We start from the raw sequence: 144,179 nt of genomic DNA, 5'->3' as shown, positions 1-144,179 counted from the left end.
ACCACTAGAGAAGAAACACTGAAGAGTTTGCCTTTCACCAAGAGGCCAGATGGCATGAGCTCGTCAAATTCTTCATTAGCTGGTTCTGGCTTAGTAGCTGACGCCCAGCCGATCCTGTCCAACCCAACAGAGAGCCCGCAGGCTAAAAAGCGAGTGTCAGATCTTCTAGCTTCAAGAAACCAGCTAATGCTAATACAACAGCAGCAGATAGCCCAGGCACAGGTCCAAGCTCAGTTACAGCAGCACACAGCTTTGCTCCAGTCTCAAGTTATGCAGCACCTTCCCTTAGGGCCAGAGAATCTCCTTAAACAACACTTCTCCCTGACCCCAGACAATTTGCTTTCTCTTCAGCAGCAACTTCTTCTGCCCTTTTACATGTCTGGAGAAATGAAGCTCAACCCAGAGTTCATTATTAGTAGCCCAGAATGTAGCCACTTGATATCTGCCAGCTCTATCCTGAAAGAGCAGGTTAAGACAGAGGCTAAAAGGGAGACTCAAACAGATGAGAAACAAACCCAGAAACAAAGTTCAAGTTCAGTTAATACCCAACCAAAGGATCTTTCACAGTGTGAAGCAAAGGTTGATGCAGTCTGCAGTGACCCCCCTACTAACCAGACAGAAAAAGAAAACAGCAATTCTAGTTTTGAGGAAGAAAAACGAGAAATGCATGCTCCTGTTGTTAAAAATGAGAGTCGGGAGGAGGAAGCCGTTTCCTCCTCATTTCATCTACTTGGATTGCAGTGTCCTCCTCCCAGAGTGCCCTATGCTGCTGTGAATGGGGAGCCTCTCAGAGCCCTTCTGCAGAGTTATGGCTATGAGTTAGCACTGCAGTATATACAGAGTAGACACAAGCACCAGCAGCAGACAGCCACTCAAAAAATACCAGATAAGCAAGAGTTTTCTGATATAAACAAGATCGAAGTATGCTCAGAAGAGGAAAGAGATCTATTTTGTAAACTACAGGCTGGAAAGATTGAGCGCTGTGATAAAGGAGTGGAAGGCAATGGAAACATAGAAAGGTTGACAGAAGAGAAAAGTGAGGACAGAGGCAAAGAATCGACTAATAAAGAGAAGAAATGCTGTGAAAGAGGGAAGAAGTGTAGAGACTGTGGCAAGTTCTTTTCAGATGCATTGATTTTAAAAAGCCACCAGGAGTATATTCACAGAATGCTGTTCCCCACTGCTGTCCTGGAGAGGTTTTCCAGAGAATACAGGCTTCAGTATGACCAGATGTACCCACTTACACAACCTAAATCTGAAGAGGATTCAGTTCCACCTCCAGCTCCAGCTCCTGCTTCAGCTGCATGCTCAGAATCAGAACAAGCACCAGAACCAATGAAGGCTCAAGTTAAAACCCTTGAATCTTCACCAGGTTCAGAACCCATGAATAAAGCAGATTCTACAGCTTCAGACCTAACAGTAACTGCCCCTTCAGCTTCTCCTGCTTCTCCTGGTCAACCTCTAGATTTTTCACAGCACGAGACACCCATCCAGATCTCAACCACACCTGCTGCCCCTATTTCCCAGAACACTCCCCCTTTACCTCTTCCCTTACCCAAAATACCTATGCTCCCTCTTTCCTTGCCTCAACTTTCTATACCACCACTACCCCTACCAAAGCTTCCTCTACCACCAATTCCTTTTCCCATGGAGCTACCGCTCCTCCCTCCTGTTGTGATGCAGTCTGTGGCTCTTCAGCCCCAGCCTTGGTTAGACTCGAGTGTAAACCCTGAGCTGGCAAAACTCTACCAGTCTCAGCTTAACCCTGCACTGCTGGGGCAACAACCACAGCTTAGCCCAGCTTTGTTAGCTCAGCAGTCACAGCTGAGCCCAGCTTTGTTAGGTCAGCCTCCACAGCTCAATCCTGCATTGCTTGGCCAACCATCCCAACCCAGCCCTATCCAAGCAGGACAGCAAAGTCAAGTCAGCCCAACAATACCTGAACAGCAGCAGGGGAAGAGAACCCGAACACGCATCTCTGAAGAACAACTAGCTGTTCTAAAGAAACACTTCAATATTAACAGTCTCCCTAATGATGAAGAGATCAACAAGATGTCTGCTTCGTCCGGTCTGCCTCACAAAGTCATCAAACACTGGTTCCGCAACACCTTATTTAAAGAGCGCCAGCGAGACAAGGATTCTCCTTATAATTTTAATAATCCCCCAACCACAGCCCTGGAGGACTCCAGAGAGGATATAGCACAAAACCAGTCTTTGGCGCTTTCCCCATGTTCACTGTCCCCTGGGTTCCCACACAACGCTTCCCCACAGCCTCAGACAACAGACCTGCATAGAGGAGAACACCATAGGGGCCGACGCTCTTCACGAACCCGCTTTACGGAGCAGCAGCTGGAAACCCTGCAGGGGGTGTTTGAGGCCACTCCCTACCCCAGAGAGGAAGAATATGACAGGTTGTCTGCTCTGTTATCTCTCCCTAACAGGGTCATTGTTGTGTGGTTCCAAAATGCCAGGCAGAGAGCCCGCAAAAATCAAGACCGAGGCACTGATGATGGATTAGAGGTGAAGTTTGACAACATACACAAGCAGCGAAATGGCTGCTATCAGAATGATGATAATAATCAGGATAATAGCTATGAGGATGAAGGACAAGGTGACTCTCAGAATGAAAACTCCATGGATCTGACGTATGAGTATTACACCCAACCTGACTCACCTGCCCTTGATTCTTCTACTCACTGCACAGAAAGTGAGCATGCTGTAGCCAAAGGTGAACCGACACCTGCTCAAAAGAAGCAAGAAGATAAAATAAGTTCACCTCGAACTAACATAAATGCAGCTCCTGATAATACTGAAAAAAGAATTTCAGATGCAGAAATCCAGCTTAAAGAAACTATTCCAGCCATGAAAACAGGGTTTTCTCTACAACCTGAGACCAAATTGCCAACAGAAGGTACTCTAGAAAGATCCCAGCCTCTTGCTACTTCCTCTTTACAGAAAACAGTACACACTACATCTCATCCAGACCAAGTGAATACACACAACCCTCCTTCAGATCAAGCTGTTGAAAAGGCTCCTGAGACATCACCCAGCCTCCCTTCTGCTCTAGAGTCTGAAACAAGTCACAATGATACTGCAGCTTGCCCATCCACTGAAACCCATCAGCAAACCCAGCTCCAAACCCAGGCTCAATTCCAGTGCAATCTTTGTCCAGCATCCTTGCCATCATTCCAGCTGTGGCAGGAACATCAGACCAGACACCTCCTAGCAGCTCAATCCCAGGTGCAACTCCTCCACTCCAGCTTCACAGACCGAACCATGCCTTATATGATGCTTCACCCCAACCATCCCTTAATGGCGAGCCAAATGCTTTCCCAGATACACTCAAATCCCACACTTCCCATGATTTCGCACTTAAACAACATACAAATGAAGAACACACTCTCTGATCACTCTAGTAACACACTTACAAATCCCCTGACAACCATAAAGCAGGGTACAGCGCATATATCAGAGGCCGGTTTTGAGGGCCAAAGGGGCAGCAGAGAGGTCGAGGAGGAGCACAGAAGAGATAAACGTCAGAGAACCACCATCACTCCAGAACAACTTGAAGTGTTGTATCAGCGCTACAGCTTGGATTCTAACCCCACCAGAGGAGTCCTCGAAAGCATTGCACGCGATGTTGGTCTCACGAGACGAGTGGTTCAGGTACTGAATAGATGAGAAGACAGTGATGATAATTTTGTGGTGTTGGTTCAGCTGAATTTTAAAGCACATGTCTTCCTTCCTTTCACAGGTTTGGTTTCAGAATACCAGAGCGAGAGAGAGAAAAGGGCAGTTCCGGTCAATGGGGCCAGGATCCAGTTTCAGCTTGGGTTTGAATCACTTGCGATGCCCATTCTGCAGGGCTCTCTTCAAGGTGAAAAGTGCTCTAGATGCACACATGAGGTCACGCCACTGGGCAGAGGCTGAAAGAGCAGGCTTCAACTTAACAATGAGCAATGGATCCAGTGGGCAGTCTGGGATGGCTATGTCTGTCATGGACAGACCAGGTCCATCGATATCCTCCAGCCCAATCCCAAACCACGGCCATGTCATCAGCAACCGAGAGTCAAGTATGAAGTTACCCCTAACTACTTTGCCTTCAACCACTCATCTAAACAACCCCGAGGAGGATGATGACTATGAGGAAGATGATGAGGAATACCCGTGTGAGGAGGGTTCCAGTATGGCTGACCAAGGGTCTCTTAGTCCTGAAGGATCTGTGGGTCCAAGCTCAGACTGGGGTGAGACACAAACTTTGCAGCAGCAGCACCATCAACAACAGCAGCGCCAAAGGACACAGATGAGCCACTTCCAGTTACTCCAGCTGAAAGACTTTTACAGAAGCCATCGCACACCCAACCGACAAGAGTGTGAGACACTGGGCCAGGAACTGGGTCTGCCTCACCGTGTGGTGCAGGTAATTGTTTTTAAGTATTTAAGATTAAAAAAAAAAAAAAAAAAGAGGAAAAATCTTTAAAATGATATTTGATGATTGTTGACATTTGTTTTGTTTAAATATTCTTTGAAGGTTTGGTTCCAAAATGCCAGAGCTAAGGAGAAGAGGGCCAGGAGCCTGAGCTCTGACTCTGCTGAGAGGGAGAATGCTGAGCTCTCGGCGGGAACAGGGGAGAGAGACAGAGCTTAGAGAGGCGGACTGCTTCCTTCAACTACGTTCGCACCAAAACCCCTCCTGCAGTTGCCATCTTACTCCAAACAAACACCATGTCCAGTTGCTGCCATCCCTCTAACACGAACGCCCCAAAGAAGCCGAGTTGCAGTGGCCCAAAGACAAACTCTCTCAGCCAAAAGTAGGAGAGAGCACAAACCACGTCCTGTCAACCACAGCTTTCCAGTCTTCATTTTTTCCTTCAACTCTTGCCCAAGTCTGTTCTTTCTAAAAAGAGCTTCTCTCCTTATTCAGTCAGACACCTTACTACAACCAAACTCCACCTTGATAAAAACCAACCAGATGCCACAGAGGCCAAAGAGCATTCTCAAAGTATGTGACCTCACTGCCCAGCTAGACCTGCAGTCTACCTCTCAGTCTGCACGACAGACTCACAGTGGGCCCTCCACCAGACCAGTGCTAGATGACTAGCTGTGTAGCATGTAGTGCCAGTCTGTACGAGGCTGGAACAAAAAAATGTCAAAGAGATTTTAGTGTAAATAGAGAGCTCCAAAAAATTAACTTGAAGAAAAAACGGTTAGAAGTGGAAGAAGAAAAAGAAGAGGAAAAAAAAAACTGAATTGTATCCTTGAAATACACAGGGATATTAGCATAGAGCTTTTGTAAAGACTGACTCAGATTCCAAAGCTCATAACCAAAATTTTACATGTCTGTGGATTTCGTTTGAACACGTTTGTTTTCAATAACAAACTGCAGAGCTGACGTCTGTACGGTGAAGGGGTGAGATCTGCAGCTGGCATAGGTAAGCCGAGTACCAATAGACTGACCCGGTGCTAGAATGCAGCTTCACCCTCCAAAAGCCAATGATGAGTCTTCTGTTGTACATGTACTCCTTCTATGTTCCTTTAGTGGATAACAGCCCAAATAGCACAGAAAGTAAAGGCCAGTTTGTCCCAAAAGGGACAAACTATTTTTTTATAGCACTCAACCATTAAACTGTATATGAAAACTTTAACCAAACTCGAATTTACGTTGTGTGTGTTTAGTCATAGTTTCTTAATATAAATCTTATGGATTGAGATAAACTGTCTTGCTTCGATATAATAGTGTCATGATTATGAAAAGATTATGACAGCTTTGATATGTTCAGGCGAGGTGACTTACTGCCTTTCCGTTCTATTTGAATATACCAATGGCTTACCAATGTTATGTGATTAATGTAAAGCTTTCTATGCTCAGGTCAACAGCTCAACATGGCTCTGCTTCAAATGTGATCTTAATACTGGACTTTTCTGTTTTTAAAACAGAAGAGACACGGTTTAACCATGGACTAAGTATTAAAGGATATCTTTAAAAAAAAAGAAGAAAAAAAACATCTCTGTATTTCAAAGATCTGAGCTTTTCACCTCTGAGTAATAGATTGTTACAAAAAAAAGAACCTTATTGAAACTAAAGTGTTTAATAGCGTGAGGGGTAAATGTACAGTATTTAGCTTTTGTATGGTTGACTCGAGACTTCATTGGATGTTTGAGACATAGCTCTCTTTTCCACTTACAGAAAGAGAGCTACTGCGCAAAGCTGAGAAAAAACTTCGGATGTTATTGATGTTATTTTTGTACACTTAATTTATTTTCCCTTCTTTTCTCCCTCCCCACCTACCCACTTTCCGCTTTTTCTCACTACCTTTCTTCCTCTGTTCATTTGCAACCAGTCCTTATTCTATCTGTAATAATGATAATATAACAATAATAGCTAAACAATAATTAATGCTTTAAGACAAAAATCCAAAGACGTGATAATACTTTAACCATATGACCTACAAAAAAATAAGCGCTACTGTTTACTTGACGATGTATTGCTGTTTTTAAAGAAGGAAGGAGTCCCTGTATCTAAGCTACTGTTTTCTGCCTCTCATAAGCACACTGGAGACTGTAACCAAAACCCCAAACTAGAGCCATGGCAGTCTGTAATATAGCGGTTGAAGAGTTTTACTTCTCTTGAGAAATGTTGCAGTTTATTTTTCTTTTATACCATAGTGTTGAACTTCAGCCCTTAAGGATGTCCAGTTTGCTGCTAATGTACTGTAGTTTCTAACGATACTGTAGAAAGATGCATGCTCTGATCGCTTTACCACTAGGCTTTAATGACTACAAACTGTAATGATACCTGTGATGCTGTTGATAAACTGCTCCTCTTTTATTCTGTTCAGAAACAAATGGATATGTGGGGCTCAATTCCATCAAGTTTTTTTTTTTTACAGTATCATAATAATTACCCTTTCTCAGAAAACAGAAATGGCTTTCGTAATATCAGAATTTTTTTTTCTTTTCTATTTTTTTTGTTAAAGCTTCCAGTCTGAGAGAAACCCTCCGGGGGCATTTACTTCTCAATGCTTAAGGAGATACTGCAGTTCTTTGAAGGAGTTCAGCCCCAAACCCTCTACTGGTTGATGTCTTTCTGTGTTGCAATGTCTCTTGTCCATTTGTCCAGCTTAAACAGCTTTGCTAAACTCAGACTGACATCACAGCCGACTTTCCAAAGGATGTGGACTGACTAACTCTGTCATGTTTCGTTCTTAACTAACCAATGTTTACGACAATACCAATGAGCTTTCTTCTGTACAGAAATGTGCATTCCAAATACCACAAAGGCAGTTTTTTTAAAAATATACTGATTATTTTCAGATTTAATTTCTCTCGTATTCTCTTGATCTTAGTGACTGTAAGATGTACATATTGGAGTACTCTATGGTGAAGAGACTCTGTTATCCTTACTGTAGGTAAAACAGTTCTTTTCATTTTTTTTTCCTGGATATGTTGTTGCCATAGTGATGACCAAAAAGATACCTGTGATGTGCACCTGTCCTTATGTCCTGCTCCAGTGGTTTAGTGTGTCTCTATACTCTCCCTACCCCAGTTGTGCTGGTGTGTGTTTCTCTTCCTTTCCCTCCCCGTACTCCACTGAGCTAAATAAAGTCTGCTTTGGTGCACGCTCTGGTCTCATCCTTTTGGTGTAGCCGAGAGAAGCCATTTTGTGAATGTTGTGGTATGCGAGGGTGTCTGCTTGTTACATGCGTGTTTCATATTCCAGGGTGTATGTTCGGCGGCGGTGTGCGTCTGGCTTGGGAGGCTTTTGATGTGCAACCGTGTGTGCGTAACACGGCCAAGTGTGGAAGGCGTTTGGTGAATGGAGCCATGACCTCTGGGGTCACTTCATTAATTACATCTGTGACATTCAGCCAGATGAGTTTCCTTTGTGACTAAATGATATGATGAATATTAACGACCTCGGATGAATTACATTGCTGCTCCTGCTGCTGCTGCTGATGATGATAATGTGTTTTACGACTCTGGGAGAGAGGAGAGGAAAATTGCACACTACAGCACATTTAGGACACACAAATTTTCATATGCAACATTTCAAAGACCACAGCTTAGGTTGGTAGAGAAGATTTTATTATTTGCTCATTTCTTATGTAAAACTTCCCAGTGGTTGATGAGACAACTTGCTGGAGAGGGGGGAAAAACTTCAATGAACATGGGAATGTAGTGTTCGATCAGACACGCGCACAAGTCGAGCACAAACCTGTATCTGCTTCTTGTTCTCTCGCGGCAAGCCCTTCATTTCACTGTTACACAGAAATGCGGCAACGGAAGATGTAACTGTGAAACTCGGGGTTGTTCTGATTGGGTTTGATGGGCGGAGACAAGCAGATACATGGCGAGAACAATAGGAAGGTAACCACAGAAAAGGGCTTGAGATAGCTTCGTAGCTCATGATAGCCATCTTAGAAAGTCATCCTGATAAAGTGATCCCCCACCATTTCTCCTTCTCCCTGTCCTCCCCCTCTTAATCAAATGAGTACTGTGCAGCTGGTGGGGTTGCGGCAAAAAAGGGGGTTCGAGTGAGTGTATGCGTGTGGAGAGTAGGTGGAGGTGGGGGGGCTTTGAGGGATAGCGTGAAATTATTGCCTGCTGGTGTATATGTGTCACTGGGGGTAGTAGGGTAGAGTAGGGGGTTGGGCTGGGGCTGGGGAGTAATGTCATTGCCTGCTGGTGTATCTGTAGTGGGGGCTCATTTAGATTTAGATTGGTTATGTGAGGAGAGAGCTGAAAGGCCAGCTCATGTTTATGCATGAATCCCAAAGCATGCTGCTGTGGTGGAGCCCCGAGTTAAAGAGACAGAGCTGAAATATATTCGCACATTCAGACGCACCTCTGTTTCTTAGGATAAGGCTTGAGCTGAAGCGACGCTGCGCTATCAGATTTCAGTCAGTGTGTGCATGTGTGTGCACGCCTGTGCACACAGATTACACCTCAGTCCAAATTAATATATTGCTTTAAATCCAAAATATTAAAAAGATGTCAGAGGTTGTGTTTTTTTTCTCTTTTAACTACAATTTTTAACTACAGCCTTTACCACCCTTTTCCTGACTGTGTCGAGACGAGTGCTTTGGAGTCCTCTACAGCTGATGCAGAGGCTACACTGAGTTCATGGGAGCTTCCCACATTACACTCACTCATACCCAGAGAGTAATCAGTAAATGTCTTTGAAGGAGAGTTTGTTCAGCACTTCATCAGGTATAAAGTGGTTTTTATTTGGAAATGTGGTCCCTATCCATCTTTTAAATGACTTTTTAATGGTCGTCACACCATCCTAATCAATCATGTGGCAGAGCTAGCCTGCAAGCGCAAATACACTCTATTTATAATTCCTATATTCTGCAGCAAAAACCCGACTCAGTGTGCCTCTCAGTACTGTAAACAAACAGATACAAAATCAGTAGGTTTGTCTTTCCAATTTTGTGCAGACATTGGAAAAACTTCCTTTAGCAATCTCCAGCATCCTGGTTATGAGGTACCCCGCGTAATTTGTCTTTATATTACATCAATAACTTTTTCAAAGGAAGGATAGAGTAACTTTCCCCCCCAAGTAGTGCAGTTTATTGTTGTTCTTCTGTGTCTCTTTATTCAGGCCCACACTTCATGAAGGCCCCCCGCTCACCGTCACCACTCCCCCTCCCGCCTCACTGGCGACCACAGTACTTTACATCTATAATGAGATACAAATACGCATCAGCAGGACAGTGTCTATGCCACGCGTCACTCTGTGAATATTACTCACACTTATTAGCTGGATTATGTTAATCTTTACACTTTTTGCTCACAGACAACAGACTCCCCATGATATGGGGGTGGTCACGGCAGCAAGCGTGTGTTGTCCTGTGTGTGTATTTCTGAGTGTGCGCCTGCATGTCTGTTAAAGTGATTGCCATGTTGTCAAACTGATCTGCATGAGAAAGGGTGGTCTAATTACATCACTTATGTAAATGAGAAATGCACACATACATACACATCGCAGAGGTCAAAAAGACAGTGCAGGCTGCCCCCTTATTGACTAACACAGGGTGGCATCACCACCTGTCAGAAATAGCCCTGTGCTCACACTGTACACAGAAGTTACAGGCTGTTTCGATGCACACCACTCAGATAAATCAGAAATGGAAGTCGATTGGTCAAGCTCACATTAGACTAAAGCACTCAAAATGTTATTGGAAAATGTCCGACCGCATATCCAGTGATTAGTCTTTTTTTCAGACTGAAACACTGATAGTATCCCTGTTGGAATGATTTATTGAGTCTGACACATTTTAATTAAGCCCAAATTAAATGAATCGGCTGGCGGACTATGAAACATTGCAGTTTAATAACGAGCCCCTACATTTTCCTTTTTTTCCCCCCCTTCCTTCATCCAATCCCATTTTGGCTAGCCGCACCAAATAACCTCTCTCCATTTAATGATATGCAAATGAATTTTCATGAACCCCATGATCCCATGCGATGATTAAACTGAGATGACATTAGCTGCCATGCTGCTGCCACTCTCAGTGTTTCTGTCTCCCTATTTTCTGTCTCCCTATCTCTACCATCTTCCTTTGTATCCACGACAACAGCCAACTGGTGATATTAACAGGGTTCATTGTCAATATTCCCTTTCCTTCACCATTCCTTGAAATTTCCTTTGTGAGAAGTGACATTTTGCATATCCGCTGTTATTTCAGAGAAGTTTTCCCAATGCCAGCAGAGATGGCGAATCAGAGAGCTGGTTTCACTGGTTCTCACGTCTCATGTGGTAGTGAGCCCACTGCAGACATACAAGTTACAACAACTTTACAATTACTGTAGTAACATTACATAGACGATTTTAGTAACCTTCCACATCTCTTCATTTTCCACTTTCAATGCTCCCCTCCCACCGTTCCGTTTTAGTCTGTATCCAACTCCACCTCTGCTGTCGTTTATTGTATTCCATTTGCATAATGAAGCCCAGGCTTAATTAAGATCCCACTGGAGTCTGGAGCCAAGGATGAAGGAAGGAAGGACGAGGGAGGGGGAGGTAGTGAGGGAGGAATCCGGCGTTCCTTAGCTTATCCGCACGTGTCCAAATAGGAGGCACAATTTGGGGGGGAGAAGAGCGTTGACGAGTGATTAAATCGCTAATTATGATCGGCTGTTAGAATTAGTGTGTGGCTGTTAATTAGCTGCAGATGAGATGCCCAGACAGTTGCCCGCCTCTGATGACTGCAGAACCCTCCCTGACTGGCAATAGAGAAACACAGCTTGACACCCTGGAGATGATGCCAACACATCCCTCCCTTTAAACACACACAGCAGTCTGAGGGGATATCCCTTTAAGAAGATCCCAGGTGTGCAAGTGCAGGAAAGAGGCTCTTCATCATCCTTGTCCACCCACTCCCACTGTTCTTCGTTAAGCACAAAATCCCCCATTTTCCTCCTTCTGCATCCGTTATTCATTTTGCTCATTATTCCTCTCTTTCCACATAGTCTTTCTGCCCATACTGGAATGGTATGATCCCTCCTCTTAGATTTTTGTGATGGGCAGCAGCATCCTTTCAGTGCAGCAGCTGGCACTGAGCAGAGTTGGCATCACGGAAATAGTTTTTCTCCCAAACTCCCACCACGGCTACATTTGTAGTTCTACTTGTAGTTCTTTTGCTACTTTTTTTGCCGTGGCATTTAGTACATTTTAGTGTATCTATTGGTCGTGCCCGCGAACGCCTCGCAGTTTGTGTTTGGCATGGTGCCATCTCTGTTTCCAGTCTTTCCCTTGAGGGGATGCCACCGCCAAAAACGTTCAAGGCATCCGAAATGTTTTGCTCACCGTACGGAGGTTTCTGTTTACTAATGTGTGCATTATGTTGCTTTGGCAGGGTGCCATCTTTCTCCCTGTGCCCTTGCCGCCCCTGAAAAGATGCCATCACTAAATCGCTGGCAACCGTTGCCCGGGCACCTCTTCTTGGCTTTGTCCAAACAAACAAATGGTGATTAGTAGCAAATCCTCGGAGGTGAGTCCTCGTCTTTGACTATGACAGTTTTCCGCCATTCGCTTCGAATGCTTCGGGCATGCCACATGTACAAACTGGCATGCTGCCCGTTGGGTGGCACGCTGCAGCTGGCATAGAAAGGAAGAAAAATTGAATAACGGTTACAATAATTCCAACGCTGTTTCCCATTCTGCGACCTATCGTGCATTTACAAATTTAAAGTATTGTCCATCTTTCTCCTCAACATCCTATGATTCTGTCGTTTATCGATATCCGAGTCCTCTGCTTGCTGGCATCTCACTTACTTCTATGCTCCGCTATCCTCTGATATTTTTCCCATCTTCCCTTTCTCTGCCCAGTCTCTTGTTCGTTACGCCCCATTATGCCTGTGCCAAGGTGCCACCATGGTAGCAGTATGGAGGTCTGTTTCTCTTCCTCTTTCATTCTTATTCTCCTCCTCGCCCCTTTTCCCATGCCCATGCCCGCCCCTGCTCAAGTCCTGACTGGATGGCACTGTGCCAACCTGCCACCGCCATCGCTCTCATTTGTAGCTCATCCCTCCGTTGCCCTTCCCCCTGTCTCTTCATTTCCATCCCTCTCTTTTCCCCTTATTTCATTCATTTATTTTCTAACAAAAAAAAAAAACGCTTCACATTGTATGGAACACTTTATGTGTTGGACCTCTAGTTATGCGCAAGATCACTTCAGACATACAAACTTTTCATTCCTTAAAGTCACTCTGCAAATCTTTGCTGTCATTTGAAAGACTTTTTTTGGCACCTGAAGAAATGCTCTCAGTGGCTGCCCTGTAGGTAATTACAGCAGCACTCACTTATTCCACTGAGACAAGAGGAGAAGGACGAAGAGAGCCCCGAGTTTGTAGAGAGCTTGTGCTGTTTTAATTAACTTTAACCAACCCCCCATTATGTGTGTTTCACTTCACATCTCCTAGAGCCTTGAGTAGGTTGTGCTCGTTCACACATGAACAATACAGCAATATGATTGATATGATCATCAGTAAAATTGATTGTATACCATTGACCTAACCCACTTTGCCAAGATGACCCTTGCTCCCTTGTTTTTCTTTTTTTTTTCTCCCACTCTTTTAATTCTCTTGAGTCAAACAAAAGCTGGCAGTGGTGGTGATGCTATTAAGCAAATACTCTCATTAGAACACAAAACATAATGAATATGTAAATGGTGTGTGTAATTTATGCATGGGCTGAGAGACTTGTTGTCTATTCAGCCCTTTATTATACTCTCTATTTTTATCCCCTTTTCCTTAAAAGTTCACACTCTTTACCAATTTACTGCTTTTCTTAGACCACATCCTGTGACTGAATCCTTGGAGGACTTCTCGAGGTCTATCTATTGTCTCCTTTATTTTGCCTTTTTTTATGTCTACACTTTTCTCCTTGCCTTTAACCATGGTTTGTACTCTCTAACAGTCTTTTTTCTCTGTTTGCTTCTTTTGGCTCACATCCTGTCCTCTCCAAAAACAAACCCTGCAGTGACGCATTAAACCAACAACTGAGTGTTTGAACAAGGTCTTTCTTCCAGGAATATGAATACTGAATAATCTATCCACTAAATCGCATCCGGACCTGATTGTGTTGTATTCTGTTTTCCCTTTGTCCCTCTGTGACTGTGTTGATCTTAATGTGTGGTCCAAACTGTGTGGCAAATTGAAGCGTGTCCTGATAGACGGAGAGTAGCCTTGCTCCTGTCTAGGATAAACACCTATAATACTCTGGCTCCCTTGGCAATCACCATAGCAACAAACCATGATACCCACGTGAGTTGCATAATAAGATGTTCCCCAAGACCATGGACCATAAAGCGACAAAGTGACAAACTAGACACCCGCAGCACTGGCTGTAAGACAGAAAAATTCATTTTGAACAAAACAAAGGTTATGTTTGACATTTGAATGGTTATTTTCTATTTGTCAATAAGCTCACATCAGAAAACATGCACCCTTACAAGCACATACACCTTTTCTGTGTCTCCAGACCTTAAAAGGTGCTGATGAGCTGCAGTCAATGATTGTAATGAGCTATCGATCACCGTGGGAAAACAGAGGGACAGAGAAGGGTGAGGGAGGCAGAGGGAACCAGAGGACACACACACAGAAACTGAAGGACTGCCAGAAAAAAAAATAAGAAAAACTTCAGATGAACTAAATGGAGACAAGCTGCCTGAGACAGAGTATCAATACTTGCTTTAATCAAGACTTCATCTCCCATTGTTCTGCTTGAAATAGAATTTATGGGACTGTGTTTTCTGTGATCACAGGTTTAAATGGAAGTGGTCAACTCAGGGCAGTGTGTGGATGAGTTGATTTGCGAAGGATGACCATGCAGACACGCTTGCCATGACCAAGTACAGATGCCAGTGAATGGCACTGACGCAGTATCTCTATATTCCCCTCTTTTTGTGCTGTATGCATGGAGTGAAGGCAGACAGCTTTAGGGAAGGGGGAGGTGCGTTGCGTGTGTGTGTGTGTCGTGTGTTGGCTGGCGTTTCAGATAATGAAATGCAGCAGGGAACAAAGAGCTGGGGGCCCCTATTCTCTGTGCTGCAGCTTCATTTTCACTCCCGTCAGTCTATGATTCTTCTAAACCCTCTTTCTTGTGTACACGCATGCATGTGTGTGTGTGTGTGCGTACGTGCATGTTTATGTTTGTATGAACCAGTTGTTGTTATGTGCACGAGTCTCCCCTCCTCCTCCCCCCCTGTTAGCATTCTGCATGGCAGATCCCCCTAATGTAATAACTGTGTCTGCATGTCTAATTTACAGCAGGAGAGAGTAAATAGCCTGTGGTTAATTACAGTACGTGTGTGTGCTTGTGTGTATGTGCGTGTGTGAGTCTATGCAAGTGTCTACATGCGCGTGGGTGTGTCAGAATGATTTATGAGTTGCAAATAGCTACACTAGTGGCCCGTTTCTCCTCACTTAGTTTTTAATCTGTCTTTCCATTAATTTTCCTGGAGACGTTATTATGGTTTTATAACAATGTGCACGAGGATGCACATATGAGTACACGCGTGTGTTAATGAGACCGAGGTGTGGACATTTCGCGAGTATCAGCTCTACGTGGGCACCTGGACTGCACTTTTGCTTTTGCTTCTTTATTTCCCTTCCTTCCTTTTCCCCTTTTTCTCTCTTTTGGTGCTTCATTCACTCTCTTCATTGAGAGCCACAATGAACACAGATCTTTATTGACAGTACACGGTAGAACATGGAAACAGCAGGTCAATCCGTTTAGCCCAAGGGCCGATACACCAATTCACCAATTTGTCAGTGTTAGTTTGAAAGAGAAAAGCAGCTAATCTCTCCTCTCTGCTCTCTATTGATCACACACTTAGACTCCACTTCTCTGTCTAAACACTATTGATTCTCTCTCTCTCTCAATCTCTTTCTCCCGCTCCCTCTCTTTCGGTCTTGCTCTATTCACATACCACAGCACTCAACACCATATTCCCTTCTTACACTCCCACTACTTTTCACATAATAGTTTTGAATAACTCAGATCGTATGTCCTTGTTTGCGAAGCCTTGAGTCGCATTTTAGACGAACACTTGAGAATTTGTTTTTATATAAGTAAAATAAGACTTCTGAGTAATTCCTGTAATAGTATCACAAGTGGAGCTTATCAACTATACAAAGCATTTTAAAGTTTGCTCCACAAGTGTCACAAATCATTGTCCCCTGCTGCGTACTTTCAAAAGCTTATTCATGGTCTCATTAAAAAAATCAATTACTTAGCAACCCTTCAACAGTCTGAATACAGACTGTGATTAAAAAAAAAAAAAATCACTGCTGGGTACATCGTCTCCTGTCTCCTGGCTTTGTTTTTCAGTCACATCACAGGCTGCACTTGAAAAAGGCCACATTCCTGTCAAGATGAAGGCTATGTAAAAATTATAGAGTGATTATCCAAAGGAAGATCCCCCCCCCCTCCAGCATTTTAACATCACTTCAAATTGAACCAAGGATCTCTATTTGATTGGATTTTGCTTGTGGCGACCCTGGGAATGAAACATTTTCGTTGACAGGTATAGATTTGGCAGAGAAATGATTGTGCTGTGGACAGGAAGATGAAACACAGAGATCGACTCAAATCTATGTCAAAAACAGGCATTCATATAGCATTTATTAGGTCTATATTGCTCTGCCATAATGCCAAGTTAATGAAATGTAAACAAGGAATCCCATCTGTTACTCACACGCTGTGAAAAGAAAAAAAAACCCAGCCTAACACCCATGGGCTTTACTAGCCTCCTGCATAGCTCATTTATATTAGATTTGTACACCCCCTACTGGTGCTTTTTACTCATTACAATTTACCCCAGGTTACAAAACATTTGACACATGGCTTGTGTAACTGAAAATCAGCTGTTGTTTGGTAACCGGTAGTTCAGGAGGTTGAGATGATCGTGAATATAGAGCTTAGGCTTTAATCTTTTTAACAAACTAAAATGTCAGTCACCTTTTACTCGAAGATGCCTCCTTCAGGAGCTGATGCCCAAGCCACAGTGAAATGGTGGTTAGGGGAAGTACTGGAGGGTCGAGAGGATCCCGAGGGTTTCTTCGCCATGTGTGTGTCCATCCTGGGGCAAGTAGAGACCCGCTCACAGTTTCTGTCCCTCATCGAGCCTCTGTCCACGGGTGACAGACTCCTGCACGCCAGTCTCACCTCCATCTACCAGGAATATTTCACCAAGGTCAGTAAATGTTTCAGCAATAGAAGTACATTCAGGTTGGAGGACTTGTAACACCTAGGCTTAAGTCAGCAAAAATAAAATACATACAAAAAATGACACGAACAAAACACAATAAGGAAGTAACAGGACTTAATTAAACGACTGGCGTCTTTAGAGATTAACTCAAGCATTTGATGATACACGTAACTTTAGGTAGCTAGTTGTGTTTTTGTCACTTTTTCATTTTACCTACTAGCCTAGCTTAACCTAAAATAAATAAATACGTAAATAAATGAAAGAAAACATAAGTATTAATGATTTCCTAATGGCGGTACAGGAGCAGCTCTTCACCGAAACTGCAAACCACTGCCAAGGCTAAAGTTTCCCCCTTTTGTGAATGCGGAGCCCCGGGATCTGCGTTAATTGGTGATATTTTCCCGAGAACTACGGAAGCGTTGAGCTGCCACCCAGGCAAAAGAAAAATAGAGCTATATCACATCATAACGTGAAAACTTTATTGTTCTCACAATATACTATCATGTTAGTACAATATACTTTTCACGTTTGAACAACATAATATCACGTCATTACAATATACATAATTATTACGTTCGTAGAATATAAAAAGTTTTTTGTTATAACGTGATATTAAGTATATTGTAATGACGTGATAGTATATTGAACAAACATGAAAAGTATATTGTAAGAACAATAAAGTTTTGTGATATATCTCTATTTTTATTTTGCCTGGGTGGCAGCTCTATGCTTCCCTACATCGAGATGATGTCTCCCAATTTTTTCCCATTTCAGTTTTCTTTGTATTTGTAGGGATTTTTTCTAAAAATGTCTAAAAGTAATTTAGAAAATGGAAATTGTGATTTCCTTGGCATTTTCCACTTTCCCTAAACAATTTGAGGAAAGTGGACAAGTGGAGGACAAAAGAAGTGGCAGGTCTAAAGAACTATCTAAAGCAGATGAACAGTATCTGAAAGTCATGTCCAGAAGAAATAGGAGAAAAAAAATCAAAAACAAGACCTGACACAGGACCTGAGAGATGCATGTGATGCTGCCCATCAGCGCAGGATTTAATCCCAGTGCTGATAGGGATTAGGGCAGGACCCCCTGGAATCTAGAGGGCGGTGTTGGAGATGAAGATGGGGGCTTGAATGAAGCCTGAGTGACAAGACGGAACCGGTGATGGGGAGAATTTGGGTTACAATAAGGTGTCTGCAAGGAAGAATGACAGGTTTGCATGTGTCCCTTATGAAGTACTTGATGAGTGTAAACCAAGCCGTGCCTGTACACACCCATCTAATTAAAGAGATAATACATTTAAATAATTGAAACACCTGTGGTAGTTTTTGATAAAAGCTAATGTCTTGTCATTTAGGGCATAGTGTACACATTCGTCTTTTTAAACTACTAAAGAATTGTTTTAAAAGTAATAACAGTGGGTTGTCCTGCTTAAATTTTAGACTGAAGATGACGAGCTGGAACTTGCTTTGGCTCTCTCTCTACTGGATATGAAAGGTCAGAGAGGATCTGTTCAGCTGAATTCTATATTAAAGCCTGAAGGAAGCAACTGCACCAATCAAACTGGATCCTGGAACAGAGAGAGTCCACCGCAGACAGCCAGAGAGATGGAGTTTCAAATAAGTACGTATCCTAATAAGCAGACACTCGGGACAGGTCAGACTGTGTGTGTCTCAGAACAGGAGGGAGATGTGGATCAATCACAGAAACCAAAACGCTCTAAGAATAGGCGGCAGAGGCGAAAATGTACTGGCCAGCACCTTGTAGGTTTACCCCGCTCTCCATCAGCACCACCACCAGTGTTACTGTGGTTCAGGAGGGATTTGCGGCTGTGTGACAATCCTGCTCTCGTGGCGTCACTAGAAGTGGGTGCACCTGTCATACCTGTCTTCATCTGGAGCCCCAAAGAAGAGGAGGGAACGGGCATTACAGTGGCTATGGGAGGAGCTTGTAAGTTTGATCAAGGAATCAGTGGTTATAGCAATACTTTGTCTCATGTCTTCATAATAGTTCTTGACAAAATCCTTGTTTGTAAGGCTCTGTATTCTAATTGTCTGAATGTATCTTCCCTTTTTTAAATAGGTAAATATTGGTTGCATCAGGCATTGTTGTGTTTTTGTTCATCTTTGGAGCACATCGGCAGCCGTCTTGTCGTCCTCAAGGCAAATGGGGAGATGACAAGTACTGAATCTTCTCTGAAGGCACTTAAGGAGCTGATTAAAGAGACTGGGGCAAGAACAGTGCTGGCTAATGCCTTGTATGAGCCCTGGCTGAAGGAGAGAGATGATCTGGTAGTATCAGCTCTGCAGAAACAAGGTGTTGAATGCAGGATGTTCCACTCTTATTGTCTCAGAGACCCTTATTCTGTCACCACGGAGGGTGTTGGCCTTCGAGGTTAGTCAAAGCATATTTCTATGTGCATACTGGGTTTGCTGATAATGTATACCTAAATTACAATATGGCTATTCTGATGAACTTTTATTGTTTTTTTATGATGTAGGAATAGGTTCAGTCTCTCACTTCATGAGCTGCTGTAGACAGAACCCAGGGACTGCAGTAGGAGTTCCCCTGGACCCCCCGGTATCTCTCCCTACACCTGCCCACTGGCCAAAGGGGCTCTGTTTGGATGAACTAGGCTTGGCACGCATGCCCCGCAGGAAGGATGGCACAACGGTTAGAAACCAAAGCTCTAAGGCAAAACAAAACAACTTAAAAAATAATTTAAAACACGCATCTGTCAATGTTTTCTTTGTTTTCTCTTCGGCATTCAGGTTGACTGGGCAGCGAATATTAGAAAGACCTGGGATTTTAGTGAAGGAGGAGCGCAAGCCCGTCTAGAGGCCTTTCTTCATGATGGTGAGACACCTATTGTTCAGTTGGTTATCTTAACAGACTTGGCAATGAACAACACCATATATTTATTTCTATTTCTAGGTGTGTATAGATATGAAAAAGAGTCAGGCAGGGCAGATGCTCCGAACACCAGCTGCTTGTCGCCCTATCTTCATTTTGGTCAGCTCAGTCCACGCTGGTTAATGTGGGATGCCAAAGGAGCACGTTGTCGACCCCTAAAGTTCCAACGCAAATTGGCGTGGAGAGATTTGGCTTACTGGCAGCTCACGCTGTTTCCTGACCTCCCATGGGAATCCATCAGACCTCCATACAAGGTGGAAATTAGTTATAGACTACAAAGGAATATTAACCATACCATAAAATTGTAAACTTTTTTTGTTGCCACGTCAATTTATTAATTTGTAATAAAGGCCTAAACCACATTATGGATAATTTTACATCCACTGGCAGGCTTTGCGGTGGAGCAGTGATCGGGGCCACCTCAAGGCATGGCAGCGAGGACGAACAGGCTACCCTCTGGTCGATGCAGCCATGAAGCAGCTGTGGCAAACAGGCTGGATGAACAACTACATGAGACATGTAGTGGCATCTTTTCTCATAGCATATCTTTATCTGCCTTGGCAAGAAGGCTATCGCTGGTTCCAGGTGAGATGCGTGTGCACACTGGGACTAATGCACTCACAAAGATATTGCACCAAATGCCTGACAAATATTCACAAGTACTACTTAACTTCCTGACTGTATCCAACCCATTTTTAGGACACCCTGGTGGATGCAGATGTTGCCATAGATGCAATGATGTGGCAGAATGGGGGCATGTGTGGCCTGGATCACTGGAACTTTGTCATGCACCCTGTTGACGCAGCAATGACCTGTGACCCCTACGGTACCTATGTTAGGAAATGGTGTCCTGAACTTGCAGAGTTGCCTGACGAGCTTATTCACAAACCCTGGAAATGTCCTGCATCTATGCTGCGGCGTGCAGGTGAGACATTTTATTGTAATTCACTTTTTAAATAAGATAAATGTATGGAATCATGCTTTGCATAGTTTAGTTTTAACAGTTAATATATCAATTTATTACATCGATGCTGTCCTCACGGTTTAGGTGTGGTGTTTGGCCAGTCGTATCCCGAGCGAATAATTACAGATCTCGAGGAGCGAAGGAATCAGTCTCTGCAGGATGTAGCTTTGGTGCGCAGGGAGTTTGAACAGTATGTGGACAAACGCTCAGGCTGCGATTTGGTGCCTTTGCCCCCACGCCTGGTCTCTGAGGCTTTGGGTTTATCACACAAGGATGGGGCTGTGGTGACACAAGGAAAGCAGTTCCTGTTGCCTGTCATCACTCGCATGGAATTCAAACACCAGCATGAAGATCCGGATGCTGATGCCACATCAAACCCCTACAACGCAGTTTTAAAAGGATACGTGAGCCGAAAGAGGGACGAGACCATTGCTTTCCTTAATAAGAGAGACTTCACTGCCAGTGTAATGCATGAGGCAGTCCAAAGAAAGGAGAGGCTCAACAGCGATTATCGGAGAATGGAGGGGCTCCCACCGTCTCCTTCACCTCGAGGCAGGGCCAGACGAACTCCCACAGCCAAGGACAGGTTCTCTATAGTACCCGGTGGGGCAGTCACTTCTCTAAAGTGACCAAGACTACAAACTTTTTAGTCATTTGCCACAGAATGTAAACATATTACAAATTTATTGAGTGTAAAAATTATGCCAAGACATATTCTGCCAATGTGGATGTGGAAAATATTTGTGGAAAAAAAGTAGATTGCAAGGGGGCTGGAAAATGCTCTCAAAAGTTTATATTCAGTTTGACCTCAGGTACTGTGTTTAATAATGGCAGCATACACTGCGTTCCAAATTATTATGCAAATGATATTTTTCTGTTTTTGCTACTTAGTCGATTCAAATGACAGTCGGCATAATTTTCGAGTCATCGACCAATAGAGTATAATTCAAATGTTACTGAACAAAACTCCCAATGAAAACAGTATGTTTTTCAAAAATAAAAAAAAACTTAAAATGCACTGTTCCAAATTATTACGCACACAGACTTTCAAAAGATTTTATAGATTGTAAAGAATTGAAAATGGTTATTTGTTGAATTTGCAGCATTATTAGATCAATTTCACTAACATCAAAAGCGATTTCAATCAAAAACATCTTAACAGGTCAAGTTACATATTAACATAGGACCCCTTATTTGATAGCAGTTTTACAATTCTTGCATCCATGGAACAGTTTCTACTTGAATGGTTTGCAGGATGTCAGAATAGCCTCCCAGCGCTGCTGTTTGGAGGTGAACTGCCTCCCACCCTCATATTTTTTGTTTGAGGATGCTCCAAAGGTTCTCAATAGGATTGAAGTCAGGGAAGAATGGGGACCACACCATGAGTTCCTCTCCTTTTATGCCAATAGCAGTCAATGATGCAGAGGTATTCCTTGTAGCATGAGATGGTGCATTGTCTTGCATGAAGATGGTTTTGTTCTTCTCTTTCTACCATGGAAGAAAGTGGTCAGTCAGAAGCTCCACATACTTTGCAGAAATCATTTTCACACCTTCAGGGACCCTAAAGGGGACAACCGGCTCTCTCCCTGTGATTCCGGCTTAAAACATGACTCTACCACCTCCTTGCTGACGACGCAGCCTTGTTGGGACATGGTGGCCGTCCACCAACCATCCACCACTGCATCCATCTGGACCATCCAGGGTTGCACTGCACTCATCAGTGAACAAGACTGTTTGAAAATTAGTCTTCATGTAGTTCTGGGCCCACTGCAGCCGTTTCTGCTTGTGAGCATTGGTTAGGGGTGGCTGAATAGGTTTATGCACAACTGCAAGTCTCTGGAAGATCCTACACCTTGATGTTCGCAGGGCTCCAGAGGGACCAGCAACTTCAAATAAGTGTTTGCTGCTTTGTAATGGCCTTTTAGCAGCTGCTCTCTTAATCTGATGTATTTGTCTGGCAGAAACCTTCCTCATTGTGCCTTTATCTGCACGAACCCATGTGTGCTCTGACTCAGCCACAAATCTCTTAACATTATGGTGATCACACTTACATTTTTGTGAAATATCTAAGGTTTTCATTACGTGTCCAAGGCATTCAACTATTTCATGCTTTTCAGCAACAGAGAGATACTTTTTCCTTCCTATGTTGCTTGAAAATGGTGGTCTGCTTAATAATGTGGAACATCCTTCTTTAGTAGTTTTCTTTTAATTGGGCTCACCTGGCAAACTAATGATCATAAGTGTCCAAGATTGATTTCAATGATACAAAGAGTCCTGAGACACAATTCCATCCATGGGTTTAATTGAAAAACAACTAATCTTTATGACACTTAAACACAATTTGCATTATAATTTGGAATGCGGTGTATATACATATATTTATATTAGTGCGATTTATTTTTTCTTTAAGCCGTATATAAAACATAAAAATTTCAGAAATAAATGACAAAGAAAAGAGACTTTTTAAGGAAATGTTTATTTATTTTTTATTACACAGGTCCTCTGTCCACAGTTTAACCCTTATACATGCAGTGAAGATCAAAATAATTAATACCATAAAGACAAAAGTGCTTTTTAAGTCAAACAGTGTCCCAAGACAGAGTTTCAAGTCCTTCACTGAAATGATTTGTAACTATTTTATTCTAGTCTCAGTCTCTTCCACCTTTTGGTGGTTTGATGCTTTAAGAAACCAACAATGGATATTAGGTCAATGCAGGCTGGAAGGTCCCCTAAATTAAGTCTGTAAAGAAATTCTAACGTTCACAGCTCTACAGCACTGACAGATCAGTAGCCTGGAGCTACAGAGCTCCACTGGAGAATGCTATGTATTGCGTTTTAACGGACAGGCACATATTGTGCACCTCTCTCTGCCAGTGTTGTGAGAAAAAGGGAAGGTGCACAGCACATACAGAAAGGTGTTATGTCAGTCCTCAATAGAATGGATGTATCTCTCATATGCAGCTTCATCCATTAGACTGTCAAGCTCGGCAGGTTTGGAAATGCTCATCTTCATGAGCCAACCTATAATAGATGTGTAAAAATCAAGTTAAGCTAAGCTCTGATTCAAAGATGCACACTGGTTTCAGTACTTGTAGCATTAAATGCTTCACATGAAAAAACAAAACAAAATAACTACACAAAATATGAGTATATTTTGTTCTTTGCATTGTTTAAAGATATAAGCTAAAAACCTTATAAGAGAAAATGTTTGTAAATGTCACTGACAGTTATTTATTTATATTTATATATATATATATATATATATATATATATATACACACACTGTTTTTGCTTGAGTAAAATAGTCCACCAGAGTGAACAGCTTATGTTTTGCTTTCAGACTGTGAGTGAATGTTATAAGTGAAAGGTTATTTTAACATTCTGCAGTGCATTACTACCAAAGGCCATAAAGGTAATTGTGATGGGTTAGTAATTAACTTAAATAAAATGGAATGAATGCAGTGAGGGAAAAGAGATTGAAACATACAATGTCTCTGGACATCAAATATTCAGATGTTAGTTAGAAAATGTGCAATGAAGGGTCATTTTAATGAAATATAATGTAATGTAACAATAGAACAGCTCCAGCTTTATGGCCTTAATGTAGACCCTGTCTTCACTGTTATGTTGTGTTGTATTACTGCCATCTACTGTCCAGAGATTAAACCTCATAGCTTACTGCCACGTATTATACTGGGTGATAAAACAGTTAAAAAAAAACATTAGGTTTTAGCAGTGATCTATATAGAAAAAAAATGCACCAATTGAAAGAAAATGCCAATGTTGTGACAAACCACAAAGAGTAATGTCATTGGTTAATTCTATTTAAGCTCTTGCATTAATCTAAAATGTCTCATACATACACCAGAGTACCCTCCACTAACTGCACTGTGACGTTTATGTGTGTACTTACCATCTTTGTAGCAAGATTTATTGACCAGACCAGGGTTGTCTGCCAGTAGCGTGTTGATCTCTACAACTTCTCCAGTTAAAGGAGAATAAAGCTCGCTGGCTGCCTTTACACTTTCCAGAGCTCCAAACTCATCTGCAGGAGTAAATTTCAGAAAGTACGTCATGAGGGACAAGAGGCCATCCACTTTCCTGCATTGTGGTGACTCTAAATCCAGCGATGACATGCATGAGATCAAGCTTTATACCCATCTTAATAATATTCACTATTATTCAGCAAACATCATACCTTGCTGAGCCAGCTGTGCCCCCACCTCTGGCAGTCCACAATAAACTACATCTCCCAATGCCTCCTGCAAGCGGTTAGGGAAAACATTTAGCCAGGACAACCAGAGTATGATGTTAAAAAAACAAAACAAAACAGTTATTTGCGTTTCATTTAAATGTTGTGGAAAGGGATGTCTGTGTTTACATTTGAGTCACTGCTATCTGGTGTTTGAGTGTTGTGCACACACAAGAAATGTAATGACAACTGTCAGTCCTACATATACTTTCTAAACTTTTAAATAAATGCCAGTTTAAAAACTGTACTTTATATTTATGTCAGTAAATATATGTTATTTAAGTTTTTTGGGGGCCATGTGAGGGAGCATTGCCTTAATTAGCTTGCATAATAAAAGAGCTTTAAATCTTGGATCTGCCTTGCATGTGCACATATTTCAGCGCCATTGTGCTAAAAAGTCATCACCTGCAAACATAAAAAAAAAAGATTATGTTTTTATGTCTAATATATTTGCTTATATTGAAAAATAGGCTGCACTCCGCATAATCTACATATGAAATAAAGAAATAACAAGTATCTTTATGACTATATTATTGTACCTACCTACTGTGTATTTTACACAATAATAAACCCAGTCTCTTCTGGCCACTTAAAATAGCTTTTAAAAAGACATTTTTAATGTTAATGAAACACCTGAACAAACAAAGGACACATACAAGTCCCTCTGCCAAAAACTGAGTGCAGCTTCTACTGCTACTGGACTGTTTATTTCAAAACACAATGATAACATTTAAGAGAAATATGTTTCACATACTGTAAGCCATCAAATCATTTATAGCAGTTTTAATCAGTGTTGTCTCAAAAAGTGATTTGAGTGATTTACCAAAACATTGTCAGCCTAGACATGAAACGTATGCCAACCATATCTCTAAAGAATGATATAAACCAGTTTGTGACAAAGTGACTTTTACATAGCATTTACTTATCCAGCTAAAAAGTCTCTTGACATATAAAAATGTCAATTTTTAAAGAGAGAGATCTGGCCAAGCAGCATTAAAAATAACACTATTATAAAGATATTGTGTGGCCAAAAAAGGACTGGATTGATTATAAGCCATAAAGATACTCGCGAAACAGGCCATTTCTTTATTTTTCATATATAACATATAAAGTCTATTTACCAATACAATTAAACACATTACACATAAAACTCTGAAATCAACTATCAGTTGATAATTTATTAAGGCAACACCAGTAATCATCTTTTTTTCCTTCTTTTTCTGGCAAATTCCGGAAATCACATTTTGGCACCGGTCTGTGAAGTGCACGCGCAAAGGTGGAATACTCACTTGTGCAAAGTTGCTGATCCCGACCGTCCCGATTCCGTCTTCCACACGAATCCATTCGTGTTTGTCTGTGAATTTAAGCGCTGCAAGATAACACAACATACTCAGAACTTAGCGAGGATTTTGAAGTCCTCGACGAGTATGACAGAAACACTCAAACACGCTGCAGCTATCGTGTCCTTTCTGTCGCTAATGTTATCTAATACAAGACATGCATAGTCGAATACCTGCTGATAACCGGCTAGAAGAGGCTAGCGTTCTTCCAAAATAAGGCTTAGATGCCAGCTGCAATGGAGAAAGCGACGCTGAACGAGCGAGTAAAGGCAAAACTGTAGAAAAGTTGGAAGAGAGGGAACGGAGTAGCCAACAGGCAGCCATGTTTGTCGCTCACTGATGAGAGCATGTTTCTTCTTCATTGATATGAGAGGTATCAGTGGCGCTTTACTGCCCTCCACCGATCATCGTTATTGATCCTCTTGAGCGCTCGGTTTGCTATTATAAAAACTATTATTATAATTTAACTAGCAATAAATTTCTTAAAAAATAAAGAAATGCCAAACTCAAGCCCAAAGTAAATTACTTCTACCCCTGTTGATTTTTTTTAAAAGTTGCCACAGATGGAAATGGAAACTGACTTAGAATCGATGCTGCATTATTTTAAAATAAATTTCTTGGCAGTTTGAAAGTTTTATACCATTTAAGACATGTTTCAGCTTCAAAGATCATCTAATATTAAAAAAGGAAAAATAAATTTTTGTTTCTGAGTTGTTTTTTCCCATGTGGCTGAATAACTCAGTAAAATAAAGTCTAACATTACCTTGGTGATAAAGTGGAAGGTGTACTACTTTTTATATTTCCAACTATTTTAGTTGATCTTTCCAGTACAACGCCGAAATTACTGTCAGCAAAGCCAAGGGAAGTTATACTGATTTAAAAATCTAAGTGTCAAAAATATAATAAAATACACATACACCATTACTTTACAGTGACTCAAATAATGGATTGTAGGTTATGTCCCAATACTTTTTATATACTTTGCTGCTCTAGCAATGCTCAAGATTTAGACATTAATTGAAGTATAAGTTAAATAAACATTCAAATCAGTGACTTAAAGATCTAGACCTTTTAATATGAGACTGTTCTAAGACATGCCTTGCTATTTCCTCAACACATTTCACTTGGAAATAATTGGAAAACAAAAGCCCACATATTCAGCAGCAACAAATTAAAATATAAAAAAAAATATGAAAAGAAGGTTTTAGAGAGAAATACTGGGATATACTGGCAAATATCTGCTTCTTTCTGTGAGTATCACCAGGATTTCACACTCAGAATAATACTGCATGTAAATTTCTATGCCCAAAGTAGGGTCGTTTTCTGTTTCGTTTTGTTGGAACACGCCCAACTAATTTAACATATCCAATATCTATGGTTTTGCTGATGATAAGGATAAGCTTCCAAGAAGTTTATCAGGGCGTTATTTCAGGAGCCGTGGTGATATCAGATCTGTTTATGATGGGTGGATTATGTGTAAACACATTCAAGTTTATTTCCTGGCTTCATCCAAATGTTTGTTTATAAACAAACACCCCCAGCCCCCCCCCCCCCCCACACACACACACACACCTCAGGGCTTATTCTGATTGACCAGCCTCACAAAACTTAAATTATTTATTAAGTAACACTTTTATTCATACAAAACAAAACAAAAACAACAGAATATATAAAGAAAAGTCACTCTCATGCCTGGGAGTTTTACTATTGCTCAAAATTGCATTAGCTGAGGAAATGGCATGTGTACAATTTAAAAAAATAAAGCGAATTCGAGTGTTTCACACAACCACGCACTCCCTTTGTCCTGTTCTGGCTTCATATACTATGCAGTAAAACAAACTTAAAAAAAAAAAAAAAAAAAAAAAAAAAAAAACCCAAAACAAAACAGAATGACTAAAAGTGTCCTCCCCTATACCAGCGCTAAAAGCTACAAACATAAATAATAAAAGCACATTTGTTTGGCTTTTACATTACACAGCTTCAAGAGTCCATCCAGTGTCCACTTTTCCTTTTTTTGATTCTGAATGTGAGAACAAACAAAACAAAACAAAAAACAACAACAATAACAATGACAACATCAATAACAGTAAAGAGAAATGAGAGCTTGCTGTGGAGAAAGGAGTGAAAAACATAGGGGACAAATACTCCTGTGTGTGTGTGTCTGTGTGTGTGTGTTTGGTCGCATCTCCCTCAGAGCTCCTTGAAAGCTTGCTCGCCCTTGTGGAAAAAAATCATGTAACATGTGTTAGGTCCTCCTGTGGGGGGTGCTGTGTGCTGCTGGGTGGGTATGGGTACTGGCGGTCCATTGCAGGCAAACCGAGGGGGGTCTTTATTCTTTAAAGTCTCTCTCCTCACTGCACGAAGGAACAGCTAGGTTGGGAAAGCCAGGTCCAAGATCATGGTCACCACCGTGTACCACAGACACAACACACTCTCTCTCCTTTGTACACACACTCCTGTTGCCTCTGTGCTCACAAAAATATGCACAGTCAGCCAGACCCAGCCACCCCTGATGTTTGTTTTTTTTTTAGGTGGTTCGTTCCTCCCCGTCGGTCTCCTGCTTGGTCCTGCGCAGGTTGCTTTTCATCTTCACAAACTCGGGGGTGTTCTCCTGTTCCTCCTCAATTTTCTGTTGCTCCAGTTCAAGCTGCAGGAATAAAGACATTAAATTCACATTTACATTTACACGAAACTCAAGTTTTTCCAAAACACATACAGACAGCTTAGCAACTCAGATAAAGTTTTGAAAAAGCCATTGTACACGTTGGGATTTATGAGCGTGTAAATGACACAATGTCCATCAATCATTTACCTGCTCTAGTTTCTGTTGTCTTTTCATGAGCTCTATCTCCAAGTCACTCCTCTTCTTGTGGGCTTCTTGCTCCTCCTTCTGTTGCTTGAGAACTTGGTCCCTCTTTCTCTTTTCCAGAACCTTCTGGAGCTCAGGTTTGTTCTGAGGAGCCAGACCCCTGTGCAGAATCCATCAATGAAACAGCATGTCAGCTTCAATCAACACATGCTGATGTCACTGCAAAGCCTCATTCAGAAGGAGACTGGCATGCAAATTCATGCGTAATATATGACCTTATTCTGTTTTGACATGCAGATTAGTATTAGACTTTCGGATTAAACACGGCAATCGTGTTACAGGAAAGTTCTGATTCCCAGCAAATCGCAGATTGCTCTGCATCAAAAAGAATTGCATAAGATGATTTTTGCCAGCACAGGAAATGACTTTGAAAGAGTGGGCTGAAACCATGGGTGAGAACTTGGCTGTTTATTTCTTTCCCAGTTGCCTTTTTTTTGGTCTTTTAGTATCAAGAATGATTGCAGGGAAGCATACGGCACACACGGAAAATGTCTTAAGTCACTGCAAAACCAGTGGGACTGTTACACAACTCGGTGAAGACATCTCAGTAAAGTGAAAGCCTGAGGAGCAAAGATGCAAAATATTATGTAATCTGCTAAGCTCTTCCAAAATCATGACAAGAAAAAAAAAAATGCACACACACAAAACAAAAACAAAAACATGTTGTTTGGGGTTGAGGGGGTAACAGCAAGTTTGGGACGTGGGGATATTTAAGAACAGATGGATTGAAGTCATCTATAAACAGACAAAAACTAATAAAGATCAAAGGATTAAGGGCAAATAAAGTGGCACAGTAGAAGGGGGAAAAAAATACTGTGCCTGGTCAAAAATCCAATCTCCATGCCCTTTACTGATTTAATTTTTTAAAACCTTTAATGCAGATTACCCAACACTCCAACTGATTTTTCTTTCACTATGACAGCCTGAATCTACACAGGCCACAGATGGTCTTCAAAGAAAACACAGCGTCCCTTACCTGGATACATTTTAGCAACAGCACTGCCTTAATTACATGCATTATTAAATCAAGACGATTACATAACTGAGCTCACCGTGTTCCAAAAAGCAGTGGGAGTTAATTTACAACAAGGGTCTGTTTTATCAAGAGTCACTGCTTCAGTTAAATGCCCTGTTTTGCGTCAGTAAGGGTCTTAGAAAGCTCTTAGTGAGCTGAAGCAGGGCAGAAGGCCCAAGATGTGACTGGGTGGGCTGATTTTAAGTACCCTCACGCAGAAGGGGTGGACGCCAAGGTCGGCGACAGCAGTAAGACAGGCTACAGTACAAAGATGCTGACTTCATTCTTCTCTCACCGTGGGCAGTGTTTACATAATAACTGACCTATGCACACACCCCACCACCAAATGCATGCCCTCAGGCAGACTGAGAGGAATGTGTGTTCAAAATCCCACACATCACTACCTCCATCTGATCGAATGCCTGGCCAGTCATGGTGGCTGAATTTCTCAAATTCCTTTGTTTGTGTAGGAAGGTGCCATTACAGTTAAGGTAGCCAAGGCAGAGAAAGGCCCTCAGCTAGAGACAGTTTTGTAATCTCTGTTACATAACATATTTTTTTTCCTCTCCGTTACAAGCATCCATCCATGCATTCATCCAACCATCCCACTTTCATCACTGTGACTAATCCACTTTGCAGGCCAGCTTTCTATACCTCAGCACACGATAAAAGCACAATCATTAAAGTTTATTCCCCCTTAAAGCTGGTTGATGCTTGTCAAAATCCTCTGTCTAGACTATTAGAAGCAATATTTTGCAGCAGTTTGAGCCGAAAATTTTTATTTTCTATTTTTTTTAGAATTTCATTTCTCTTTGGCCCGTTTCCTCCTGATTCTTAAATGCCCTGCTTTAATCATTACACTCTGGTTTAAGACAGACCGGAGAACTGCTGCTGTGATGTAACAGCTGTCACCAGCATGCGTGTTTACAGAGCTATTTATAGTTCAGGCACAAAGCTGCTGGCACTGTATGGTGTGATAAAATACAAAGATCGAGTTTGAAAGGGCAATCATGGGCCCCAGTATGTATGTGCATTTAAACATGCTAAGATATAAACGTATGCATACACTGATTGATGCTCAGAGACTTACAGACCCATAAAATCCTTTGTTTCATGTAATATCAGTAGCCACGACTGGATTTTCCTCCATGGCATATATCTCTGACTTTTACATAACCAATATTTGCCAAAGGTTTTATATATAATAGCTTCTATGAAATGTTTTATATCCCAAGCCTCACATTACACTGCTGCTGGGAACTAGATGGACCAGTGAAGTCAACCACACTGACAGCAGTGGCATACGGTAGCATCAGGGTCGTTGACATGGATACAAAAAGGAATTAGCAGAAAGTGGCAAAGTTACTGGATTCACTCATCCTCCATTAGTGAAGATAAAACTAAATTATCCTGAATGTGGAACCGTTCCTTCTTATCACAAGTTTGTGTTACACCCAGAAACAAATGGGGATGTTTTATTGTCGTTCTAGAAACTATTGGACTTCAGTGGCCTCTCACTATAAAGTATTATCTATCTTGATACTAGCAGTATTAAACATAAGGAAATCTTAAATATTGCTTTATGGCTATGACTATTAAAGGCATAGGGGTGCAGCTATCTTTGTTTAACACTTAACTGCCGTTATAAAATATAATCTTGCTGTTGGTATCAACAAAAGGGAGGTAAATAATCTCTCTGAAAAAATGTTTTGGATTTACCACATGTGGTCACCAAGTGACAGCTAGGAGTGAGATTCAAGGTATTTTTCTATCTGCTGACCTCTTCTGGTTCATGAGCAACTCTCTGTGCAAGTCCTGGTGATTACGGGAGCTTTTCACTGGGTTGATCAGTTTCTTGGGCTTGATGAGCTCATCACAGTCTTCGTCCATATAGTCCGGTTCCGCCATGACACTCCTCCCTGCTGACAGCGACAAACCAGGATCACAGGGATCTAAATCAACAGGGGGGGGGGGGGAAGAGAAAAAAAAGAGAGACTGATTTAAACACAGTATGAGAAATCTCATACTTCTTGCAAATCAGGATATGAGCATCTGCCAGATACTCTGGCATGAGCTCAGGGTTTTTCACTGGTCTCTATAGTGATGAAGGGACTCAGCACTGGAATTACGTAAGTGTTCCACACTGAGTGAAGAGGAACATTTCATCCCCTTGATGGATGATATAAGAAACATATGCATATTAATGAAGGGACAGTAATGGGTACAGCCCTTAAAAGCCTAATATCTTTCTGACACACAGTGTCATGTAAATATTCCAGAAACTACTAAAGCACAGAATTAGCCCAGAGAATCAGCCTACAGCTGTCTGTGGGCTTGAAATAAAACCAAGTCACATCTGTGAACTCCTCCAGATGCGAACAGATGTTTGCTTTGGTCAACTTTACAGAAGGAGCAGAAACCATAAAGTAGAAATTTCTAGCAACAGTTGCGAATGGAGTGTTCACCTATTTTCATACACACAACCAGCATGTCAAAAACCCTCATTATGAACCATTATAAACTACGGTACAGAAATAGCAGGGGGTACTCAGGGTCAGCACGGTGTATATTTTTACTTATTTCTTCATTTAGCAGTGCTCTAGTTAAAGCTGTGATTTACTCCAAGTTTGATCAATATCTCTCACAAGTTGCAATGTATGCATGTAACACCATACCTTTTATAGCAGTTACTGTTATCGATCTACCTATCTGAACTCACGGCTCACGTGCTCCACTTCAAAGAATGACTAATCAGGAACTTCGGAACGATGCGCATAAAAATCCCAGGATCCAACCGCATGACAAACATACAACAAATGCACTGAGTGATACTTGTGTTTCTTTAAAACACCGACTCTGCAAGCTAAAATAAAAAGGACTCACTACTTCACTGTTGAGCTACTGTTTGAATTAAAGCAAAAGAATTACATAAATTGAAAATGAAATGATAAACTCACCCTGCAGATGAGGAAAGACAGGGTATCTGAACATTGTAGCCATCTCTGTTATTTTGATTTGGGATGTATTCTCCAAGAAAAGCTATTAAAACACGCTGTCCTCTTTCCCTCTCTGGCTCTCTTTTTTAATTGGTATCTCGTAAAGCCTCGTGCTGGAGTCGTGCTTTGTTCTGCACAGCTGTCTGCTACTGAGCTGGTTGGAGTTCAAAGTCTGTTTTACAGCTAAGCTCACACAAACCCTCCTTCCCTCGCTCGCTCGCCCCCTCTCTCTCACTCTCCCTCTCTCTCTGCCCCCTCCCTTACCTTCATTGTTCCATTCACTTTTAATACACACCTCTGGCAGTTTATGACTATGCACAATGTTTCACTTATCAAATTTCATGCTACCTTTATCTTTACTTTTTACCTTTATTAATACAATATGTATTTACGACCTCTGTTAGCTTTAAAACTGTAAAGTTATTAATTACTCGACTACTAAATGATTGTCTGAATATACCATCCAATAAAGTCATGGTTTCCCGGTCTGACGAATGGCTCAAACTCATAATCAGGTGTTTCTTCAACTGATAAGGACTAAAGAATGCTGCTTTTGATCTTACAGCCAATCACAGTTACTTGTTCCAAAGACGCATCACACTGCATGTGCCAGACACAATGGCAAAACATGCATTCAAAAGCATTGACGCAATGAGTTACAGTCACCACTAGAGGTCGATATTTTTGCATCCCCAGGAGCTAAATGATGTCAGTTACATAACAAAGAAGCCTGGGATAAACACCTAGTGTGTGGCTGCACTGGGTGCAGAACAAAGAGAGAGAGAAATGATACAGAAACATCCTTGAAGAATATTATACGATATGCTGGTAATAGTACAGTTTTCCTGCCTGGTTGTCATGGTTGTAAACAATTCCTTCTAATCTCAGATGAGTAACCCTGTGTTTACCAACCCATGTAGCCATCACAAACCTATGCATATAACTAATTTAGAAAAGCAACATAAATAACACTGGTCACTAGTTTAGTTTACCACTACTTTCACAGACATCACTGACTCTAATATTGTGAGGAACCTGGCAGTCAAAGTGCATTTGTTTTTGGAACAGGAAATAGTGATAGTGATTGTAAATGTGAGAAGGGGAAGAACTGCGTGATGCTGTAATCAGGAGCTGCGTGAACCCGCACATGATGGGCACATCAAAGGGTGGCTTCTGTTAATGCTGAGTTGGACGGGTACAGGAACTTACAGACTGGCAGTGTTGTCACAGTGTCCGTTTAACACATCTGCTCCTGCTTCCTCTCTGCCCCCGGGGAGAGGGGAAGTAACATAAGGAGTTCAAAAGGGACCTACAACCTCAAGTTCGAGGACTGCTTAAAGTCAGCTTGATCACCGGTGGTTCTGCATGTTTATTTGCTCCTTCTGGCTTCTTTTTTTTTAAAAAAAAGCTACATGTTACAGTTGCACACCTAAAATCTAAGATGGGTACAGACAAGTTAACATGTTGTCCCTTAAGATCCCTCTGACTGCAGCTGCTTTGCCCATCGGTGGGGTTAAGAATGAAATAACATTGTCACTAACAGCCACTAAAATGTATGTAGTAGATTGCACGTGTTAATATGTGCACCTCCAACTCCACCACATCTCAAGATAACGATAATAATAATAATAATAATAATAATAATAATAATAACAACAACAACACACAGTTTTTAAAAAAAAAAAAAAAGCACTTTCTGCTTTTTCAAGAATCCCATTAAATCCCTCTGTGTTTATTGGTTTTGGAGACACACCCTTACTACTGAGACAGGCGCACACACACACACACACACACACACACAGAGATAATGAGTCTCCATTCCCCAAGATGTCCAGGAGAGAGCGTGCAGTACTAATATGATTCAAAATATCCGAGCATCCAGCAATAAAATGAGACAGAAAAAAAAAGTTGGTGAAAACAATGGGAACTAGAGAAGAAACAGAAAACTGGGTCAGAACAGAGTCTTGGAAAGGAGAAAAGCAAAAGCGGAAAAAGAAACTTCTTTCTCCCAGCTGTCCTCATGAGCTGTTCTTGTGTTGTAGGTAATCACACTTCTGGATTAAGTAACAGGGAATATCTGATTGATTAAGTGAGGAAAAATGCCAACAAAAAGATAAACAGTAGTGCACAAGGTTAAAACCACGAGGAGGCTTAAACACACACACACACACACACTTACATCTTGCTGACACAAGTTCGTTCTTCTCACTGTATAAAAGCGATACTTGTTTTGCTTTTGTTGTCGTTTTATTTTTTTTTTTTTTAAAAAGAGGAAGCAGGTCAATGTGTTTGCACTGTGTGAGAAAGTGTAGTCCACAGTGGCAGGCTGCATTAGAGCTGATAGAACGACTAGAGTGCCAGCATTGTGCCAAGGAATTGCATCATCATGGCCAGCTTTGCTATATGAGCTAACACGCACACAGACTTACATTCATTATATGGACTCATTTCTCAACAGCCTCTAAGTTGCCATGGCGATCAGCCACCACCCACAATTTAGTGACACAGCACTGTGATGCAGGACTTGTGAAGACGCTAGAACATTAAAATAATTTTAGCACTGAATTAAAGCCTTAAAAACAATGTTAATGTGGCTTAAATTGTTAGCTTTGGGAAAACAATGGGAAAAAACTGCATCATGTAAAAATGTGTTACTTACAACAAAAGCCATCAGACTCTTGAGTTGGGTTCAGAAATAGCTTCTTTCAGTTAATTTAGAGCCTGCATATTCACCCTTAGTCCTTACCTTAGGCACATATGTGCATCCATTAAAAGAATAAAAACAAAACAGAGCACAGTAATGAGCATGGAAGGGGATGTTAAGCTGGCCGGGAAAACAATACTGTGGATACTCTAAGAAAAAAAACACAAAAACAAAACAAAACAAAAAACAGACAAATGAAGGGGATTGTTAGTGATGTGAACATGATTAAGGAGCAAAGAAAAAGTAGATGACTATCAGCATGACTAACAAGATAGGGCATGCAAAGACACTGACAGCCATACTGAACGATGACATGGTTTAGCTTTTCATGAGTCACAAACGGCCCTCTTCCTGGTGCAGCTTTAGAGACAGAAAATGAAGGCAAGGAGAGCAGCTGGTGGCCTGCGTTGCCATCTGACCCCACCGTTCTCCTTCTAGGACACAGGCACAGACCATCCAAAGATCTGCACACCACAGGGTGGGGTTGGGCAATCAACTGTCATTGGTAGTGAACACATAGCTGACCACACCCACTACAGCATGTGTGAGCCAAGATCCCCCCCTTGCAATTTCCAGTACAAAGGTACACAGGGGTTAGGCTTAAGAAAAGCACTGATCTGAGATTTAGCATCCAGTTTTGATGTAGGCTTTGGCAGCTTATGTTAAAAAAAAAAAAAAAAAAAAAAAAAAAAAAAAGGATCTAATTTTAGGAAGAGCCAAGCCTGTGTATTGTTTGACTTTGTGTTTCTTGGTTAAATACGATAAAGAATCTGAATATTAATTGCTATTCAGGCCATATATTCATATATACTGACATATGTTGATTGTAGATTCATATGAGCTAAAGAAAAAAAACAACAACACATTAACATTTAATAAGATGCATATGATTGTGGCCATAAAAAAAAAATTAACATTTAATCTTATACATCTTGCTTCCTTGTCCCATATAGTCTGCTTTTACTTTGGACAAATCCTCTATATTCCACTCACAGATGGGAGGTCCACCCCTCAGGGGAAATTACGTCATCAATACCCCTGAAGCAACCCCCACACCCCATTCTGTCCCTCTTACACACACAGACACACACACACACACAGACTCTCTCGCCTTGCTGTGTGTCACAAGCTGTACAGATCCGGATGTGAATCTCCTAGCCTCTCTGTTAATGAAGCGGCCATTCAGCCATAAATAGGGGAGGCCCTAATTAAAACGCAGAGATAGATGGGCTTTTAACGGACAGCTGAGGGAGGATGGGGGTGGGATAGCATGGCCCTGTGTGTGAGTGTGAAGAGAAAGTGACTGAAAAAGTGAATCACAGAGTTGACGGTCTACCAGTGACCATGAGATAATTTCCCGTATGGGCTCCCTGTACAGACGTGATAATTCACAGCCTTACCACATGACAACGAATAAGTCATTGTGGCAAGCGTGCTTACTCTCCTGTACCTACAAACACGTTCAAGCTGTCATCTTGAAACACATACCACATACCCACATTTATTTTTTGTGTGTTTTTTTTTGTGTATTTGCATTTGTAGGTAAAATCATTTGAGTTCAAATGACTATCTAGGTAGTGCTCATCATATTGCAAAGGAGCCAGTAAGATAAGAAGAAAAGATGGCCACTGGCATGATTTTGTCTGAGCTCAATGCAAATACCACTCTTGCCACCCGCATCAAGAGTTTCAGCTTAGACCAACGACTCTGGGTATGTCAGAAAGGGTGCCACACAATTGCTACCGAGAGAGCAGAGTGGTGAAGACACGGCAACTTTGGAGCGATTATATATTTAGCCAAGTACGACAAAGAAGAAACATACAGTGAGATTGAAAAGGGCTCCTCAAATGTATTCCGAGTTTGGGGGTTGAGATCTGTTTTGTGTTTTCTGCCTTGGGGTGGGGGTCTATAGCAGGGGAATTTAGGGGCCTCATCATGTACTGACCTCCAAAAGCACCCGGACCGCTCCCACAGTACAATGATGTCACTTGGGAGATGCAGGGGTATGGGAATTTACAATCTGGGTTTTAGGGTTCATAAACCACAGATGTGCAAACATGGAGAAAACACCCACACAAGGAAAGGATAATGTGCATCATGTGACAAAGGCATGAGCTGTGCTATGCAGTATGTGTCTGTGCACGTCGGGTGCTTGAAAAACACTGGAGGCATCAAGTCAGTACCAGGCTGTTACAATGACAACAAAAATCACCAATACGCCTCCCAGCCAAAGGGTTCAATCAGGGCATTTGAGTTACTGTTACTCTCTTTGGCAACTTGATACTTACTGTAAATACATTATTTTTGTTTGGCTTCTACTCCAGTTTACAAAATATCGATAGCTTCTTTGTATTGGTCTGATAAATCTTCCACTTGATACAACAGCTTATATGGGCTTACTGCAAACAAACTAGAGTTAGAAAGCATATTTATGCTCCATATACAATAATCTACAACAGAGCCACAAATATTTTGGTTTTATCTCAACAAAAAAAAAAATAAATAAATAAATAAATAAGCACCTTAGCAGATACTGTATCCTTTAAAAAATTTTAAGAGCTTTGCATGTTTAAAATTAAACCTTATTATCTTATCTTATACTGCTCTAAGGGCTTACAACTGGGCCTTGGTGCTGCTCCCTAGTTAATCCACTGTTGTAAATACAGCCTTTGGGCAGCTCCCTCTCTACACAGTTCTTTCTGGGAGCAAGAACAATGTGTCTGAAATGACCACAATAAAAGAGAATAATGGCCCCTCTCTGTGACTTAATACAGATTTAAGAGTAGCAGTCTGAAGCCCGAGCTTTTGGCTTGTAAGGATCATTTGCAAACAGGACATCGTTATCTGAAAAAAAAAAAAAAATGGCCATGTTGAAGAAAAAAACAAACAAACCCCATCAACTATTGCATCAGTACACATGAGGTCGAAAATTAGGAAAGGCATAATAGGTTAATTTATTATATATATTAACAAATATATCTCTCAATATATGTCAGCTTGTCAAACCCTCTCATTATAACTACAATATTGGAAAATATTTCTTCAGAAATCAGGCTTTAATACTGACTCTAAATGAGGAACTAAACTGTTCTTTCCCACCAATGCATTTGTTTTATATCAGACAATTTCAACTATCGGAACAGAACAAAGTAGAGGAACATGCATAATTTTACTTCTCCTGTCTGGTTCTAGTTCTCAATTAAAACAAACAAACAAACAAAACTGGCATACCCAGCGCACACTTTGGCAATAACTGTATGTGCAATTGTTAATGTAGTTTTGTGGCTGTGTTGTAAGCTGCACTTGAAAATGGTTGTCTCTTGTGGCTGTAATTCTTTTATCTGTCTGTGTTATCTTCCACTCCTTTTTGTGTCTCAGCTGCAATTTGTCTTGCCTGATGATAACACAAGCTCCATCTCTTAAGAGTATCCTGATCTTTCAAATGTCTTGACATGATCAGATGAAGCAGATACTGGTAAAATATTATGTATTAGTTGTTAAGATTTTACTTAAAAATGTAATTATGCTTAGCTATGACCTTTCTCTCGTTGAACTGAAACATGCCGAGTTAGACAGTTTCTGTTAAGCACAGAACTGAAATTGTTCCATGCTGTGGCTCCTGTTGCTGCACGGTTTGAGCCCCCGGGGTGAGGCAGATTACAGGATGAATGGGATGGATTGAAAAGGCACAGACACCACTTTGAGTCACGCTGTGGGAATGTGATGAAACTGCACACTGATTATCGCCTTGGACGCACAACAGCAAATACATGTATGGACACAGAGACCTAAATATATTCAAACACTGACATATTTCAGTGAGAAACATTTGGGTGTTTTTCCTCCTTCAAAAGGTTAAAATGAAACTGCTGACAACCGCATTCAGGGCATATTTCAGGAAGGGATACAATTTGAGGTCACACCTGTTAGTCAAATACAAAAGGCTCGCCTATATGCTCACAACTGGCACTGACACATGTTCTTGTATGTATATGTACAGACCTGATGGGAACAGGTGGAGAGATGAAGATCACAACACATGCATAAGATCCAGACTTATATACCACAGGCACAGCTGAGATATACGCACATTTCATGTAGGGCCTCCTTACTGAGACATAAGAAAGATCCACACACACACTTTAAAATACATTTCCAATGTCTGTCTCAATAGTGGTGTGAAAGACATGCAGGAAAATAAAAAATATATAATTGTTTTGTCTGGCTAAGAAATAAGAAGTCTTTGTTATGGCTCTGTTGTCTGTTCCTGCTCCAGATTCAAAGCTTTGTGCTTTACTGCTGTTTTCCTCATATGGAGCAGGCACGCCCATCCTCATCGACTACTGGCGGAGCCCATCTGGGATCTCACATCTGATTGGCTGGAGGGCACACCAGGGAGTATTTGGGAGGTTCTCCTTTGTTTACATGCCAGTAAAGAAACCCCCCAAAACAACTGTTACCTTGAGCGACCAGACAATCTTTAGTTAGCCAGACAGACAGACAGGGGTGCAAGCTGACTGTGCGGGCACACGCATATAGAAACAATAAGGGTCCCAGGTATCCAAAAAAACAGGCTAAATGAGGAGCTTTGTTCTCTCTGATTCAATTAAGTGTGCTCGTCATGACAGAAAATGTACCTGTCCTAAGTAAAATGTATCTGTATAAATCTATTTATACAGGCCTGTATAAATAGATTTATACATGCATATTTTACAGACAGAAGTCTTGATCTTGTGCTTTTGCCTGATGAAACTTCCAAAATCAAGTATACGCACCTTGAAATCGCAGTCATTTTCAAGTATTAGTAGAATGGGGATCTCTTCTACTGTGGAAGTGTAGCTATGTTCCTGTTTGTGTTAAAGAAAGGACCATATATCTTGATATGGGCTTACAATGAGCTTAATCCAATACATTGAGCTCAGACTCCCAATCGCGATATAGCCGCAAGGAGGAAAGCATTTAGAGTCAGCGTGCATGCCATCCATTCTCCAATGCTATGCAAAGTGGTCAGCACAGTAATGGTGCTTTATTGTGATTGAAGCTCTGGCGTAACAGCAGGAAAATCAATGGGATTCTTTGAGAGGCAGAATCGCTGTAGGTGTGTGCACTTGTCTCTGCTTCAGGCTTTCCTTTCCATGCACCTTAATCTGTCTTTCATGAGTAAATCAGTCTTGAGCATGCTTAAACAAGTCTCTCCATGTCTGAGTTGCCACAGCCCCCCCCCCCCCCCCACACAGATGTGCATGCCACACAAGTGCTATATCAAGATACTCGGCACCTGAACCGTGACAGGGCCAACTGTAAAACCGCTGCAACAAAACTGCAGCCGAGTGAAAGATCCTTCGTCGATCCTGCTTTTGGATTGCATCACTTGTGTTTATGTTGCATCATAATATTTAATTCAGCCTTTACGGGCGCAAATTGTTTTTGAAAAACTGTAGAGCCAGATTAAAATGCTAAGCAGCTCTCTAAAACAGTTGTAGAAAACATATTTTAAGAAAGCAGGCTTAAGGAGTCCTTTAATGCAAACCAAACATTTTGGTATTTTATATAATGACACTGAACTAACTTTATTATTAAACCTTGAGGAGTACACTAGAATAAGTACAACTATTTTGGCTTTAAGCCTGGAAACTATTTAGCAAATGCTTAATGTCATTTAATCATTGCAGTTAGTAGATGATGGCTGATTGAATACACTGTCCTTACACTTGCTGATATTCTTTAATACCTGCTTAGGAAAGGACAAAACCAAAAGACCCAAACAAATTACTCTAGCAAACATCTTGAAAAACAAAGTATTCCTATGACATAAGCATCAAAACAGGAGCACTGTGGCACATTTGAAAAGCTTTAAACAATATTACATACGTTAAAAGTGGCACTGGACAGAGTGAGGTGGTGTTTGGTAAAAATGCTTGAAGACTTTACTAGAGATCCTCTGAAATCTTTCTTAGTTTACAGGCTAATTACAGGGTTAAATGCTTAAAAACATTTGGTACAAGGTAGTCTTCACCAACAAGGCCTGAGCTTGAGCTTTCCTGACTCAAACACCTTTATTTTCCTGAGGTCGGTTTGACTCCTTGACATGGTCTCTAACTCTGTAATGATATATCTGAGAAATGCACCAAACCACTAATGGACACTTGCTATTATAGAATGGAAACTCAGATATTTCATTCACATATTTAAATTCCTTTGAGTGCAATGATAATGAAGCAGGCAGCTTTTCAGTTATAACACCCACCACACACACGCACACATACACAGTGACGGCATCAGCTCTTACGGGAAGACAGCAAAGACAGACCTAGTAAGAGAAACAGGAGAGAGAGAGAGAAGAAGGAAGGAGGGGGTTCAAAGATCAGAAAACAGATGTAAATCGTTTCGCAAACTCTCCTCCAAATGACTAACACATGTGCAAAACTTTCCCCTCCCTTTAGCACAAACACCCACTACCACACTCTTAGAAGCCATTCACCTAAACGGCGACAAACTCACTCAAACCACCTGCTTTTATCGCCTCTCTTCTCACTAAAACATCAGATCGCCAGAGTTAAACTACCTCACCTTAGGTCTACTCTGCACTATTTACCAAGCTGCTAGTTTGCCTCCACCCAGCAATCACACATACATGCGCACACACAGACACTCAACCCTCTAGCTCCAGCTGGGGTTTGCCCTGTTTGCTTACTGTTGTTAAAATTTAACAGAAACATAATTCACTATCAAAAAGAAATGCCTCAAGTTTTAGACTTGCAGACCTGTTGCCACTTTAAAAATAGACACTCTCACACTCACATGACAGTTGTTCTGCCTGATGACAGCACAGGCCAGTTTGTCAGGTCTGAATGAAGCCATGTGCTTAGACCTAACCACTCCTGTCCCATTCCACTCAGAGTCTGACTCACTGATTCAGTCACCCATAAAATGTGGTCTCTTCGCATGTCATTTGTCTCTCCGATTGATCTCCTTTCAACAGTAAATACTGAAGTGCTATGTACAGGTTATGGTAGCTGATAAGAAAAATGGAACAACGAGAAAAAAACAAACAAACGTCTGGTGGTACAAACTGTAAACACAAAATACATGGTTTTGGGGTAAAGGATTATGAACTGGCTTAAAAGCAGGAGTACCATATGCAGCCTTTGCATTGGTTGCATTTTAAGCCCTCACAGGTTCACACAGATACAGAAGGGGAACTATAATAAAGGCTTTTCCCCTCTGCTGTTTCCTCAAAGTATCAAGTGCCACAAACGCTACCTGCTCTAAGAAAACCAAACTGTTGTCTGTGCGTGTGGAAACAACAACCTCAACGTGTTTGTTCCTCACTGTCCCGTCGGCTACAGTCATGCGCCGCAACAAAAGGAGACAATGAAACAAGAGTTTGTATTTCTGCAATCTCATCCTCTCTCTTCTCCGGCTTGCTCGTTTGCCCTTAGACACTTTCTAGTTTCGAAACCCCAAACCGGTCGCTTAGCTATACCCGCGCCGCTTTTTTTGTTAGTGCACTTGTGAAGCAAGCTCACGAGAAAAACAGCACGAGCTCCAGCCACGCACGCACGCGCGCGCATACACACACACCTACCTCAAAGTCGAAGCCGACGCGACTTGTCCAACTCGGGTTGTTTAATATTTAAAGTGACAAAGTGGTTTGAGCCACATCGGTGCGTCTCCGGGTCACTTCTTGGGGTTGAGGTGTGTCTCCCTGTGGAATCTGTTAGCTCCGGCTCCACATACACTCAGTCAGGACCCATAGAAAATGTAAATTTAAACGGGGTGGGAGGGATGGAGTTACGTCACACAGGGGCTCCTCCTCCTCCTCTTTCTTCATCTGCTCCGGAGAGAAGATGAGTGGGGACTCCTCGAGCTCAGGGCGGGGCGTGCACGAATTGAACGTTACCAGGTTTCTTACTGAAAACTGGGCTATAGGTGACATGTTTATCTAAAGCCAGTGGCCTTGTAAAAATTATGTAACGCGTGGAGGGACCAGGCATCAACAACTAAATCTTCATAAATCGTGTGACACACAACATGTATGTATGTAAACAGAAATTTCCCAGCCTCGTAAAAGCATAAATTGAACTGTAATTTGTTTTAGGGAAGTTCTGATATGCAATCTTTTTTATTCCTTTTGTGCATTCTCTTTATCTTTTGCAATAACTGCTTCCTGTTATTACAGCTGCTAATCACTCTGGCGATCACCCATGTATTGCTTGATAGCACACTTGTTTTTTGTTTTTAAGGACAAGTTTTCACATGTATTGACTTTCATATGAGCTAACTGAGATCTTGGACATTATCTCAATATGTAAGAACAAAAATGCTGTGTTACCACACCTGATCATCCACATAATATATCTGGTATTCTATAACAGACTTATTGTGTATTAAGCAGGCCCAATTACATGTGTAACTGTAAAAATCTGTTTGTTTCTGTACTTTAAAGTTGCAACAATTTTCACTTTGAGTGGAAAAGGGCCCAAAGCTTTTCTTAAAAACGTCCTTATGACCTTTACGACACACCATTCTGTGGCAGAGCTTCTCTTTGATTGCAACACATCAGCCTGCTGCCTGTTATTTTTTTCTGCAGAATGAGTATGCTGAGCATTATTTGTGATAAAGAGTAATCTGCTTACTGATAAAGGGCCTGTGGATCTTCTTATCCCCCCACCCTTGTCCTTCTGTTAAATCGGCTCACTGAAACCCCTAGTTTCATGGTGATCTGTCCCTTTACATTGCCTTGCTTATTTCAGGGGAAAACCCTATGTTTTTCTTGGCTACCTCTCATTGTGTTGGATGTCCATTTCATAAAGCTCTAAATTCTTGTACAACTACAAGACCAGGCTTACTGGAAATCACACAGACACACACACAAAAAAGCGCAAAATGGCCCAAGGGTCTGGTTTGAAATCTAAACACGTGGGAGGAGGGGGGTCCAGAGAAGCAAAACATTCCTACAAAGCTTGTCATAACCTAAGACAGAGGTGACTAAGAGTTTTCTGCTGAACAATGGGGTGAATCACGAGAAGGGTCGTCACTGGCAGAAAGGACACTCCCTCCAGAGACCACCACACTTAAAGCAGAAAGCATGCAGGAAGCAGATGTGCGTAAGTGTGTGACTGCGGTTGCATGTAAGAGAATAAAATCTCTATGAAAAATCAAAAGTCGGAGCAAGGACTGTCAAAGAGTTTTATAAGCCAACCTCAGCATGCTGTTTCAGATGTATTCCTCCTGCTTAAAGTGACAGTTTTGACATTCTGGAAAATATTCATTGTCTTGTGCATAGAAGAGAGAAAACTCTACACATGAGACTGTGGTGGATGTTTTTGGAAACTATCATACTATGATAGGTCTAGTGTAGTTAAGACTTTGATCTTTCGATTCTAACAAACCTCTCTTAAAGGAAAAGTACAAAATTTCTCAAAATGTTCAACCATACTCACTTAAAACTTAACTTAAAACTTAACTGAGCCTTAATTTCAAGAATATAGCCAACATGAAATAATCTATGGTTTATATAAATAAAAGAACAAGCAAATTTTAACTTTGAGGTTTAGTCTTTGCCCCAAGGGAGGAAGAAGGTACTTCCTCATTGCTAAGGTGACAAACCAAACTACTTTGTCACCATCGGAAAACTAGATCAGAAAAGATATCACATCTGTCACCAGATCCGTTTTTGGTGGCTATAGATTGGTTTCAGCAAAGGTTTGGGGAAGTTTTTTTTTAACTTCCAAACCACATTGTGATAAACAGATTTAGTGTAGCAGTTACTGATGGGATAAACCCAAATAGTGGTTTGAATATGTAAAAAAAATCCCCCTTTTCTATTTAATAAAGGACAGACATTTCCATCATAACCACTTTTACTGTTAACCAGAAGCTTTCTGTGATGTCAGGACTGTCGTTATCAGATGCACATTGACAGATTTGTGTGGACACATTTGAGCATATAGACACAATCCATAATGTTGCATGTGACTAGCTAATGTGGACAGTTTTGGACACTGAAGGTCAAGCTGTAGGTTTTTCCTGGAAAAGATAATCCTTACTCTTCCTCTCTCACAATTTCACACCACTCCTATCTGAAGTATAACATCCAAGAGAGATGTTTCTGTTTATGTTCCAGGTTTTCACATGGTGCTTGTTTATCCTCGTGTCTATGTAGATTTGCAGAGATTTGCGAGGCCCCTTGTTTTTTTCTTTTTCAGGCCTCTGAGGGCCTCCACTTTAAACAGGATATAGCAGTTATCTGAAAACCATGGTGACAGAGAAGCCTTCCTGAAAGTGTGGGCAGGTCTTAAAAACCGATCTCTTTTATGTTTAATTTTTGTGCGTGTTTGTTGCTCCGTGGACCTAGTGATGAAAATGTGCAAAGAGCAAAAGAGGGTGAAGTCATACTGAATCTTGCACCAGTATAGGAAAGGAGTTGATGTAAATAATTGCGTAATTGCAGTGTACATAAACTCCACCCCCTACATGTTTGACCTACTTCTGAGTGACTGGTGGTTCATACCAGCAGCACACCCACCATATGCTGAGGCAGTGTCTGTTCAAGAGAACTTGGTCAACTTAGCAAAACACCATTTTTTTCTCTGTTGTACTCACACCAACAGACAAACTGCATTCTTTCCACAGTTTTATCCCTCATGTCTGACACGACTACAATTTAGGGCACATAACCTCAGTGCACTGCTGGAGAAAACCACAAATAAGACTCTGTTCTTAAGTGATATTCCACTTTCATGATTTGTGTTTTGGAAGAATTTTCCAATTAGTTTGCTATTTTCAGTTGTTTGGGGGTTTTTTGTTCCCCAATTTGTGTGCATTAAAAAGAGGATGTGTTCGGAATATTTTTGAATTTTTTTTTTAAATAAAATTTGGGCGACATGCCCACCGTCAGCCTGTCTGCCTGTGAGATGTTTTCTCCAGTTGTTTGGGTAACGTAATGCATTCAGCTTTTGCTGCCTTTCCTTCTTTTCCCTGTGAGTGTTCAGCCAAAGTTCAGCTAATTCAATCACTGATGGATGACTCATGCCAGTGTCCCTTTGTGCACAGACACACAAGGGCCAAGCGTACGCATACACATGCACCACGGTGCTTGCCTGGATGAGGTGTGTGAGGTCAGTGCTGCGTCAGCCTCTTGGTACGCTTGTGAAATAATCGGTTCTCACACAGCTTCACGAGCCAGCTGATGTGCCGTGATGCTGTTATATATATTTCCTGTTTCATGTTGTCTGTCTGGAAACCAACCCAGTTCTTTCACTCTCTCAAATGGAGAAATGAAGTCAAAATTGATAGCAGTGATCTAATTTTGACAAAGTAGGATATTTTTTGTAACCTTTTTGTGGTCCATTACTTAACCCTCTGATGCATGAATTATGAAAGCCTTGGTCAAGATTTTTTTCTTAAGTGCTTTTATTCTTCTCAGGACATGAAAAAAAATGTTCAACTCTTTTTTCCCCAAAAATATGTTTTTTTATAAAGTTATAAACTTGTCCACTCCAGTGGACTACATGCGCCTGAGCACTTAGCATGAAATACTGTGAATTTACTATAAAAATTAATTACCTTGTGTTCTATTGTAAATATACAAACACTTGTTTGCTTGTATCCTTTGAAAAACATCTCAGCAATTTTTTTGGAACTTTCAACTCATAAGGCCCCAATGTTTAGACGTAAATAACAAAACCAATCAACAGTCCTAGCTGTGAATCCTACACCTGAATATGGCAAACTATCTCCAACAAGAGAAACATTTTTGAGTCTACACAGTTCTATAACGATGCAGGACAGTATTACCAAGCCCTTAGTAGCATGCTGGAAGAAAACACAAACTGACATCTTAGTCTCTGCATCTCCAAACACTTCTGTGTTCATCACACCTAGGCTGTCCGTAGTTCCTATGTCTCTGTTCTGCTCTGGCAGCCACTCTCATCATCACTGGACTTATCACTGAACTCATCATCACTGCACTCATCAATGAAATCATCATCACTGGAGCTGGATGGAATTTCCTGGACTATTCTGTACGCTGCCTTATTCTTTGCTGCATTTGAAGTCTACAAAATATGATAAAATAATTATTATAGTAACTCAAACTACAGCTGATCTGCACAGAAATATACATTTTAAATGAGTAGCTTATAAATGTAACAATTATATGCTTACTTATAACCAAAACAGTCCCAAAAAACAGTGAGACAATTTATGACTTATGTTAAAAAAATATAGTGGGTAATGCATGATGTCCACTACAGTGGACACATGGTTAATCGTAGTTTTCTACATATTAGACATAACAATTTCTTATTCCAAACAGATAATATCCTTCCCTAGATGTTACTGCATATCATCATATTTTTTTTACCTGTTGGGCTCTTTTAGCATAGAAGGATTGACAGGATATGCCAGCAGTGGTCGGCAGGGGTGACAGTTTGTCTGCCATCTTTGATTCAGAGGAAATTTACTTGCAGTTGCACTAACTGAACACTGAATTGACCTCAATGGAGCATGGCAGCAGAGAGCACTCTAGAGGCTAATATGCAGTTCCACCATAGAAACCAATGCATTAAAGAGATATGTACGTTTTAGTAGCTGTCCACTCCAGTGACCACTATGCATCAGAGGGTTAAGACTAATTATCAATTTTTTCTTAATTATTTATTACAATTATTTTGGCTCTTTATTATCACACTAGATCGTCACACGATCATTTGAGTGGCTAAGATGGCACATTCATCACATTCAAAGAAAAAACAAGTGTAACTCAAGCGTAACAAGTGAGCAAATTAGAGACTACATGTCATTTCCCTCATGTCTGCCTGTGTGTCAGTGTTTGCATGCATTTGAATGTGATGCAAGGGAGCTCACGCAAAGATCCAGATACAGTTATTTAACTGCGGCCCTTGGATGTTGTCACAGAGGCCATTATTAATGGCCCAGCCAGCCAGATTTATTGAGCTTTAGTGTAGAGTTTTCCTCTTTAGCTTAATGACTGCCAAAAGGAATGAGAGCAGATGGCTTCCTTACAGTAAGAGCAATATAGCCACAGGGTTGGACAAAAGTACCCACTAATTATAATGTCTATTTTATCACACAGACCATACACACTACATTTATGTCTTTGGGATATAAATCTCACCCACATATACAGTATAAACATGTGCTAACTGATAGGAAATTTAACAACTTCCATGATTTTACATATACAATTTCAACACACTCTACAAACAAGCACAAATATTCTTTCACAGCACTGACAGAACAGTTCATGTAGATCACTGAAAGGCCTCAATAACGTACAAATCATACAGGTGCAGAAACAAGACTGACAAAGTTCAACTCAAGGGTGGGAGCTAAGCAAGTCTGAGTGAGAGAATTTTTGTGCTTCCCATGTGTCCGTGCACTCATCTGTCTGTGTGAAAAAGCTGAATAAGCAGGATTTACAACATAGAGAGCAAGGCCCTTCCAACAACACACACACACACACACACACACACACACACACACACACACACACACACACACACACACACACACACAAAGAGTGCAGGAAATCAAGGTCAGTGTGACAATTGTGTGCATGTGTGTGTATCAGAAAGAGACAGAGGAGGTTCTGTACTTACATTACCCCCTGGTGCACCATAATCTCTCCCACTTTATCCTTGGGGGGGAAGGGGGGGGGGGGGGGGGCAAAAGTGTGCTTGTATTGTTTCAGTTTCTCTCATTGGAATAAAGAGACCCCAGTTGTTCTAGACTTACATGGCACATTGTGTTAACATAGCAACTCTTAGAAAGCCATGTGTAGCAGATGGTGTTTCTTTGTGTGTGTGTGTGCGTGTGTGCTTGTGGCACAGAGGCAAAGTTAAAGATGTTAATCCTTTAAAAGCATCTAAATCACTGTTCTGGGTTAGTAAAGCACTAAGACCACTAGTGTAGTTTGTTTAATATATTATTACTGCTCTTTACCCTCTGTGCTGGCGAGCTGATTATTTACACATAACCCCAGTGAAATGATGAGCCTATTGCATTATGTAAGCAAGTACTATAAATGCCACTTTTGACTTTCAAAGATACGTTTTTGTACTGTTTCTGGAACTTTTATACTGGACTGCATTGTTTTGCGATATATCTTCGAATTCCTGTTCCCAAAACTCTGGAGCTTATCCTAGCTGTCATAGGGCAAGAGACAGAGTACATTCTGGACAGGTTACCAATCTGTCCAGGATGGGCACAGGGTTATGATAAATTTAGAATCACCAGTTAACCTAACCTAACCCCGTGCATGTCTTTGGACTGTGGGAGGAAGCTGGAGTTCCACAAAGGAAGGCCCCAAGTGGTATTTGAACCCAGGACCTGCTTTCTGTGAGGTGACAGTGCTAAATGTCCCCCACCGTGCAGCCCAGAGCACTGTTCCTTGAAAGAATATCAAATGGTTTTAGACAACAAAAGACAAGAGACTGACTGCAGATGGGACGGCCTTGATTTGTGCATGCCAAGGCTTTGATACACACTGCAGGTCCACTGGCACACACTCAAATTCACACTAACATTACAGCTGTTGTATGTAGGCACACGACATACACACTCAATCACATTATTACTCAGCCACTTAACTCCATCCTTTTACCTATTTGTAGCCCCCTACCCCTCCCAAAGCTTTGCCCAGGGCCCATCGTCAAGGTAACCGCCAGCACTCAACTCTTCCCAGACATCCTGGCAAGGTGAGTGGACACACACACACACACACACACACACACACACACACACACACACACACACACACACACACACACACACACACATGCACACATGCATTCAGAATATCTGCTCTTTATCAGTATTTACTGCAAACAGACAAAGAGAAGTCTCCCTGGTCATTCCATAACAAACATATATAGGAAACACAAATTCTTCCATAATAACACGCTGACGCACTGGGGCCACAACTGTGTGAACCAGATCATTTCCTCACACGCAGTAGTAACTCTTTTCACGTATATGCCATTTCTTTGCCATTCAAAGTTGTTTTTTCCATCAGCAGATGATAGCTCAAGGTAGATGTCCCCCTCCCAAATCTGTGCCCAAAAAATCAGCAGGGATGATGTGGAGGTGGAGAAGGGAATCAGGAGTAAAAAAGGAGGAAGCTTGTGTTATTTTCCGTACCTGATAACCCTCCATCCTCTGCCTCTCTGTAGTCTGACCTGTCAGACGCTGTTTCCTGGAATTCTGATTCCTGAGGGGAGTGTTTGGAAAAGGGAACACAAAGGGATACTGTCAGTCATTGTCAGGTCTTCACTGAATAACAAACATATTAATCTAATCCACATGGCTACTTTAGGCTGCTCCCTTATTGACGAGGGTTCACCACAGAGGGTAGCTCCAAATGTTAGATGTTAGACAACAGACACCCTTTCTGATGCAACGCTTATATGTGGCTTGTTAATCTGGATCTCTCTCTTGTTAGTCAAATGTGTAAGCCAGTGCATTATGGAGCTTCTACTCACATGGCCATTAGTACAGGCCTTTAAGGGGCTGACTAAAGTAAAGTGTAGCTGTGCTACATGAAATAAAAACGAATCCAATATTTTAATGCAATTTGCACACAATAAAGGCAAAATGGGAACTGCAGTTATGCTTATTAACATATTAAACCCTATTTTTAATAGTTGTTTATAGAAAGAACAGTGTGCCAGGAATGTTGTCATAAAAATTTCAGGCAAAAGTAAGAATTATGTGGTTCAAGGAGACTATTTAGAGGCTTTACGTTTGTCTTATCAGCTTTATCTCTGTGACGACAAAACAAGAAATGCCTTTGCACATGTAAGTTTAGTTTCTGTGGCTGCTTGCAGTGGTATATTGTGAGATCTTTTATGTTCTTTGTTCTCTATTGTCCTCTTCAAACTAACCTCACCATTTGCCTACTAACACCATTCAGTAAACCTTTACTGTAAAGTGCAGTTCTGGACATGTGTGAATGGCTGTGTGGTAGAGGGTGATACAGAAGAGTTGGTGTCATTGTTTAAAGTGGAAACACATTTTTTATTTACCATCTAATCATTCTTCCTGTGTGTGTTCATGCACGCACGCGCATGTCAGTGTGTGTGTGTGTATTGTGCAGAATGTGCAGATATGACAGCAGTCGGCTCTGGATAAAGGAAGTGTTCCATAAACATGTCCGGCTTCGCAGGAGGGGTCAGAGATAAATGCTATGACGGATTTATCTCTCGCTGATATGGGTCCACACAGACACATAGATTAAGCCTTTTGCTCCAAGAGATCAAAAGCTGCATCTGTTACACTGGAAGTCTTAACAGAAACGTTAATGACTAAGTCCAGAGAATTACACCGTGGAATGGCTCGACTGGGCGATCACAGTTATTCAAAAGTCACCTTCTGTTGTTCACACACTCCTACTCATTTCTCGTACTTGGTATACTGCACAGTATTCTCATTGCAGTCATAAAAGGTCATATTGTTACATTCCACTCCTTGAACTCTACAACAATGGGGACTTTATTTCATACCTTGATGGTAGGAGTCAGAAAGGCTTCTTAGTGTAAGTAGTTAGTTGTTAACCTGATGGAGTAATATAGTATAATAGTGGTGCATATGATCAGATCATGCCTATGGTCCGGTGAGCATGAATCTGTTGTCAAGATGGAGGAAGTAAGGTGGGTGTTATGCAGACTTGTGAGAGTAAATATTGTGTAACCGCTTTCCGTTTGCCACAGAGAATGCGAATTACATGCCTAAATAAAAAAGCTTTCTCATTCTCACTCTGATTCACCATAACATAGTGTATATTAACAACAGGGATTCCTGTGCGCATTCCCAACCTTCAAATCAAAACATGCATTGTACTTTTGGCCACTGTGCAGTTCTACTACAGTTGAATTTCGAGGCTACACAAAATCAAAAAGTGCTTTTATTTGATCTGGTGAATACTGGTTATAGTCAGCTCAGTGCTTTGGTGTCTAAAGGAGAAGATTCCTCATACCAACCTTTTGTATCACAATAACTTGCCATAAGATTTGTGTAACATAACTTAAACTTAATAGAAATAATGGCAAAAAAGATCTTCAAAGACTCACAGACAGGCCATGCAGTTGGCAGTTTACATTTCAGGATTCTTATTAATACACCACCCCTCTTCCTTCTGGAGTTTCCAATGCTATATGTTTCCAATATCAGTTTTAAAAATGCAAAAAGATGCATGTACACACACAGAAACACACACACACACACACACACTCATAGCACGGCACAGATGTATGTGTTTGAGGAACTTAAGCTACAGAGATCATGTTGAAAATTATCTCCGGACACGTTTCACTGACACATTATCTACAGCTGGTGGCAAGATACGTGTGTGTACATGTGTGTCTGCGTGGGTGTGTGTGTGTGTGGTGGGGGATTTTCAGAGTTTTTTTAACCTGATTAATAAAAACTGAAACTTTAGTTTCTCCTGATAAGAAAGGCGTTAGCTTGATTGAGCTAGATTACTCTTTGCAAACCCACACAGGATGAATGAACAGTTTTATTTGGGTTCTATGCCCCCTTGTGGTTATATAATTGATTACAACAATGCAATGCCCCAGCATGAAGGAAAATGAAGCAAGCAGCACATCTTTCAAATACCAAACAGTCAAAGTCTTAATGATCACAGTGTGGCTAGTCTTATTTTTCTTTGAGAATGTGTGTGTGTGTGTGTGAGTGTGTGTCATCATGGAAAAATATGATCCTGGTGACAGCTGCAGCAGAAGATGCCACAAAGACGGCTTCAGGTAATTTCTTCAAGTACTTATATGTGTGTTTGTGTGCGTGGTTATATATTTTCAACATGCATTGTCTGACCTATGAGTAACAAGGTGTTTGTGAGGGTGGCTATCTTATTGGCCACAAAATTCTTACCTCACTATGTCTGATAACAATGGAGGGTCTGGGAATGTGAGTATATTTGAGCTCCAGCTCTGGACTACACTCAGACTCCAGGATGTCAATGTCCGAGTGCTCAGATGGGCTACGGGACAGTGGAGGTGACTCAAAGTATGGGTCATCATCTTTATCCTGCGTGTGGCAGACAGAGTTTGGGTTGGTACCATTTATTTTTCTGGTCCTGGAGGAACGGGCAGATGTACAGCTGCCAGCCCTCTGAAGGTGTTTGTGCTGAAGTTCCTGCGGGCTGTCTGGTAGGGCTTCTGGCTGAGATATAACTGGATCTGCTGCTGGAAGTTCATGGTTATTACTGCTTTGCCTGGAGTTGTTTGCCTCCATAGACGGTGCAGGGTCAGTGTTAACATCAGCTGGATTACCAAAACAATGACCTAGAGATGAGCAAGGTAGTCCATGCATGCTGGCAGATTCAGAAATGACCAAGAGAATAAATAAAATAAATCCTGAAGGCTCTAACATCAGGCAGATATGTGGTTTCCTAACACAGCAATAAATGCGTGGTACTTTCTTGTGGATCATCCAGCACTGGAGTCGGAGCTACTGCCATTTAGGTATTCATATCATTTAAAGGCACATGAACAGGCCAAGTTGCCAAGTTGTGATGTGATGTGTGAAAAAAAATCTTCATACCCAGGAAAGACTTTTGGTTCCACCCATAACAATTATTTCATTAATGCAATAGCAGTCCATTTTTCCTGAAGCAACCAGATCAACAGCTTATCCGAGGCTCGTCGTTAGAAATCCATAATGTGTCAGCCTTCTTGGTGAATTGATCAATCTGTTAACACATTATTCTCTCATTGAAAAAAACAAACAAACAAAAAAAAGGGGAAAAAACCCCCCAAAAGCTAAACAAACCACAAACAGTATTTAACTATTAAGCAATTGTTTCTTCTTCTCTTCTCAGTACCTTATCTGCCACCCTGACAACCAGCATGAGTACGACTGTCTCAGGGTTTTATGCGCATACGTGAGTGCCTTGGTGTCTCATTACTCGATCAGGTAGTCCCTGGCTTGTTGTGAATTTGGAGGCTGGGGTTGGTCCACCTTGTTCCAGCTGGACTCTGGTTACCATCTGACTCAGGGTCAGTTACTAATACACTTGCCCTACACTTCACCACTATTAATTAATGAACTCATCTGATCACAGAGCAGCAGCTCAGGGTGTAAAGGTTATTGCAGTGTTACAGATGGTTGAATATGAGAGTTCAAGTTACAGGCAAGTGATAGGCCTCAGATGAGAAAGAGAAAGGGGGGAAAAAGAGAGAGCTTGAGAGAGATAGATGGATAGAGAGAGAGAGAGAGAGAGAGAGAGAGAGAGAGAGAGAGAGAGAGGGTGGAGGCTGGCATCAGTCCTCACTGAAAAAGTGAGACGGTAGAAAGCCAGCTGCCTTTAGGTGAGAACTACTTGAATATTCATACAATCCCATGAAGAAAAGCTGGATCCATAGTTTTGTTGGTTAATGATTTTTCATAGGGAATATCAATGTTAGCATTGGGACCCAACATATTCTAATCCTACTTTGGTTACGGATGCTGGTTTGGACTGTTTCTTTTAATATAAACGGCACAGGCTCTGGATAAAGGAAGTGTTTGATGTAACCTTTATAGGCTCAGATATCATACTTATATTTTAGACCACAATTATATTGCATATAATATTTCTGATGGTCTAGTTGTAATTCTGATTAAAGATAAGCTTTAGTCTTCATTTGGTGCCAGCTGCATAGTTTTCTTAGTTGAAACCAAAATACTCTATACACAGGAAAAAAATTCAACAGAAAAGAAATTATTGCTAAGTTTCCTGCAACAGAATTAAATGTCAGAAAGGGTATATTCTGTCAAGCGAGGAAAAATTTCAACCCACGTGAATTTAACAGCAGGAGTCCTGACTCTCAGTGTGTGAACAAAGGGAAGTCCTAGCACTGTGGACAAGCCTTGTGACTCAGTTTAATGCAGCATGTCATAAATTATCCACGTGAGTGCCACAGGAAAGCAAGTTGATTACACAGCCTGCCAGGCATTTTTTTCCCTCTTGAAACTATTATTATTTTATGCGTTTTCTCACATGCTGTAAATTGGGGGGACAGGTTCAGTCTCATGGGAAAGATGGGTCATTTCTAAGTTTCAAGTTCTTGGTGGCATTTTGGTCCTAAGTCGGTTGCACTGCTGACTGTAGGAGAAACACCAGACACAACAATTAAACTATTATGTCACCGATATGTTTACCAATTCCAAAGAAAGATTAATGTCTGATAACTAGTCAATGAAGGTCATAAAAATTTTACACACGTTTTTTATTTTAAACACAATGCTTTGCTTAGATGATTAAACTAATTTCAAATTTCTGTCCATTAAATAGAAAGTTAATAAGAAAACTGTTCAAAAAAAAGAAAAAAAAGAAAAAAAAGAGACGCATTGCATTTCTGTTACACCTACAGGCACAGAGTTGTTCTGTCAGGCTGCTCTTCCGTGTTTTTTAATGCGGTTTGGTGCTATGGGTGTAATGCACACCCTGACAAATTGAGCCAGGGTGTTATTATGAAACATGCATGAGCTTTTTTGTGTAAGGATGTAAACAGAAACATGCAGGCTTAGAGGGACTTTATAGCCAAGATTAAAAACATGCAACCAAATTATATCCATTTCATTTTCAGGTTGATATTATTTGGAAGCTTTAGAAATCTTCTATCTGTTAGACCTTCAGTAGTAACCCGAGTCTGACAAACTCTACATGTGTTCAAAACCAAAAAAATGAGCACAAACCAGTTTTTCCATGTCAGACACATCAGCTGCAAGTGCTACACTTACTATGTTAGACTTTCAGAGTTGCACGCCGAACATTTATCTCCATAAATATCTCACTTCAGACACAAAATAAAAAAATATAAATTTGATTGTTATTGCACAGGCTGTAGATAACGTAACACAGCTAACCAGAGCCGTCCCCACAGTAATGTTGCAGAGCTTTGTTTCCCTCTGGTGGTCAGTTGTGTGCATGACTGTCACTAGTGTTTAATGCTCGCAAGATCATGAAAAAATCCTTTCAAAATGTTGTGTGCCCAAAAAATTGCTGCTCGTTTTCCTTTAGCCACCAGTATTATAATTAATATGCTACTAAACATTTCGCTATATTTTGTATATTTAAATATTTTTATGATAGCCAGCTTGTTTTTTAATTTTTTTTAAAAAATTCTTTATTTATTTATTTATTTTTTTATGTAAGCAACACTTCAGGAGGACCAGGAGGTTAAAAGCATGAATCAAAGATGTGCAAAAGAAAGAAAATACAACGACAGCAACAGAAGGCAGCATTACTTCGCCTTCAAATTAAAGGAAAACTGGGGGCTTAACTTCTGCAGTGAACATTTATGCGTTCCTAAACACATCCATATCACAAAAATGACATCATACAAAATGATGCATTTCACTAAACACTACCATCACAAATCATCAACCGTACGCGCAAATCTTTATTTTGAAAACCTTAACCGGAAACCCATTTTTTTTTTATCCTACACTGCTTGAAGGCATCCCTGGAGCGCGCAGCGTAATTGCAGGTGGAAAGCCTGGGAAGCAAGAAGCGATATAAGCAGGTGTCAAGCCGGGTTCGGGTTCATGATACGTTCCGTTTTTCTCCTGGATTTCGGTTGTTTTTGTGTGTTTGTGTCCCCCCCGCCACCTTCGATGATCTACAATGCAGACCTCAGCTTGGCTCGTCGGTCGTTGCGCTCTCATCCTCTGCGCGCTCCAGCTGATGGACGGGGCGAAAGGACAGAAGCAGTGTACTGAGGTGAGGCTACAGTCAATCAGTCTGAGCTGTTTATCGCTATATCAAAATAACTGACTGTTTATACAGAAAAGAAAGAAAAGGCGAAAGGCTGCTGTGTCTGCGCACGCTTGAGCGAGTTATTAATCTAGTGATCGAACAGTAAACACGATTAAACATTGATGTCACATTTCCGGGTCGATTTACGGTGTAGGTTTGGAGTCCCACTTTATAATTTGCAGCATGTGTGAAGACGCACACCTCAGCACTGCTTTCTGTTTAAATAACGCGAACAACATGGAGGAGTATGAATCACTGTTCAGGTCTGGTGTTTGTTGAACTTCACCAGTCTGTGCTATTAAGTTATCAGTTTCCTGCATGAACTGGCTTTTCCTTCCCTTTGGTCTGGCACAGCTCAACACGTTCTGACACTAGGCTGGCAGCACAACACACACACACACACACACACACACACACACACACACACACACACACACACACACACACACACACACACACACACAGAGGTGTCCCAAGATAGAGGAGCAACATTCCTCTAAGTCATTCTCTTTTTTCACACTGACAAAGAGATTACTGCGGGCCTCCAGTTTGTTCCTATATGGTGGTTAAATCATTGTGCAGCTTTAGCTCTTCTGGGGAGGGTGAGATTTACCAGAGCTGATGTTTACGCTGAAAGAAATTTATTCCGAAGAGGACTTTGCTGAATCATGGTGTGAGATGAATATTGAACAGCTGCCACATCAGTGATTGACCACAGCACTTATGGGAGTCGCAAGAGATAACGAGGGTTTAGTGTTGCACAGTTCACAATCCTGTATTTATTTTTTGTATCACTACAGCAGTAAAAACAGTTTGTGTATTAATATGCTTGATTTAGCCTCATTTCTTGTGACCTTTATCGGAAAGCGTCTCTGAGCTCTAACCTTAGACCCACTTAAAACCAGGGAAAAAAAATCACTCCACACACAACAGCCTGTATGTGCCGGGGTGTCAAAATCTGGTTTGGCTCAAGGAATAGCATTATGTAAACTGTCAGAAATTAGGCCACCCGCCTCTGTAGACACAAGATGAGGAGAAGTGGAATCAAGAACACTGGGCCAGTGCTTTTCACTCATGGGCCACAGATTAAAACAATTACATGCAATAATCGAATGTCTAAGTGAGCCTACTTGAAATGTTAAAAGCTGCTGGTAAAATGACTCAGCCTCTTTCACCAGCAGCCCACTGCTGCCATCTCCCCTACTCCTATCGCCATGGAGATGGTTTGTTGTGACCAGGGGCAGAAGAATGGTTTTAGCTTTAGAGATTACACTGTGACTGGCACTCATGTTTTTCAGCCAATAGCAGCTGGATTCTGTAGGAATTCATTGTTAGTAGCAAGCAGTCTGCTCTGATTTGCTGGTGATTCTTATCTGGAAGAGATGATTCTGTGCTTTAGTTTGGGTGGAGATGTTTGCTGACCTGCCTCTGGCCTATGTTTAGTCAGGTTTTATGTCCAAGCCTGCTATGTTGACTGACTTCTTATGTTTTGTGTGTCTCCCTGGCAGACTGATTACTACTTTGAGTACACGGAGTGTGACAGCACAGGATCTCGGTGGAGAGTGGCCATCCCACAGCACCCTGGGGCCTGTACTGGACTACCAGCGCCAGTGCGAGGGACAGAATGCAGTGAGTTAAGTGTGCGTGTGGAAAATGACTGAAGCTGATGTGTGTATGTCACCTTCTTATCAGTAGCTGGAACTTTCACCACCACAACCTGACTGTGTGTTTGGACGTCGACCAACCATAGAGTGAAGCTACAGGCCAATAACCTTGGAGCAAAAACAATGTTACGTAATATCTTTCTGTGCTTGCTACGAAACAAGGCACATAATTGATGGCACGTGTTGATGAAGGTTAGTGGTTGTTTAATGTGAAGTGAAAGGACAGGGAGATGTTAGTGTAGCTCCAAGAATGCACAGGTGCTCACTGACAAACGTGTCCTTGAGGATGTTAACTCAAGCTCGTTTGGTGCTTTTTATTGGGCCATGTAACTAACCTTTCCAGTCGATGCTAATGTATTTTTTTTTCTTAAGTAAAAAAGTGAGTCATAGAGGGTGTTACTTTTTTCTTTTTGTAGTTTTTGTTTGACACTCTTATCATAATGGAGCCAAGATGACACCGTTTCATTACATGACGGAATGCTCATGTTGCTGGTCATACAAGTTTGGTCTTTATCATTCACCTGTACAGGTTTGCCCAGTGCTTTTATTCAACACCACCTCACTAATGGATCGAATCCAACAATAGGGTTCATGGATGCTTTCTTTTCTTTTACTGTTTTCAAACCTACATGTGTTATGTATGCATAAATTGTTTGGAAAAAGTTTATTTATTATTTTAATAATAATAGTGCCGTGAACTGGAATGCACTGAAGACTGAACTAACAAAATGCTTTCCATATCAGCACTGTTACTCACCTTTTGTTATTTTAAACAATTTTTTGTTTCCTTCTTCCTCCTCAGACCACTATTTATATACACTTGTGTTCTCATAGGTTCGTCATCTAATTCTAACTCGCATATGATATTTCAGTGTCATTCACTGTATTGAAATGGAGCACACCGCCCACTTAATGAGCTTATCTGTCACCAGTTGTTATGTGTAACTATCAAAGTGCCTGCCAGAGCAAACTATTTTTAAATCTAGCCTTGAAGCAGTTGCATGCTCTCACATTTAGCATAGAGAAGCATCACAATGCCATTAGACGAGAACAGGTATGAGGAAGAACTGTCCTCATACCTGTTCTGGAGAAATGCAGAGACACAATGGCTCAGTGAGGGGAAAACAAGTACAAAGACGCTTTGTAACAGATGTAAGAATGAAGTTTGTCAATCACTGGGGTTACATTACATGTAATGGCTGATGCGACCATGCTTTTTGCTGTAGAATGTGAAGAAGGTTGGTAAATTCAAAAACTGTTTTCTTTCTTTCACTGTGTCCACTAGCCTTCTCGTGTAAGGCTGGAGAGTTCCTGGAGATGTCAGCTCAGGAGTGCACTCAGTGTGCAGCAGGAAGCTACTCCCTCGGTAGCGGTATCCGCTTCGACCAATGGGATTACATGCCTATTGGATTTAGTAGCCTAGCAACCTCCCTGGAGAACAGCCTACCCGGTTATAACAGCCTCACCTGTAACAGGTAATTGAGTAAGACATTTAAAAAAGGGAAAAAGTTGGTAAAAAATACTATGCTGGATTTATTTATTTTTTTTCTTGTAGCTCTTCCTGGGCTCCTCAGGGAAACTATCTGGAGTCCAACAGGGATGAATGCACAGTCTCTCTCATCTATGCTGTGCATCTGAAGAAACAAGGCTCAGTTAGCTTTGACTACCAGTATCCTGACAGTAACCTGCTATTTGAGTTCTTTGTGAGTATTCGTTGCCTTTCAGTGGAAACATCTGCCATCACTTCATTATTAACTGTACAGTGGGGCAAAAAAGTATTTAGTCAGCCACCGATTGTGCAAGTTCCCCCGCTTAAAATGATGACAGAGGTCAGTAATTTGCACCAGAGGTACACTTCAACTGTGAGAGACAGAATGTGAAAAAAAAAAAAAATCCATGAATCCACATGGTAGGATTTGTAAAGAATTTATTCATAAATTAGGGTGGAAAATAAGTATTTGGTCAATAACAAAAATACAACTCAATACTTTGTAACATAACCTTTGTTGGCAATAACAGAGGTCAAACGTTTACTATAGGTCTTTACCAGGTTTGCACACACAGTAGCTGGTATTTTGGCCCATTCCTCCATGCAGATCTTCTCGAGAGCAGTGATGTTTTGGGGCTGTCGCCGAGCAACACGGACTTTCAATTCCCGCCACAGATTTTCTATGGGGTTGAGGTCTGGAGACTGGCTAGGCCACTCCAGGACTTTCAAATGCTTCTTACGGAGCCACTCCTTTGTTGCCCGGGCGGTGTGTTTTGGATCATTGTCATGTTGGAAGACCCAGCCTCGTTTCATCTTCAAAGTTCTCACAGATGGAAGGAGGTTTTGGCTCAAAATCTCACGATACATGGCCCCATTCATTCTGTCCTTAACACGGATCAGTCGTCCTGTCCCCTTGGCAGAAAAACAGCCCCATAGCATGATGTTTCCACCCCCATGCTTCACAGTAGGTATGGTGTTCTTGGGATGCAACTCAGTATTCTTCTTCCTCCAAACACGACAAGTTGAGTTTATACCAAAAAGTTCTACTTTGGTTTCATCTGACCACATGACATTCTCCCAATCCTCTGCTGTATCATCCATGTGCTCTCTGGCAAACTTCAGACGGGCCTGGACATGCACTGGCTTCAGCAGCGGAACACGTCTGGCACTGCGGGATTTGATTCCCTGCCGTTGTAGTGTGTTACTGATGGTGACCTTTGTTACTTTGGTCCCAGCTCTCTGCAGGTCATTCACCAGGTCCCCCCCGTGTGGTTCTGGGATCTTTGCTCACCGTTCTCATGATCATTTTGACCCCACGGGATGAGATCTTGCGTGGAGCCCCAGATCGAGGGAGATTATCAGTGGTCTTGTATGTCTTCCATTTTCTGATGATTGCTCCCACAGTTGATTTTTTCACACCAAGCTGCTTGCCTATTGTAGATTCACTCTTCCCAGTCTGGTGCAGGTCTACAATACTTTTCCTGGTGTCCTTCGAAAGCTCTTTGGTCTTGGCCATGGCGGAGTTTGGAGTCTGACTGTTTGAGGCTGTGGACAGGTGTCTTTTATACAGATGATGAGTTCAAACAGGTGCCATTCATACAGGTAACGAGTGGGGGACAGAAAAGCTTCTTACAGAAGACGTTACAGGTCTGTGAGAGCCAGAGATTTTCCTTGTTTGAGGTGACCAAATACTTATTTTCCACCCTAATTTACGAATAAATTCTTTACAAATCCTACCATGTGGATTCATGGATTTTTTTTTTTTTTCACCTTCTGTCTCTCACAGTTGAAGTGTACCTCTGGTGCAAATTACTGACCTCTGTCATCATTTTAAGTGGGGGAACTTGCACAATCGGTGGCTGACTAAATACTTTTTTGCCCCACTGTAACTGTACAGTACTCTCTGTATATAGTAACCATTGTCCTTAATGTAAATATGTAAGAAAAATTGTGTATGTTTCTGTTCTGTGTCCTGTGTACTGTTTGTTTGTATATGTGTCTTTTTGGCTGCTGTTACAACCAAATTTCCCCTTGTGGGACAATTAAATGGATTATTCTATTCTATTCTATTCTATTATTATTGCTTGTATATACATCTATCAATGCTATTTTATTTGTAAGAAGCCTGCAAGAGCTAATTAAAAAGTACTATAGATTGTGCTAAAGCATAGTTACATAGTTTTCTTACAGTTAATTCTAGTACTTTTTTTTTGTATTTTCCCCTGTCCACTTATCAGTGTAGTGATGCGGTGTGTATGCATGAACATATAAACCATGCACAATGTTGTAACTGAAAATTAGTGTGAAAAAAAAAGGGGGGAGGTTTTGATCTGCTTGTGTGTGTTTAGATCCAGAATGACCAGTGTCAAGAAATGGATCAGTCTGATGACAAGAAGTGGCTCAAGCTCACCAAGCATGGCGAATGGGCAACTCATACGGTAAATGTCTCACAGAGCACGACGACAAGTAGACAGAAAGGGCAGGTTTTTAGCCTCGTTCTCCCAAATCAAATGTATTGTGTAACATCCACAGAGCGGATAGAAGCAGGAAGCGTGTACACAGAAAGGAGCTGGCATCATTTTATATTGTCTCCAGTAATTTTCCACTCATGCTGTAAATGAGCTTCTGCACGTACATATTTTGGTTTCTGCATTGTGAATTAAAATGTACAATTAAATGTAATATATGGATCTTCTTGAGATAGGTTTCTAGTGGTGGTACTGCTCCTTGCTTCTTCTCGCAGGTTAGATTAGATTTGTTTGGTTCAAGAAAATTGTTCTGCTATTTTAATTCCTTAATAAGAAAAAAAAATATGAATTTACTTACGTGGCATTATATGCCATGAAAACAAAACAATCTGTATAAAGTTACTGTTGTCCTGCATACTTTGCAGTTTATGTTTTCTGAACTTGTGCTGTTAAGCTTTATACTTCATGGTTAGATGGCTATAGAGTTACAGCTTAGCTGCTGCAATTAAGCTGATCGCATATAATGACCTTTCTTAATTTTCAGATAGAATATTATATTAATTATTAATATTTAATCCCAAGCTGATGATGCATTGATATGTGTATTCTAGGTGAACCTGAAATCTGGCACCAACATCCTTTACTGGAGGACTGGTGGTGTTACGATGGGAAAAAAAGTGGTGAATCCTGCACTGCTAAAAAATATTCATATTGAGGGTTGGTGGTTACTTTTGCTTTTTTCTTTTTCTCTTTATAAAAAATGACAACAAAATAGATCAAACAGTTACGTCTTCTTTCTATCTTTTCTGCTCCGCTCAGGTGTTGCCTACACATCAGAGTGTTTTCCGTGTAAGCCGGGATCTTTCAGTCGAGTCCCTGGCTCCTCCTCATGTGAACCCTGTCCTCGGGACACCTACTCTGGCCATGGTGCCAGTTCCTGCACTCCCTGTAACACCAGCACTCAGTATGCAGGTATGAATAAAAAGCTAGATTTGCCATTTCAAATCTGTTTTGAATCCTAATTGCTATCACTGCTTTTTAGAGAAGCACATCTAAAGGATATAGATAGAGCTTGTCCTATTTTTATGTCACAGTTGTCAAACTTCAGAAAAAGAAACACAGTGAGCCCGTGTGATCGCAAGGGAATAGCAGGTTTTGGCAACTGGGGCAGCAAAAGTAATGCTTGATCATTATGTTAGTATATTTGCTAACATATGTAATATGATAGGAAGGCAGCCAATGCACTAGAATCTTGAACTAGAAGTTTAGATTTTTTTTTTTTTCCCCCCAGGGGGTTTGAACGAGGACTTTTCAGTTAAAGTACTGTGGTTATTTTATTTGTATGATGTATCTTGTAACATACTTTTACATACTGCTACATAATGTTAACATACTTTTTGAAAATGTATTTAGTTGGATCTTTCTACTCAAGTGATTTAAAAAAATGTATTCACTTATTTTTAAAATTGGCCTGTACCATATTAAATAGGCACATCTCAGGATAAATACAGTATTAAGGACTGCCAATAAGTTGCACTCCTTTGGATTATGAACTAAATATGACACAACCTACTCCTTGCCTGGGACAATGATTGGCCATTTCTTGTAGATGCACTGTTGACCGATATGTATTTTGATGTTATTTTTTAATATTTTTTATTTGAGCTGTACTAGGTGATGTGTTTTATGAAGACCAAAAGGCAAAACCAGCTGATATGGCAATACAACTCTTCTTTGTACTTCAAACGAGTTGTTCAGACTGTTTAACCATCTAATGAAATTTAAGTTTTAAGATGAAAGAACAGACAATTCCACAGTTTTTACTGAGGCACACTCTGCCTTGATAAAGAATCATATAATGCATTTAATTAATTTTCTGTTTAGTAAAGTAATTTAAAAGTCACTGGGTACAGCTAGATACGGTAGAGGATTAGGGCCACCGGGGGAAAAAAAAAGTTTTCTTTTTCTTTTTTTCCAGAATTCTGAAAAAAAAAAATTCTAAGGAAAAAGTCAAAATTCTGAGCTTAACCTCAGAATTCTTTCTTTTGTCTCAGACTTCTGGAAAAGAAGAAAAAAATCACATGCCCACTTTTTTCCCCCAGTGGCCCTAGTCCTCTTTCCTAGCTAGATCATCCAGGGAATAAACATATTTTATTTAGTACATATTTTGCGACTGTTGCTTTGCTAGTGTTGTATCCATATAAAAGGAAATGGGGGTGGGGGGGATCGATTCTGCTTAAAATTGCTCCTGTTTTTAAATAATTATATTTGCTTTATATCTCCTATGCTAATATTAATATAATGTATCCCCACTTTTCCTAGCTGAGGGATCTGGCTCATGTAAGGACAGACCTCCCTGTTCCATGAAGGATTATTTCCAGATCCACACAGCTTGTGACCAAGAGCGCAAGGTGAGAGAAAAGAGGCTACCTCTTTACTAAAGAGCCTGTTGAGACTCGCTCTATAATCACAGTTTGTCCTTTTTATTCCAACTCACACCTTTTTTTTATCTGATTTCAGACACAGGTCATATTTAAGTGGGTTGAACCTAAGATCTGTCTTGAGAATGTGACTGGAGCTGTGACATTGCCTCCAAGTGGAGAACGAGAGCCCTGCCCCCCCTGTAACCCTGGTTTCTATAACAATGACACGGCCACATGCTCACCATGTCCACCTGGGACCTTTTCCGATGGCATGAAACGTACTGAAAACTTTCTATCTTACAGTCCTCATTTGTCTTCCACTTACCTTTTGTTTCATGCGGTTTCCCAATTGTGTTTTTCACTGTTTGTCCCCAGCATGTCAGCAGTGTCCTGCAGGCTCTGAGCCCACCTTGGGTTATGAGTACAAATGGTGGAATGTTCTTCCTTCTAACATGAAGACTTCCTGTTTTAATGTCGGCAATTCCAAGTGTGACAGTATGAATGGTAGGTGTTTATGGCAAGACATGCCCACTTTTGCTCTTTCCCTCAATTCTGGTCTATTTTGTCACTGTATTGTGTGATGACTCCAATGAAGTGAATCAAAAAGCATGGCAAATATTTGGCTACCATTAGCAACACGCACTAACCGCAACACCCACACGACACTAACCGCAACACTGACACCAAGGCCCCCCACCCCCCACCCCCAACGACAACAATGATGCCAACAGCTCTTCCTTCTCCTCCAACAAACTAGTTAATTGTGCTCATGGCAAGGCAAGGCAAGTTTATTTGTATAGTACAATTCAACAACAAGGTGATTCAAAGTGCTTTACAGAGACATTAGAAACAAGAACAAATAAAAAGCATGATTTAAAATTGATTAAAACAAGCAAATAACCTAACTAACTAATTAACAAACAAACAAACAAACAAAACAGTATATAAAATCAAAACAGATAAAATCAGAACAGTAGATAAAATCAGTAGTTAAATGTAAGTTTTGAAATTTAAGCTTAAAGTGTGGATTTGGTGCTTTATTCAAATGCAGCTGAGAACAGGTGAGTCTTCAACCTGGATTTAAATAAACTGAGTGTTTCAGCTGATCTGAGGCTTTCTGGGAGTTTGTTCCAGATATAAGGAGCATAAAAGCTGAATGCAGCTTCTCCGTGTCTGGTTCTGACTCTGGGAACTGATAAAAGACCGGATCCAGATGACCTGAGGGATCTGGATGGTTCATACTGGGTCAGGAGGTCATTGATGTATTTTGGTCCTAAACCATTCAGAGCTTTATAGGCCAGCATCAGAACTTTAAAGTCTATCCTCTGACGGACAGGCAGCCAGTGTAAAGACCTCAGAGCTGGACTGATGTGGTCCACTTTTTTGGTCTTAGTGAGGACTCGAGCAGCAGAGTTCTGAATGAGCTGTAGTTGTCTGACTGATTTTTTTAGGTAGACCTGTAAAGATGCTGTTACAGTAATCAAGCCTACTAAAGATGAATGCATGGACTAGTTTTTCCAGGTCCTGTTGAGACATCAGATCTTTTATCCTTGATATATTCTTGAGGTGATAGTAAGCTGACTTTGTTATTGTCTTAATGTGTTTTTCTAAGTTTAGGTCTGCATCCATCACTACACCCAAATTTCTCGCCTGGTTTGTGGTTTTTAGATGTATAGATTGAAGTTCTCTGGTGACCTGTAATCGTTTTTCTTTGGCGCCAAAGACTATTACCTCAGTTTTGTTTTTGTTTAGCTGGAGAAAATTGTGGCACAACCAGTCATTGATTTCCTCAATGCATTTACCAAGAGCCTGTACAGGGCCTCGGTCTCCTGGTGACATTGTGATATATATTTGTGTGTCATCTGCATAGCTGTGATAGTTTATTTTGTTGTTGTTTATAATCTGTGCCAGTGGGAGCATGTAGATGTTAAACAGAAGGGGTCCCAAGATGGAACCTTGGGGAACTCCACATGTGATACTTGTCTGCTCAGATGTGAAGTTACCTATTGATACAAAGTATTTCCTGTTTTCTACGTATGTTTTGAACCAGTTTAGTACAGTTCCTGAAAGACCTGTCCAGTTCTCCAGTCGTTTGAGTAATATGTTGTGGTCAACTGTATCAAATGCTGCACTGAGATCCAGTAAAACTAGGACTGACATTTTTCCACTGTCTGGGGAGGAGGTGGGACGGTTTATCTTTATTTTAAGCAAATACACCAGAGTTCATGCAGTTTTCTAAATGTCTATACATTATTATACTTTATTTATTTATTTAAGATAAGATAAGATAAGATAACCTTTATTAGTCCCACACGTGGGAAATTTGTTTTGTCACAGCAGGAAGTGGACAGTGCAAAAGTTATGAGGCAAAAATTAGAATACAATAAGAATAAATACAGTACACAACTGTACAGAATAGAATAAAATAAAATACTATATACAGTAGAATAAAATAAAATAAATATACAATAAGATAAAAATAGAATACAAATACTATATACAACTGAGTAAAAATACAACGATGACAGAAAGGATTATTGCACTTAGTATTATTGCATATGTTTGGATGTGTGTGCTTGATCAGTTATTTATTTATTTATTTATTTATTTATTTTCAGGTTGGGAGGTTGCAGGTAATCACATCCAGGCTGGAGCCGGAAGCTCTGATAATGATTACCTCATCCTCAACCTCCATGTTCCTGGATTCAAGTAAGGATAGTAGCTTTGAGTTTTTTAGCCTCCATCACTTTTGCCACTGAGCTATTTCTTTCAGCTGTGACTAATTCCCTTCTTCTGTTTATTTGCCATCAGGCTTCCTACTTCAGTGTCGAGTCATTCAGGGGAAGAATTTGGTCGCATTACATTTGAATTTGAAACTTCTTGCACAGCTGACTGTGAGCTCTACTTCATGATGGTGAGAAGAGTTACTGACATGATTGCTGCTCTGAAAAATGTTACCATAGATTTTCAAACCAGAAATTTGTCTAATGAATCTTTTAGGATGTAAACAGGAAGAGTACAAAAATAGTGGAGTCTTGGGAGAAAAACAAAACAAGGCAAACCTACACACACATCATGACAAAGAATGCTTCAGTTTCCTACACATGGGCCTTCCAGAGGACTAACCAAGCTTCAGATGTGAGTAGAAGTACACAATTACACACAGATATGAACTAATTTAAACTACATTCACTTCAAAGCTGTCAGTGAACGATGTTCATTAATACTTTCCACCCATCCATCCATTTCCTTCCACTTATCCGGGGCTGGGTCATTAGGGCAGCAACCTAAGTAGAGACACCCAGACAGACCTCCCTCTCCCTGGCCACCTCCTCCAGCTTGTCTGGGGGAACACAAAGGTGTTCCCAGGCCAAATGAGAGATATAATCTCTCAAGCTTGGCCTGGGTCTGCAACGCAGCATCCTCCCAGTGGGTTATGCCTGGAACACATCACCCTGGAGACCCCAGCAGGCATCCTTGTCAGATCACCTCAATTGGCTCCTTTCGATGTGGAGGAGTAGCAGCTCTACTCTGAGCCTCTCCCAGATGGCCAAACTCCTCACTTTATCTCCAAGGGAGAGGCCAGCCACACTTCAGAGGAGGCCCATTTCCGTCACTTGTATCCACGATCTCGTTTTTTGGTCACTACTCAAAGGTCGTGAGCATAGCTGAGGGTAGGGACGTAGACCGGGAAATTGAGAGCTTAGCTTTTAAGTGCAGGTCTCTCTTCACTACAACAGACCGGTACAGCATTCGCATCACTGGCGCTGCAGCACCAATCTGTCTGTCAATCTCCTACTCCCCTCTTCCCTCGCTTGTGAACAAGACCCCAAGATACTGACCCAAGGCACTCCACTTGGGGCAGGAACTCGTCCCTAACCTGGTTTAGTATGGACATGGCACCCTTTTCTGGCTGAGGACCATGGCCTCAGACTTGGAGGTGGTGATTCTCATCCTGCTGCTGGAGGCCACCGCCTGATGAAGTCAATGGAGCCACATCTGCGAAAGGCAGAGATGAGATTCTGAGACCACCCAAGTTGAAGCTTTCTGTCACTTGGCCTAGAAATTCTGCCCATTTAAATTATAAATTGAATCTGTAACAAACGGCAACCCTGGTTTATTTATTTGTTTATTTATAAGGAACCCCATTAGCTTCCACAACAGTGGTTGCTAGTCTTCCTGGGGCCCAAACCATCAAATACCACCAAATAAAATGTTACACAATGAGTTGGATGCAAATTGTCCACATAATTTGGCTCTTAGATCCACAATAAGGTTTTACAATTCTGAAAATGTAAACATGTGAATATTAAAAATTATATAAAAAAGCAAAAAAACCAAAACAAAACACTCAAACAAAATACACAATTTCCATTACAAGTGACATTACCCTCTACAATTTTTACAAATAAATTAAAAACTGCCTAAATAGGCTTTTAGGTGATTTTTAAAATTATGAATAGAAGCCAATTCTCTAATTGCATAAGGGAACTTATTCCACTGAAAAGATGCTCTAAATATAACAGAGTTTTTCAAAAAGTTACTTTTAACTCGAGGTGTTACTAAATTGTGGTTACGGTAGTTGAGAATCGTGTAGCATGATTATGTATTTCATCTGGATACTGCAACTGAGCATAAAAAAAGTGTGGTGTGTTTACCAGTATTGCTTTCTTTAAAAATACAAGTAATCCATAGTATAATTTAGCTTGTACAGAAAGCCAAGAAAGTTTATCGTGCATTTTATCAACACTTGTATAATATGAACACCTTAACACTAATCTGGCCGCCCTATTTTGGACTAACTGAAGTCTGTTCAGATCTGTCTTATTAGCTGCTGACCAAATGACTGAGCAGTACTCTAGATGAGATAATACTAGTGCATTAATGACATCTTTCATAATTGAAGAAGTGATATAAAAAGAGCATTTCCTAGCTATAGCTGTGCCCTGTCCCATTTTCTTAATAACAGAGTTGATGTGCTGAGACCATGAAAGGTGGTGGTTTATGGTAACACCAAGTAATTTAATCTGGGTGACCTGTTCTAATACCAATCCAGCTATGGAAAGATTTAGTTGTGGGCTGTTGACTAAGCGTCCTCTACTTCCTATTAACATGGATTTGGATTTAGACACGTTTAAAATCATGTTGTTTTTACTTATCCAATCAAACACGTTCAGCAAATCTAGTTGTAATACGCTTGTCAATTCAGAGTGGCTACTGGCTGAATAAAACATGGTGGAGTCATCAGCATACATTACAAGATGAGATTTATCCAGGACATACGGCAAATCATTTGTAAAGACTGAGTAGAGAAGTGGACCGAGGCAGCTGCCTTGGGGTAGACCACAGTCATTTCACAGCCCTCCGAGAAATAACCATTATAATAAACCTTTTGCCTTCTTCCAGACAAATAACTTTCCATCCAGCACAAAGCAGCTGGTGAAAATCCATAACATTTTAGTTTATCTATCAAAAGATCATGATTTATCAAATCAAATGCAGCACTAAAATCCAAAAATACCACCCCGGCCAAATTCCCATTATCTAGATATTTGTACCAGTTATCTGTCATGTGAATGAGAGCTGAACTGGTGGAATAACCAGGTTTGTAGGCATGTTGAAACTGAGTGAGTAACTGATTTTCTGTTAGGTAATGTTGAATTTGTTCATAGACAATCCTCTCCATAATTTTACTTAGAACGGGGAGTAGACTAATAGGTCTGCTATTGACACCATTAAAAACGTCATTCTTGTTTTTAGGAATGGGAATTATTTTCGATTCTTTCCACTGCAATGGAAATAAGCTGCATGCCAAAGATCTATTAAATATGTGACATATAGGAAGGGACACAAACTTGGCTGCAACTTTGAGCAGTTTACTGTCTATGTTATCAGAGCCGGAGGATGTATCGTCAGGAAGTGATATCAATAAGCGCTCTACCATCTCCGCATTCACTGCCTCAAACTTAAATTGGCATTGCTTATTATTCATGATAACATCCTGTATAAGACGACGTGATAAGGTGGGATCGCCTCTGCTCATATTAGATTTTAAATTTGTTATTTTATTGCTGTAATAATTCGCAAAATAATTGGCTATGTCCTTAGCTTTACTTATAAACGTACCACCCGTGTAGATGTGAGACATCACCGGAGCAAGATCTCTACCCATTATATTATTTAAAACTTTCCACACCTTTTTGCTGTCCTTATTGGCCTCCTTGAGCTTAAGTTGATAATATTCTTTCTTCTTGCGCCTATTCAATTTAGTTACTTGATTTCTTAACTCGCGATATCGTGCCCACTCTTGTGGACTGACAGACTTATGTGCTTTTGCTTTTGCTATATCCCTTTCTGACATTGCAACCTTAAGTTCATTATCTAACCAAGGTGCGTAGTTCTTTTTAACAGTAAATCTTTTTAAGGGGGCATGTTTGTCAGCCAGGTAGCAAAAGTTTTCAATAAACATAGATAATGCCATATCAGGGTCACTCTCGAGGCAGATGTCAGTCCAGTGAATTTCTTTTACGTCATTAATATACTTATCTGCATTGAAATTTTTGTATGATCTATGAAAAATAATCTTGTGCAGTTTTCAGTGGTTTCATTTTCTTGGTCAAACCTACAAGATTATGGTCACTATAGCCAACTGGAATAGAAACAATATTAGAGCAATGCTCAGGAACATTTATATATATATATATGATCAATACATGATGATGACCTATGACCTCCTGCGTTGACCGTGACCCGGGTGGGAATGGTGATCATCTGAGACAGGCAACAAGCCGACGCTGATGAACTTATCTTTTTCCTTAAAGGACAAGAAGGAGCTGACCAATTGATATTAAAGTCTCCTAATAAGAACATGTCTTTGTTTTCCTCAGTTACTTTTTCCCTGGTAGAGTCCAACACCCACTGGGAAGCCTGACTTATTACAGGCTATGCAGACCAAGCTCTTGCAATGGTTGCAAAAGGATCAACTGGCTCAAAGCAACGGGCCAGACACCCCATACTCCTGAAACACCTCCCACAGAACTCTCCGAGGCACATGGTCAGATGCTTTCTCCAAGTCCACAAAACACATGTAGATTGGTTGGGCAACCTCCCATGCACCCCCAAATATCCTCAAAAGGGTAAAGAGGTGGTCCAGTGTTCAGCGACCGGGACAAAAACCGCATTGTTGCTCCTGTGTCCAAAGTTCAGTCTTTGTACAACACCCAGAGCCTTTAGGAACCTCATCCACTCCAGGGGCTATCCCACCAAAGAGTTGGTGGTGATAGAGTCATCTATCACCAGGGGTGACCCCACCCCTGGTGATAGATGACTCGCCCCCCTCCTCCCCAGACTCTGCTTCCTCTATGGAAGATCCCACAGTCCCACCTGAGCCAACTCACCACCAGGTGGTGATCAGCTGTCAGCTCAGCACCTCTCTTCACCCAAGTGTCTAGCACATACAGCTGCAGATCTGATGATACAGTTACAAAATCGATCACTGACGTGTGGGCTAGGGTGTCCTTTAAAATTATAAATATATTTATATATTATTAATTAGAGTTATATATAAATATATAACTCTAATTTAATTTACCTCAAATATTTTAGTTATCTCATATAATTGCAAACCTTATTACATATCATAAAGTGCAAAACTGTAAAAGAATAGCAGTAACCTTTGCTTCTTGCTTTTTGTTTTAAACTGTCTTTGGTTGCTGTTGTTGTCGTTGTGTTGTAATTTGTGCAATAGCTAATAAAATCTGAAATGACTGAGTTCTTGAGGTCAGACCACTTTAGGCACACCAAGTACTCCCTTCTTTTTGGTTCTAAAGATAAATTCTGAAGTGTCATTCAGTGTCTTGCACAATATATCAACACTGGAGATTTTATTTCATGTCATCTCGCTGATGTGTATTTATCTCTCTCTACCTAAGGTACGACAGTATGTCAAAGATGTGGCGCGAATCTACTCCATCACTGTGAGTAACGCGGTGGACGGAGTGTCCTCTAGCTGTCGGGTTTGTGCCCTCGGTGCACAACCGTCCAGCTCTGCGTGTGTGCCGTGCCCACCTGGGCATTACATAGACGCAAGTACGAGCCAGTGCACAGAGTGTCCACCTAACACATACCTGATGCCTCACGCTGCACCAGGCCCTGATGCCTGCAAATCCTGTGGACCTTCCAGCAAAAGTGACAAGGTTTGTTGCTATGATTGAGAAAGAATTTAAGAAAATTCTTGTTATCAGTAAGGCGGTACACCAGATACCTGTGTATTTGTTTTCCAGGAGCACAGCTTATGCTATAGTGACTGTCACTTCACCTACACAGAAGGCAATGCCACTCTGACTTTTGACTTCAGCTCACTTGGGCCAGTGGGGTCACTGATGAATGGCCCAAGCTTTACCTCAAAAGGAACCAAGTACTTCCATCACTTCAATATCAGTATCTGTGGAGGAAAGGTGTGCAAAGATGAAAATGCGCAGAAAATCCTGCAATTTTAAATGTGTTGTGCACAAATTGAATGTCATTGCAATTTTCTCTTTTTCTTTAAGGGTCAGTTGGCAGTATGTACAGACAATGTAACAGACCTATCCATCACTGACTCCCAGAGAGAAAAGGAAGGGCCCAATGCCATCACGACCTTCATCTGTCAATCAACAATAATCCCAGCTAGTGGACGAGGATTCCACACAGCCCTCTCCTCGCAGTCCATTAACCTGGCTGACACATTTGTTGGTTAGTGAGCATCAAACACAGACGGTGGCAGTGAAGAGAATTGAATTTAGGTTTACTTTTTTATGCCTCTATTTTTATTTTAAAAGAATAAAATAATATGTGATAATAAGTAAAAGGTCCTTTTTTGTGGGGATCATTACTCGTATAATATAAAAGGTCTTTTTTGCTTGTCTTTAAATGTTAAACTCCTTTCATAGAAAAGATTAAAGACAAATTAAAAGTAGACATATTATTAAGTAATACATTTCTATAAATATTAACAGGGACAACTGTGGATAACAACCTTGAAGGAATAAGTGTAACACCAGATCTGTTTCCCAAGACCTCCAAGAAAGTTCCTGATGTCAACTTTTACTACAGGTGCCTATCATTACAGGCATTATTTATAGAGTGGAAAAAAAAAATCACTGCTTTAAGCTTCTTGCTTTCTGTGCTTTTTGGTGTAAGGTCTTTGGAGACAACTTCATCTTGCGAGTCGGGTCGGAGCGTGGTGGTGACACTTCGCTGTAACCCAGACAAGAGCACTACGGGGGAGCTCTCAGTACCCAGGTCTTTCTCATCAACGTCTCTCTAATTTTCATGTGTTTGTCACTGTTCTGTGCTGTGGTCCAGCTTACTGAACAAATTGTGCCTTTGGCTATTTCAGTCAGTGTCCTGCTGGAACGTGTGATGGTTGCACCTTTCAATTCTTATGGGAGAGCTCAGGGGCTTGTCCTACATGCACAGAAAGAGACTACCATCAGATAGAGGGAGTCTGCAAGGGAGGAAATCAGGTGTGTGTGTGTGGACATATACTTGTCTATGAGTACTGGATTTTTCTTAAAGGCATGTTTAATGTGAATTAAAACAGACTGTGTACTGCAGCTTTCATTTGAAGTGGTTTATATTCACCTCCGATTTTAAAATTCTTATCCAATTTTATAGCCAGCCAAGCAACCAAACGGGTTATAATTCCACAACCGTTCATGGTAACAAGCCTAAAGGTTGTTAGCATCCAAAATATCCATGTATGTAGAAAAATCCCACAAAGCTTAAAGTCAGCACTATAACAGTCTTTGTTTCACTTAAAATGCAGGTTGCTGGAATGAAGACAAACCTATTGAACACTTCAAATTTCATATTTACACTTACTAGTGTATGCGCTGTCCCATTCATGTGTGTATATCCACCCTTAGGACTTGCTGTATGTGTGGAATGAACCAAAGCTGTGCATGGGTGGTGTGCCCTTGCCTGCTAAGAAAACACAGACCTGTGAGGGCATTGAGTTCTGGATCCAGCTTGGTGCAGGACTGGGAGCTTTCACTGCAGTGTTGCTCGTTTCCCTGACCTGCTATTTCTGGAAGAAGAACAAACGGTATCTTTAGCCTCTTGTTCTTTAACTTCTCACATCATTATTTAATTACATGTTTTCTCATTTTCCCCTTAATTCCCCTTAATATTCTCCCCTTCTCCCTTTCTCACCTTCTTCCTCATCACTGCTGTAAGATTTTAGCTTCACATGTTTTGTTTTCTTTCCTTAACTTTGTCTCTTCTTCTCCATTATTACCAAATCCCATCTCTTGCCATTCTGTCTCTGTAACATCACAGTATTTATGTGAAGATTCTTCGTCTTCTTCTTCTTCTTGTAAATTTCTGCAGTATTGATTCTGTCACTTGTCTCTGTGCAAGGTTGGAGTATAAGTACTCCCGGCTGGTGATGTCTGCTAATAAGGAATGTGAAATGCCAGTGGCTGACAGCTGTGCTGTGATGGAGGGGGAGAATGAGGCAGACATGGAGGATGAAGTTGTATACACAAAACCTTCTCTACTTGGAAAACTCAAAGCCATAGCATCCAAGGTGAGAGACACAGTATCACTATACTTTTAAAACCACAAAGTTCCACAGTGGTAAAAAAACAAACAAACAAACTATATAGTGTTGCAAAATAATTCTCTTTTCGTTTTCATTTTAGAGAAATGGAGATAACTATGAAAATGTGCAGCTAAATTCGGCTCATTCCAAAACATTGGTGTGGAGCTAGAGTGGAAGAACCGTGAAGGGGGCTGAGGGGAGAAATCAGACCTTCAAGAGACTTTTCCCACTTTGTGACCCCTATCTAACTATCCCCTTTATAAGCTTTGATACCTGGAACACCAACTGTTTGTATGTGCACACACATATAGACATAACATCAGAGCCATGCTCAAACGAGTCACACTAACCTGGTGGCCTTAAAGCTTGGTACGATGGAGCTGTCCAGTTAAAGACTGTGAAGCAGGTGTGTGGCTGACACTTCCTGATAGCTGTCTGATTCTAATTTATTTCAGGAAAAAATTGATAGAAGAGCTCAGGGTAAGACAAAGACCTATTTAAGATGTCCTGTTTTGCTATTTTTCTCTCTTCAGTTTGCGTATCGTCCAATATTTCGTTGATACCTGTGGTATAGTTCATCTTCAGGAAAGCTATGATTTGCCTTTCCATATCCCACAGATGTTTACACAGATGGTTTATTCTTTTCATGTACAATCATTACCTTCTCATGTTTTTGTTGTTTTTTTTTTTATTTGAAATTATATAATGAAGAGAACTACTGATCAGTTGAAATTTGAATTTGCCATATTCTGTTTGGGTTGTGGTGTGGACTGTCCATGTACTTCAAATAAATCATGATGTATTTATGTATAATCTGACTCAGTTTGATTATCTTATTAAAAAGCTGCTGAAAAATTAAGCAATAAATACATTTGACTTAAGGTTAAGTCAAATGTATTTGTTCAATACTATTTAGACTCAAGGTACTTTTGCATGCTTTGCAGACTGAAAAGAGGAATACAAAGAGACATTTAAAACATCTGTAAACATATGTATACAAGCTTGCACAAACAGTCATTATTAAAATATGAAGACATTTCACAGATGTCCAGTTATATAGATCTGGTGCGCTTGCTTCTATTTTAATGGGATTGTCACCAAAAATTCAAGTTGTTTCTAATACGGCCTTAGTAAAAGCTATGTCAAATCGTCATTAACACTATGGGGCATCCATAAAAAATGGAACTGGCAAACAAAAATGTAACTCGTGAAGAAATATGCACTCATCAACCACTTTGTTAGGGGATCCTATTGTTAAGATGACCTGCTGAAGTTCAAACTGAGCATTAGAATAAAGAAAAGAGATCTAAGTGACTTTGAATGTGGCGTGGTTGTTGGTACCTGACGGACTGGGCTGGTTCACACACAACCATCCTCGAGGTTTACATTTCCCCACAGAGGCAGTGCTTTGTGGGGAAATGCCTTGTTGATGTCAGAGAAGAATGGCCAGACTACTTTGACCTGATAGGATAATGAGAGTAACTCAAATAACTACTTGTTAAAACCAAGATACGTAGACGAGCACCTCTGAATGCACAACATGTCACAGCTTAGAACAGATAAGCTGCAGTAGCAGAAGGCCACATCAGATGTCACTGTTTTCTTTATCATGACAGTGAGTTCAACATACTCATTTGGCCTCCACAGTTACCAGATCTAAATCCAATAGAGCACCTTTGAGTTTTGTGCAACGCCAGATGCAGGAGATCATTCTACATCACAGTGGTGATGTGTTTCAAATAAGATCATTTTGAATTTGATGGGATCAACATATCTCCAAAAAACTTGGGACAGGGTGATGTCCCCATTTCATTTAACAGCAGCTTGTAATTGTGAGCAAAGGAGACCATGTGCTGGAATTTTTTGGGAGAGGTGATAATGGACTCAATAGCTGCTCACCAGTCCTGGGTCTTATTTGTATTTTTGGTTTTCTGGTGTGAGAAATATTTGACCAATGTTATCCTAAAAAATAATTTCAAATTTAAAACAATCTAACCACAAATGGTGATTTCCACATTTTCTCAGTCCAGTATAAATGAGCCTTGACCCAGAGAAGACGTGTGTTTCTGGATTATGTTTGCAGTGATTTCCAGAAGTGTTCTCAAGCAGTGATTTCCATTATAGAATCATATTTGTCTGTTAATGCAGAGCTACCTGATGGCCCAAAGATCATGAGCAATCAATACTTATTTTTGGCCTTTTGCCTTGCCCAACAAGATTTTTCTGGATTCTATGAATCTTTTGATGCACTGAAGATAATGAGTTATTGAACATCTTACATTAAGGAAAATCATTATGAAATTGTTCCACAATTTGTAGATGCAGATTGGTGAACATCTGCCGAGCTAAGATGCTTTTTTTTTTTTTAAACAAAAAATACAGAATATGTTACTCACCTGTTGCACAATTAATTTTGCACAATTGCAAAATGTTCCTCCAGATATTTCTCTTTAGTACTACTTATGTTTCCAGCCTTTTGCTCTTGAAATGTGTGGCTGCTATCAATTTCAAACTAAGCAAATATTGTTCATAAAATGGTAAAAATGTCTCAGTTTAATGTTTATGAGATTTGCAAATGATTGCATTATGTTTTAATAACATTTTCCAAACTGCCCAACTAGTCATCGCACAACAAGTTTACAAATAAGGCAGAACTTCTTTTCCTGGTTTTGGTTGTTATAGTGGAATGAATGGCATTCATCAGTCAGAAGATTTATATCGTGGCCTGAAAGCATTCAGTATTTCCAAACCCCTCTGGCACTTGGCTTCAACAGTAATATAATATCCTAGCAACGGAGGGCACAATATTACCTTAAAATGATATATTACTTTTTAAAGTTACCATTGCGCAAATCATCATGCTGGCTCAGAAGTGGCTACCTTTGACTTACTGATATACAGGATGCGAAAATTACAAATCAAATCAAATCACTTTTTATTGTCACATCACATGTGCAGGTACATTGGTACAGCACATGCGAGTGAAATTCTTGTGTGCGAGCTTCACAAGCAACAGAGTTGTGCAAAATACAACAACATAAACAGGCAAAATATACGAATGGCTAAATCTGAAACTAATAAATATATGTACAATATATAATAGTATATGCAAAAAAAAAAAAAAAAAAACTCTGGATGTGTATACTAAATGTTTTTCTACGTGTGTGTGTGTGTGTGTGTGTGTGTGTGTGTATACACATATTCTACAGCTGAAGCAGCTGAAGCAGAAAAAAAAATCCCTCTCGCGGTTAGAAATGATACATTTGATGAGCCACTTTTCCCCCACCTTTTTCCTTAGCAACTCACCCTGGTCTTCACTGGCATTCGCCATATCGTCCTGCAGAGGTCAGTCAAACATTAAGATTTTAAAAGGTAAACTTATGTCGTTTAATTTAACGTCCTCTCTGATTTTTCCCTGGTTTTTGCTTCCCTACAGAACATCATTTTTCAGTACAAGTTTCTGAAAATTTACCTGTATACGATTTCCGAGTGTTTAATGCCGCTGGAGAACTCCTTGCTGTAAACCGCAGCACAGTATGGTGGTCAGAAGTGTAATTACTGAAACTAACCACTGGAGGGCGACATTCACTAGTATACAAAAGAAGAGTCCAAATCCTGTTTTACAGAACAGATAACGATAATGTAATCTTGTAAAAATAATAAAGTAAAATGAGATAAAATGAATAAATATGATAAGATTTTCATTTCAACAGTTTGACATGTCCCCGACTTTTCTAAAAGCAAAACAAAATAGCTTCTCTAACGTACGTTGTGTCAAACTACAAGCTACTGACTGCAGTGTAGAATGGAAAATTACCAAAAGACTGCTTCATCTTTATCTTTTTTTAATACACACTTTTAACGTCTTACTTTCAGAGACTGAACCTTCACACTGCATTTAGCAAAAAACACTGGGCTCTCCGGTAGATGGTTTAACAAGAATGCCTTCATTGGGGAACAGATGAGGCAGGGTGTTAGAGCCATCTTTCAACATTTGGCAACACACACGTTGAATAGAGCCCATGTGGATATGAAAGTGATGTTGAGAGGCTGTTAGTGTTGCTGGAGAGACGAATGTATCTGCACTTCGACACACATTTTAGCTGCATTTATTGATATTTTTCTGAGATGAACAGAGAGAAGGATGAGTGGACAAAACCAGGTTTTTTTCCTTGTTATTTTATTATGATGTCATCACAGCCTTATTATTGCACATACCATAAACACGGAACTATTGCTTTTGTGGTTGATCAGTTCCAGAGTCCCTTAAACCTCAGCTTCATTTTGCCTGCAGAGATCTCATCTTGTTTCAAAGAGGCCAAGGACACATTCTGCTATACGGCGGGGGCTATAGCACAGAGATCTTTGTGGAGCACACAGCAGTTGGCCGAGGCTGAATAGAGGAACAATGTTTATAATGAATGGCTGCTTGTAAAGGATATTCATGAGTAAAGCCAATTAAGGACGCTTCCAGAGTGAGTTACTTGGTGCATGACATGGTAAAACTCGGAAAGGTGAGGCATTTCAAAGTAAAGCGTTTCCTCTACGTCTCAGTTCCAACAGATTTTCCCATACACCCGTTAAACCCTTTTCAAACCTCCTTATGCCTCGACAGCATGCCTGCAGTGGGCTCCCAGATCTAAATGCTTCAGTTCAAGTATGGCCTAGCAGCCTGCTGGTCTTGCTTAGGTGGTCTTGGCTGAGACCCACTGTGTAGCAAGTTTCACACATCGAGTGGAGATGAAGTGGACAAATGTGGCGAGGGAATGGTTGAAGGGGTGAGGCAGACTGTGAGAGACGGGGTCAAAAGAAGAGTGTGAGATTGTTGTCAGAGACTGGTCCCCGGACTAAATGAGTGGAGAACAGGGTTAAGTGCTCTATTTGTGCAACTATTAAAAGCTGGGAGTAGGGTACAGGGACTCGCAGAGCCAAATCTCATCAGTCACTGCCAATTTGAATCACAACCAGCAACTCGTTTTTCTTTTCCTCCTTTTTCGGCAACTCCTCACCCCTCCTCTTCATGCGGACAAACAGACATTCCAGCAGCGGATGTGATGGTGGTTGTCCATAGCAACGTGCCATGCTGGGTGTATCTTGTGGGAGCAGGACCACTGAGTGAATGGCTAAGCCTTCTTCTAACAAAGCCTGCGAATCTCTGAGATGCTTTGAGCTTCCATAGAAGCACTGTGACTTCTGGGCTGTGGGAGTGCTTTACATAATCCAGCAGCAGCTTCCCTCTGCTCTGCCACAGCGCTCTCTCCTGCTGCTCTCTGCACCTAACACACACGCCCCAATGTAGGTCGGCTCATCTTGGCGCATCCTCTGAAATTCTTTCAATCTATCATTCAGTGTGATAATCACAGGGTGCTCTTGGAGACAGGCAGCATAAAGGTGTAGACCAGTCATGAGATGAATGTTCAACAGTTCTACCCACATCTGCTGTATGAAATTTGAGAGAATAGTTTGAAAAGGCTCGACCGGGGGGGGAAGAAAATGAGTGATTCCGATCACATATTTTGCTGGAAACATCAAATATAACAGTCACACTTTATTCCAGACAGCATATTATATGTAAACATTTAAGATCAATTTATTAATAATTTACTACCACCTTAAATGCAATAAATTATTGCATGAGTCACTTGTTTAAAAAGAAAATATGCTAAATTACTCTGCTAATATTTAGATTTTCTCGCAACATTCATTTATTCCACCACCTCAGAACTGTCACCCAGCAGCGAGTCTGCAACATTTCCAGCTTGAAACAGACAGTTTGATGTGTGTGGATGTTTTGATAAATTGGATGTACTTTATGGATATGAGTTCTTCTCTAACATCCTTTTGTTAGCTGGGATCAGCCAGCAGCTGACATTGTGTGCTCTGCTTCCTTTCGTGAGCCTCTCTGGGACTGCCAAAGCCAGCTGCTCCTCTGTGCCTCTCAACATCAACACATTTAACACAGATATGTAAACTGCACACTTCAATAACTCAGTGAGTCAAAGACTCAATCTTAATGGTATATGAGCTCCTCTTCCCCTCCCTCATTTTATTGGAGATGCTATGCTGTAAAAATATATGGGCATATATATCAGAAATACCCTTTCCCTTTTAATAACAGACTGGAAAAGATATGGGTGGTAGGGAAAGGCATTTTAACCCAGGGATTCCTCCGAGTCGCCGTTTCAGTAATTCAGGTAAACAATCAATGGCAGAAGGCTCGTTAGGAAATAAAACTATCTGCATGTTCTCTATAGTTAGCCCACTTTTCCATTCACCAAACAGGGATTTGCAGCTGGTAATGTAAAATTGATCTTTTACAACTTCTACCTGGAGAACTATCAAACATTACATTAAGGCACATAGCCATATTCAAAACATCACCACATACTGTATCTATGGGGCACAGAAACATCAGCTACCATTCCCCTCTAGCTGGAGAAATTCAGCATGTATTCATGAAAGCAGACCATTTTCCTCCATTAGCGTTTGAGTCATTTGAGTACATAAAGTTCATAATTACAGGGTAAGACACCAGTTTGCTTTTGTCGACACAACTATTGCTGCACTGTCTGTGTTGACAGTTTTGAGGCAGAAAAAAAGGTGTTTGTTGTACTGTATCTTTTCAGCCCTGCTATTAGTTATTATTAGCAATCCATTACAGAAATCCTCCATAGAAACAGCAGTTTAAGAGTGGGAGTAAAATTCTGTTGCTTTGGTGAACACATGTCTGGAACTATGGCCATTAAGATAAAGGGATTCCATGATTAGAAATAGAAAAATGAACATTTGTATCAAAAGCAAAACATACCTTCCCGCAAAAAACAACCACATTAGGTTCTTAAATAGATCTAGGATGCAAAGCACATCTATCAAGATGTGAACGGATGAATTCTCAAACTGAAAGTTGATGAATTTGAGAGATTTTGTTTTTTATACATGTCCATTCCAGCTGTTCTAACCAGTCCAGGTTATGCTTTAGTCCACATTCACTCTAGGGTTGTAAGACCATCAACATTGTGCTGTTTGAACCATCAGTAGCATAATATACAAATGTACAGATACACAATAGAAATACATACATCATTTGTTATTACAATGAGACCTACAAAAAAGCATGAGAATAAAAAGTCTGTGGGGTATTGCAGGTGAGGCAAGCAGAGCCACAAATGTGCATCCAGACTGAGGGACACAGCCCCTCCTACCATGAGTAAGCGCATGTCTATTTACACTGCATCATAACAAAGCTATCAAAAACAAAGGCTCCAAAAATTCCTCCTAAAAACTTTTTTTGTTCTTTTGTTTCTCTACATACAACAAGTTTTGATTTCCATGTATATACATCCCTAGAAAATAATTTCCATATAGTTACACACTTTCTACATATGTGAAACGATACAGTTCTAGTCCACAAGGAAGGTGTCTGCTTGTTTGTGCGTGTATGTGCACATATGTGACTGTTTATCTGTGAGCGTTGTGTGTGTGTGAGGCGGGCAAAGAAGAGGATAATGTTCATCAACTGGCTAACAGTCACAGGGGGCAGATTTGGAGAGTAGACTGGATGTGGTCACAGAGAGGAAGTAGTGGAGTCTACAATCTCTCTCCCGTTGCACACAGTGGGAACATAGTGGGCGCTGACAGAAGCTAGGAAAGGAAAAAGGAGCAAGGGGGTTAAAAGGGAAAATACAACTACACAGACAGAAAAAAAAGCACAGTTAAATATTCAATTTTGTTGGTGTCAAATTAGTAAAAGAAAAAACAACAACATCTTTGTCATACAGAATAGAAGGATACACAAATATTCATATTTTGCAGTAGAAATGACCCTGCAGCAATAACCCCCCCACCCTCTTCCCCACACACACACACACACATTTAACATATTTTACATTTTTACTAAGTCTTCAATTACTCACAGGAACTTACTAACATTAGGAGTTGTCAGGTAATAACAATTCTCAGCTGAATAAGCCCTGTGGAAACACTCACCAACCGGGCTGCTCCAAGAAACTGAGTGATCTGGAAATAAGCTAATTGGTTTGGGTATCTACAATTCAGGGGAGTCTATAAATACAACCCATGTTCTTTTAGTTTTAGTTTCCACTATCCAAAATACCATTAAGCAACGTGAGTTTACAGAAACTGTGGAAATCAAGACAGCATCTGAGAGAAAATGTTCAGATAAAACTGCAGGTCTGCTGGGCAGGAAGTCTAATCAAAACCACCCACTACAAAACAGTTGCTGGAAGCTTTAGCTAAAATAGGCGTGGTGGTGCGCTGTTCCACTGTGCAGCACTAATGCACAAACTGGGTCCCTACATCAAAGAGTCATCAGGAATAAAACATTACCTGTGACCTCATCACTAAAATCAGTGTCTGATGTATGCAGAGCAACATCTGGATAGGTCAGAGATGAAGCTTTTTTGGCCACAATCACCAGGGATTTTTCACCAGGGGGAAAAAGAAGCACTATTTCATGAAAACATGCCAATGGCTGCCAACTGTTAAGTAAGTAAGGAGGTTGGGAATATTATAAATAGTAATAGACAGGGAAATATTGGACTTTTTGTTGAGTACAGAATGTTGAGCATATAACCAAATAACCTACCATGAGATGCATATGAGGTGGCAGCCCCGCTGACACTGAAGCGATTAAGGTTAAGCCTGTGGCTGGTTACATTCTTTTGGGGCTGAAACATGATGATGTGGACCTTGGGGGCAAACATGCAACCCAGCACCACAAAGCCACTCAAGCTGACTGAGATACACATGGTAGTTGTCTGAACCTGCAGAGGAAACATAAGAAGACAGTAATTAGTAGCCAGGTTAGCACAAGACATCCATCCATGCATCCATCGATCTAGCTATCAGCCACATTGTGAGCAGTTTGCAAGTCTATCACTGTCACATGGACTAAATCGTTTTTGCTAACATTTGCATCTACGGTCAGCTGAGACTTGCCAGTAATCCTGACATGCATACTTTTGTACTGTTTCAGTTGCTATTACAAACTAATTTAATGATAACAATCTATAATAATGAAAATACTTCAAAGGAACATTTGAGTGCTTATGACAAAGTGCTTTGAATAGAATTAGAAATGAAAGCAAATGCTGCTAAAGACACTAAAGAAATGAATCTCTGTGTCTGCACACGCTGCAGATAATCATGCATGTAAAGTGAGAGCACAAGTCTTAGTTAGCATACTTTGTTAGCTTATAACACTTACTAGAATCTATCAATAAAAGACTTAATCAACAGAGACCACAGTGGCCAAAGTCTCTCACTGGAGGGAAGCTTTAATTTTATTCTCTGTGAAATCAATGCCAATTAAGTACACTCTTATTCTCTCTTGATTCCTGATCTCCAGCACGCAGCAGTGCGCACTATATGTTGCTGTATCCCGCCATAATCGTTATCACAAGTGTTACAAATGTTTGAATAACAGCAATTCCCAGTGAGATCACAGTACATTTGAGCATATCAGCAATAAACCCTTCAACGTCTCCTCTGAGTACGTATGTACATAGAGTATGTGAGTGGGCGGGTATGCATATTGGCGATGTTTTTCCCATATCTGTCTAATCTTACAGTAACATTACGTCAAAAAATGCATATTTAGAGGGGTGGAGAGGAGAGCTAGAGAGAGTATGAGAGTGAGCGAAAGAGGGTCATTTATTTGACATTTTACGGGGATCAAATGAGCAGCCCTGGCATCAGCACTCTATCAGCACTCCTCTCTTGCGCCCTTTGATACAACGTGTGCATTTGTGGAGTGTGTATATAAGGTGTGTGTGTGTATGCCTAAGATTTGTATGGTCAGGTGAACATTCACTCCCCGTTGCTGTTAAATCTGAACATGTGTCAGCAGTTTGACAGAGCTTGTTCAAGTGTCACTCCCAGTACTGCACAGCTGGGACATTTGCCAATAGGATTAGGAATTGTTGAAGTTGTGACTACACCTATGTGATTTCTGCTTTGTTAGCTGTGCATCTTTAAAAAAAAAATCATGTTGAGAAGATAAAAACTGCTCAAATAACCGCATTACATACTTGAAACACCAAAGCGAGTCAGTTGCCATAGAGTCCCATTGAAAAAACGCTCATCTTTATCACAGAAATAAAAAACTTTTAAGGTGGAACATGAAACAGCTTTCTATTCTAACTGAGCACTCAAAACGCTTTATACAACATCCAACATCAAAATGTCTACATATAACTTTTGCAGTCTATGGGAAAAAACAGTAAATGTGAAACTGCCAATAGTTAATTTTTACCACAAACAGCCCAGAGTATTTAATTCTGCTTTTTATTTGGACCATAAGCATACCATCACAGTTGTGCTGCTGCTAGATAGTTTTTAAGGTTAGGCTTGCATCTTGTTGAGCTAGAGTCAGATCAGTGTCCTCCTTAAATACAGAAACACGCACTCGTGCATGCATGTGTATGTTCAAAACCATACCCTGTAGTCACTGGATGTAACATAGAAGATAGGAAGAAAGGCCAGCCAAATTATACAGGTGGTGTACATAGTGAATCCAATAAATTTGGCCTCATTGAAGTTCTCAGGGCACTTCCTGGTCTTAAAGGCATACCTAGTGGAGAAGAGAATCACATTTTTAAGTTGACAAAATACCCTTTTCATTTCAGCAGTTCCTGATTTGATCTGTAGAACATAAACTACTTTATATAGTACATTTTGGGTAGTTGTGAGTTTAGTTGTGACACACTTACACAGTACACAAGATGACCAGGAGCACATCATATCCCAGTGACAGCAGCATGCTGGAGTCACGTACATTACACTTCAAGATGACAGTCTGTCGTCGCTCCGGCAATGTAAAGCGACGCGTGCCGGGGACTTCCAGCAGCAGCCATACTGACACCATTACTAACTGGACAGAGATTAGACTCAGACAGATGAACACCTGGAAAAAAAAGGGAAAAGAGGAAGTAAGGTCATCGAGATCTACTGTTTGTCCATCCATCCATCCATCTGACTGATGCAGATGGATAGACATGATGCTGCAATCACTCACCTGAGAGGATGGGCTAATGAAGCGTGGCCTCACGGCTCCCGCTCCGTCTTTCACACCATTGAAAATCCTGGCGATTCTGTTGGTTTTGGTGAGAAGGGCGGAGTAGCAGACAGCAAATGATGTGCCCAGGCCAAGGCGGCGCAGGGCACAGATGGCAGGAGAGGGTTTGGCCAAAAAGAGGAAAGTCATGGCGTAGGACATGAAGACTCCTAAGAGGAGGATATAACACAGTTCTCTACCTGATGCTTTCACCAGTGGTGTGTTGTTGTGTCTGACGAACACCCAAATCACCAGGCCGGTGCACATGAATCTGGGGACAGGGAGGAAGTTGCAGCCAGACATACAATCAGTGTCATGAAGTCACTGCTTATATGCTGTCACACACATAAAGCATGGTTATAAATAGCAAAATTGACTTAAACAATCAACAAAATATTCTGAAATCAGTATATGCTCATGTCATTGTCTGTGCATAGCTATGAAAATTTCTGTATCTGTATGACGCTGAGCCTCGGCTGACCACATGCTAAGTTTTTCCTCACTTACTTATTGTTGTGAGCTACTTCTGTTCAGTTTCCCTGTCACTTACCCTACACATGCAATGGTAATTGGGCCAATAGCCCAGGCATCTTCCCACATAATATAGTCCTCGGGAAGGTCATAACAGGACGTCAGGTCGTCAGTGGGCCACTGGCCAGGAGCGCAAGGTGAGCAGGTAAACTCATCAGCCAGGTATTCATGAGGCTCACAGGCTGTACAAATCCAGCAGCAGTACTCACCTGGGAAACAAGAATATGAACAGTTTGTGGCAGATTTTCCAAAGGTGCTGCTACCTTGAATGTCACTACAACAAAGACGAAATTAATGAAATTCACCGTCCTACCTGCCTGCATTTTCTTCATCTCATTGCGCTCACAGGGGTCGCTGCACTGCGACGTGGGCACTACTTCTCTGGGCCAGCGAATTAAATCACTGCTCAGACTTAAACTCTCTGCCCATTCACCTACTGGCACGTAACCATAACGATCACCAGAGTGCTGGTAGCTGAAGATGTTGTATCGGCCTACGCCATCCCCCTGGGTGTCAAACTTCACTACTGTCTCGCTGCCTGGAGGAGAAAATGGGGCTGAAGAGAGAACACAGAGACAAAGAGTGGAAAAAAGGCGATAAACCCAGTGGGAAAGGAGATCAAAGCTTAACAATCACAAACAATCACCTTATTGAGGTCTCATTGATGTCTTTTAAAAGCAGCAGTGAAGAGAGGGACAATAAGCAATGGTCAGTAAGCCTTAGGAGTCCAAAACAGATAGTGAAAGGCACTACAAAAGTGTTTTCATTACTGAAGACCAGCCAGTCACAAAAGTGTTTTCTAAAAGGCTATAAATGCCCAGTATAATTGGTGATGTGTGTGTCACTGGCCTCCCACCTGTCCATAAGGTCACCTAGGGACAAAATTGCTGTTCTAAAATCAGATCTGATAAAGTTTATTACCAGATGCATCATTAACAAGCTGCCCATAAAGCCATATAGGCATGGAAGCAGAGAATTGAATCCCTTGGTAATGCTATAGCTACCCACACAATGATAGATTTAGCCTCTGGGTCTCTTCTGTGAGTGAGGTGCACTGCTGAAACTGCCAAATTGGTTTGTATACATGTTGTTATGAAAGGATTACCATCTACCCTGAGGATGTGGGAACAGAAGAGATTGTAAAATTGGCAGGATGTGCGGTCACCATTAAAAAAACAAATAGAAAAGGGCTATGGACTGGGAAAACAGTAAGTTATTGATGCTTTGCAGGCAGTGCTGGACCTGACAGTGCTGAAAGTTGGTTGTTTTGACACAGACAAAGTGTATGCCACTCCTATTGTGCCATCGCTGTCCTTTACAGCAGAGCAGTCAGCTCTGTATTGCTGACACACAGGCTTGCGTGTTATACGGTGGTGCCTTGTCGAAAGATGATGTGACTAGAGAAATCACAGTGTATGCTGGGTTTATAAAGCACCGTTCTTCAATTTGTAACAAGGCTCTCGGTCCTCACCGTGCAGCTTGCTTTGATGATGCTATGCCGCCTTCCTCATATCTCTTTGTCTTTGGGTAACTGAATAAATCGTGGGCTGAATTCATTCTCCATACATACAGCCTGGGATCAGTAGAGTGAATCAGGATACAGATTGCGAATAAGCTGTTGGGCTGAAAAGTTTGCATGTGTGTACGTGTAAGGATGTGCACACAAGATTGAAGCTCGATTAGGTTTTGCTTTACAGTTTGATGGCTAAGGTATTGCTCTGAGCGCTGTGGGAGGCAGTGCTGACAGAACCAAAGCTCTGACCCTGCTGTTAGCTGTGTGTGTGTGCGAATGTGTACGTATGTGCACGCAGCACTGAGCGGGGCTAAAGCTGTGCTATTGTTGTGATAGTTCAGTGTGCTCAGAAAAGAATGGCGTGTCAGATGGCAGCAGAGGGGGTTAGGGTTTATGAAATCCATAAATCACAGAGACAGCACAACTCTCTATCTTTCTCCTCTCTCATCTCCCTCTGTCACAGGAAATTCTAACTGTCAAGTCTTCTTTGGATTTTGCAGCTAAATGTTTAGGTGACAGCTAAATGAAAATGATTTCAATAAGAAGGTGCTGATAATATCTTGAGATAAAGGAGATATATGAATCCATTATGCTGCACGTCGCCAGATAATAAAGTCTGCTAATATCAGCAAGCAATAAGGCAAGCTGGGACCTCCTCCTTTTAAACACCAATACACACTGACAGAAGACGTTACCAGTGGCTAATTATCATAACTGCACCTTATTAGGACCTTAGATATGTGCTGAGGCCTAATTAGCTGCATGTGGTAATTACGTGTAATACAGACAAAAGAGATAAGAGTATTGGCCTACAGAGCCATTTGAAGGCACTGTTTTTGTCCTTGACTTCCCGCTAACACATCGCATTCAGGCAGCAATAGACTCAGAGGACCGGTGATTCCTCCTTATTTCCAACATCAGTGACCTCGCTGACATGACAGAATGGCTTATCAAGAAAGTGGATGAGGGTGCAAGTCAGAGCTAGCGAAGGCCACCAAGATTCAACTGACTGCAGAGAGCGGAGACACGTAGCCCAGGTTATTGACTGATGGACAAAATTCTCTCTCTTCATCACTGTCCTGGACTGAACTAAAAAAAAATAAAACTAAAACAACAACAACAAAGGTTTTTGTTTTGACAGGACTAAGCATCCATGGCCGTAGACTCACTGAATCAAACTTCTGAGCATGTTGAAATTTTGAGACTGGCCATTTAAATAATAGCTAAAACAGTTAATAAATATTTGTCAGTCCACATCTCCAGCCTGTTTTGTTGAATTAAAAAATATATACATTTAGGATTTCCTGATTTCCCAAATAGTTACAAATCTCTCTCTCTCTCTATATATATATATATATATATACTGATCATGTAATTCACTTGCTGGGCGCACGTCCTTATTTGAGGTTTGACAGCGGTTTAGTAAATAAAGATGAATGGCTTGGACATGAATTGAGGTGCAGTTTAGGCAAGGCCTCGAAGTGGACTGGTGGCGGCTCCCGAGCCTGGCAGATCCCCATGTACTAAATAGAAGTGAAGAAGTTAAAGAATTGAAAAGGGGAGGGATGGTGGGGCGTGTAAACGAGAATGAACAGCTTGTAGAACTGGGGGAACTTATAGAGATGAGAACCGGAAGAGCGTGTTTGGAGATGTGGTCCTGCACCTGAAATTCAGATACTTTATCTCCAATTACAGCAAGTTAGGGCACCACAAATGTGCTTTTACTATCAACAGGTTAGCTGTGGCCATATTATACCAACTAAAAGTGATTATAGTGGCCATGTCCTTTAAATATAGTCTTGGTAAACATCAACAGATGCAACTCTAATGTCAGCGATACTCATCGAGATCCATTTATCTTATGAAAATGCACGTATTAAATTCAGTTCCACCGATGGACCGAACAGGGAACCAGTCTGCCCATATGTCCAATTATGAGCCGGTCTGTTTCATGCATGCGCAACACATGCTACACGCACAGCGGGGCAGACAAATAGTGCACACTCATAACCACACATTAATATATTGTTAGCATGGAAGCTCTTCGGAAAGCAGTTGTCTCTTTGTCTTCAAAGTTTGCCAAAGTAAACCATGTGTGGACGAGTGCGAAAACATTTGTAACAACAGACCTAATCAGGCACTTAAATCACCCTCACCCAGCTGAATACAGACATTTTAAAGAAACTAACAAAGACAAAGTGGCTAAAGCTAAAGCTATCCAGTGCACAGAGTCAGCCACACGCCTGCAGGCTCTATATGAGCCTCGGTATGAGCAACAGATCAAAGCACTTAAGAGGAAAGTTATGGAGACAAATGAAAAAGTGGTTGGTGTCCTGTTATCTGTTAAAGTTATAAACATACTGGAAAATAATGTAAACACCTTAAATTAACATTGTTGTATAAACCTGTTACACCTAAATGTCAGCTGATGATGGGTGTACAGTATCTTTTTCAGGTAGCAGAACACTTATTTTTCAGATATTTAATAGACAATGTGCTGTAACTTACTGCAGTTTTGGGGGAATTGTAAAGTTTAATTTGGTAATTTCTGTATAATTTTATTTGGTGTTGGTTTTGGTTCTTAGAAAGAAAATCAGAACTGGGAAAATCAGCATAGGCAAGTCACTTTTAGGAAAAAAATCAGAATTGACAAAGAAAATTGAAATCTCTAATATCAAATAAAGTTAGACTCATTTAACCAGCTGGAAACCTCAATAAAGCCTCAGGATCTTTATAGCAAAGCTGAAGCACTGTGACAGGTCTTTGTGTTCAAGTCCGGCATCTCAAATATGCAAACTGTCTTTTTCGACCGACCTGCAGTGTTTCCGAAACAGTGTTGCTTAAAAAATGATTTTTAAAAAGCCTGTTCATATTATTTCCAATGTGCACAAAAGCCTTGATCTGTCAGCTACTTTTCTACAACATGTTTCTGTTACAACAACACGCTGAACAATAAACTGACGGAATGATTTGTAGCGATGCTTCCTAACGGCGGCTCTTAGGTTTCCATGTGTAACAGATCTTTTAACGCAACCTAATACAGTGTTATAGATGATTCTGTGTCACCTCATCCACACAATACTTCCCTACTGCTCCGGGTGACTTTTTATGCCCGTGAAGTGTCATCAGCAAACAAAAGACCAAGCCTCACTCACTGACATCCAGCAATACTGTCAGCCAATTCATCTGCCATGTGGTACACTAGAAGTAGAGTAGAAACGGTGTCTCACAGGCTGGGTGAAACATAGGGTTTGCTTTGTCCCAATCAAATCTAAATATACAACTATCTTACTGCAATGGCAACAAACTCTTTCATTTTTGTAATGGCACTTGATTAGACAACTGGGAGAAATGAAAATTAAACAGCAAAAAATACAAAAAAAGAGGGAAAAGAAAGAAAAAGCAAATCAACTTAAGCAAGACAAACTGTAGTTATAAAGCAGCCTAACCAGAACCCTAATTTTTGCAAAACACTTAGCATTCCCACTAACTTGAGAAACACCTTATTATTCTAGCTTAATTAGAAGCATGGTGAAAACAGGCTTTTCATTCAGAAGCTGAGAAATTAATTATGTTATCGGCCATGTCGGGCTAAAGCAAAGCCCAAGGGGGATTGTGGGTATTAAAGGCAGGGGGAAAGAGCGAGAGGAGGCAAAGGCGGCTTGGGATGAATAAGTAGGAATAAGTCATCTAAAAGCGGTGAAAGTGAAGTGCACAGATTTACGTGGAGAGGGTAAATCTTTTTTTGTTTTTGCTTACGTGACTTCACACATACATGCACTCATGTCCCCTCAGTGCATATATGCAGGTATTCACTCACATGTCACAAATTCACACACAGAGGGATCACATTAGTTATATTTGTTCTCCCTGTGGATTTGGTCCAAGGGGATGGAGGCGCTGACTGGGTCACAGAACAACAGGCCACAGGGGAACAGAGGACAGATAGGGTAGAGAAAAGGAAGTCTAGAGTAAGGGACAGAAATGTATAGGAGGTAAAATGTAGCGGAAGAGAGCTGAGGCTTGACTGAAAGAAAGGTGGTGAGATAGAGGAGACAAAAGAAAGAAATGGCAAGAGAAAAACAGAAGGTGCTGGGATGGAGAATGAGCCAAGAGACAAGATAAGGGCAAAGAAAGGAGGGAAGTGACAAGCGAGTAGAGGGAGAAGAATACAAGAGAAAGAGAAAGGAGATAGCAAAAGTGAAAAGCAAGAAACTGATGTCATGGTAGCTGAGATACAGGTGGATGGAAAGGAGAGCCTTTAGAGAGAGGAATCAACAGAGAATAGGTGAAGGCTGGATGGACAGATGAGCAAAGTGAGGGAGAGGAGTGGAGAAGCAGACTGGCGCAGAGAGGCAGTGGAGGCAGGAGAGCAACCTTGTGAAGTCTGAGTGGGATGTGCTGTTTTTGAATGTAGGAGAGAGTAGGACACTTTCCGGGTGAGAAAAAAAGGGGGACAAGCATCTAGAAAAGACGGAGTGATGAGGTGGGAGAGAAAGAGTGACGGAAAGACAGACAGCGACAAAGACAGAGAGACAGAGGAAAAGAGACTGAGGGAAAAACGAGGGAGAGAAAATGAGTGAAGGTTGTTCTCTAGCATCTAAACGTTGCAGCAAGCTCAATGTGGCCCTGAAGGCACACCGCCTCTGCTAACACAGACATATTACACACACACACACACACACACACACACACACACACACACACACACACACACACACACACACACACACACACACACACACACACACACACAGAGAGAGAGAAAGAGAGAAGGGGGAATATCACATCTATCACCACTATTTGAACAGAAGACTGCATGCATGTGTGTATATACTGATCTGTTTGCTGCAGATCGGGGAGGTGGGTGGGTGGGAGTTGAATGATGGCTTTGAGAAGTGTGTGGGTTGGGGGTGTCTGCAATTTCATGCTGGTAGAAAAACAAGCATTTCAAGCCACCTCATTGTAAAAAAGACTGTTAGGAAGGCGTTTATGTGCCTCTTGTGTGTATGTATGTCTACGTTTTGCGTATGAAGCATGTTGTAAGGCCTCATAAAAATGTGTAAAAAAACGCCTCTGTGTCTGTTACTAGTTGGTAAGGAGCAGTTCCCATGATCTACCGGATCACTTCAACAATTGGCAATTACCATAGCAACGAGCAAGACGAGATTAGATGAAGAGAGCCGCATATGAAAACACTGCTTTTAATGCAGAATAGTGCATTAGGGCACCACATACAATGTCAGTAAAAGCTAATAAAACAACAGTCTTATTACATTTAAGAATCACAGTCCTAGGGGACATTTGGAAGCTATAAGGAAGCTCCGATTTTGATGCAATGCAAAGACTGTGCAATAAACCTGCATGTGTGTATAAGAGAAGGCGAAAGGAGGGAGACAGAGAGCACTGAAGAGTGTTGGTTTTCCGTCTGCTACAGTTCAGACTGAGAGCACTGCGGATGGTGATGCTGCAGTATTCATACCCCACATTCAACCTCAACTCACCTCAGCTTCTTCCTTACATACTGTAGTCGGAAGGATGTATATGTACAGCAGAGAGCGAGAGTGAGTCATTCTGGGCGAACCAATACCTCAAAACAAACACTGCCGCAAGTTCCCAGTTTAACTGTACCGTCTTCCACGTAGTTTGAGCTCTTATCAGCACAGCTTCTCTGAATGGATTTTTACCAATACAGCTGCTTGTCATTCTGTCAGCACTGTCAGTGTAAAAGGACTCAGGTTGTTTGTATTTGCTGTTCTTTCTTACCAGCTGAAGAATAAAAACGTGCAATTCGCAGACATACATCAGTATTAAAAAGAAGGCAGAAGCGGTGTTAGAGGGAGTGTATTATCAGACATAGAGATGTAGGAAAGTCACAGAGGGATTCACACCTTCTTTCTCATCTGCTGTCCTCTGCTTTTCCCTGCTTTTCTCTCCTCTGCCCCCAAACCCACTCCAGAGCATTTGTCAGCTTCCCGTGTGTGTAAATCTGCATATCCTTCCTATCTCTCACTGTATGTACTCTATAATGGAGTGGGATCATCGGTGCCAAGTGGAGGATGCAACTGCAATTGCTTTGACTGTTTCTTCAGTCTCTATCTTATACTCGCTCTTCTTCTCAGACAGAAATGCTCCACTTTGATTTGTAGCAGAAATGAAGATGGGGAATTTCAAAGAGAATTCTCTTCTTCTGCTGACGCATGCCGTCCCACTCCGGAATTGCCTCGGTGCTCACTTGTTCTCTCCCTCCTTCTTTCCCTATCTCTTTTTCTGTCTTACGCTCTCTTACCTTACCCCAAACTCTCTTTTCTCATTTTAGTCTGCCTGTCACTCTTATCTGTAAGCTCCCTCCCCCCCTCCCCTCATAGGCGATGCCATTTTCTCATCCTCCATCCATCCTTGCTGCTCTCTCTCCCCAGCGTCCCATGGCAAATCTGCCGTGTTAGTGTTGTTTGTCTGGCTGTTTTGATGTCTGCTCCTGGTCACGGTTGGTGGAGGAATAAGCACCTCTAAACCTGTGTCAGTCCCTGAGACACAGCAGTTTATTTATAACGCTTCCTTTGTACGCCATCTGTCAGTCAAGCCAATCCTCTGTCTCTTCACTCCCAACTCTACAGAGACTGACAGACAGACAGGCAGCCTGCTATAGGAGCTATTATAACACACACAATCTCATTAGTGCAAGAGAGAAGAATATGGCTGACGGATTAACTGAAGCTCTCATTCCTCAAAGAAACTTTCAAGTGTCGTATCAATTACGCATGGGTAATAGGTGTCAATGGCAAGCTGGCTCTGACAATACATAGCAATTAAGTGGATTTGTTTCAGTACTTTTTATGTTCGTGGCTGCTTTGGCTGAGGAGAAGGACAACATCCCTGTATTGTTTCACAGAGGACTGTTAACTAGGGACTGAAAATTCCCATCGTTGTCCTACTGTCTTTCCACCAGCTTCCCCTCCAACATTTACTTCTTATTCTTCATAAAACTTCAACACCTTATCGCTCTTCATTCTGTTTGCCGTGCTATAGCTCTCTTACCTGCAAAGCTGACATTAAGGATGTAATCCCTGTAGAGTCTGCGCCCATCCAAGGCCTTCATGCTGTCACACAGCTTGGTGGTGTTAAAGCACAAGCTACGTTGCATGTTATGTAGGGCGTAAGCCATTGCATACACGGCATTCACCACAAACATGATCTTGGACTCGGGTTCAAAGTTATTCTTGTCCATCGACAAGTCCTTGTCACATGGTGGGGGAGGCGTCTCTCCCAAGCCCACTCCGCCTCCTCCCCCAAAAGAGCACTGAAACCGCTGCTCCCAGAACTCCTTGAACCAGGGATTCCGATGATTTTTGACAGGGTTCAGACTAAGGAAGTAGCGGTTGAATTCTGGTATGGGATTGGCTGCCAATTCAAGCGTGATGGCTCCTTCAGCTGTGACCTCATTTCCCTTGACAATGCTTTCCTGCGCACCCCAGCCGTCGCTGGCCACCCATATGAAGGAGGTGTTGAGCCTGGCAGCAGCTGCCAGCAGCTCTCTGGCATCGTCACTTCGCAGGAAAAGAACAGCCACACGGGCGTTTGGCTTCTGGAGGAGCTGACGGATCACAGCTTCATAGGACTTCTTCGCGTTAGACCGTCCCACCTGGACAAAGAAGAGACATGCTGCAATTTAATGACAGACATACTGTACATGCTCCTCCTCCTTATGTTCCCTATTCGTAATTATTTATCACATAAATCATAGGCGGAAATGTGACAAAAAAAGATATGTCTCACAGTCTCATACCAACATGTATTTCTGTAGCAAATTAGATGAATAATGTGACTGTGAAAGCACCCAGAATGAGTTCTTGGAGATAAGCTTTCATTTTCTGGTTCACGACTGATAACAACAGTGTGATATTAAACCCTATTTGGTGTAGGACGAGATAAGACGTAAAGACAAACTTTTATAAGCGGACAAATTTAGCACTTTGCTTATTGTTGCTGGTGCAGCCGTAGGCCATACATCAGGGTGACATTCCACATGGAAGTTTTGGCTTTGTTTGTTTTGTTTAGCTTTTCTTTCTGTTTGCTTCTTATAGCCATGTGGATTTGACAACAGAAATGTGCAAATGAATTCTTTTTCCTACCTTCTCTGAAGTGGCAATACAGATGTTTCTCATGCGTGCCTCTTGTTCAAAAGCCTCGATACCAGTTTCCCCGTAATCACCCTCGGATGCGACGGTGGACACATAGGTCCAGTTGAAAAACCGCAGGATCTCAGCCATGGCTTTGGCCTGGTAGAAATCAGGGGGCACAGTGCGGGCAAAGTAATCGTACCGCGTCTTGTCGCTGAGTTTGGCACTTGTTGAAGCGTAGCTTATCTGAGGGATCTGGAAGAGCCTGAGAAGATTGGCAACCTGAGGGAACACATAAATCAGGTGGAATAATTCTGAGCCTGCTGTTGTAAAATTAAGTTATCGCAACTGCTTTAAAATTAGAGTCTTGACATTGATTGATTGATATCTTTTTTTTTACTGGATTTTCATAGCCCATGCTCCTATGACATGATGAAATATATTTTAATATTTTAACTTTAATATTTTGCTGCAGATAACACCGTAAAGTTATTGAGAAGAGCCAGGGATAAAGGAGCAAAAGGAGATTTCCCATAATTTTTTGTAAATTATATTTTTAATGTTATGTATCCAGAGCTGAATTAGAATTGACTGATTATACTCTTATGGATCAGTGTGAATACAATCTAATAAGTCTGAATTTTATTAAAATATTCTCTATGAACTTGATGATTTTTTTAGGTGATAGTATAAAAAGTATTTTCTTTAGGAATGATTTGACACTTAGACTGAATGTAGTCAATGTCTGAAAGGTAGAGTAAAAAAATTAAGGGCCAAAACATGTCAAACTTAACATTTATAGTAACTTTTATTAGTTTCTGTCATGAATATATGTATATATATTAGGGGTGCAACGATACACAAAATTCACGGTTCGGTTCGGTTCGATACTTTGGTGTCACGGTTTGATATTTTTCTGATACAAAAAAAAATGTTCATGCCTTTTTAATTTGTCGTTTATTAAATTTTCACGGCACATTCCGCACCACATCTCTGTGCGTTCATCATTTGTTTGAAGCCAGCTCACCTCCTGCAACTACTTTTCCGAGGATACGTGCTTCTTTTGTGGTTCGGACTCCTTCTGACATTTCTTTGGAGGTGGAGGAACATTACAGTAATTGCTTAAAGGAGCTTCTTCGACATCTTTAAGAGTTCTAAACAAATGTCTGTCCTCCTCCTGAAATAAGGAGGTCAGGGTGAAGAAGTGACAGCCAAAGAAAAGCTTACCACAAAACGGAAAAGTTATGACAAATCAGGCTATAAGGCAAAAATAAAGTGCAGCTTTATGGTTTCATGGACTGTGGCTGCAATATGACAAGCGAAATAACCAGGGCTGCACATAAGTGGTCCGCAGGTGCGCATTCGCTGTCAAAATAAAAAACGGGCACAAGATAAGAAGTTGCAATGCGTGTTTGCATACATAAGATTTTCAGGAGGAGGACAGACATTTGTTTAGAACTCTTAAAGATGTCGAAGAAGCTCCTTTAAGCAATTACTGTGATGTTCCTCCACCTCCAAAGAAATGTCAGAAGGAGTCCGAACCACAAAAGAAGCACGTATTCTCGGAAAAGTAGTTGCAGGAGGTGAGCTGGCTTCAAACAAATGATGAACGCACAGAGATGTGGTGCGGAATGTGCCGTGAAAATTTAATAAATGACAAATTAAAAAGGCATGAAAATTTTTTTTGTACCGAAAAAATATCAAACCGTGACACCAAAGTATCGAACCGAACCGTGAATTTGGTGTATTGTTGCACCCCTAATATATATATATATATATATATATATATATATACATATATATGTATGTGTGTATATATATATATATATATATATATATATATATATATATATATATGGCAAATTGAACCTCCCCCACCCTCATTCAGATCTGGCGTTTGGAATTATTTTGGTTTTCATGTGACGTATGACCCTGAAGGTAAGCGCTCATGGACTAAAGTAAAACAGTATGTTGGATGTGCCACGCAATGCTCAATTACATGGGTGGGAGCTAGTGTGTTAGCGCAGTTAGCTCGTTAAGTGTTGGCCGTCTAACGGAGATTTGCCGTGTTGTGGCGTTAAGGTCATTTTAACAAGGTTAACCTGAAAGCACTAGTGGGAACACAACGAATATGACTGCACATTTACGCCAACATCATCCTAGTGCAAAGACAAAAACAACAAGCATGCATGTTACAAACTTTACCCGAGTCATTTAGACAGCCGTTAGCACAGGATTCGCCTTATGGGGACCTGATATGTTTAATATGCTGCTGAGAATATAGCCCAGAAGAAGCGTATAGTATAGCTTTTATTTTGGAAAGAGCCATTTCTCTGTAATAAACTCTCTTTTCCAAAGATGAGTGATTCCTCAATCAGATACAGGGCTCGCAAAATCGCTAGCCCGACGTCCTGGGGCTAGAGATTTTTCCAGTCGGGCTACCAAAATCTATCTCTGCCCTGCCCGTCGGCCTATCGTAGGAAGGAAAAATATATGTCAATGCTTTTGCATTCTTTCGGAAATGTAGCTGGGTAATTATGTCATTGGCATCGGTGAGCCACTGTCAATATGTGACATATTGAAATCGCGTTCGAATTTGCGCTTGTTTTTTGCTTTCACTTTGCAATTGCGTGAACTGTGTATAGAGAGCGACAGCACTGATTGGTGAGTGATGATAATTTGCGCACCAATTCCTCTGACATCGTCTTATTAATCGTTAGCTTACTACGCAAACATGACAAGTGAAATCTCCCGCAGCAAGCTTAAACATGTGAGAGGTTGATCGCGCAGAGAATCGCTGAGCTTATGTGAGTGCGTGTGTAAAAGCAGCAGGATTTATATTTCAATTCTGCTGAGCCAAATAAGACAGGTCAGGGTGAAGAAGTGACAGCCAAAGAAAAGCTTACCACAAAACGGAAAAGTTATGACAAATCTGACTATAAGGCAAAAAGAAAGTGCAGCTTTATGGTTTCATGGACAAAATAATTTCTGTGGCTGCGATATGATGAGCTAAATAACCAGGGGTGCACATAAGTGGTCCGCAGGTGCGCATTCGCTGTCAAAATAAAAAACACGCACAAGGGTTAGGGTTAAATTTAAAAATTGTACTTTTGAGTTAAAATATATATTTCTAAAATGAAATGGTACACAGAGGACCTCATGTTTTACTCCATGACTATGAGGTGTCCAGGTCCTGTGGCTGTAAAAAAAAGCCCAAATCATCACTCCTCCACCACCGTGCTTGACAGTTGGTATGAGGCGTTTATGCTGATGTGCTGTGTTTGTTTTTTCCATTTAGCAAACTTAAGCTGTGTTGCCATAGCCATTTTAGAAAGCAGAGGTATAGATTAAAGATGTGGTTACATTTGATGGTGCTCAGTTAATCAGGTGTATTTGATAAGCACCACTTGGCTGCTACTTACACGTTTAATTCGTATGGAAGCAGAACTTCCACAGGAAGGTGTGTTTTGCTTTTCACAGGACAAACAGCGGATAAAATGAAGGGCTGTACCAAGGCTTGGCAGAAGAAAGGGAATGGTAAAGTTAAAACAAAGTGGAACTGAGAATCAGCACAAGGAATGTTTATGGGGTTGAAATATATAAAAACGATAGCATCAGTTTGAAACTGCTAAAGCTTCTTGCGCTTAGTTATTTAAAGTTGGTGTAAGTGTTTATCTGTTTCAAGTGATCTTTAACCTTTGACTGCAAGGCACTTAATCAAATATTTTTAATAAAAGCTGAGAAAAGATTTTTTTTTTCCATATGGAAAATGGCAACATATATTGAAGATCTCTGCTTGTAGAAGTTGCTTCTTGCGTAACATGAAAATAAAAGAAAACACAGCAAGTACATATGCACATGGTGAATCATTTATTAGTGACGGGTGCCTGAGCTCTAGTAGCGTCTATATTGCATTCCCTTTTACTATTGATTGGGCTATGGTCATGTTCTGTTTATTGCAGTTTCAATCACAGGTGTCACACAAACAGTAGAGATACGACTGGAAGACATCCTCGCGCTCACAAAGGCATGTAAACATACACAATCAAACATGCACAGGCACCCACAAATAAACACAAACTACACAGCCATTCTGTTCCCGCCTCAGTTTAATCCTGTTAGAGTGCATCAGTCTGTGCTTTTCTATATTTCATTCATAGCTCAGCTGATGAGCTGTTTTGACAACATGTCAGAATCTCATTAGACTAATAATGCAGAAGATTAGAGCACACGCTCACATACATACACCGATGTGCGCCAGAACAGGCCGACACTTACGCCAACACCTGCGCTGACATACACAAGCACGCACGCACTGATGGCTGCTTATAGTTCTGCAGGCAGGTTTTATGGGTTTAAGATGGCACTAGACTTAAATGTCACGGAAGGTCACGCTGCAAAATGTAACCGCATTGCTCCATTACCTGCCACTGAACAATGACCAGCTACCTAAGAGGGCTGTGTGTAGGGACACGGGGAGTTTACTCTGTTAGCGAAAGCTGCCTTCTTCCCTTGTGAGAGAGAGAGGGAAGGGAGAAATGCATAGGAATGGGCTGGATGTGGATATGGAAAGAAATGAAAGTAAAGGACGGAAAAAATGGTGCAGAGGAGGGGTTCTGTGGGTTTTCTCCTCGGAATGCAAGTCACACACATGCACACACAGAGACATATACACAGAGACATGAATGAGTAGAGGGGAGGAATCATGCTCGCTAAGTAAATGCCTTCAAGGCACTGGAGTTTAGTTGTGCATGGTTAAACATAAAATAATTCCCTATTACTTCATTTGGAAGCCACAGACAGACTGGCCAAGTACAAAGGCATGAAGGAGTAGCTAGATTAGCTTCACTGGCATTAGATCACAAAACAGCACACAGTTCAGGTCTTGTAAACACGGTTGCTGTTTAGATAAAAAAAAACCCCAAAACAAAACGATAAAAAAAACCCAGCAACAAAGGCCAACAAAAACGAGCCGCAAGAAAACAAAGCATAATTATGTCTGATGAAGGACAAGAGGCAGTGCAGATGTGTTAACAATGGCTGCCCCAGGAAGGAGGAGGAGGAAAAGAAGGGGGCTGAGGTCAGCATACACTGAGATCTCCCCAAATAGCCGGGAGGGATGCCTCAGAATGCATATAAATATGGAGGGAAAAAAAGGGAAGCAGGAAGTTATGAGAAGTGAGAGAGCAAAGATTTAGAGGAGAAAAAAAAGCAATATATAAAACGGAAGAGAGAGAAAAAGACAGGGCAGGGTGAGAAAGAAAAGACAGAGAGACAGTTTCAGAGATTAGGGATTTAAGGACTGATAGGAGGAGGCTTTTGTGCAGTCACAGAGGAGTAAGGGAGAAGGAGGTTTTATGCTAAACTATGCAAATTACATAGTTCTATGACAAGAGCTACACGGGCTGGGAAAACACACAAGAGCACACCGATGTAGCTTGATTCTAAGAAATAGACATACACATACATACACAGTCACATAAATATGAAAACAGCAGAAATGGAAAATGTCACTTTAACCCTTGGCCACGGGAGAATAAGCAAAAACTTAATGAGAAAGTTAAAAGTAGATGATCACAGTGATTGTTGTTTGTATAACTACTTCTGTACTTTTGTTACCTGTATAGAGACACTGCTAAAAGATCCTCCTATGACTCCTGCGATTGCAAGCGGGCTGTCGTCCTGCAAAGCATATGATCCATCGGGACAGATGAACTCTGTGTCGTCCACCTTGGTGAGAGAGGCTCTTACGAACTCCAGAGCCTGGGCAACACAGAGACACAGATATTTTAGAACAAGTGTAATGGATCATGTAGGGTACAATATGGTCTATGTTTTCTATTAATTCTTAATCAGCCTTTGAAGTATTTTTGCTGTAATGAATGTGCTACATAAATAAAAGTTGAAAACGTTGAGGTTATTTTTTAATGCAAAGTTTCTCTCTTCTCTAAGGACAATGAAAATCTATTGCTTCACACATGAGGTTGATTCATTTCAGTACAGGGTCCAAATTGTAAATTAACTCATACGAGACCAAGGCAGATTATACTGTATTTAAACTGCTGTGGGAAACAAGTTATAAATCCACAACCTGTTTAGAGAAACCAGATGTCAACAATTCAAGGTTTATGCAATCAGTCACAGAGCTCATTGCGTAAGATCACTAGATGCATCATACCTAAATAGCTCAGCAATAAGAAGATTTTTTGGAAGATAACAATCCTTGAGGGGAAAGTGCCATCCTTTCTTTTTATCTGGCTCATTTCCCCCATCGAAAATAGCTTCAATCTATCTTTCTCATCACGGATTTGCTGTTATCATTCAAGGCAATATCCTTTTTCCTTTGTGAATAAAATAGAATTTTGAGGTACATTTACTTCACCTGAATATTACCTTTTAATGAGAGCCTATAGTTTTACTCGATTTAAAATGGAAACGTTGCACATTTAACTTCTGAGGCCAAAAATTACTTAGATGAGCAACTTTTTAAAGACAAAATATAGCAAAAGTTCAAGTCGCCCAGGAGCACAAAACAACTAATTAGATTTTAACTGTGCTGTACCTAAAACGTTACATCAGCATTCACATGGATTATCCCGATATTTCACCAATATGCTTTTGTGGGGATTTGATTACTTTCAGTGCTGTCATGTGTTTACCTTTAATGTCCTTTAAACTGACTTTGACTTACATATGTAAGATATGATTATGATGCGACCTAATTTTGTGGTAGTGAGACTAAATTTTAGGTGTGTGGGAAAACTACCATATGGCAGAAAATTACATTTGTACACTGTCTAGATTCATCATCTGCCATTGATGCACAATGGCAATCTTCACCCACCTGTTCAAGTGCATAGGTATCTCTGGAGCAGGTATCAAGAATGTGGACCCCTAGGGAGACCCCTGGTAGCAAAGCTTTGTCCGAGTTGATTCTGTCTATGGCAAACAGCATGGCCTCCAGCCTCTGGATCCCTCTGTCCTCATTAACACGGCCACATTCCTCCATGCCAGCTCCTTTTTCATGCACTGGAAACAGGCCGCCGAGCACCAGGTCACCCTCGATGCGGATCTCCCGACGTGACTGGGGTGGGTCTGAGAGCAAAACGCCTTGACACATCATGACCAAAACAAGAAAGGGAATGCGGGCCACCATGTTGTGCTCAGAGAGGATTGTCAGAACGCAAGAACAGGTGTGACAGAGAGCGAGACAGAGGGAAGCGAAGGGCTAAGGGTTAAGGTTAGGGGTGAGGGGTTACAAGTGAAGTGGACAGTGCTCAGTGGGGTTGAGTCAGGCAGCGGCCGTGGATTCTTGGGTTGTTTTGTGGCCCATGAAACGGTCAGGGAGAACTGAACTGGACCACACATGGAGGGGCACACCATCTGGGCATCAGTTCTGCTTGCAGAAGAAGGGAGAAGAGAGGAGGAGAAAAGAGAGGAGGGAAGAAGAGTGGGATATAAGTTTGTCAGTCCACATGCCACAGGGCAAATCTAAAAGCTGAAATACTTTTTGTGGTACAATGAAGTAGAAAGACAGCAAAGTAGACATTTTAGTGGAGTTTGGGGACACTGCTAACAAGGGCTCAGTCATTTCTGCTTTACAGGCAAAGCAAGGCCATGACTAACAGGGATATGGAATTGTTTGGAGATTTTACCCCACTCTTCTCCAACCTCCTCCTCCCTTACATCACCCGGTAAACTTTCTTATTGTAAGTGTGCACATGTGTGCGCGCGCGTATGTGTGTGTGTGTGGGGTGTCTGCTCCTGGTTGTATCAGGATAAGCCAGCTTAGATGGCTGGTTGATACACGAGCCAAGTCTTCTCATGCCACAGATCAGAAAAGCTTCTCTAATCTCATCTCTGTTCCAGCAATTCTCCGCTTGTCCATGAGTTTATACCCCTAAGTATATGTGTGCATGTGTGTGCGTGTGTGTGTTATCAGATTTATTGCTCCCCCTCTCCCTTGCATAATTACAGAGTGAGGGCTGAATGCATTTTACCATGAAAGAAGCTGTCTGACAACAATGAGGCCAACAACAGCTGATGCTACTTACTCAGCTTACGACTCAATTAAAGCTGTGTTTTGACTGTTTTCTTCACTAATGTGCTCCACCTCCATTTTTGTCAAAGCCGGCCTAAAATATATGAAATATATCAGCTAAATGTTAAAGACGGTACTCTACAGATTTTGCAGTTTACACGTTTGGACAGTACAACCCATGTGAGTATAAAGGTAAGAAATATACAAGAGCTTCTGTAGCTCTGGAGGGGTTTTGTCCTGTAAAAATACTTTAGCTTTAGCAGCATCCATGCATTGCAAGCTGAAGTGCAGAGCTGTGGGAATTTGCAAGGCAAATAATCTGTTGGGAGTCATTAAGGTTAGTGTACTGAGATCAGTATTTTAACAAGTAAAGAAACGGCACCTAGATATATTATGTGTACTATTACAATGCATCACTATGCCCTTTGCATTTAGAACAGGTATTGATAAGGTATCTTGTCATCTTAAATCTTAGTATGTAATAATGTATGCCAAGTGTGCTGTAATAGAGCAAATCAACTTCCCTACAGCTAGGCAATGTCTCTAGCTTTTTTAGGGATCATCAGAATATATGGAGTTAGGGAGCTGACAATTAAGGAACTGTTCGTTCCACAATAAAAAACACTGTTTGTAACTCATCATCAATTTTTGCTTACCAACCTCCCTCGGGTGTGTGGGAAAGCAATTTTTTTCCAGCAAATGTCCAAAACAACATATTTTATGTTTCAAGATCAAGTGAAAAAGCTCATACAGTAGCCATTGTGATAGGAAAAACGGCAGGTGGCACTGACTTGGTAGGTCAGCAAAACCTTTACCACAGTTTACAGTTAGTTAATAGTCAGTGTTGTTTCTTTTAACCACAACAAAACACATTAAGTTGCTGATGAATTGCTTTTGTTTCTAAATCTTTATGGCAGATGTTGTCACATGTCACCAGTACAAAATGATGTATGATATCAGAAGTATAGAGAACACTGAATTCTATCAAAAGTGAAAGGCCTTTACAATTATTGGATGGATTTCCCTAGTGCTAGTAGAAATTAACTAGTGCTTCTCCCTTTGAGGTTGACATTTTTGGAAAATGAATAGTCTGAACTAGTGGATTAATTGATATAAAATTTCACAATGTAATGTTCTTTTTTTATTTTTTCCAGAGGAAGCACTATGATACCTTTGATTAGTATTTAATCTACTTAACAAATGTTCATATGACAAACACTCAAAAGTAACTTGTTTAGTATGGTATAGAACTCCTAAACATCAGCATGCTGGTTTTAAAATAACAACACACAGCCATGCTGCTGGAGGAATCCAACAGGGTGGGAGGAGGTTGTGGGATGCTCTCACTCACTTGTTTTCATTTCATATGTCACTGCTATTCCACAAAACGAATGGCTGATTTCATGCCAACATGCAGTGCTCAAGGAAAAAGGGGACTGAACCTCACATCTGAACCAGTTCTCAAAGGATACAAAGAGCCTTTGTGTGTTCTGTTCTGTTCAGGGTTCTTTACTGACAGGTCACTGTCTGCTTAATTTAACTAGTCTTGTACTATGGCCTTCCACTTCTGAAACAGCTTAAGAAAAAGGCGCAGGTTATTCTACCTCTAAGATAATCCCCTTTGTGAGATGTTGCTGCAGAGGCACTGAATGATCTGTATGGAGCCATTGTCACACAGGAGATATTCTGACTTCTGTAACTTAAAATCTGTGCTACCAGAACTTTTTCTGCATTTCACCTGCATAACCAGAGGCAAAAACCTCGCCTTACTTTGGGAAATCCAACTACCTGTCAGTGCTCTTGCTTCATGCCTGCAAGCAGAAAGTGAAATGCTTGCAGCCGACTGTGAGGACAATGCCAAGGCCACATTAAAGCAGCATGGGCCCCAGGGCTACAATTTTTTCAAAGTTAGTGGAATGGTCAGTGACTATCTTAAATTCTTTGTGAATATCCATATTCCAGTGCTACTCGTTCTTACCCAACAACAGCATTTGATACGTGTGCAAATGTATGTGTGTGTGTGTGTGTATTTGGACAGAATTTACCACTAATTTTAAATCAAGAAACAAGAAACATTACCAAATATCCAGGTCTATCAAAACCTAGTGTAGCTATCAACATCTGTGCCTCTCTCCCAGATGAGTTGAGCAATTTTTATACTAATTTTAACGCTCACAACAAGCACCCCAGAGCCCACCCAATGGGGCTGGTCTACAGGTGACAGAAACAGATCTTAAAACTTCTCAAAGGATTAGGACTCAGATTTTCTTGCATTGCTGCTATCCTCCACACATTATTTATTATGTTATTTACCTACTGTTCCAGGTGATGCTATATCATTTCCTTGCACACTGCTTTAGTACACCTTGAAATCAAAAATACATAAATTACATTTCTGTTTATTGATTACAGATTTGCTTTCAATACAATTTTCTGGGAAGCAGTTCCTAGACTGTGAGAATAGGTAAACCATTCTCATCTACAATGCATGCCTTAGGGCTGCTTTCTGAGTCCCCTAGAGTACAGTCTGTTTACACAGAAATGTGTTGCCAAATATGACAACAACAGAATCATAAAATTTGCAGATGACGCCACAGAGATGAGACTAATAAGCAACAGTGGTGAGAGGCACTATAGAGAGCAAGTGGAAGACCTAACCATATAGCGTAAAGAGAAAAACCTCTCCCCAAATATCAATAAAACAAAAGAAATCATTTAGAAAGATCAAAGAAAATCATATTCTTATTTCCATCAGTTGGTCATCTCTTGTGGACAGTTTTAGATTTCTAGGTTTACACATCACAGACACCCTCACATTGTTGCTCCACATTAACTGCATTCAATAAGGCACAGCAGAGATTGTATTCCGAGGGTTTCAAGAATTTTGGCATGAGTATCTTGTGTACTTTTAATGGAGTGCCATCGGGAGTGTCTTGACAGGCTTATTCGTAGTGTGGTTTGGCAAACTGACAGCTTAGGATGGCTGCCTGAAAGAACCACAAAGTTAGTAGCAAGAATGGTTTGGTCTAACTTCATAATGATTAGACCAAACAAACAGATCCAAACCTTACCACCAGCAGTGCATTTTATGTTTTTGTACTATCTTGCCCATTGCCTGTGTCCTTTGTCTTAAGGCAGTCAGGCCATAAAAATGTGATTGTGTGACTAATTTGAATGAAAATAATGTTGACCTTGAACTTTCTAACAGATTGAAATGATACTGTTTCGCTATCTCGCAACGATGTTATTTAGTCGTCCCAGTATTCCAAGTATCATCTGTAAGATGAATAGTTTTTTGCTACTGCCAAATCTTTCGGCCAATCCTTAAACATCATGAACAAGAAACATGATTAATTCACAAACCAGTTTTATTTAGATGATCAAGCATACCCTGGGAGTGGGTATAGGTTTGTGTAGCGCCGTACGATCCAAGCATAGTCGCTCCACTGCGGCCTTCTTTTTGCATGGATAGCATGCATTCTACGGGCATCGTGTTTAGTAAGTCTTCAGCTGTCAGACTGTCATGGCAGCAAGAACAGCAAAGGATTACAGCGAAGGTGTTTACAAAATGACGCTAGCAAATTTAGGCTTTATTTAAATGATGGAGGTAGCTTCTGGGTCTGAAGTCTGCATTTTTTTCTAATATCCAGTCTTGGGGGATATTACAAATCTGTGCTAGTGTAAGCGCCTGTATATTTGAGGTCCGCTGGTTTATTGACTAATGCTGGTGCATTCTGATAGGTTCTAACAGTATAGGCACATGGGAACAAGGTCACTGCAAATGTTAGCTGCTCTATTTATTAAGACCTAGCATGTGTAAGTTAGCAATAATGCATGCAAGAGTAGGCTAATGAGACAAAACTTGTCCTGCTTTTAGGAGGCTGGTCTAGCGGCTTGTGTTTTATATCAGATATTTTTTTAACTTCATTTGAGAGGGGCTTGAATTTATATTTTGCATCAGAGCACTTTAATCTTCCCAAGACCCATGTGAAACAATACTACACATCAGTAAAAAGAAATTATGCTTACTTGGTTACTTACTTACTTACTAGCTAAATGCAAATTACTTTGAAGGGATAATCAATGTATGCTTTTTATGATGATTTATGGCTAAAACACCTAAAAAAATACTTAGAAAGTTATTTCAACAAACCTAGATCCTTGTGAAGAATCTTAAAAAGCATACATTGTCCCAGAACAAGCTGGCAGTTTATGATTGCATAATGCAAGTGTTGCAGAAGGTACGACCTCAAGAAGACTTCCCTGGAATTCTTCAATTGAACAAAAAGACCGATTTGTTCACTTAAAAATGTGTAAAGTGTTTAAAGTAACAGATAATTTGCTCATGGACACATAAAGGTATCAACAGGATACAGGTTACAGGATTCTTGATGTGTTGGTAGCACAATTTGGAAATACAAGACTGTCAAAAAAACCTTACATGCCTTAAATAAATTACACTCACCTGCCACTTTATTAGGTACACCTTATGAGGTGGTATGTGCTACTAGCAGGTTGGACCCCCTTTTGCATTCAGAACTGTCCTAAGTCTTTTTGGCATAGATTCAGCAAGGTGCTGGAAACATTTTTAGGTCCATATTGACCTGACCGCTTTATGAAGTTGCAGTATATTTGTCAGCCACACATCAGTGATGTGAATCGCCTGCTCTACAGCATCCAAAGGTGCTCTGTTGGTTTGAGATCTGGTGACCGTAGAGGCCCTTTGAGTATCTCACTGTCTTGTTTAGGAAACCAGTCTGAGATGGTCTGAGCTTTGTCACATGGGAGGTTGTCCTGCTGGAAACAGCCATTAGGATAACACTGTGGTCATAAAGGTCATAATGAACATTGGTTGGCAACGATCAAGTGGACTGTGTCATTTAAATCAAACTCAGTGGGTAGTAAAGGTCGCAAAGCGTGTCAAGACAATATCCCCTGCACCATTACATTTGCAGGTGCAAATTATACCCTCATATTCCTGTTGTTAGCTAACAGAAGTGGCACCCGGTGTGGTCATCTGGTGCTGTTGGTTACCTAACAGGGCAGTCTGGCCATTGTCCTCTGACCTCTGGTACAACAAGGCATTTTTAACCTGAGAACTGCTGCTTAATGGATATTTTCTCTTCTTCTAATAATTCTTTGTAAAGCTTGGAGATGCTTGCATGGAAGAATCCCTAAATCACTAGTTTTTGAAGTACCAAGACCATGTCATGTTTAAAGTCACTAAAATTACCTTACTTCCCCATTTTAATACTTGGATTGAACTTCAGGAGGTCCTCATGATTTTAATACACTGGGTTGCTGCCACTGATTAATAAGCTATTTATGGTAACAAGCAGTGGGACAGGTGTACCTAATGCAGTGGCCATGAGTGTAGAGCACTTGTTTATTTGTTCAACTTATACACTCACCAGGCTGTTGCTTTGCTGACTTGTCAAAGTGCCAGATTATATTGCTGATGTCTATTTAGTCCACAGCAATTGTTTTGAAGGTATAATTAAAAGATATATAAGATCTAATGTTTTTTCCCCTTCAAATGCAGTGAAATTACCCATCAGTAAATTAATAAATGCAAGCAAACAAACAGAATTTTGTGTGCACACACACCTTGACCCCATCACCAGGATGTCTGATCTTAGCCAGAAATGTTGTCAACCCCAAGAAGCAATCCCGTTAGCCTCCCTCATTCTCTCTGTGTTGTTGAGTTTGCGTTTGGGTACTAAAAAGTCACTCACAAGGCTTGAGTAAGACATAGCTCACTTCTTTTGAATTCTGCCACTTGTGCCTCTCCTGCAATCCTCGGGAGAGATAAGACAGAAGCTGGAGGTTGACGTTGTGACTAGAAAAATCAATCTAGACCAAGGAGCAAGCTCATGGTAAAACTTCTCTTGATTCCTACTTTATCTGTGTGTGTTTATGTGTGCGTGTGTGTGCACGCGCACATGTGTAAGAGAAAGTGAAAGAGTAAGTCTCCCCTCTTTAGTGGGCAGGTAGGAGGATGAAAGCTTCTCTTAGATGCAGGCAGCTCAAATTTTTCTTCAGGCGGCTGCCATACCTTTACTACTCTGCTCTGTAATATCACACACATACAGACGAACGCACACACCCAGACAAACACCCGCCCACACACGTGCACACACACATGCACAAACACACACCTCTGCTTCTCTGAGGGGTTGACCTAAAAGCAGACTATTTCTATGTCTTAGCTTCCTTGTGCATCAACCAACAGAGATCTGAATGAGTGTGGTCAGGAAGCACGTAAAGGACACACAAAATCAGGTTATATGATACATAATAAATTCTTACTGTAGGCAAGGCAGGAGTACTAATACATAATTTGAACTGTAAAATTTATATCATTTATATGGGCATATATTATTTATATAACTGTGATGTTCCTGTCAAATTCTGACAGGAGATTACCTGACATGGATATTTAATTCCACGTAATTTCTATATTTTGGAGGGACATGGGGGATGACATTGATGGTGTCAATGAAAGATTTATATCAATTCTCAAAACCGTCACGCATCCTTGATGTTTGTCTGTAGTGGAGAAAAAAAAAGATCCTCCTTGAATGATTTCCAGTATTCCCCTGAAAAAGCTGGAGTCCCTATAAATATAGCCTCCAAAAATTAAAGTTGATGATGATAATAATAATAATAATAATAATAATAATATCATTATTAGTAATTATATTATTGAGTCTAAAAAAAAGAGAACACTGTCATGAGATTAGTTTTGAGTACAACACTGCAAGAAGGCTGCAGATCTGGCTATGTGTTTGTTTTGAGGGTGTCTTGGTGTAAACGCATGCTTATGGATGTGTGTTGTTGAGTTTAAAATTGTATATTTATGGAGCTAGAACTCTAAGAGTTCCTCCAATGCACTCCTTTGAAACCATGCTTTGTTATAATTGGCAGCTCTTGAGGTCAACGTCCCAGAAATGTGTCAAACAATATCTCCCAGCACTTTTACACTATCTCATGGTGTCCGCTGAAATTGAATGTTTGCTTCATTATAACCTCTTGGAAAGTTCCCAAACCCAGCTTCCTTTCTCAAGAGCAACTGTGCAAGTGGAACACACACTGTGTAACAGAAAATCTTTTTGTCCCCTTTTCCATTACTGAAAATGTTTCCAAGGAGGTTAAAGTACAGGACAATAAGCCTTGGGTTTTTCATGCAGAGCAGTGACAGAGGCTGTATTAAAAATACTTATTTAAAACGCTGAGTAGTTTTGACCCCAGCTTGTTTTTTTGGTGTGGCAGGAAAACAAACTGGTACTAATCTTTATAGAGAATGAAATAACTCTCACTACTGCTACATCACAAAACACACCCTTTGCCACATTAGTGGTTAACAGCTTTTTTCCTTTCTTTCTTCTGTACTGCATGGTGCCATTCTTTGGGAATGTAACATTTCTCCAAAGACATACTTTGACATTTGAGGATTGATTGTAAAGTAAAAGTGAAATCCAATCAGTTGCATTGTACATCCAGTGTGCCCTTCGCCTGGATGGAATGTCATGAAATTGGCACATCGAAATGTGACAAAGACTGTTGATTAAATTTTTGTTTCTGAATGATTAAACCCCTAATTAGGCCCATGAAAGTGCACATCAAAATGCTGTCTATCCCATCTGCTCCATATTTAAGCATGACCAAACAAAACAAACAAACAAAAGTATCATTTGACACCAAACTAAGTCCAAGGTAACAAACTTACCAAACTACTACCAACACACATTTTACTTGTTTATTCTTGAGAAATAAGATGCACCCGCACAAAATTTAAAGCAAACATTTTTTTGGTTTGTTGTGGTTTGTTGCTATGTGCACTATGTGCTGCTATGTGCTGTGACTTTAAGCAAGGGAGAATCTGCCCAAACAAACAAACAAACAAACAAAAATAAACAGGATGTCTGCTTCCTGTAAAACCACGACCTCTTTTTTACAGTTAATTCACAGACTGACATGCAGACATCTACCTTTGCATTAGATAGGCACACACAGCTATTAACTGCCTTACCTGAATTGAAAAGGATGGGAGAAGACACCAGCTGGCACATAGCAACATCATCAAAGAGCCCTATTAGAGAGATATGGGGGGGGGATACTTGAGATGAGTAAAGAACAGGCAGAAAATAACAGCACTGTTGACTAAAAAGAGAGAGCAGGAAGACTACTGACCCTTCTCCTTGGGAGCTATGATGCAGAGTAACATCTGACAGACAACCCTATTTCACCTCTGACCCTGCTCAAGTCAAACCACACTCCTCTTTTGCTTCTCATGTTACATCCTCTGGTTGCTCCAAAGCAGCTTCCCTGCATCCCTTCCTCCACCCCCCTCCTTTGCTGGTGCTCCACTCTTCCTATTTATTTCCACCTCCCTTACACCCACCACAGCCCTCACTCTCTCCCTAACAGGCAGGGCTGCTGTGGATGACACGTATCCAGCTGAGAGCAGCCATGCAGGGTCGATGGACCATGGTACGCTGAGAGGAGAGATAGCCCCACAACCTGTGTGTTTCCACTGACTGTGTGTGTGTGTGTGTATGTGCCTGTTTATCTGACTATTACAGATCTGACAGAACTGAAAGCTGCTCCAATGACATGAATCTCACAGTATGAGAAGACACTGTATGTATGTGTGTGTGTGTGTGTGTGTGTGTGTGTGTGAGGTCTTTCTTTCTTTCCTTTTTAAGAGAAAGAGAATGGATGTAGCATCAGAAGCTTTGCTGCTGTGTGCTGAACAACAGACCCCTTTAAAGACGGTGCACACTGTCAGAGCTTTATCAGTTAATTCATCAGTGGCTTTGTGTGTTTCAGCCTCCTTCCATCTCTTTCTCCTTTCTCATTCTTATCTTTTAAGGCCAAGTAAGAACAGTGGTACTTACAACTGTTAAGTGAATGTGAATTCAAGGTATATGAATTGTTAAAGACGGAGTGCGGTGTAGCCTTTTCAAATTGTGTGAAAAGTGTACTTTTTATTTTCCCACTCACAAAACAATGACCTGCGTGTGTGTGTGTGTGTGTGTGCGCGCGCATGCGTGCGTGCGTGTACATATGAGTGTAGAACTGGTGTCCTAGACTTCTGACAGTGTAACGGGTGCAATGGGCTGTGACCATTAATTATTTACAAAGTGCTTTTTAGGCAGGAAAGACTGATGATCCATAAATAGGACAGAAACATCTCACAAAATACAACAACCAAACAACGAGCAAGACATGATGCACAACCCTCCAACCCTTTAGTATTAGCGCATAAATCTACATGTTTTTTAAAAAAAAAGTCTTATAAATAAGTTCTTAAAAAATTTTACTTGCATTTTATAGCTCTGCTTATTATGCCATCTTTTATTACCATTTACCAGTTAAAATCAATAATCAGGTACTGAACTCGGCCTTTCCTGTATTGATCAATCGGTATATTTCTGACCTCCATTAGGGTCCAAGGTTAAAGGTGGTATCATGTTAGACATGACATAGAAATGGACCTTAGAGAATTGCAAATATTAACCACACACCCTCTGAACTCTGGTTTCTCATAATAGAATGATCCTCCTTCTGTTACATACTTGAAAGTAAATTTGAAATGAAAATAGGTTTAACCCGTATAGAGCACGTTTAGAGCTACACAGGCTAGACTCTGCTCTCATGTGCAGTGGGTACTCCAAAAGGATCCTCTACTAAAAGAGCTTTTAACCTTCGAGCACCACAAAAAGTCTGCAGTGGGAGTACTTAGCGCTCTGTTTTTTGTAAGTTGCGGTACAGCGAGACCTCCAAAATGGTTTGAACTTAACCATGAAAATGCATTAAGTGACAGAAATTGTATTAATAGTTTTAATTTCATTTCAACTCCGCTTTGTTCGAGTCTCGTGTCAAGTTACAATGTTAAACAAGGTGTTCAAACATATAAAATATGCACATTTGTCTCTGTTTTTCCTCTGTTTTATCACCGTAACTCCAACATGTTTGAGTTGTTGACAGCTGATGGCAAAGAAAGAGCAACGTCACCCAACATCTGAGAAACTTTTACATTTAATTGACAAAAATAACACAAAAACAATTTAGAAATTATTCTACATTGTGTTGAAAATCGATTAATATTTTATCCTTTCCCACTAAGTTTCAGTCAGATGTCTCTGCATGTGTGCATTCCCTGGGTTTTGTGATCTCCAGCACGTCTGACTGCATGATTTAAACATTAAAGAATGTCTGTTCAACCTAAAAACAGAAAAGGGTGGCGAAATGTGTGAAAGCATCCATCAGACCTGCAGTTTATCACTATAGAAGGCAGTGGACCTGTCAGAAGTAGAATTACTCCTCAGTGGATTGCATCTATCAACTTAACTGTCATGTAATGACCCTGTGAGACATCATGACGCATCAGTCTAACTCACCATGGCACAGATCTTGTGGTACCCTACTTAATTCATGTTCACACAGCTTGCAACTCTGTCCTCAGCATGGTCGATACATGAGGTGCACAGAGCTTTAATAGACAGGTAGAGAGTAATGGAGTGTTGACCACAGTATAAGCTATCTGAGGCTGTTAGAAGAGTACATTTAATTGAGTTGGACAGAGACAAAAGCCTTTCAGATAGGACCAAATGTTGGTTGGCTTTGCTTGATTTCGGTTAGGTGGTTATGTGCAAAAACCAATTACCGCTGACATTCCTCACTAATTATTAGAATTTAAATTATGTACTAAGTTTATGATTTGCCCTCCCACATTAGCCCTGGAATCCTCATCACTGTAATTGTAAAATTCATTGTTCCCACATCAGCACAAAAAGTTCAGTCGACTGAATTTAAACAGGAAGTCTTTATTTAACTATATTAAAAAGCTCAGTTTCGTCTTTCTGACTTGTGAATATTATAATAATGTTTATGTTTTAAAGCAAGGGAGGATTTTATTTTTACTTTTTTACTATGAGTGACTATCAATATCAAACAAGACAAAAAAAACCCCCAAAACAAATGCATACCCACTAAAAGCGTATATGCACAAATGTATATAAATAAGACCTGAAGTGAGAATTTTTAAGTACTTAGTGCAACATTAAGTTTATTGGGTCATATGTGAGAAATTATAAAAGCTATAAAACAAGCTGACTTTTAGGCAACAACCATAAAGCATACGCACACAGACCACTTTAGGTACACCTTGCTCCTTGTGGTCTTGGATCCCCTTTGGCTTGCAAAACAGCCTTAATTTGGTGCTGGAAACATTCCTCTGAGATTTTCATCCAGCAGAGATCAAGACTCATCATATCAGGCAACATTTTTTATTTAATTTTGGTGCGCCCATGCAAATTAAAGCCTCAGTTCTTAGCTGACAGGAGCGGTATCCGGTGAAGTCTTCTGCTGCTGTAGCTCATCTGCTTTAAGGATCGATACGTTGTGTGGTCAGAGAGGCATTTCTGTGTAGCTTGGTTTCAGTTAGAAGTTATATGAGTTGCTGTTGCTGTCCTATCAGCTCAGCACAGTCTGGCCATTCTCCTCTGACCTCTAGCATCAACAAGGCATTTTCATCACGAGAACTGCTGCTCACTGGATAGTTTTTCTTTTCTTTGTAAAACCTAGAGATGGTTATGTGGGAAAATCCCAGTAGATCAGCATTTTCTGAAATACTCCGATCTGGCACCAACAACCATGCCTCATTCAACTCACTTAACTCACTTTTCTTTCCCATGCTGACGCTTGGTTTGAACTTCACTATGTCATCTTGACTAAGCCCACATGCCTAAATGCTTTGCATTGCTGCCATGTTATTGCCTGATTGGATATTGTGTCTGCATTCACGAGTGGCTGAAGAGGTGTACCTAATGAAGTGGCTGCCACTGTTGTAATACTTGTTTTCAGTCGTTGTGCTTTGCAGAAGACATTTATCTAATACATTTAAAATTAAATCTAAATTCACAATTGTCCAAAGGACATTTTCAACTTATGGCACTATGCTGTACCTACTATTATTTATTGATAACTTCACAATGACATTCACAGCTCTCATGCAGTTCCCAGGTGTGTGCCAGATGCCCGCACAGCAGTGAGCAAGGAAACGCTGAGTGGTCGGATAGAGAGAGTTTGACTTGAGCAATATGGGTGAATACTGTATGAACAATGTAGTTACTATACCTGATGCAACAGGGGAGGAAAGGTTACTATGGCTGTAATGTGACCAAGACCTGAGACGCTTTACAGTACTGGACAATTCTGTGTGTGACAGGAAGTTTTGCCTGGTTATGACATAAAAAATGAAAGCAGAACCACTTGGTATTTCACGCAGTAGTCATTTACCTATCCCAGTTTATAAAACACTGCTGACCAGTGACATGAGATAAAGAAGAAAACTGACACTGTGTGTGCTCCTCACAGGTTTAGTTAAAACAGGGATAAAGCCGTTAGCTGAATGCCCTCCATTTTAAATCACATATTCACAGACAGAAGTAATAAAAAACTCAGTTGCATGCCACTATCACACTACCAAAGGGAATATAAAACACTAACATTAACATACATAATGACTTGTACTGCTGTTTTTCCATTTTCAAATTGCCCATTCCAAACACTAACCCAGTTCTGGATCTTCATCTTGTTATTACGCTGTGTATTATCAGCTATCAGTTAAAACAACCTTTAATTGGCATCAGATGAAAAAGGTTGTAATCCAGCAATAAAACATCTGGAAATGTCACGACATCTGCACCATGTAACTTTTGTTTTGTATCGATAGCCGCTATTGCATGACCAGGAAGCCACCCCTCACTATGCATTTCACACATTCTCTCACACACACAGTTTCCCTGCTCAAGATCATAATTTATTAACAAGTCTGATCTCTCTCTGAGACACACCATCACAGCTGTACATCCCACTGCCCTTTCGCTCACTGCCTCATCCCCTGCGCGTATGTATGCATGTGTGCATGTAGTGAAAAAGGGATGTCAGTGCACGCAGTGTATACACGTGGATGCTGGTAAGTGTGTGCGCAGCTCAGTGTATGCTGTGACTGTAGTTAATGATGAGTGGTGAGCTGTGGGAAGCAGGAGTGATTTCCAAACACTTCCCTGTTTCCTCACTGGAGCATAACAGTGAAAGGATCATGTTGAGCACAGCAACAGTGTTTCTATAAAGAAAAAAATGATAAAACTGGAAAGACCTTCAAAGAAAGAACTTCAGGAGGCCTCCGAGAATGGATGAAGGACCTATTTTTTGTGTTAATGACTACTCCCTACATGGAATCACTAAAAACAGCAATTATCCTCAAAATGAAACCATTTAACAAAAAAACAAAAACAAAACCCCAAAATGATACATGCTAGAAAACCAGAATCTTTATACAAATATGCCAGTGTAACTTTTTCTCTATGATGCCTTCTCCTGCTTTCTAGGATTCCTTAATTTAGGTCACTGTTATAAGCATTATGTCCCATCACTTTTATTGGTCAATAACCGTCTTACAGACAAAAAATATGCCAAATAAATATTTTGTAAAATTTCGACATGCTGGCTTTTGGAAGTCAGTGTAGGAGTGATATTCAAATTATCAGTCCTTGGTACAGCCAAACTCCTAAATATCATGTTTAAACAACAACAACAAGACAATCAAGTAGGTGAAGCCAGACGTCGATGTGGCAAGTTGGCAATGTGCAGATTTAAAAGTGGGGAAACTAGAGATCTATTCATTTGGAACAAACTTCCATGTGTGTTTTTGTTTGTTTGTTTCTGTGATGAAGCTGCCATGAAAGTGATAGTGCTGTCTTATTATGATGGTATAGTACATAAAGCTGAATGCAAATATGGCTTCATGGAATGATACCTACTTTAACAAAATATCGGGCTGATGGTGAGCAGCAAATTATTGCATTTAATTACTTCAATAGACACTCGCTTATTCTTTTAATGCGTGGTGATGCCACTGGTTGGTCATAAATTCATCCCATAGGGACAAATAGCCATTCATACTTATAGCAACTTAGAGGCAGCTGTTAACCTACATGTCCATGCAGGATAACACACATGGAGCAGACTGACAAGCAGAAGCAGAACATAGTTCATGTCCATATTTGTTCATCAAAGTGGTTCATTTGTTTTTTGCATGAAACAAGTCACTGTCATTTTTAACCTACCTGTCTGCTTACTGTGTTAGACTCGTCTTGGCTTTACACTGAGATTAGATTCCATGTTTTCATCCCCTCATCTTCAGTGTTGATGAACACAAGAAACCAGAAAGAGAAAGAACAGAACAAAAGAGGAAAAGTCATGATTTCACATCAGTATAACAATTGTGAAAATACAATCTCGTGTGATGTTAATTTCATTTATGCCTTGTAGGTATGAGACTGCCTATAAAGACTTCGAGTCAGGAAGAAAATGAATTCAGCACCAAGGACAGCGGCATAAAAAAGCACTCTGCTGTCCTCAGAAACACCTGAGCGTCAAAAGTATGGAGACACTGTTGACCAGTTTAAATGAATATTACTGTAAAGCAGGAGCAAAAGCTGGTAATTGACTGTCAGTGGCAGCTTTTTCTATGCTTGAGTTTTAGTGACGTATGCTTCATCAAACATTTTAACAGGAAAATATCCTTCTAAAAAATGTAGCATACAAACGATATTTTTAACATACGCACAAATGATTAAATAAAGAAATTATTTAAAATTATTTATATTCCAGTTAGTCACACTTAATCCTCTTCACTGGAGCGCCACACATCTCAGCAAAATTTCAAATGATAATTATATAATGTGATTGTTTCAAATAGTTCTAAATCATGCAAAAATATTTGTATATTTTCATCCTTGTCTATTAAATTTTGCTCAGTTTTGATAGTTCTTTAAATGTTCTCATCCTTTTATATTCAGTAAAATTATGTTCCATTTTTAACTGACTAGGACATTAGTCACATAGATAAATAAAGAAATAAATAACACTACATGGAATATCCATATTGCTTTCTAAAATTTTAATTGAATATAACAAAAATATAGATAATGTCTTAAAAACACTCTTGGAGCAAAATTCCCCTTTTCCTCTCTCCTTTTTTTCTCAGCAGTTAATGTACATCCTACTATTGGTAACATATAGTCACCAACTTATGATTAAACACACCTCCGTCTCAGCTGTCATGCACAATCCTGTCAAGCTGTTGAGCAGGTGCATTTCAGGATGTTAGAGCTCCCCACAGCACATATGGCTATAGCTGCAGAAAAGAGGTCATGATAAAGGTGACGTTCTAAAAATTTCTATGAGTACTTTGTTATATTTCTAATACACAAGTCGCTTTTGGATTTAACTGCTATTAACTGCCACTGTGCCCCATGAATAATAAAACTTTTTAAATGTCCTATAAAAGCTTAAAGAACTGACTACAACATAAATTCTCACCATAATCTCTCATTTATGGCTCTAGAAAAGGGACTTTGGCTAATACGTCTGATTTATAAGAAAAATATATAAACTAATAAAGTCATTTTGTCATCGCATCACTGAAAACATCATCCCATAATATGTAGTGTTCAGCGTTTCTTCTAAAGTCAGAATCTATGATACAACACAAGCATGCACATACACACACTTTGCACTGCTCTACAGCAGCTATTGATGAGGTTCTGTAGTACATCCAGTTCAGTTAGGTGTAGTGTGTGGAATGTACATGACCATTTCGACATATATAGTACATACAAACAAATCGAAATCACAATCAGAAGCTTGTAAGCATATCTGATAACAAAATACATCCATTCAGCAGGAGAAATTTTCAGCTGCCTTACCCACAGATTAACATCTCCTGACACTGAAGAACGCACATAAATACATTTACACATAAGCATGTAAACACAAGTTAAAGTCTTAACATGTCACTACATCCCCACCTATAGTTGTCATCCTTGCACGCACATGCAGAGAGTTAATGATGTGCAAACTCTCTGTACAATTGTTAAATTAAACTTAGTTATGCAACAAGTTTCACAAAGAATTTACACTGATGTTGCTTTATATCAATAAGGACATCCCAGCCTAGTTAATCAAACATTACATTTTTACAATATACATAAAAACCATAATCATAGAAACATGAATATTTTATATTCATATATATTATTCTGAAAAAGCATGTAGCTGTCATTTTACACAAGCAATGATAACATGTTCACATTGAGCAAATACACTCTTATCTAACTGAGCAACATAGTTAATTTAAAAATTCTCATTGCTTATTATTTAGTAACCTAATCATTTTGATATCGCATTCCTAATAGAGCTAAAAAAAAAAACACAGTATATGATTATCACAGATGGACATTTTATCATGGTTTGGTAAAATTATATATCACCTAGTAGTTCCCAATTCAATACAGTAACTCCAGTATAACAGAAACATTATTTTATCCTTATCTGCTGCATATCATTCTAGTAAAATATGACAATTTTGGTTAAAATTGATTAAGAATAATCAAAAGTCTTTCACTGACTATTCAACACATTGATGCATGTTTCAGCATGGGTCGTGTGGGGCAGGAATGATATCTGTTCTGAAGTGTGTCCAAAATGCACACCAGTAAGAATTAAACACAAAAATACACACACCTAAAATGCATTGTTTTTGTTTTTATGTTTGTTTTTAAAAGACAGCACATTATAGACCCTTAATATATTAAAGCTAATTACAACCTCTCTCTCGGGGCTTATAAAAATGCACCTGCTCTACATGAATTCCGACACGGGCCATGATTTTTCACTGTTTATAAAACTGTAATTTGCAGTTGTTTTTCTAGTAGAGTGCAGAAGATTTTTTATTTTTATTTTTTAAAGGCCAGTAATAACATGTGGGTTTGGCTATATGAATCAATATGTTTATCCAGTTATCCTCTAAGTTCTGTTACCCCTCTACGCTTGTTAGTGAGAAATATAACATTGCTAGTTAAAGCCAGTATAGCTCATAGACAGCAACTAATGTGGACATTCCCATTTTGCTTGTTCTACCTTCAGTGCAGGTCCACTTGCCTTTCCTCTAGCGCAAGGTGTGAAGTGGATCCTTAGATGCAAACGGAAAGTAACATTGATAAACAATAACCAGATCCAGATATCGGATCCACCTGTATGCCTCTTTTCAAAGACTACCCGCCCACCCTTCCCCGGGAAGCCTAAAGCCAAGGGACATGCCTCAGTGCGGTTTGTCTGAACCCAAATAACTTCTCCGCGCGGAGTGAAATACGCAACTGCAGATAGTCTTTGTTTCACCTTCTGTATCTTTATCGTGCATCTGCTGCAGAGATTAGCAACCATTTTTCCCCCGCTGACACAACCCAGAATTACTGAACGTGACTGAAAGGAAACAACAAGCACGTTTATGCAGTACAACTGGCTTTTTAAATCCTGCGCAAAGTTCAAAGCAAATTGCTCCCTACAGTAGGATTGGCTGACGCGCGCTTGAACGCTCCCGGACTGTCAATTCTTTCACTGCACTCTGACAACCACTGCCTACCAGTCAGGAATGTGTGAGATTTGACCTACCTTGACGGCTTCGATCCTTGAAAGGTTGCGCACAAATCTCAAGCTGCTGGAAGTTTGACTTAGTCTACTCCTGATCCCTCGGAGGAGTCGCACTGAGAGAGAGGATGGGCGCCACTGCTCTGCGCGCCAGCTCCGTGGCTGTGTGTGTGTGTGTGCCCGTGAGCGCGCGTGCACGAGTGAGGAGAGAGTAAGTGAGAGAGAGAGAGAGAGCGAGAGAGAAACAACAGACGAGCAGAGCTGAAGCCCCTTGCCAAAGGATGCTTCAGTCTCCTAGCAACAACAATCGATCTGGCAAGGAGACATTTTTATTGGATAAAAAGAAAACTTAGCCACTCACCCCCCCCCCCCCCCCTTTAGCACATGTTTACCACTCAGAACAACAACTCCAGCTTCAGTGAGTGAAGATAGAGAGTGAGAGAGTGAGAAGAGAGGTGTGTGTATGTGTGTGTGCTGCTCCAAAATAGATGTTTTATGTGTATAAAGGTGCAGAGTGACACAGAATTTGTTCGCATTCATCTGTCCTTGTAGCCCGGCTCAAAACACATGAGCAGTGGTGTATATATAAAAATCCTTACCCCTTTTTTTAATTTTATGGAGGCTCTATTATGTTTAAAACACATTATTACAGTCAATTTTGTCAGCATGAAGAACAGCACTAAACATGCAGCCCATGCTTCAGCTCAGGCATATTAGAAGAGAAGGGCATCCAGCCCCGGAGATGTGACTAGAAGTTTACATCATGCGTCACACTAACAGGATGCATGATATTTTTCACAAGTTAGGTGTCAGTCTCTCTTACCTGTGTATTTCCCATCAGGAGAACAACAGAAGGTGGCATTCAGTAGTGTGTGCGTAGGTATAGGTGTGTGTTTATGTGTACACAGGTACACATCTGAGTATCTGTACTAGTACGATTATGCATATGGAGTCATTAGAATGCAAATATGCAAGTGCGCAGCCCCTATTGAACAGAACATACTCTTCACGCATGATTGAGTAACACAGCGTCCTCTTTCTCTACTCAACACCAATACACACAGAAATACGTAGTACAATGCACACAGACACACACTCGAACACAAGCACTCATTCGACTAAAGCTTGATTTTGTATTGTAAAGTTAGTCAAGTGCATAGAGATAGCCTGTCTGAGGGCTTGCTCAGAGCTGTTTGTGATTGCAGCTAAAGGCCACAGCATGTTGTTTTGCCTGTTTTATATGGAGATTTATGACATGAAAGTTTCTAACTAGCTTGGCCGTTTTTCCATACATGCAATGCATGATGCTACCTGGCATCAGAAAACTGTGAGATTAAGCTTTGGTTGAGAAGAGATTTCTTAGTTAACTGAAGAAGAAAGGGTAAGAGCATCCACTTCACACCTCTGTGAAACACACATGCATGGGAAAGAGGTGGGAAATGCACACACTCTCACTTGTGCCCAGTGTCAGTCACAGCTTTCTCGGACTTCCATTCCTCATCCCTGTCGTTCCAGCTCGGAGATGCTGGCTACTCTAATAAAGGCCTCATTGTCTGGATGGCATGCATATATGCAAAAAGCCTAGAAAGCCAGCTTTGTCCCATAAGGGTCACTCAGCTTGAGAGCTTTGTGCCAGGCCTTTCCCCACAGACAGCAGAGTCAAAAAGAAAGAAAGAATGAAAAAAGAAAGAAAAAAGAAAGAAAGAAATAGAGAGAGGAAGAGAGCAACACAGAGAGAGAGAGAGAAAGAGAGAGAGAGAGAGAGAGAGAGAGAGAGAGAGAGAGAGAGAGAGAGAAATGAATGAGATAGATGGCAAATGTGGACATCCTGAACGTCACTGTATGAAACTACCTCATACTGTTATGTGTATTTGTAGAGGAATTTAACGTTTTGCCTTATCATGGTGAATTGCTCCAGCTCATGCAGCAGGAAATGGCTCTGCTGGGATTATGTTTCCTTCTTCTTTGATTCCCCACAGATTGTTTGTGTCCATGCGCTAATAGAATTAACCATGCTTCATTTCCCATGGTCTTCTGTCCTTTCTTGGCCTCGTGATGGATGGAGCTTCACACAGAGGAGCGAGTGTGCTTAGAAGTGTGCCCAGTGTTGGTCAGACAACCGGTCTAGTTATAACCACAAGCGTCCATTTGCTTTGGTCAGTGTGGTCACTTGTGATGTTGCCAAGTGGACAAAAGAACTCATAGAAACATAAAGCTTGAGGCGATTAGGGAAATTTCTGTCTGACATAAAAGAAGTATATTTTTTAAATTGAGTCTTATGGTTAGTGTTGTTAAGTGCTGTTGTTTATTCAGATGTGTCGCTGCAAACCTAAGCATGTTGCCATGTTCTTTGTAGAGAGAAGAGGCTTCAAACAAGGCTAACTGTACAAATACTGACTGTATCATTTAACATGCCGCGATGTCCACTCTCGGGAAGATAGGCAGCTGTCTAAAATGTTTTCTGCTTGAAAAACATGAATAATTGTGAGTAATTATAAATGAACAATATAATAATAAGAAAAAGTAAATAATCTCTGTTAATGTAGAGTGATGGAGTTCAATTTGTTTGGAGGCCTCATAACAGTTCCCAGATTGATAGGCAACTTAGTTTTTCACACATTACACCTTTACACATATTGGCTTAGATTGTATTAATAAACAATGACATGATATTGTTCAGCTGAGGTTGTCTGTACCTGATGTTGCAATTTTAGGACCTGGTAAGTTCTCATATATGAAACCCTAAAAATGTAGACATTCTTTTACACATGACTACAGTTCACATTTTTTGTAAACATGCATTGCAAAAAAAACAACCAAAACCCTGTAACCCAGGTTTTTTGTTCGGTTTGAATACTTCCTTGATAACATTCTCTTCTCTTGCTAAGGCCCCATTCAAAAGACTGGAATGGTCTGTTCAGAATAGCGTAGATGCTGTCACAGTCGCTACTCCACAAAAGTCTGCCAGTGTGTAGCTGGCATACGAACACAATGTTCATATTTGGAAATTAAGACGCGTATCAAATTTGCCCTAAATTTGTTTTAGATGAATAGATAATAATGTGTGTGTTTGGGATTGTGTATCAAATGGTTAATGTTGTTTTTGGCTGTTTATGGCTCCTAACAGGGGGTTGGGCTCTAATTATCCTGGTTACAGAGGCATGGCCAACAGACTGTGGGCCAAAAACACTTCACAGGACGTGCACTGACCTGTCTCGTGTTCGTCTGCTCATCAGTCACCCCCCTTCACACACACACATACACGCAAAAAAACTTTGTACTGAATACTTTGTCACTGAACAGTGACTCACCTGGCACAGCCTCAGTCTGCCATGTTTTACATCTAAACATTATTTGCTGCTATGCAAATATGCAAATTTCTAGTAGAGAAAAAAAAGAGTGAAGAGCAAAAACAAGAATTCTAATCTGTGTTTCTATTTCCCACTGTTTTTCTCATTCTCATTGTGTTTTATGGTTTATTGCTTTCTAATGCTATTAGAATACCAAGGTCCCCTGGTTTGCTGGTTGCCAGGTTTACAGTACAACCTACCCCAGAGCCCATCCTGGCATCCATGGTGATCAATATAATTGGGGATTGAACCGAGAACTGGCTTTTATAGGGAACTGGTTCCTGTTAGTTGAATCACTTGTAATACTTCGTTTGCTTGCCTATCAGTTCCACTTATCCGCTGAACTTGCGCTACAATCAGCTGATTTCAGTTTTTGTGCAGGCGAGGAAATTAGTGGCGCAGGTTACAGTGTGGATTTATTTTTTATTTTTACTGCACAAAAAGACAAGAGTGAAGTAGAAACTGCATCCAGGGCAGAAACAACTGCATTATAAACTTTCGCTCATTGCAAGCACCTGCACAGATTGCATGCTAATGCTAAGCTAGAATCCAGAACCCAGCCCTGCAGCCAGATCCTGAACTTCAACAGGTAACAAAAGCAGAGATGAGCAATCAGGTTGCAGCCTCTTTTTCCACCTATTCATGTTTATAAAGTAGAATCACTGTGCTGTTCACTCTGAAGTCTCTGTGCTGGTTTCCATATGTGCTGTTTCTGGTGTTCATACGTAAATACCAAGAGTCCTCATTAGGATTTGTGTTGGTCTGTGGGACTGTAGCCAATAGGTTTATATTATGAAATGGTAACTATGAGCATTTCATGTGAAAGTACTGTGAAGAGTAGTGTAACACATTTCTTTCTACAGGGCGTAACATACTGCAGTACTTTTAAGAAAAGTATGTTTGCCCACACAACATGCACAAACATTTGACCACACAGCATGTAGTTAATTTGCAAAAATGTAATGTCTTTGATATGTTGCTTAGCGATGGTGGTGACTCTCAAAGCAGAGCCAAAGAGAACCCAATGAGGATAGATAAGAGAACTGATAAGTGATGTTGATAATGGGATTGGAATCACTACATCCCTACATACTGCCACACCTTTTCACTGTCACATGGAGGCTGGGGATAGTTTCTGTGTAGAAACAGTTAGTGGACTGAGGGTTTACTAACAGAGTATCATACTGTTCAGCCTCCTCCCAAAAAACTTTATTCCAGGGTGCTGAAAAGGAGGCTGTCACTTGGATGGGCAATATGAATCATTTCCAATCTAAATTGTTTTAATGATTTGAGTTGGCTTATGGCCATGTCCCCTAAGCAATTGTACACTGGGTTCAACAGGATAATGGAGTATGAGGACCCCTTGTTGAGATCCTATTTTCATTCATATTTCATATACGCATAGATTTATGAACAGAATCTCAAGGCAAAGTTGGGATGAGAAGTGTGTACAGTCCAGCCTCTGCTTTTTGCAGTTGATATGCTTCTTTTAGTTTTGTTAGATCACAGGTTTCACTTCCCATTTGGGATTGTTTGAAGTTGAGTTTCATGAGAGTTAGCACCTCCAAGTCTGAGGCATGGTTTCCTGCTGAAGCAGAGTGGATTGTTCACTCCAGGCAACAAAAGGACTCTTGTGATGAAGTGGGAGCTTAGCTGGAAGTCACAAACCTCACCTCTGGTCAGGAGCTCTGAGTGTTGACCAAAATATTTAGATTGCAGAACAGTGTGACACGGCTCAACCTCTGGGGTATACCTGCTGCTTCTTTGTGTCAAAAGGAGTTGATATATAGCCTGGGAATGCCTCGGGAGGGATTGGAAAATGTTGGGGAGAATGGTGTCTGTAATTACTTTCTTAGCCTGGTGCAATCACAGCCTTATGACAATTCATAAAAACAAATAAATGAACAAACTGCCAAAAAGCATCTGTTTTTCTAAAAAAAACCCCAAATAAATCATATAGTGAAGAATATATAATCAAAGAAATCAATATAAGAAAAAAAACAACAACCTATAAATAAACAAACATACACAAAGGGGAATAAACAAAAACAAAACAAACAAAATACAAAATAAATAATGACCCTTAATTACTGTTAATTTTAGTATTGTTATCGTGTAACTTACAAAAATGTAATTTACATATACAAATACCAATGCAAGCAATGAGTGTTTTCAGGTATATGTATACAAACACACACACAGTCTGTATAGTATCTGATCTGGCCTATCCTCTGAGCTTTCTCACCATGACCACAATTCATTAGTAATTGACCGCAGCAGCCTCACTCATTAAACATTAACAGGCTACTGGTGAATAATTGATTAATGATATGAGGCGATCTGCAGCAACATTCTGACAATAAGAGTGCATAGATGATAGAAGAAGAGGCCAAATCAATGTAAGTCAAAGACTCTGACACAGGATGCAGATATGTTCAATTACCTACTTATTCAATTACTTATAATTCAATTAACTCATGATTCAACTACAATTTAGATCGTTTCTTTCCCCCATATAAACAAACATGTAGTGCATGCACATTTTAACAGCATTTTGGATGCTGGAGACAGTTGGAAACAAACGGACTTTTCCTTTTTTTAACTGTCTTAACTGGTGATCAAAGAAGTGTTAGCACAGTCGTAGTTTTAAAGCTAAAGCCAGTGTTACAGAATTTTTTTAGATCTTCATTTTTGAATCCTAATTTTGTAGAGCAAACACTTTGAACTCTGACAGCCCTCAACTGGTGCAGTTTTTTATTAATATTGTGGTCGGGATATTGCAGTCTGCAGTATTTTTTAGTATATCTTTTGGAGAGTCTGGCCATCTTGTCTTTAAAATTGAAAGACTGCAGGACTGATTCACAGTTTGTTGTAAATCCTCCAGATTAAAAAACAATCTGATTTTTTTATTTAGAATTACAGTCTGTGTTTTCTGATATGCTGTTCTTTTTGTATGGAAGATAAAACTTGCCACTTATGTCCAAAACTGCTAATATAATATATGCTTTAAAGATAAAGTAATTTCTGTCTGACACTTCTTGTTAGTTTTAGGTACAAAAAATGACTTGGGTTGCATTGACCCTTACGTGGTATTCAAGTCTGTGGGACATTTTTAGTGTATACTAAAAGATAAGATATTATGCAATTTATGTGGACCACTGGACTTGTGTGCCCTTCTGTCTGTTCTGAAGAGGGGTGTGTTTATTTGTATGTGTGTGATTGCATGCGTGAGTATTTTGTCTTTCTCCTTTTATTTTTCCCGCACAAGGCTCCACTTTAAAAAAAAATCATGCCGCTACACCTGTCTTCTACCACTTTCCCACACATTTTACCCTCTGTTTCTTGGCACTCTTTCTAATTTTTCTCACACTATATCCCAGCTGCAAATTTGAAGTGGGACACAAATACATAGCTTTGCCTCAGACAGTAGCTAAGATACTTAAATACAAAATTATTGTACTGTTTTTGTAAGCTGTATGTAGCATGAATGTGGCATAAGAGCTTCTATAAATACTTTAAGTCTGTCATGATAAGAACAAAACTTCATGTCTCTGTTTTCTTAATAAAAAAGGTGACTTGGAGCATAAAACAGTGTAAAAAATTAAGGTAGGACAATATTTTCTATAAGGCTTGGTAGTGCTACTCAAAAAAGAATTGTATTAATTTTATTAATCACTTACTACTTACAGAAAAAAATTTGTTACACTACCTGTTAGATTACCTTTGGGCTAGTCAACATAATGGCTGAAGATGCACTGTCACAGGTAACTGTATAAAATTTTAGGCTACATGCATCCTCTACTTAGTGTTCAAGCATTAACAAAATTCAGCTTGAATCAATTCAATTCAGTTCGACTGACATAGCAATCAATAGGTGAAGGACTTCTATAGCCCTGTCCAGCTGTCCTAGATGAACTGCCTGTCTCCTGGAATCTCTTCCATGCTTTGAGGCTGTGCTAGGAGACACAAAAACCTTCTGGCAACGGCAGGTATTGATGTGCCAGTAGGAGTTAGACCACCTGTGCAACCTCGGAAATGTCCAGGTATTGCCTCATGCTACTAGTAGTGACACTGACCCTTGCCAAATGTAAAACTAGTGGGAAAAAAACAATCAGGAAAAAATAGAGTGAAAAATGATTCCTGCTTTGTTTCATTGTTGCTTCTCTAGTGCACCTGTTATTAATTCAATTGACAACAAAGTAGCTGAAACTAATTAATAACCCGATCTGCTACTTAATTTAGTTACTTTGCTAGGACTTGTTGTAGGTGTGAGTGGAGTTTGCAGTTTTCCACTACAGTTTTTTCCCTTTCATGCAACAAATATAAAAAGAATATCTCTATTCCTCAAAAGATGCAGATTGCTATTCTATTTTTCTTCTCCCTCCAAGTGAGTTGACAGGAACAGAGGAAGAAGAATAGTAAATGGACAGGTACTTGTACAGGGCTTTTCTACTCTAAATGAACACTCAAAGCACTTTTTAGTACAAGCCATTCACCCACACATAGAAACACTCATACAAGTGCTTTTTCATATGCACACTCACAATTTCAGTGGCTGCATCGATGGCAACTCGGGATTCAGTAACTTGCCCAATACTTCCACATGCAGAATAGTCAGAAATCGCACTGCTGACTTTCCAATTGATAGACCACCTATCTCCTGAACTACAGCCACCCTGAAAGAAGGACTAGGAAAAATGCTTTGCTTATCCCAAAAGTTGAGAAACCCCTGTGGTACAGCATCTAAATATTATGCAATAAGGAGCTTAAAATTAGTGAAAGAACATGATTGATGATTTGTTTAAATATCAACCCCACATGCAGATTTCTGCAGACTAATGCAAGTAATAACAGATTAGTAAATCTAATGTGATTACTGGATTTATTATAGCAATTCATTACATTAGTGTGTTACAAAAAATCACGGAGGGGATTACACTAGGGGTTTCCTTTGGAAGTTTCAACGCTACTGATACCATACAATTAGTAATTGAAGTTTGGTGCTTGCATCATCCAGAGAGTCTTACTTTCTGGCTTTCCTCACTAAAAATAAGCAATTCTTGAAATTCAACATTTTCATTTTGGTGGTCCTAAACATAGAGTTTGAAGATAGAAAAATATATGCTTTTTAAAATGAATAAACACAAACTGAGAGTTGATAAGTAATTGTGCCTCTCAGAGCATACAGTTGTATGGGTTGGATGTTGGAGAGGTTAAAACAGCAGAGAAGCACTTGCACTGATATATCTGAGGCAGAAATCTGAATCTTAGATACACCGTAAAATTAAGAGGACTCATCCATCTATCCATCATCTTCTGTGTTTCTGGGTCTGGGCTGCAGGAGCAGTAGCTTTTGCAGAGATGCCCAAGTCTATGTCTCCCCAGCCACCTCCTCCCATTATTCCCAGTCCACCACTGTCACATCATGTGTCCAGTGTATAATGGATCTGGCCTCCTGGGCTGCTCTCAGTAAGACATGCCAGAAACACCTCATCTAATAGGTGTCCTAGTAAAATGCCCAAACCACCTCAACTGGCTCCTTTAGTTCTGGAGGAGCAGCAGCTCTGAGATCCTTAAAGATGACCAAGCAACTCCCTCTACCTCTTTAACTTGCATCAATGATTTAATTCTTTCAGCACATGCATAACCGTAGGTGACATATCTGAGGTATCTGTGCTTTGAGACCAAAGGAGAGGAACCACTTGTATTTGCAGTCTTGTTCTTTCTGTCAGTACCCAAAGTAGAAGATAAGAACGTAGCTACACATTCACTTGTGTGTTTACTCTATTTATTATCACTTAAGAGAGTATTATCTGAACTTACATTTATTTCTTAGAGACTAACCTGTGCCTCACCTCTGTTTGGTGATTTACATAATGAGGATTTATTATTTGTTCCCAAAAGGAAGGCGAGTCTCCATTATGTGACTGTCTAAACAGATGTACGTCCCCACCAAATTACAAAATTATAGACTCACACACGTAAGTGCTGAAAATCACAGAATGAACATTAGGATAATAACAGGGTTCTAGCATCCAAAATTATAAAAGGCTGCTTCCTTAAGGATGTCAGGCTGAGAGAGAATAGAGTGAGATATGCCCACAGTGAGTGCTGATAAAACTCACTAGCACTTGGCAGGAACCGAAGGTGGCAAAGGTGCTCTATAATGAATAAGAGGCAGACTTACTCCTTTAAATCAACTAATGGTGCTTGTATGCCTGTACTCATAGAAGTGTGTCTTATCTGTCTTGTCTTCTGACAGCAGTAAGGCAGGCAGACCAGTTCATTATCACATGTTTTAATATTTAATTTTGAGATTTGATAAAAAAAAAAAAGGATGATTCTTTAATGAGGTGATCCATCCCTGGCTATCAAGAGTCATCTAAACCAGGGCAGCTCTGCGATATCAAAACTTCTTCTTATCTTTGGTTTACTCTGAGGTAAGGCATGTTGTTCTGTCTTTTCCACATGTATTTATAGTTTATCTCCTAGTGAGTATTATGTAGCATGCGATTTTGATATACGCTTGTGCATGCATGCTTTAAATAGCGCAGAAATCATTTTATCCTTGTCCATTAATCTCCCATTTGGTTAATTATCACTTTCACTAATTACAAACCTCTCAACTGAAGTAGACTTCCTCTGCCTGGTTCTTCCCTTATTCTTCCTCTCATTCCTTCTCCACTATTTTCTGTGTCACAACATTGCAGCACAGGCTGTCAATGAGAAAACTTTTAATAAGCTGCAACTAGAGCTATAATGAAATGATTAAGACATCATGTAGCATGCGCTCATTTCAGGTGATCTTAAGTACAGCGCAGATAGTGACACTGAATGAATTTCTAGCTTTGCTATTATTCCCCCCCCCCCACACACACACACTTTTTTTTAAGTGGTTGCCTTGGTTGGAACTGGTCACATATCTCCTTCCATCACACTGCTATTTCTGCCCATGCCAGTCGCTCCAGGATGGCTGCTCTGAGAGGAGTGCTTTGAAGAGCTGTCCAGGTGAGAGCTTGGCAAAGGCAGAGCTTTTCTGCTCTTTCACAACACAGAGTGCCCTTCAGGGACTCAAATTGCCCTGCAGTGTTATGGATAATACTCCTAGCCACACAAAAATCACATACACGGACACATGCCCAAGAACTCCATTTACAGCTTTCTCTGCATGTGCACAAAGGATGTGCACACACTCTTACAAGCAGACACTTACTCATACACACGCTTAGTTGTTCACATATTAAAATAGCAAGTTGGACTAACAAAAGAGGAAGACAATTAGTCTGGCATGAAACTTTCCCTTGGTACCATTTCAAATCTTAAAAAAATATAATAAAAAAAAAAAGAATTAAGCACTCTGTTTAATTTTTCTCTCTGGACTTTAGTTCTTCTCTCCACCTTTCTTCTCATCTTCCTTTAATTTCAGCTCCCTTTCCTAATCAGCGGAAACATAACCAGGCTACAGACCATATGAGACCATGTGTTCCAGTGTGTGTATATGTGTAATTATGTGTGTCCAATTTGGTGTGCTGTTCTATTCAAAGATGCTGAGGAGAGGCAATGATGGTGCAGAGAAAACTTAACGCATCTCTTGACAGAACCTTACAGGTACCACCACAATGCACTAAATGTTAATTCCAAAAGATATACTTTGTATATCTTGGTAACATTTTGATGAATAAATAAATTCTACATGTGCTTTGATTTCTTTAACGCTACAGTATTTGTGATTTCCTATGCATCTTGTGAAAAGCTTTGTCCAACATTTGTGTCAATCCTAAAAAAACAAACAAAATACAAATCCTATGCATTCAGTGATATACAACAACAGCAGACAAATATACAAGAGTAAATGCAAATACGCACACCTACTAACAAGAGCACCCAGAGAGCGCAGCTCCCCTCGAAGGGGAAGGGCTACACAAAAACTTGGGTGTTTTTTATTACAGCATGCTGAAGTCAGCCAGTTTTTATTACAATATAATGATGAAAGTCTTTAATGACATCACTGGGATGTTGTAGGGCTTCCTGTAAAAAAAAATAAAATGTGTGTTGTACAGCTCTCTCTATGCCATTACATATGATATATTACTCTTTATAGTTTCTTTAAAAAAAATTTCCAGGTCAACTTTGATCTTGGGTGCTAACAATGAAGGTCAAATGCTTAGCCAACTTAATTGCGCATGTCCCCCAAGGCTTAGTATATTGTTTAGAGATGGACCGATCCGATATTACGTATCGGTATCGGTCCGATACTGACCTAAATTACTGGATCGGATATCGGAGAAAAATAAAAAATGTAATCGATCCATTAAATATCACGAAAGCACCTCACAAAACTTGCAACACGCCGTAACTCACCTCAGAACGTTAGCACGTCGGAGCAGTATGCATCACGTGATAGAGCGGCTGTGGCATGCGGGACCTGTCGGTGGTCTGGATAGCATGTGGAGCTTCGCTAGCAACCCGGCATTTCATCTCCGACAAAGTTATCCCCGAGAGAAGTAAAGCAAGTGTGTAAGTCCATCTCTGAATGTTTGTAAAGCATTCCTGCGTTAAGCTTAACAAACGATATATGGAGCGACTGCCTCTTCTGGCTGCTACTTCAAACATGAAACTGCTTAACGATCAGCTGATCGGCTTTTCTGTCACGAGTCCGTTTCTCTAGTTTGTTTTTGGCCCACTTTGCACCAGAAAGAGGAAACCAGCGGCTGAACAACAGCAGCACGTTTAAGCTTGATCAGCTGTTGTTAGAATGTATTTAATATTACTTTCTACTCGAGGATCTTTTTCTAGCTGACGGCTGGTAACTGTGCAGGGGCGGATCTAGCAAAGTTTAGCCAGGGGGGCCGATAGGGCATTAACAGGGAAAAGGGGGCACAAAGACATACTTTTCTTTCTTATTCTCATTTAAAATGTCGAGCTTTTAATAAATAATTATCTGACACCCAAAGTTTTAATCTGATGTAAAATGAATAGAAGTCCATTACTGTATATAGTGACTATTAAGTCTAATATATATACCCTAGTAAGCTATAGTACTTTTTCCTTTGGGAAGGTACCATCCAGGGGCGTCACTAGGTTTTAAGGACAGGGGGGGCTTAACCCCCAAGAGATGTACACGACATGAACGAACGTAGTGAATGAGCACAAAATTTCACAAACAGAAAACAAAGACTGAGAAATTGTTTTCCTACTTTTTTGGACAGATTAAACATCCTAGGCCACCAATAGATCTATTGTTTTATTTCAGTCTGCTTTATAATACAGTACAACAAAAAAACAGAGGAAATGTGTTTGCCGCATCAATAACAAGAAAAAAAACTGAAAATAAAAAAGTACATTTTTCTGGCTGCAATCACCAGTTACTTGGTGGGTGGAAGCATCAAAGAATGACGTCTGTTTTTAAGAGTGGCAAATCGGTCAATCACTCTGTTGTGACTCAGATGCTGAATCGTGTCTTTTTCAATAGACATGACTGCAAGACTGTGAAGTCTTTTCTGACCCATTGTTTGACGCAGCCAGGAGTGCAGCCGACGCAGTGCACTAAAGGACCGTTCGCACGAGCAGCTGCTGACAGGCACTGTTAGGGCAACTTGGATGGTTGCCTTCAGAGAGGGAAACATGTCTGAATCAAGGAGGTTGTACACAGACAACATATTTTTGGGTGGACATCCAGCCTCTGTTTTCCGGGTAAGAAAGTTTCTGGCCACCAGAACCTCCTCTTTTTTCAGGTCAAGTCTGTAGTGCTTTGCAAGTTCATTCAAGTGTGGTTCACTCAAGAAGTTCTCAGATTCAGGACTGCATGCCTGGACACCTTTTAGCAGCCCTGCATCTACACTGCAAAATCTTTGATCAAGCTCGCCAACCATCCGATCTACACAAGGGAAAAGTAACTCTCTTTTCAATGTGTCTGAGTTGTTCAATTCAGTGCGTGAACCCACAGTTGCCTCCAGGACAAAATCCTCCATTTCCCTCTGTTTGTGCCTTGTCTTGGCACCTGGTTCAGGGATACTGTGGGTGTTACACAGGGCCTTGGTTTTCTCATACAGCTCTGTAGCAAATGCATCTGAGTGTTTTCCCTTAATTGTGTCACACACAGCTTGTTTGCAGATAAACGCTTCTGCCAGGTCTAAAGTCTCTTTCTGCAGGAATTTGTGGAGTCCTTCGGTTACAGACAGAATCGACTAAAACATCAGTAGTGCATAGACTGCTGAGAACTTGTAGAGCTTTGCTCTGAGACCAACAGCTATGGGGGATCCAATTGCAGATAGGCACTCCAAAATGGCAGGCAATGTCTCAAGAACTGCACTGATTGATCGCAACTGACATGCCCAGCGAGTGTTTGAAAGTTGCACAAGCTCAGTTTTTGTCAATCCAAGCTTTGCCTGAGTCTCCATGAACTTATGATGATTGACTAGGGAGGTGCTGAAGAAAGAATACACACACTCCAACAAGCTGAAAAGCTCCACAGCCTCTGGGACAGCCTTGCAAGTATTGCACAAAACCAGGTTGAGTTGATGAGCATAACAATGCACATAGATAGCCTCAGGATGAAGCCTTCTAAAATGTGCTTGTACACCTCCAATCATGTCATTCTGGGATGTTGGTGAGATATACTGTGCATTTGATGGGGGATTATGTTTTTGAAGAAAAGCATCAAACTCCTTCAAAAGCTCCATGCATGCAAGAAAATTCCCTCTGTTTGGGCTGTCTTCACCTTCATCATGGCCACGAAAAGGGAGTCCCTGTCTCCCTAACATAGAGGTGACTGCAACAATTCGTCTGAGATACTCTCTTCTTTCGACTATCTCACTCACATTTGCAGTTGCTATCACCTGTGCAACGTTTCCCTGTTTGCTAGTTCCCTGGTAGCTTTTCCATGTAACAACACTGTCCTTATGTGTTTGTGCCATCTCATGCTTGCCAAAGATGACTAAAGCTTTCTTCCAGTTCTTGCAACCGCTACTGACCAAACTATCATGTTTGATGTTTTTGCCAAACACTCTACATGGGAAGCAGAAAGCTGCATTCTGGTTGACTGAATATTCTAACCAGTTGTGCTTTTCAAACCAGCTGTGGTTAAATGCCCGCTTCTGTGTACCAAAAGTATCAGCTGGATAGCTCTTCAGCTTCACCTGTCTGGGCCTTGTGTCTTTGTCACCTAAATCAAACCCTGTAGTAGAATGAGTTGCTGCAGCTGCTTCATCATTTTCCCTCTCTTGGCCTGTTTGCTCTCCTCTCTCTGTAATAACTTGATCTTCCTCTGCCTCTCGATCCATTTGCTGCAGCTCCTCTGTCTCTCCTTGCTCTCTCTGACTTGAACTTGCCTGTTGACCTTTTTCTCCCTCAGCCTCCCCTTCTGCCTCACCCTTCAAGATACATTAAAACATACTGAATTGTAATGTAAATTGCTAATATCATGACTTCTGTTGCTTCCAAATATTTTGAAGTTACAAACATTATATTTTGAGCACGCATGTGACTAAAATGGTTGCAATTTAAAGCCCTGAAAAATATTACTAAATTACTTGAATTGAAGTAATATTAAAATAGAACTCTCAAAAATATGTGAGTCAGGCTAATTTGACTTATATATATATATATCTCTTTGCTCTCTCCACTTTCTAACCTTGACTCTCCTAAATAAAAGCTCAAGTTAAACAGGTCTTATATGTTGTACCGTGACTGAAATGTTTCATATTTCATATCCATATTGAGTCCCATAAAATTCTAATCAGACTGTCTGCATCACAAATGACTCCATCCTTTGACTCACCTCTCCAGCAGACGTCTCTCCCCTCTGCCTCTCTGTGCTCCTCTGCCCTGACTCCTACAGGTTAATGGGGATGGAGTGATTATTATTATTTCCACTGATGATAACCATACCACAGCTCGATTTTTCAGAGCTAAAACGAGTGACAGAAATTAACATTATGCTAAGAATTTAACTTAGTGCGCTAGCCAGGTTTTTATTTATCAAAATGGGGAGCACCTGGTTCATTATTTACATGGGACTCCGCTGTTAGCTGGAGCTAACTAATTGTTACTACCAGCCAGTGATGAAGACTTACTTTCTTGAAAAACTTGCGTATATCCATGATTTCTTGCCGTTTGCCACATGTACGCTAGTGTAACCACAGGTGTATACGAGCGGAGTGTAAAGTAGCAGTGAAAACGAGGACTGGATTTTCAGTCATGTGGATGTCCCCTGTGAACAACTGGAACGGATTGGATAACGAAGCACTGACGCTACCTTAACAATGTAAAGCGAAAGGGACCAACCGAGTTATGATCATATTTGTGTGAATAGCGACAGGTTTATATTATTATTTCTTTAGACTCATATTCCTGCATCTTTATATTGAATTTGTCTGCAAGTTCTGTAAAAAAACAAAAATCGAATAAGTTAAAAAAAAAAAAAAACAAAACCCCGCCAAATTATTTAGGGGGGCTTAAGAATATTTTAGGGAGGCTTCAGCACCCCTAAAATAGGCCTAACGACGCCACTGGTACCATCTGTGCAGTCTGCAATTTTGTTGAAGAAAGATGTTGAATCTATTTAATATTTCTTGAAAAATAATTGATTTCTGTGCTTTTTTTTTCACACTGCATCAAATTAAGGTTGATTACGTCGATTAAGCATCATGAGGTGGCGCGTGAGGGGTGGTTCCCTATTTTTTATTTATTTATTTTTGTTGTTGCTGGGAGTTGGAACCCTATTAGTTAGGTTGCTTAATATTTCTGCTAAGTACTCTTTAAAATACCAGAATAGGGAGGATGGTGCAGGTTTAAGTTTATTAGATTGATCAGTATTGCTGAACTATGAAATATTTTTTTTGCATACAGGTATAACAGAATAGCTTTAGTGTAGTTGTTGTTTTAAACTTGAGTATGAACTTATACAAAATGCAGCAAGATATTTAAAAAACAGTTGTGTTGATTAAAAAACACTATATCGGATTCATATCGGTATCGGCAGATATCCAAATTTATGATATCGGTATCGGTATCGGACATAAAAAAGTGGTATCGTGCCATCTCTAATATTGTTGTGATAAATATACTCCTAGCAATATAAAAATTGTGGGTAATATAAAATTTAGACACATTTTCACATTCCGTTTGACCTTGATCTTAATTCGATTTTTACCAAAATGAAATACGTATGTTCGTAGGACTGCAGTCTTCTGGACAAAGATCTCCGATGTTGTCCTTGGAGCCTCTCGCCTAATTTGGTGGTTACTGCATTGAGCACTTCGTTTAGTTGTTCGTCGTCAGTCTGGATGCTGGGCATCAAAGATTCAAGAGATCCCTCATCCTCCAGGGTTACTTGCATAGTAGCATTCCAACAGCCCCCAGCTCTGTTTCCTACCCACTTATGCCCTCTAGTTCCAGTAGCCCTCTTCTCAACTGCGCTAGCTTGCCCTGCACTCTTCCTTCTGACGATGCTGTCTGTGTTGAGCGCTCAGTGGATCTGCGCTCACCAGTGCAGCCTAGGCGGAGTAGTCGAACGCAGATTCACTGAGCGCTCAACACAGACAGCATCGTCAGAAGGAAAGTTGATAAAATAAATTACAAATTTTGTATTGTTCGATACATATGCGTACCGAACCGAAAGCACTGTATCGAACGGTTCAATATCGATATGAGTATCGTTGCACCCCTAATATATATATATATATATATATATATATATATACACACACACAAACTGAAACAACTTTTAGGTAACCACATATAAAGTCAGACATGTAGGTATTTACATCCTGTATTCACACAAACAAACATGTAGATTGCCTTCACAAGTTTACTAAAGTAGTAATAAATCATTTCCTGCATGTTTAATCTCACAGATGACAAACCATATATAACTCAGAAAGCATTTGTTCATGTTCCGGTGTGTGTGTGTGTGTGTGTGTGTGTGTGTGTGTGTGTGTGTGTGTGTGTGTGTGTGTGTGTGTGTGTGTACACTGGGTAAAGGATATGTGTGAGCTGTGGCATAGAGCCTTGGGGGTACAATTTCAAATCACAGCCTTAAGGTGGCCTCTTCACTTATCAAGTTAAAGAAGCCAGTTACTGTGGTGCACCAGGTGAGCCAGTGTGAATAGAAGATATGATTTATTGGTTGCAGTAAATATTGGGCCTGAATGTGGAATAGATGGTTAAGATGGGATTGCTGATGGGATTGCTTTTATTTACTAGTGAGAGTCACTGCTTAGATGTTTTTAATGGCAAACAGAAGTTTACAAATATTTTCTTTTCTATTTTTATGTATTTGTAAAGTACTTTTTAATTTTCACCAAGATTTCTTTTGTTTTAATTTATTAATTTGCAAAATCTCATATAAACACGATGATTAATATGTCAGCCCTGTGGCAGACTGGCGACCTGTCCAGGGTGTACCTTCCCTCTGGTCCTGTGACAGCTGGGCTCCAGCCCTCCCACAACCCTGAACTGGATATGTGGTTAAGAAAATGAAAAGAAAGACATCTGGATAATTAGCATTTATATGTGCACCAGTTTATTAAAAAAGTAAATACCTCTTCATTAAGACATACAAATACTAAACCTTATCAACTTTTATATGATAGATATGCAGTATGATGGATAATTAAACTACCCAGAAACAATGGTTCTGAGAATATATATTCTTCTTGTTTTTATATATTCTGCAAACCTGGGATCCCACTGGCTAGTTTGTGTAGCCTTAGGGCATCCGTTATAGCCAGTGGACATCAAGCTCAGATTTCTTGTCCTGTCTGCTACATTGTTATCAGAAATATTCAGTGTTTATCTAATGCTTTTCAGCAATTGCCACCCCTCTTTTGGTATATCATGCACCATTTACCTATATGCAACCAAAGCCTGCTGCAACCTGATTGGTCAATAGCACTCGGACTACAAATTTAAATCAGATGCAAAGAATCTTGTCCATTGCCTACAAATTTATTAATTTACATGCCAAATGTGTTTACAGAGATTTTTCTTCTATACTAACGTCTGCAGTCAAAGTAGCAAATGGATGATTTGTGGTTAATGCTGGGTTTTGGCAAGAATATATTTTGCATGCAAGCATAGGAGCAGATCTGAAGTCAGTTTCATGTCTAAATTAGAGCACTCTGTAGCAACACATTGTAAATGAGTCTTAATGAGTTTCCCAGCCTTTATTTTCTGCACTGTTAGACAGCCCTATGGCAGCAGTGAGATGTCTGCCACTCCTGCTGGGGCTAATATCCTTTAGCCATCATGATGACACTGCCACCAGTCATTCACATACACACAGGTAATTGCATGCTCCAGGCATATACTTTATATATATTTGTGTGTAAGCGTGTATATCTGAGACAGCTTGCTGTGCTCACTATAAGATACTGCTGGAAAGCAAATCTAACAAAATGAAAAAGTTCAGTCTAAGTATGCAATACTGCATGTGTGTTTTTCACAATATCTGTAGATACTATTTACAACCCCTCTGCAAGTCTTCTTTTGGATACACATTTGTATCATTTTTCAACAAGACAAATGTCGTTTATAATGGATTTCAAAAGCATTACAGCCACAGGAAAACCCAGTAAAAATACATGTCTTTAGTGTAGAGTAGAAGATCCTTTTTTTGGCGTGTAGTATGTCAGCATATGCGTGTGCGTGTGTGAATGCAGCAGTGATCATCTCGTGACTCATCTGAATGCTAAATCTCTCTATGAGATTTTCATGCACAATGTCTCGGATCCTCGTGTATGCAGCTAAACTCAAAAACAAAAATCATGCTTATTTTTGCATTTTTATTAAACTGCTGGCAGCATCTGCCATGAAGACTTACAGATCTGGTAACTGAATATGTGGGACAGCATACATTAATCATAATGATATTGAGTTGAGTGACAGATAGTCATATCAGCATTTACATAAACAAGTGGAACAGGGTATGAATCCAAATGATGTACCATGAAGTATGGATGATGTCAGACAAGAATTTACCACAATTGCTGAAGAGCATAGAGTAACTGACAATCAATCTGACATCGCTGAGCGTGTGTCTGAGGATGATTGTCTGTTGATGTTTTTTTTTTTTTTTATGTTTTGTGAATGTAAAAAGAGGGTGCTTTACCATTTGAAGATTTAGCATGTCTATATTTAAAGGGAAATAACTAATCCTTGTGCGAATGCTATTGTAAAATGTTCAAGGAACGGGAGCCAGTCTAATAAGACTGCTAAGGATGTGATGAATACAACAACTATAGGCGCTCTAATCTAAGGGTGTTGCATCACCTCATACAGCTAATCTTCTTATGGTAAAAAAGGAAGCAACAAAGATGCTGCTTAGCTGGGCAAAGAGAAAACACATGTTTGAAGAAATCAGACTCAGTGAATCAGAGTTTTTTTCCCCTTTATCCGTGTGTCTGTTTTTTCACCCTTATGTCAGTCCATCTGGCCTTTTCTAACATATCCACATGCTAGTTCTTCCAAAGCTGCATGGCACTTTCAGTTTGTCCTTCAGTTGGTTCAGAGTGAAATATTTCATCACTGGTTGGATTACCACGAAGAGGTTAATAATCAGCATCCTCACAAAAACAAGGAACCCTCCAAAATAAGAAAAACTAATAATAAATGAATAGCATTTCGTGCTATGAAATGTAATGCCAGGGGAAGTTGCAGGGGGAAGCTATTAAGGAATCTGATTGCTTGTGGATAAAAACTGTTTGATATTCTGGAGGTCCTTGCTTTAATGGATCTAAACCCTTTCCCTGATGGGAAATGATGTTGGAACAGGTGATGGGCAGGGTGAGAAGAGTCGATGAGGATACGTAGTGATTGCTGCAAACAGCGGGCAGTGGAAAAGGTTGTAACATCGGGCACCTCTGTCCTGATGATATTTCCAGCAGTTTTAATAACCCTCTGGAAGACTTCATGTTTTGCCTTTGTACAGGTGAACACCCAGGCAGTCAGACAGTATGTCAGCACACTTTCTATTACACATTGATTCAAACTGACCAATAGCCTCTTTGAGGTGTTGTTGGGGTTTTCTAATGGCCAAGGCTGTGTTGTGGAGTCCCAGGACAGTTGCTCTGTCACTATCAGGTCTTTAAGTCTGATGTCATTAGCCATTTCCAGGTCCAAACTCCATTTCAGATCCAAAAGTCAAACAAACTCTGCAGTATCACTGAGATTTACAAACTGTCTAAATTCTTTCTTCTCTAATAAAATGATCAGTGTAGCTGCTCTACCAGGTGTAACATTTTAACATCCAGTTTAACATCCAGGTATCCATGAAAACAGAATTTATGAAGTTTAACCGAGTTCGAAATTAGCAGGGAGTTCTAACTGAGGAATTTATGAAAAATGAAAACATATAGCTCTGCAGTCACTTGCAACATAAATGAAGAAGAAAAAAAAAACTAAACAGCAGTGACGTTTGTAGGGTTACTGAAGTTGGACTAGCAGGTAGTATAAGGATGGCTACCTACACAGCTATGGTTAGCATAATTTAAACACATTAGCACAGTGAAGCTGGAGGACAAATGCTAATAAAAGTTAACATGATGTCATGGTTGGCTGTGTGGCAGGCGGGCAAGCAGGAGTGGTGGATCCAAAATGCAGGACTCAGACACAGAAATTCAACTTAAAGCGCAGCTTTAATGCTGGAAAACCTCTTACTAACTAAACTCACCAAAAGACAAACAAAAACGCTGGTGGACTAAAACACTGAAGCACAAAACACTGAACTGGAAACAAAACACTGGCAACACGGAGGCAAAACACACACAGCTTGTTGAGGGTACGACGCAACACTGACTCAGAGAAACACAGGGACTAAATACACTGGGAAGTAACGAGGAGAATGAGACACAGAAGGAGAGCAC

At 40.5% G+C, this 144,179-nt stretch overlaps 6 protein-coding genes and 1 long non-coding RNA gene across 10 annotated transcripts in view; 3 read left to right on the top strand and 4 right to left on the bottom strand.

Moving 5' to 3' along the window:
• LOC146704496 (zinc finger homeobox protein 3-like) overlaps window positions 1-7,621 on the top strand; it is a 17,282-nt gene extending 9,661 nt beyond the window's left edge. Inside the window, exons 9-11 of the mRNA XM_085461669.1 lie at window positions 1-3,666; window positions 3,755-4,420; window positions 4,532-7,621. The exon at window positions 1-3,666 is cut by the window's left edge and continues 1,058 nt beyond it. Of these exons, the coding sequence (XP_085317795.1) occupies window positions 1-3,666; window positions 3,755-4,420; window positions 4,532-4,648 (4,449 nt within the window). The 3' untranslated portion in view covers window positions 4,649-7,621. The remainder of the gene's footprint in view (window positions 3,667-3,754; window positions 4,421-4,531) is intronic.
• LOC146704495 (uncharacterized) overlaps window positions 1-17,137 on the bottom strand; it is a 23,189-nt gene extending 6,052 nt beyond the window's left edge. The window contains exons 1-2 of the long non-coding RNA XR_014921175.1: window positions 16,987-17,137; window positions 16,469-16,681 (exon numbers count right to left, since the gene is read on the bottom strand). This is a non-coding gene — a long non-coding RNA (uncharacterized LOC146704495). The remainder of the gene's footprint in view (window positions 1-16,468; window positions 16,682-16,986) is intronic.
• On the top strand, window positions 16,383-23,465 carry LOC146704494 (uncharacterized). The gene is made up of 9 exons (XM_085461671.1): window positions 16,383-16,703; window positions 18,158-18,665; window positions 18,798-19,109; window positions 19,216-19,388; window positions 19,487-19,571; window positions 19,650-19,882; window positions 20,019-20,213; window positions 20,328-20,553; window positions 20,677-23,465. Exons 1-9 carry the CDS (start codon window positions 16,458-16,460, stop codon window positions 21,219-21,221), a joined length of 2,523 nt encoding a protein of 840 aa, XP_085317797.1. The 5' UTR covers window positions 16,383-16,457; the 3' UTR covers window positions 21,222-23,465.
• Window positions 23,050-26,551, bottom strand: LOC146704493 (glycine cleavage system H protein, mitochondrial-like). The gene is made up of 5 exons (XM_085461674.1): window positions 26,358-26,551; window positions 26,134-26,213; window positions 24,791-24,854; window positions 24,506-24,637; window positions 23,050-23,613 (listed from the first exon to the last, which is right to left on the bottom strand). Exons 1-5 carry the CDS (start codon window positions 26,506-26,508, stop codon window positions 23,516-23,518), a joined length of 525 nt encoding a protein of 174 aa, XP_085317800.1. The 5' UTR covers window positions 26,509-26,551; the 3' UTR covers window positions 23,050-23,515.
• A 1,237-nt stretch (window positions 26,552-27,788) lies between these two features.
• Window positions 27,789-43,541, bottom strand: fam107b (family with sequence similarity 107 member B). Of its 2 annotated transcripts, none has more exons than XM_085461668.1 (4): window positions 43,357-43,541; window positions 31,849-32,020; window positions 28,997-29,153; window positions 27,789-28,831 (listed from the first exon to the last, which is right to left on the bottom strand). In XM_085461668.1, the coding sequence occupies exons 2-4, from the start codon at window positions 31,974-31,976 to the stop codon at window positions 28,712-28,714; spliced, it is 405 nt and encodes a 134-aa protein (XP_085317794.1). In that variant the 5' UTR covers window positions 31,977-32,020; window positions 43,357-43,541; the 3' UTR covers window positions 27,789-28,711. The 2 variants fall into 2 exon arrangements, with proteins under 2 accessions (XP_085317794.1, XP_085317793.1); XM_085461667.1 differs by lacking the exon at window positions 43,357-43,541 and adding an exon at window positions 33,026-33,259.
• A 13,719-nt stretch (window positions 43,542-57,260) lies between these two features.
• On the top strand, window positions 57,261-76,997 carry elapor2a (endosome-lysosome associated apoptosis and autophagy regulator family member 2a). The gene is made up of 22 exons (XM_085461666.1): window positions 57,261-57,519; window positions 59,064-59,184; window positions 60,505-60,694; window positions 60,775-60,922; window positions 63,057-63,146; window positions 63,788-63,893; window positions 63,996-64,148; window positions 65,499-65,587; window positions 65,697-65,877; window positions 65,975-66,103; window positions 68,218-68,308; window positions 68,411-68,513; window positions 68,600-68,737; window positions 73,531-73,794; window positions 73,882-74,055; window positions 74,149-74,332; window positions 74,596-74,692; window positions 74,780-74,881; window positions 74,979-75,105; window positions 75,508-75,686; window positions 76,001-76,169; window positions 76,285-76,997. The coding sequence occupies exons 1-22, from the start codon at window positions 57,424-57,426 to the stop codon at window positions 76,351-76,353; spliced, it is 3,000 nt and encodes a 999-aa protein (XP_085317792.1). The 5' UTR covers window positions 57,261-57,423; the 3' UTR covers window positions 76,354-76,997.
• A 4,720-nt stretch (window positions 76,998-81,717) lies between these two features.
• grm3 (glutamate receptor, metabotropic 3) lies at window positions 81,718-123,142 on the bottom strand. Of its 3 annotated transcripts, XM_085461664.1 has the most exons (15): window positions 122,990-123,142; window positions 120,584-120,674; window positions 119,602-119,672; window positions 113,496-113,555; window positions 104,267-104,818; window positions 103,042-103,185; window positions 97,435-97,704; window positions 96,341-96,944; window positions 88,103-88,345; window positions 87,809-87,998; window positions 87,220-87,529; window positions 86,915-87,108; window positions 86,643-86,775; window positions 84,790-84,967; window positions 81,718-83,825 (listed from the first exon to the last, which is right to left on the bottom strand). In XM_085461664.1, exons 5-15 carry the CDS (start codon window positions 104,576-104,578, stop codon window positions 83,749-83,751), a joined length of 2,655 nt encoding a protein of 884 aa, XP_085317790.1. In that variant the 5' UTR covers window positions 104,579-104,818; window positions 113,496-113,555; window positions 119,602-119,672; window positions 120,584-120,674; window positions 122,990-123,142; the 3' UTR covers window positions 81,718-83,748. The 3 variants fall into 3 exon arrangements, with proteins under 3 accessions (XP_085317790.1, XP_085317789.1, XP_085317791.1); XM_085461663.1 differs by lacking the exon at window positions 120,584-120,674; XM_085461665.1 differs by lacking the exons at window positions 113,496-113,555; window positions 120,584-120,674.
• Between the last annotated feature and the right edge of the window lie 21,037 nt (window positions 123,143-144,179).

This window comes from Copadichromis virginalis, linkage group LG7 (genome assembly GCF_057382275.1).
Source record: "Copadichromis virginalis isolate Kocher_CV1m ecotype Utaka linkage group LG7, C_Virginalis_male_GT1.1, whole genome shotgun sequence".
NCBI classification, from domain to species: domain Eukaryota; kingdom Metazoa; phylum Chordata; class Actinopteri; order Cichliformes; family Cichlidae; genus Copadichromis; species Copadichromis virginalis.
The sequence above is the reverse complement of the archived record's forward strand: the minus strand, read 5'-3'. Positions and strand labels throughout refer to the sequence as shown.

Excerpts from the sequence above, each read along its gene's own strand:
- LOC146704494 (XM_085461671.1), top strand. The coding sequence starts at position 16,458 with ATGTCAGTCACCTTTTACTCGAAGATGCCTCCTTCAGGAGCTGATGCC. Across the intron at positions 19,572-19,649 it reads AGAGGCCTTTCTTCATGATG|GTGTGTATAGATATGAAAAA; the intron begins GTGAGACACCTA and ends TTCTATTTCTAG. Across the intron at positions 19,883-20,018 it reads CCATCAGACCTCCATACAAG|GCTTTGCGGTGGAGCAGTGA; the intron begins GTGGAAATTAGT and ends ATCCACTGGCAG.
- LOC146704493 (XM_085461674.1), bottom strand. The coding sequence starts at position 26,508 with ATGGCTGCCTGTTGGCTACTCCGTTCCCTCTCTTCCAACTTTTCTACA. Across the intron at positions 24,855-26,133 it reads GGATCAGCAACTTTGCACAA|GAGGCATTGGGAGATGTAGT; the intron begins GTGAGTATTCCA and ends AACCGCTTGCAG. Across the intron at positions 23,614-24,505 it reads TAAATCTTGCTACAAAGATG|GTTGGCTCATGAAGATGAGC; the intron begins GTAAGTACACAC and ends CATCTATTATAG.
- fam107b (XM_085461667.1), bottom strand. The coding sequence starts at position 33,068 with ATGGCTACAATGTTCAGATACCCTGTCTTTCCTCATCTGCAGG. Across the intron at positions 32,021-33,025 it reads TGTCTTTCCTCATCTGCAGG|ATCCCTGTGATCCTGGTTTG; the intron begins GTGAGTTTATCA and ends CTGTTGATTTAG. Across the intron at positions 28,832-28,996 it reads GACAACAGAAACTAGAGCAG|CTTGAACTGGAGCAACAGAA; the intron begins GTAAATGATTGA and ends TTATTCCTGCAG.
- elapor2a (XM_085461666.1), top strand. The coding sequence starts at position 57,424 with ATGCAGACCTCAGCTTGGCTCGTCGGTCGTTGCGCTCTCATCCTCTGC. Across the intron at positions 65,588-65,696 it reads CTTGTGACCAAGAGCGCAAG|ACACAGGTCATATTTAAGTG; the intron begins GTGAGAGAAAAG and ends ATCTGATTTCAG. Across the intron at positions 74,056-74,148 it reads TCAGTATCTGTGGAGGAAAG|GGTCAGTTGGCAGTATGTAC; the intron begins GTGTGCAAAGAT and ends TTTTTCTTTAAG.
- grm3 (XM_085461664.1), bottom strand. The coding sequence starts at position 104,578 with ATGGTGGCCCGCATTCCCTTTCTTGTTTTGGTCATGATGTGTCAAGGC. Across the intron at positions 87,109-87,219 it reads TCATTAGCCCATCCTCTCAG|GTGTTCATCTGTCTGAGTCT; the intron begins GTGAGTGATTGC and ends TTTTTTTTCCAG. Across the intron at positions 83,826-84,789 it reads CACCTCATATGCATCTCATG|CTTCTGTCAGCGCCCACTAT; the intron begins GTAGGTTATTTG and ends TTCCTTTCCTAG.